General features: G+C 38.0%; 11 protein-coding genes across 17 annotated transcripts; 9 read left to right on the top strand and 2 right to left on the bottom strand.

Annotated features, from left to right (window-relative positions):
• Nucleotides 1-3,135: 3,135 nt before the first annotated feature.
• Nucleotides 3,136-10,321, bottom strand: LOC127526230 (phe13-bombesin receptor-like). 3 transcript variants are annotated; one of them, XM_051921127.1, is made up of 2 exons: nucleotides 9,472-10,321; nucleotides 3,136-3,306 (listed from the first exon to the last, which is right to left on the bottom strand). In XM_051921127.1, exons 1-2 carry the CDS (start codon nucleotides 10,317-10,319, stop codon nucleotides 3,237-3,239), a joined length of 918 nt encoding a protein of 305 aa, XP_051777087.1. In that variant the 5' UTR covers nucleotides 10,320-10,321; the 3' UTR covers nucleotides 3,136-3,236. The 3 variants fall into 3 exon arrangements, with proteins under 3 accessions (XP_051777087.1, XP_051777089.1, XP_051777088.1); XM_051921129.1 differs by lacking the exon at nucleotides 9,472-10,321 and adding an exon at nucleotides 4,504-5,290; XM_051921128.1 differs by lacking the exon at nucleotides 3,136-3,306 and adding an exon at nucleotides 8,338-8,478.
• A 14,227-nt stretch (nucleotides 10,322-24,548) lies between these two features.
• On the top strand, nucleotides 24,549-25,403 carry LOC114669095 (G-protein coupled receptor 183-like). Its single transcript, XM_028825221.2, has one exon. The coding sequence runs from the start codon at nucleotides 24,549-24,551 to the stop codon at nucleotides 25,401-25,403; it is 855 nt and encodes a 284-aa protein (XP_028681054.2).
• A 2,714-nt stretch (nucleotides 25,404-28,117) lies between these two features.
• LOC127526231 (C-C chemokine receptor type 4-like) lies at nucleotides 28,118-29,173 on the top strand. The gene has a single exon (XM_051921130.1). The coding sequence runs from the start codon at nucleotides 28,159-28,161 to the stop codon at nucleotides 29,011-29,013; it is 855 nt and encodes a 284-aa protein (XP_051777090.1). The 5' UTR covers nucleotides 28,118-28,158; the 3' UTR covers nucleotides 29,014-29,173.
• A 7,005-nt stretch (nucleotides 29,174-36,178) lies between these two features.
• Nucleotides 36,179-37,097, top strand: LOC127526232 (G-protein coupled receptor 183-like). Its single transcript, XM_051921131.1, has one exon. It carries the CDS (start codon nucleotides 36,188-36,190, stop codon nucleotides 37,037-37,039), a length of 852 nt encoding a protein of 283 aa, XP_051777091.1. The 5' UTR covers nucleotides 36,179-36,187; the 3' UTR covers nucleotides 37,040-37,097.
• Nucleotides 37,098-41,712: 4,615 nt separating this feature from the next.
• Nucleotides 41,713-48,425, top strand: LOC127526229 (G-protein coupled receptor 183-like). Its single transcript, XM_051921126.1, has 2 exons — nucleotides 41,713-42,565; nucleotides 48,195-48,425. The coding sequence occupies exons 1-2, from the start codon at nucleotides 41,715-41,717 to the stop codon at nucleotides 48,259-48,261; spliced, it is 918 nt and encodes a 305-aa protein (XP_051777086.1). The 5' UTR covers nucleotides 41,713-41,714; the 3' UTR covers nucleotides 48,262-48,425.
• Nucleotides 48,426-49,823: 1,398 nt separating this feature from the next.
• LOC114669094 (adrenocorticotropic hormone receptor-like) lies at nucleotides 49,824-50,727 on the top strand. Its single transcript, XM_028825220.2, has one exon. The coding sequence runs from the start codon at nucleotides 49,832-49,834 to the stop codon at nucleotides 50,684-50,686; it is 855 nt and encodes a 284-aa protein (XP_028681053.1). The 5' UTR covers nucleotides 49,824-49,831; the 3' UTR covers nucleotides 50,687-50,727.
• Nucleotides 50,728-54,708: 3,981 nt separating this feature from the next.
• LOC114669093 (adrenocorticotropic hormone receptor-like) lies at nucleotides 54,709-55,882 on the top strand. The gene has a single exon (XM_028825219.2). The coding sequence runs from the start codon at nucleotides 54,709-54,711 to the stop codon at nucleotides 55,561-55,563; it is 855 nt and encodes a 284-aa protein (XP_028681052.1). The 3' UTR covers nucleotides 55,564-55,882.
• Nucleotides 55,883-58,597: 2,715 nt separating this feature from the next.
• LOC114669092 (G-protein coupled receptor 183-like) lies at nucleotides 58,598-59,453 on the top strand. Its single transcript, XM_028825218.2, has one exon. It carries the CDS (start codon nucleotides 58,599-58,601, stop codon nucleotides 59,451-59,453), a length of 855 nt encoding a protein of 284 aa, XP_028681051.1. The 5' UTR covers nucleotide 58,598.
• An 8,345-nt stretch (nucleotides 59,454-67,798) lies between these two features.
• ube2l3b (ubiquitin-conjugating enzyme E2L 3b) lies at nucleotides 67,799-91,627 on the top strand. Of its 2 annotated transcripts, none has more exons than XM_028824085.2 (4): nucleotides 67,799-67,910; nucleotides 85,561-85,656; nucleotides 88,431-88,617; nucleotides 90,581-91,627. In XM_028824085.2, the coding sequence occupies exons 1-4, from the start codon at nucleotides 67,884-67,886 to the stop codon at nucleotides 90,733-90,735; spliced, it is 465 nt and encodes a 154-aa protein (XP_028679918.1). In that variant the 5' UTR covers nucleotides 67,799-67,883; the 3' UTR covers nucleotides 90,736-91,627. The 2 variants fall into 2 exon arrangements, with proteins under 2 accessions (XP_028679918.1, XP_028679917.2); XM_028824084.2 differs by lacking the exon at nucleotides 67,799-67,910 and adding an exon at nucleotides 67,968-67,997.
• An 8,244-nt stretch (nucleotides 91,628-99,871) lies between these two features.
• On the bottom strand, nucleotides 99,872-116,491 carry ydjc (YdjC chitooligosaccharide deacetylase homolog). 4 transcript variants are annotated; one of them, XM_051921123.1, is made up of 6 exons: nucleotides 115,893-116,486; nucleotides 112,482-112,660; nucleotides 109,065-109,224; nucleotides 105,117-105,216; nucleotides 103,291-103,465; nucleotides 99,872-100,275 (listed from the first exon to the last, which is right to left on the bottom strand). In XM_051921123.1, exons 2-6 carry the CDS (start codon nucleotides 112,643-112,645, stop codon nucleotides 99,897-99,899), a joined length of 978 nt encoding a protein of 325 aa, XP_051777083.1. In that variant the 5' UTR covers nucleotides 112,646-112,660; nucleotides 115,893-116,486; the 3' UTR covers nucleotides 99,872-99,896. The 4 variants fall into 4 exon arrangements, with proteins under 4 accessions (XP_051777083.1, XP_028681227.1, XP_028681226.1 ...); XM_028825394.2 differs by having other exon boundaries at nucleotides 103,291-103,468; nucleotides 115,893-116,474; XM_028825393.2 differs by lacking the exon at nucleotides 115,893-116,486 and adding an exon at nucleotides 114,531-114,646 and having other exon boundaries at nucleotides 103,291-103,468.
• Nucleotides 116,492-117,993: 1,502 nt separating this feature from the next.
• Nucleotides 117,994-135,810, top strand: sdf2l1 (stromal cell-derived factor 2-like 1). The gene is made up of 3 exons (XM_028825395.2): nucleotides 117,994-118,252; nucleotides 129,007-129,203; nucleotides 135,343-135,810. Exons 1-3 carry the CDS (start codon nucleotides 118,066-118,068, stop codon nucleotides 135,619-135,621), a joined length of 663 nt encoding a protein of 220 aa, XP_028681228.1. The 5' UTR covers nucleotides 117,994-118,065; the 3' UTR covers nucleotides 135,622-135,810.
• Nucleotides 135,811-144,179: the final 8,369 nt, after the last annotated feature.

Genomic DNA, 144,179 nt, shown 5'->3' with positions numbered 1-144,179 from the left:
ACTTTTTGAACGTCCCTCGTATGTATAAATTAAAAATTTTCATCAGGTTAAAATATATGACCTTAAATATATTTAGCTAACACAACATAATTTTAAGCATAATTATTTAGGTGAAAAAACGTGACGTAAAAATGTATTAAAATCCCAAAATGTATTTTTTGGGTGATTTGCAATTACTTAACAAATTGTAGTTAGTCAGTCAGTCATTTTCCAACCCTCTATTCTAATACAGGGTGTCACGAGGGTCTATTGGAGCCAATCCCAGACAACACAGGGCGCAAGGCAGGAACAAACCCCGGGCAGGGCGCTAACCCACCGCAGCAAATTGTAGTTAACTGTACTCAAAAGAGTTGAGCTGATATACTAAAAACCAACTGGCAAATAAAACACTTTTGTGGGTATGCACGAAAAATTGTGCAACTACTTACCTTAAAAATTATTTCAAAAAGCCATTTTTTAGTTTATTGAAGACTGAGAAATAAAATTGAAAGTTTTAGTACTTTGCTTTAAAAAACATTTTCCAAAGAGAATGGCGAGTATATTGGATGAAATGACTAACACAGTGAAGAAAGTTGAAATCTAGAAATGTATTCTTTGGGAGAAGTGAAGCTCTATTCTCTGGTAGTTATGAACAATAACGTTTATTACTCAAAGCAGCTCCTAGGAGAGGCAGACTATTCAATTTCACTTTGGTAAAGGATTATGTTTTATAGTTGCAGTGGTTGCAGCTTGGCAAATTTCTTCTAGTTACAGAACTTTCCAGTGTTTATTAATCAGAAAACTCGTCCACACCAGTCCTCTGTTCAGTAACTTTGTTCTCCAACTCAGCCAGCCTCAATCCACAAAATAGTCATTCAAAAATTCAGAGTGGAATAAAGGGTTAAGGACAAAAGCAATTTTAATGATTAGAAGCACATACTGTAGACCTTACAAATAGAGGAAGCCTCACAGAATTATTTAATAACCACAAGGTCTGAGTGTTTACCTAAGAAAGTGGCGACTTCAGCTGGTGGTTTGTTCTCTTTTTCTAACATTTCTGAAGCGTTACACTTCTAAAAATCACTTATGCATATTAAATGCATGCATTTAGCAATTAGCAGAATCTGTACTTGTGTTTTAACTGAGAGTTGTTCACCCTGCTCTGTGCCTGCATTCTGTGAAAAGTGCGATACAAAAACAAGTGCTAATTACAGCTGGATTTTGATTTAATTTGTCTGTGTTTCTTGTTGTGCATTTTGTTGACATTTTATTATCCTGCTTTTGTACATACCGTTATGAGGGATTTGGTCTAGACTTTACTGTTTTTGGTTAAAAGGAACTTCAAGAAAATTCTTAAAAGCCAAAGGTGATAATCTGAAAGAAAGTAAACTTTTTTTTTTTAAACTTTTGTATATGTTGAAAGAAATTATTTCTTATGCAATAAACCCTTCCCAGAATGAGACTCTGCTTTTTCAAGCAAAGGTGCTTTTAGGAACCACACAACTCAATAAAGAACCATAATTGTTAAGAGTGCATGGGCACTGTAGAGGCTTAATCTTGTCCTGAATCTTGAAAACATTGAAAAAATACAACTACAAATCCCCCTAAAAATGTCTAAATTAGGTCATAATTTACATTATCCTCTTCTTTGAGGAAATCATATAATTACATTTTTTCTTCATTTATGTAACTGTATTTTTCTTTTTCTATTTGTAAAACACTTTGAGCAATACTCTTTGCATGAAAAGGTGCAATAGAAATAAATGTTGTAAAGCAGAGACAGTGCAGTGTGTTGACTGTCCCATATATAGACTAACTGACCACTCAGCCCACTTGTCATTCCCACCTAACTGGTTGCACAATCAATGAGGGTGATGAGGACCACGGATTGTGTGACAGTGAAGTTTGGTGGCCGTGTGACTAGCTGATGTGATTTTGGACCACCATTTGCCTCAACACGATGACATAAAAAGATGTAACTCTGCTGGTGATTCCATCCAGGACAGTGTCAGTGGTTTAAGACAATGTGCTTTTCTTCTAAAGACATCCAGCAAACACCAACCCAGCTATTTGTTTAATCTATGCAATTCTTTTTTATTTTATGGTTTAACACCCAAGTGCCATTTTGATATGGCATTCATTTTACTTTTCTTCTACCACCTAATGTTTTTATTACTTACAAGTGCCTCAGCTACTCATTAAATGTCATCATCAAACTGACCATACATTTTTGTGCAAAATATGTTTGAATTGTGTTAATACGAACTTTAGTATTTGGCAGCCATCAGGATTCAAGGATTCAATAAATGGGAGAAGACCTGAATACATAGTATAAAAACAGGATTACATTAAGTCAGCTGAGTTTTGTTTTCTATTGGAAAGAATTGAACAAGACAGTGAAATGATGATCTTTTTAATGCATTAAATGGATGACATCAACTTGTGACATCACTACATCCTCTGGTTTTCACTCAAAATAATAACATGACTAAATCCATCCTCTAACTTAGAAGTGGTTGTTCATGAGGGAGGCTAACAAAGTCTGACATGATCTGTGCAGAATAAAAACAGGCTGGAGTCAGACAGACAAAGGATGAGTACAACAAAGGTGCAAATGAGGCTTATCCGAACAGACAGCTTGCCATCTAAACAGAATTCCACCTTTCTTAGTAACAATTTGAGGATGTCATTGCAGGAGACTAAATTTCCCCATGGTATTAATAAAGTTCATCTAATCTAATCTAAAGAACACCCAATAGTGAAGGACTGGAAAAACAGCGATCATCAGGCTCGAGGCAGAAACGATCACCGGACAGCGCGCCAATCCTACACAAGGCAGACGAACACACACGGGCTAGGAGCTGTTTACGTAACTCGGATGTCTTTGGCATGTGGGAGGAAACACGCGCACGCACGGGGAGAACACGCCAACTCCTCGCTGAAAGTGGAACTGCTGGTTGGGAGGCAGCAATGTAGCTGAACTATTGAAGCCTGCGCCTAACTCTCCTCATTAAGCCTATTTTCCTTCCAAGGTCCACATCAGTAAAAAATATATAACACAGGCTATGGGCATTTCCTTTTTCTGAGTTCAAAAATTTATTTTCAAACTATAAGAACGACAATGTTTCAAAATACGGAATACATCAGTCTTTTTATTCAGCTCCAGTGTGAGGGTCGGCGTGCGTTTCGTGCGGTTTCCCACTCTGCTGGTGAGGTCTCAACACTCACTCCGTTTTCAGTGCCGTTCCACTCGTCTTCTATTTACTGCTGATGGCTTCTACGAATTCGATGCTATTCGCTCTTTTGTTTACACCAGAGTTTATTTTCCTAAAGTGACAAAAACGTGACGACATGGTTAGTGGAATCACATGATGAATTAAAAAAAAACATAAAATGATGTGAAACAAGTTAAGTTTTTATCACTAATTTAATTTTTAGATAAATAAGAGATCAGAGATCAGGATGATTGAAAATACAAAAATGTGCAAATAAAAGAACTTTTTTTTGACCGGTGGAGTAAGAAAACCTTGAAAACATATTTGACCATATCACTTAAAACAAAAAGCCAACAGGATCCTATATGAGTATAGTAATTCCAATAAGTGTCATGTGACCAGTCTTTAAGCGAATCGGCCATTATACTAAATCCACCGAATAGTGTGTCCTTTTCATTAACATTAATTAATGCTTACGTTTTAGATTAAACATTTTCAGTTACATTGGTAATTACGCTTAAAATGTAATCCAACATATAATATAGTTGTCTTGAAAATAAGAAAAATTTTGCTTTTTAGCATAAGATATACAGAAAATGACGATTTTCTGTAAGAGAAGGTCTGCTCCCAAAAATAAAAGTGCGAGAGTGGTTCGTCAGAGTGATGCCATCGGTGAACCGTTTTTGGTTCCCAAAAGAATAACCATCCATTTGAAAAGTTCCAGAAAGATTGGTATGAGGCATGAATACATAATAACAGATTTGTGAAATGCAAATGAGCACCTAATTTTAAATGGACTCTTGCTACATAAACTAACACCTGCTATGTTGAGGTTTTCTTGATCTGCTTTACTGATAGGTAAATATTTCTATTTTTGTTCACATATTAAAAACATTTTGAAATCCTAAAGAGCCCTACAAATAAACCTTCCTGAATGAAATGGTGCTATGGAGAAGTGAGGAGCCAAACAAGTAAGGTGCCATTACAGAACCGTTATGTTTAAGAGTGTATGTGATCCAGCAACAGTCCCTTGATTGTTTAGTGAAATGGAATCTGATGGCTTTGTTTCAGCGTGTGGTATATCATTGTTTTATACAAATATTGTTGGAAACAGCTGAGTAAAGCCAGCAAACGTAATTATTGTGAGTTAAATTAACTTAATAGATACAGTCATCAAAGCAACGCGAGTTAATTTTTAGTGCAGTTTGAATCGATGTATAACCAGCAATCAAAATCACAGTCGTACACTACTGAACCAAACTGTAAAAATAAATTCCAGTAATGAAAATACAATTTCGCGATGACTCACCTTTGTTGTTTTAACCCGCACCTCAGCACCCTCTGATACAGAACCGCCTTTAACGGGGCGCAGCCCCGCACGTACAGAAACGGGGTCACCGCGCAATTGATTCGTGCTAAAATTTTTAACGGATCTGTTCCACTGTTTTCAAATTTGTAACATTTAACTGCTGTCAGATAGCATATTACTATGTACATAAACACGGGCATCCAGAAGAGTAAAAAGAAGCCGACCACCACTATAATTAGGTAAATAGAAGCTCGTTTGTTTTCTCTTTCTTCGGACGGGGGCTCTCTTTCTATCTGGAATTTAGCAATAAAACAGAGTTTGGTATTGAGGCCTATCATAATGACAAGAGTGATGATGTTGCATATTAATATACCGGTGGAGTGCCAGAGTAGATGTGCCGAGGAGGAAATCAGATTTTGGATTATCAGGGTGATGTAAGTATACAACCAAAGACAACAAATAACTAACAACGTCCTTGTTGTACTCATCCGCTGGGCGTAACGAAAAGGGGAGACAATGGCGTGGTAGCGGTCTGCCTGAGCAGCCAGAATCACGAGATATGACAAACCCAAAAAACTGCTCGCTATAAAATAACAGTTGTTCTTTCCGTGGGGAACATCTTCGACATCGAAAAGGCCGACATAATACCAAGAAACACCTGTTCCAAAGTCGCTAATGCACGTGCTCATCATATAAATAAAGCGGTTTTCTCTCCTTAGTGACCGTGTTATTATGATGGACGTGAAAACCAGCGCATTCAAAACGACAATCACTGTAGCCAACACACAGTTTCCAATAAGAACCAGCGCGTTGGCAAAACTGTTAAATGGCACCGCCAATGGTACCATGGCTCGCCTGAAGAAAGCGATAAACGTAAAGGTGAAGTGCGTTATATTTATAGGCAGCACCTCAGAAAAAAATAATTAAGTAACGCTCTACAAAGTGTGCATACTTACTTGGGGAATGGCACACTCTAAACCCACCAGAGATTAATTACAGAAATTGTGTTCACAGTCAAGTCAAATTACTGTATGTTTTCCTTCAGCAACTCAACCAGTTCTTTCCGCTGTGTTATTTTTCCTGTGGCAATAATCAGCTTTCGTTAGAATTTAACTATCACGTTGCACATCTTACGTGTATTGTACCCCTTTAACTGAAGATTCAACCGTCCATTTTCACCTCCTGCTTTGTTCAGTTAATGCCGGAGCTTCTGTTGAAAGCATCCGACACAAAGCAGGGACTATAGTGGACAGGGACAGGTTTCTTTTGGAAACCAATAAAGATTCCAGGAATGTTCCTTTGAAGAACTATATCGTGTCACCTTAATTTTTAAACGAAGTTGTGTTTACTTTTGGTGGCCTGCGCATTCTAATTTGCATTATATATACTACAAAATGACTGCAAACATGAGAAGTGTGTTTTGTAAATGATGATGTGATTAGAATTTTGCAGATGTGTAAATGAGATGTGCAAATAGTGCCGAAATAGGTGAAAATTATTTAAGGTTTTGTCAAAAAGAATGAATCATTCAAAAACTGACTTTTGGCCTTTGACACATGTGTTCTGAGAAACAAAATATGTTAATAATTCAGAAAAGCTACAACGGTCTTTGTAGACAACCATCCATTTTTTAAACTTGCTTAATCCAATGGTGCAGCCTTGCAGTGTCGGTCATAAGATGCAACAGACATAAAACAGGACAATTTGTACATCCATGGTGCTCACTCACTAATACCAGGCTACCTGACAAATTCAGAAAATAGGTAATTGTGGAAAATGGAAGTGTAATATATTTGATGGTAGAAAAATGACAACTGCAAACTTGAAACTTGAACTCCAGTGCTTGCTATGCAAGTTCAGACAGACAGATTCATTTCAAGGAAACGTTTTGGCTTTACAGGAACTCAAGGAAATATAAATATCATCCCATACAACACCCCCTCAAACACACAAGAGAATAATAATAATAATAATAATAATAATAATAATAATAATAATAATAATAATAATAATAAATCAAACTTCTGAATAAGACTCACTGGGAGACATTATAAAGGTATATTGTTGTAGGTTTGAATCAGTATTACGTTTCTTGACACAATTCTGCTTAATAAATCATTGACTAAAAGTCCAAGTAGTTACTAGACCATGATCATCAGCCTGTTATTGATGTGGACGCTCAAGTACCTAAAGTGTGCCATCTCTATATACACCGACTGCCCTAAAAGTGAGTAAGCTGTGTATAAGATTGCCAAGGTTAGTTTTTGTCTTGTATTATACTGAATGGCATCACAATATCATCCTGGAAGGCATTTTGGCATATAGGGAGGGTAAATGCCAAGATAAGCTAAAACATTATTTTTGCCATTTATTTGATTTTGTATAGGCAGATGGTCCTGATGCGGGTGGACACTGCTCACTCCCTGCCAACCCCAACTTGCTTAAAAGTAAAGGTGCCAGAGTAGTTATTCAAAGCGATGCCACAGAAGAACCATTTCTGGTTCCCAAAAGAAGATTCCAGAAGGAACTTTGTTTAGATCCGTAACAGGCCCAATACAGTAAATAACAACGAATAAATGGTAACAGGTTTGTGAAATACCAATGGTCCTGACTATAAAATGACTCTTGCTGATACAATAACACGGCATGTTCAGCTTTTCTTAATCTATTAGTGTCCTGTATAGGTACCTTACCAAACATTAAATAATTCACTTTTTTCCTACACTATAGGAACTCCTTCGATGCACAAAAAAGCACCTTCATGTGCAAAAGCCCTCCGTGGACGGAACGGTGCTTTATCATAGGCTACAAATTACGATACAACAGAATAACTAAGTTTGAACTTAGCCGGTGTTCTTCTATGCAGTAAGAGTCCTTTAAAGTAAGGAACCCGATGATATTTTACACATCTTTTATCATCTGTTCACAGCTATTTACGTCACATGTTATGGATCTGAAGCCTTTATTTGGGTGGCTCTTTGGAACCAAAAATGTTTCCCCTGTGGCATCTCTCTGAAGAACCGCGCTGACATTTGTACTTTTAAGAGAACAGGCGCTCTCCTGCTTTTGTCTCAACGCTGTATAGTTATGGAATTAAAGAAATGATCTGGGCTTTGGAAATGTTTACTTGAACGAATACTAAAGAATACGTCCCCACATTTATTTTCTGAACCTGCTTATGTAATTTAAAGCCATCCAGGAAAATCAAAACATTCAATTCCAGCACACTTGTTCGTCTTCATTGTCACCTAATACTTTAATCAGATATCAAGAGGACATCATCTCCTGTTTCGTTTATCGCTGTCTTTACATTTTTATCTAGACGTGACTGAAAACCAATCAGTTGATAAGAAACGTAATATTCAGCAGGACGACGCTAACATATACTGCTCAATGCTGAGAAAATACACTGACCGATGAAGCTGGACTGGTATGATGGCTAGTTCGATTTTTCTTGGAGTGTTTCCAAAATGCAATTTAAATGAAAAATAGTGCATTCAAAACAAAAAAATCAGGCCGTGGTCATCCATCCATCCATCCATTTTCCAACCCGCTGAATCCGAACACAGGGGTCTGCTGGAGCCAATCCCAGCCAACACAGGGCACAAGGCAGGGACCAATCCCGGGCAGGGTGCCAACCCACCGCAGGACACACACAAACACACCAAGCACACACTAGGGCCAATTTAGAATCGCCAATCCACCTAACCTGCATGTCTTTGGAATGTGGGAGGAAACCGGAGCGCCCGGAGGAAACCCACGCAGACACGGGGAGAACATGCAAACTCCACGCAGGGAGGACCCGGGAATCGAACCCAGGTTCCCAGATCGCTGTTTCCCGCTCTGCTGCTGAGGTCTCAACACTCACTCTATTTTCAGTGCCGTTCCACTCGCCTTCTGGTAGATTATTTATTGCAGATGGCTTCCACGCATTCGATGCTATTCGCCCTTTTGTTTGCACCAGAGTTTAGTTTCCTAAAGTGACAAAAACGTGAAGACATGGTTAGTGGAAGCATATTGTCATTTACAATGATGCATGATATGTGTGATTTTAGATAGATAATATAGAGGTCAGAGAACAGACAAATGCTGGCTAAATGTGAAAATGAATGGACTTTTTTACACTGGTGGGGTTAGAACACCTGTAAAACATGATTTTAATCGTTAGTAAATTCCATTGAGATAACTGTTATAATTCAGATAGATAGATAGATAGATAGATAGATAGATAGATAGATAGATAGATAGATAGATAGATAGATAGATAGATAGATAGATAGATGTTAACGCAGTTCACTTTGCTCATTGCGGTAAATCTTTACAGCAAAAAGCCATTCAATTACAACTTTTTCTTTTGACTAAGAATTGCGTATTACATGAAAATTGTTCAATTACACTTGAAACGTAATCTAAGTTATAACAGCCATGTTGTCTTGAAAATAAGAAAAGTGAGTGAATAATAAAAGGTGTTGATTTTCTGTAAGACTAACAGGAGGTAGGTGGTTAATGGCAAAAGTCCCCTGACTGTTTAATGGAATGAAATCCGATGACTTTGTTTAATTGTGCGTTAATATTCATGTAAAACCCATAATATTGTTAGAAACAGCCAAGTAAAGTATTTAGTTAAATTAATGTGATAGACATCAAAGGTAAGTTGATTTTTAGTGCTTGCCCAAGTAAACTTTACATAGCACACATGAGCACAATGTTAGGACGTTCAAAAAGTTTCCGCACTTTTTAAACTCTATTTATTAAGAATTTCAAAAACAAATTACATCACTTTTCTACGTAGTCAGCCTCGTTCGCGATGCAATTATTCCAGGGTCATACCAACGTTTTATTGTACAATTACTACTCCTCCCTCCTTCACAGTTTCCAACGAAAATAGAAAACCATTTGAACGTCCCTCGTAAATAACTGAACCAAAAAAAATTCTGGTAATGAAAATGCAATTTTGCGATGACTCACCTTTGTTGTTTTAACCCGCACCTCAGCACCCTCTGATACAGAACCGCCTTTAACGGGGCGCAGCCCCGCACGTACAGAAAGGGGGTCACCGCGCAGTTGATTCGTGCTAAAATTTTTAATGGATCTGTTCCACTGTTTTCAAATTTATAACATTTCACTGTTGTCAGATAGCATATTACTATGTACATAAACACGGGCATCCAGAAGAGTAAGAAGAAGCCGACCACCACTATAATTAGGTAAAGAGAAGCCCGTTTGCTTTCTCTTTCTTCGGACGGGGGCTCTCTTTCTATCTGGAATTTAGCAATAAAACAGAGTTTGGTATTGAGGCCTATCATAATGACAAGTGTGATGATGTTGCATATTAATGTACCTGTAGAGTGCCAGAGTAGATGTGCCGAGGAGGAAATCAGATTTTGGATTGCCAGGTTGATGTAAGTATACAACCAAAGACAACAAATAACTAACAACGTCCTTGTTGTACTCATCCGCTGGGCGTAACGAAAAGGGGAGACAATGGCGTGGTAGCGGTCTGCCTGAGCAGCCAGAATCACGAGATATGACAAACCCAAAAAACTGCTCGCTATAAAGTAACAGTTGTTCTTTCCGTGGGGAACATCTTCGACATCGAAAAGGCCGACATAATACCAAGAAACTCCTGTTCCAAAGTCACTAATGCACGTGCTCATCATATAAATAAAACGGTTTTCTCTCCTTAGTGACCGTGTTATTATGATGGACGTGAAAACCAGCGCATTCAAAACGACAATCACTGTAGCCAACACACAGTTTCCAATAAGAACCAACGCGTTGGCAAAACTGTTAAATGGCACCGCCAATGGTACCATGGCTCGCGTGAAGGAAACGATAAACGTAAAGTTGAAGTGCCATATATATGCAGCACTCAGAATAAATAAGTAAATAAATAAATAAATGTCTTAAAATAGTGTATACTTACTTGGGGAATGGTGCACTCTAAACTCACCAGAGATTAATTACAGGGTTTGTGTTCAGTCAAGACAAATTACTTTTTACTTGAACAACTCAGCCGATTATAGTTGCTTTGTTATTTGTCCTGTGCCAATAACCAGCTTTCGCTAGAATTTAAAATTCAAGTAACACACACGGTAAGTATCATACATTTAGTTTGTTCCTCTTTAAGTGACGTTTCAGTTGTCCACTTATTCATCCTGATTTGTCCAAGTACACCCGACACAAAGCGAGGAAAATCACTGACATGGCAAGCTCAAGAGCACACGCTCAGTCACCAGTTAAGCTATATGACGGAATACCACCGTACACTGTAAAAAATCAATGCTACTCCCAATTAAAAAATATTAAGTAACTGATTACAATGTGCTTTTTGAGTTTGCTCAACATTACGTTGACAAATCCTGCCAATTACAAAATTTGAGTTCACTGGATACAAGCTACACTATGCCAAACTAAGAAAATTAAATTAGCTCAAGTAGAAATAACTAATATGTAAAAACAGCATTAAGCCCATCTAACATAAATTTTAGGGCTTTGTCAATGTCATCTCTAATTGGCGCAACTAAAAAAACCTATGCTGAATAAACGTAAGTAAATTTAGGCAAACTTCAAGGTAGTAATTCAAGAAATTAATATATTTATTTTTTGCAAACTCAAAAAGCACATTGTAATCAGTTACTTAAGAACTCTGACTTTATTGAGCAACATATTCTATTTTAACAAAAAAGAAAAAACAGCTTTTTTGAAAATAATGCAGCTTTATTTTCTTAGACATGGCATTACATTATTATTACAATGTGAAATATGAAAATCACTTATACAAATGTATTTATATTCAGTACGTTCAAATTTTGTCTTAACATTGTTATCATTACTAATAACCACAAGCCATGCCATCTCTGATGTTGTGGAATCTTAATTTGAAAAGTGTTACATCAATAATTCCAAAATTTTTGAACAGAACCTGCACAGGGTAAAGGGATTCTGTCATTACATTAACACTAAAGTGCAACTGAGAAAGAATCTCACACAAAGAAAAGTAGCTATCGCAATGTTAATCTAAAATCAAAAGACAAGCACATCCTATTCTGCAGATCTGAGACACATTTGCCTAACATTTATGCAGCATATTTTTGAGTGACAATACTCTATGTGAGTATAAGTCTCCAATATTTAGAAACACCTTCTGTACTGTTTCAAAAGTATATTTAAGTTCTTTTGGGTGCTGAATGTTTCGAGCATCCAGAAGACCAACATGTATGACAAATGCAGTTGTGAAGTCGACAAGCTCTTCAGTTACTACTCGATCTTCTATTACCACAGCCACATTCATTGCTGCAGCTCCAGGATGGGTCTCATGGTGCCTCACAACCTCTGATATTCCTATCTTCATTTCATTTGTATATATTTGAAGGGAGTCTGTATCCTAAAAATATAGAACAATAATATAGTTAAAGTGTGAAAAAATAAACCATAGTTGACTCTTTTCCAAAGCCAAGTGAAAGGTTGTCTACCAACTTAACTTTCTAGTTTCTTAATCATTTAGTTTGACATTTCCAACAGAACTTACATGACATGTTGTTGATAACTTCTTGTATTCTCTTAAGTACAGAGGTAGTCCTTTTAGAACCGTTGCCCTCTTGTGTGTGGTAACATCCATAGTCTGAAAAGTACAGTAACAAGAATGATATTCATAGAGGTAGAATATACAAAGAAATAATATTTGAACCGAATGACAATTTAAGAAAACTTTAAACAAAACAACTAAATATATTTGACATATTTTCTTTCTAATTACTGTACATATACAAAAATCCATCTTTGTTAAATGATCCAAATAATGAAAGGATTTTGCACTTCTGCAAATTATTTAAAATGTATGCACAGATCCAGACACACACAAAAAAAAATGCTATTAACCTGGATAATTTAAATTGTCAATTTATAATAAACAGAATAGCTCAGGAATTTACTTTTATTTCTGGTAAAATATTGTTTGTGTAAATCTCACCATCAAATAAAACTGTAAATTAATACATTATGAATTTGTAGTCCATGACATTGGAGGGAATATGTGCAGTGCCAATGACTCAGATATAAACATATACAGTATAATTTAGCTTGTTCTATAAAATCATTTTGCATACATTTGATAAGTATATGGGTTTGCCACATGCACCTTCATAAGCAAACAGTTTAACAGCCGTAATTACAACACTGCCCTGCACATACTACTTTAAGTTCATGCTTATGAATATAAAACAATTCTTTCCTGATCCTTATTACGTACCTGTTCATCTAGTAATTCTAAAAGTGATTTCAATTCATGTGAATTCTTGCCTCCTTTTGCTCTATACATTTTGATCAGAGCTGTCGAATACTTGTCCAAGGATGTCAGCGATGTTTCTTTCAATTGCACCTGGGTAATGCAATAATATTCTGCATATACCTGTAACAAAATTCAGGAATTAATAATGTACTTATTTTCAAGATACTAGCATCGCTACTCGACAATTAATTTATAAGATTAGATAAAACTCACCTGTTGCTCTATGAGAAGGCCTGGCCATCTCTGTTGGACTACAGAGACCAGCGGTTCATCCATGACAATCTCCTTTATTCTCAGGGAAAAAGTGAGGTCCTGAAAAAATAGCATTTAACCCTTCAAGTATTTGCTGGGTAGCACTTTTTGACATGTGAAGAACAGTTTGCATACAAAAAAAGAGAGAAGCAAGTTTGTGCTCAACTGCATCTCCTAAATCCTCATTGCAAGCAACACATCCACTACCTACATGATCATCCTCACCATCAATAAGAGGTCCACTATTGTCTGCAGCTGAGCTACTATCAGGACTGTCTTCTTGGCCTGCATGATTACTACTTAAAATGGATAGCCTGAAATCATGAAAAGACTGACCCTTATGCTTCCTAATTTTATATACATTAAATGTGGTATATACATTGGTCTGAAAGTCACAGTTTACAAAAGGACATTTCACATATTCATAGTTTTTAGTTGTTTTCTTATATGGCTGTAAAAGGTCTTCCCATCACAGATATCTTGAAATTTACAAAGTTCACAGCTCAAACAAGCCAAATCCTTGCTAACTTTTGAAAGGGTAGCATTGGGATGTATTCTGTTGAGATGTGTCCTTAACGCACCTGCAGTCCGGAATGAACAAATGCAGTCACTGTGAATGCAAGGAAACGATGAATATGGTCCACGCCAGTGCTTCAATCTATAATGTCTGAGAAGTGTGTCCTGAGCTGTAGTACAAAATGTACAGAGCTTGCAATGCACGAAGACCCTAAAAATCACAATAAAGAAATAAGAGCTGATTTGGATGGCCTTCAAAAGAGTTTGTATACCATAACACTGCATTAAATAGAATTAAAGTAGGTTCAGTTAATATATGAAATCATATCTTAATAATTCTATCACAAATGTCTAAGGTGGTATCTGAAAATGATCACAGTAAACTACACATCACGTTTACACCTGAGCAGTCGTGTGGTGCGACTTATATTTATTAACATATGTTTGTGAGGGTATATTTTTTTTTCCTTGAAGGAGCTAAGAATTGTTGTTGAGGTCTGCTCTGTGTGTTAATTTCAGGTCCTTCCCCCTTTACCACTCGCTTTCTCCCTCTAGGACACACACCCCAATTTTCCTCTATAAAAGAAACAGCATAAATTGAATGTACACAAGAAAGAAAGGAGTACTCCAACCAGTAATCGTGCGTCTGCCTTTACAAGCTGTTATGCCTATGCACCCCAGCGCCTGTAATAATTTACTAGAACATTCAGTTGAAAAAAAAGCGCCGTCACCACAGAAGCGTGCACGCCATCTTTTACTTTTTTTCGACTGTATGCAATTTTACGAAAAAAACAGTACTGAATAGAATATTGATGTCATTTTATTAATTTACCGTTTAAAAAACAAAATTATCTGACCGTTGTCGTACTCTCGTATTGCCCAATCCACTTGAATAAAGTGTAATCATCTGCGTTCAGTCTCTACTCTAAACTTTAGTATGGTGCCTCAAAAGCTCGAGTCGGTCACCGCAGCTACTACGGGAATTCAGACCTATAACTTTATGTGAAAAAAGTGTCCTGATGTCGGGTTTTGAGGTATAAAACACAAGTTGTTATAGTGAAAAAAGGAAAGAGGGAAATATCGCAATTGCGTGGCTTTTGATAAAAACTTAGTGCCACCACAGTAAGCAGAACTGAGCTTTCATTTTATAATTATTCATTTTTCAGATTCTGTTATAGTCACTAAAATCTTCCGTAATTAACGGACCCGCCGTCATTACAAGTTGCAAATAACACAAGCGAACATTAAACACATAAAAAACTTTTTTACGTTCGGCAGTTGGTTATAATCGATGATCGTCGAAGTTAGTAAGGTTACTCGCGTGGTAACTGTTAATACTTCGTACCCCGATTTTTTAATGGTTTTCAACAAAGGAAAGTCCTACTCTTGTAAATGTATGTACTTACCTTAAGTCGGGGCTCTCAAACGTTAGTAATTACAGATTGTGGAGTCGTGGATTCATGCACGTGTCCAAATCGCATAAATCAAGAATATTCTCGCAGGACATGCGCATTTCGCAAAAGAAAAACTCGCACAAACAACAGATTATTAATTCTCACAATGATGATTTTTACATTTGAACCCAAAAGAAAAATAGAACTCACATCTGCGCCACACAATGAAGAAACGATTGTCAAGCTAAACATTTAACACAGAAATGCTGGAACAACAAACATTTTTACACTGGGTCGACTATCACTTAGTTACATTTTTTACAGTGTATGATTAATATTCTCTATAAAGCATATGTAGCGACTTCACAAACATATTTTAATATCGCCGTAGTTAGTAGTTTTTTCTTTTTTTTTCCCCCGACATGGTTTTTAACGGACACTATGGCTTAGCTCTTGCAGTGCGGGAGGTCCTATGAAGTAATTGAAGTAATTGACCAATGAGGAACTGACTATAAGCGCGAGAATGCGGACAGAGTCTGACTGAGTTGTGCTGGCGATAAAACTATTTGATATCCAAACCCTGGTATGTATTTATAGGGCATAGATATTCGATTACCCCGTACTAAAATAATAATTTTTTTAACAATAGGTGTAATGAACACTGACATAGGTAGCCAACTTGTTACGTGTTACTGCATTTGTCCCTGTGCTTACTAAGGCTCCTATAAAGACAATACAAAAATAAATAGCTGAATCCAATTAAGTAATCAGAGGTATAAATAAAGATTTAAATCTCTTAGGAAAATTAAAAGTTAGCCAAGGTCTTATACGTTAATTTATAACAGACTTGTAAACCTACAGAATATTTTCTCTTTGCATAAAAGGCATTCTATGAAGCAAATTGCCGAGTGTTAAAAGCAGGGGTCAGTGCCCCCAAGTAAGCCTGAAATCCAGACGCGTCGTTAGCTTTAGCGACCACCGCTGAAATCAACCAACCTAAAGAACGATGACACGACTCTTTGGATCGATTTTTTTAACATCATACAGCCAAATGCTTTATGATTGCAAGGGACTTTTTTTTTCTTTGAAGGGAGTACCACAAAACCGCAGCCATCTGAGAGAATGCAGCGTTTGTTTTCTTCTTTTTTATTTACGTTTTACTCTTCACCCACTTTTAATCCCACTGAGTTGTGTTTACACCCTTTAACATTTCTTTATTATCTTTTTCACCTATAGTTTACTGATTGACTCATAATATTAAATTATTTAACGATCATTAATTTAAATATTATCACATGTGCAGACCAATTAGAATAAGCATTGACATCGCAACACAGTATACATTAAAGCAAGTTTTTTTTTCCAAAAACTGTAAAACATTTGAAGTAAGCGCTTTCATACCAAATTTTGTGTAGATATTATTATTATTTATCTTTCAAACTGATGCTTTTAAATATGATTGCAGCATGGACTTTTTGAAATATATTAAGTGTACGGAGGAACCTAAAAATATTTAAAAATAAATAATACAATTTTATATGTACATTAACTCTGATTGTAAATTTACAGTAAATTACTGACTATTACTTTCACAGTGTAAAAAACAATACAGTGACTTGACAGTGAACTTGTCCACAAAATTACTGTGATAATGCAGCTGAATTCCAGTAAATAACCATTTTCCACTACATTAATTCTCTGTATTTTTACACATCAGCTGTAATAGTATTGTAACTCAGCAATTAAGAATTCACCAACAAGCTTGACGACCACGGACAATCCAGTCCTGCAGGTTTTTCCATCCTAAACTGACAAACATGGCTGTAATGTAACGGTTAAATGAACAGCAACCGAACGTAAGAGAAGCGACCTGCACGTTCTCGCCCGTCTTGGAGGTGCTGCTGGAAAAGCTGAGCAGTCGAGCCCAACAGTTACAAACACGCAATACATGACTAACAGGTTCATTTCAACTCTTACACCCGCACTTCAAGGATACCTAACTCCAGCTATGATCTTCCATTGTAAAGTTTAATTTTAATCTAATGTTAGACGTTCGCCCTGATTTTTTAAAACGTTCAACTAAATTCACCATTAATTTATATAAGTGTGGCAATTTATTTTCGAAAAGTAAAAAGTTCTCTTCGCGAATTTTGATTCTCTTGGCGAATTTTAAGACTGTATAGTTTGAACTGGAAAATGAATTATATAAATTGCAAATTATAAGAAGTAAATATTTCGAGTAAGATATATTGATTCTGCAGTGGACTGGCGACCCGTCCAGGGTTTGTTCCTGCCTTGCACCGTCTGCTTGTGGGAATGGACTCTGTGCTTTGCCAGACCACTACTAAGCTGTTTAGGAAAATGGGTGGATGGAATTGTTTATCTAACTGCATGCTTAAAAATAATAATTTAAATCAAAGACCTAATTCAGCATTCATGCCAACAGCAAAATTAAATTGGTATTGCCTATGCGCCCCTTTACGTTTAATGTAAAAAAGATATTGTGCGCTTAATGATCTAAAAATGTACACCGAGGTCACCAATCATGCCTTAAAAATGCAAAATGCAACAGGAGAAGTGCGAAGCAGTCGTTTATATTAGCCACGGAGGCCTGGTGACTAATGAACAAATCTAGAAATAAATAAATCAATTCATATTGTTTGACAGAATGGTTAAATTAATTGTAAAAACTAAATACCATACAATTTTCTAAACCCACTTAATCCTGCGCCTACCCCAGTAAGATAGGGCGCAAGGAAGGAACAATCCCTGAGCATGGAGCATAATCCATCGCAGAATAAACACAAATTGCGGCCAACGTATCACCAATCCTATATAACCTGCAGGACTGTATGACACCGAAGCACCCGGAGAAAGCCCCTGAAGGGAGGACGCGGGATTGAACCCGGGTCTCCACTCTTAATAATAAAGGCGCCAGAGCGGTTCTTCAAAAAAGACCAATCCACATGAAGGTTTCAGAAAGAACGTAATAAAAAGTAATATATATATATATATATATATATATATATATATATATATATATATATATATATATATATATATATATATATATATTCACTCTAGGCAAATGACTTCAATGACTTATTCGTCAGAGAGCCATCTGCCGTCTACCATTATGTGTCATTGATAGTGCCTCATTATTTGTAGTAAAATGGTTCCATAACAAAACTAAGCATGACACATATACAATGTTGGTTTCTCCCCAGAAAGAATCTTGCATCGCTATGTTGGTTATCTGCTTCGATTAATTTATTTTTAATATACTCAGTAAGTATTTTAACCTGATACAAAATGCAGCTGACTATCTCTTAAATTCCCATAATGCAGACAAAAACCTCAAATGTACCTATGCGGTCGAAGAGCTCGTTTCACATGCTGACCAAATAAAATGGATGAATAGTATAGGGTGATGGTCTTACAGTTACAAAAAATATACAATACATCTAGAATTTGTAAATTGTGTACTATCCACACGAAATACATTTCACAATACCGGAATATGCTCAAATAGGTATTGGATGATTTTTTTTTTCAGTTCACATTGCCTTTATTCCCCGCGGCAATTTCTTTTTATCACTATACCTCTAGACTCGTTATAATTAATGGCGATGCTGAGTTGGCCTGAGTACATTTGTGTCTTAAGCCCGTGATGGAATGGCGGCCCATTCGGATATTGTTCCTGCATTGATCGCGATGATTGCTGTGATAGGCTCCACCGAATCCGCGACATACCTAGCCGATTCGGAAATTGATTGAATAGCCTGTATAGAATGAATCGTGTATATTTTGCATTTTGCACCACATATGCAATCTGCTGTGCTGCGCACAGAGAAATGCGGATACAATTATCTTTTGCTTCGGACTCGAAAGCAGGTTTACTTAGTCACAAGCCGATCAAGTAATTTAACCATTTACATGAACAAGACACAAAAATGAATTCTTAACACTGCGGTACAATTTCATCACTCCACACTTTACCACCAGTGTGATTTTAATGTTTTGCAATACACTTCGATAAAAGAAAAAAAAATGTGAGCATGCTTTGAAACACTTATAGTTGCTTCATTGCGAACACAGTTAGTCCTCGGATGTTAACTGAGATCATGTCCATATTTCCACGTCATTATTCTGAATTTTAGCGATAAAAGCAGTTATTCTTGGCATTCTGCGAGCTTCTGAAAAACATTCTTTTTCTCCAGTTTCAGGATCAATTCTAGAAATAAGACAGAAAATACACTGAAAGGCTTATCCATAAGGTCAATTTTACAAAAATGTTTACAGACAGAACCTTCAATTCTTAAAAAGTGCAACAAATCTGCATTTCTACAAACATTGAGTTTGATCAATATCATGGTGACCCACTTAAGCAACACACAGCGTTTATTTAAATCAATACTTGTTTTAATAAAAAACATTTAAAAGAGCTATACGTATAAACTCCATAATGTGTTTCAAGATTTCAGTTGGTCAAGGCTAGTAAATAAAAAATGTTGAAGATTCTGAAAAGCAAAATATTTATTTCAATATTATAGAATGTCAATGTTGTATATGTTTATATATGTACATATGTATATTTATTATTACTATATAATATATATTATATATTATGTTTATGTATATTACTTTAATGGTAAACAGAAGAATATGTAATTACAATAATAATTTTTTAAATCAACATACAATAAACTAAAATTTCATCACAAGAAAAAAATATTTCGAAAATAAATAATGAGTTAAAAAATACTGCCACCCTTTAAAATGGTGACATTTTAGTCCTGCATATCGTATGAGCCGGATGGGCCCCGAGTTTTAGCAGCACCGTTGCTTTGAGAGGATTCAAGTAATGGATGGGTGTAGAGCGCATTCTGAATAAGCTAAACATTTGGCATAAATATTTTAAAAACGTATGCTATAACTGCGCATGTGCCACTCTAATTATAATGGTCACTGCTATACCTTCTTGTTTGAGTACATCCTCGTGTTTTAGAAAACATCGTCTGTTTTTTGAAGATCGGCCATGTCGTGCACTGCAATTCAAAAACCGCACTTCTTACTGTCGCAGTTCCAAATACGTCAACTCGGTCCATGTTTAATAAGAGTATAACAGGCATTTTTCAGTTAAATGAAGTGGTACAGCGCTCCACACGGTTTACATATCAGATATAACAAATATGATTGTTTTCAGAAGTACATGAATGTCCAAGATCCCATTAGGTTTGTATTTTAACCTGAATGTATATATATTTAAAACAAAAAAAAGCCAAACCATAAAAAATTATCCTCACGAAATTAACAGCTGAGGTAACATCTGTATGCGAGATGATAACGATAATTCATCTGCAGAAAACAAATGGCAATGCCACTCACAGCCGGATCAGTGACCTTATAACGCCGTGACTCCAGCTGTAAGGCTATCTCGAGGGGTTCAGAGAAAGCCCAAGTGATTAATTACTGTACCCGTAAAGCTGAGATTTTAAGCCTCTCTGCCTACAATTACTTTAAAAAAAAAAAAGTTGTTCTTAAAATATTCGATATTGTTTTGAGCATATATTTAGTACTTTGCAGCTTTGTCAAAACAAAACAAATTAATAATTTAATTAAAATATCCAGGTCAGAGATATTAATCAAACGTGTTCTTTGTAATATCGGATTCACATAAACAGTTACAATTAACAGTCATAGAATTAGAGAAATGTCTCGAAACACTGTACAGTAAATACATAAAAACATGAAAACGAAATGACCAAAGAAAATCAAAACAAAATGTGCTTAAAAAGCCAACAAGGGAATCGCAACATTTTTGGTACATCTGCATAAATCGCAACTGAAACGTCCACGGCTTGTGACCAATGGCGTCTTTCTAGAGTGGAACACCATTTGAAGACCCCTTAATACAATTTGGAAGAGCTGGTAAAAGATCTGAGTGTGAAACTGAAGAGAAGACAGAAAAGAGACAAGGTCCATTCTAAAATAAATAGCAGTAAAAAGCATTTCTGAAATGTGCCCTGATGCTGAAAAGTGTTTTAAAGTAAAATTTACACTAATTAAATTTAGCAAATTACATTACAGAAACAGAAAAATAAAAATTAAATGAGTATGTGTATACAATGGGATTTACTAATCCTGTCTCTGTATGGGGATTTCACTTTCACCAAACAACAAATTTTTTAATTCTCGCGGATACGCCTCTTCATTGGGAAGAAACACTACTTTTTCTTGATGGCAACACGAATTACACGATCTACAAAGTTTAACTCCGAACAATATATTTGATCTTTTTTCGCTGTTCCGTTATTTCACCAAGTAATAATTTCTGTTTGTTTGCGCTAATGCGATCTTTACTCACATTTTTTTGAGACTTTCGAATTTTAGTAGGCCTACTTTCATTATCTCTAACCTGTATCGCTCCAACGTTTTTGAACCTCTTTACGACGTTCTACTTTGTCATCTACTCTTTGCCTTTTATTTCCATCCTCGGGCGTGACTAAATATCTTGGCACAAAGTCTTGTCTCGCGGGACTTGAAAGTATCTCTGAAAAAGTCACGTCTAGTCCCAGAATATAAATATATATATATATATATATATATATATATATATATATATATATATATATATATATATATATATATATATATATGTGTGTGTGTGTGTGTGTGTGTGTAATTTATATTATATATCTGTTACCCTGGAATGATATAACTGGGATATTTCAATACATAAATAATGAATATATAGTAATGATATAGATATGAGCAGATTTATACAATAACAAAGGGTTCCTGATTTTAAAAGGACTGATGCATGCAGTAACACAGGGTGTCTTCAGGTTTTCTTGATCTTGTTGCATCCTGCTAGGTGGCCTTCTATACATTAAAGAATTCTGGTTTGTCCACAAATTAGGAAATGTTTCAAAGCTCAAAGAACCAACTTCATATGCAAAGAACCATTTGGATAATGAAATGGTACTTTGTCAAGCAATGGTTCTTGGAGGAACCACACAGCTCAGTAAAGTGCCATTTTAGAACCAGTACAGTATGTTTAAAAATGCACAGTCCAAAAGCATGCAGGGTAGGTGAACTGGCATTGCTAAATTGACCGTAGTGTGCATGCGTGTATTAGAACTACGATGGGCTGGCTCCCTGACCAGATGCTGTTCTTGTCTTGCTCCCTATGATTGCTGAGACAGGCCCCACCAGCGACCCTACTGCCTAAGCAGGTTACGAAGATACAGTAGATGGATGGAATATAGTAAAAAAAAAATTGGCTGTATGGTTCTGAAGTTCTGAATAAATGTATGATAAGATAAATAGAAGTGGTAAATGATATGAATATTAATTAACTTTATACAACTGTATATTTTTTAAACAGTCTTTTTCAATACAAAATCTATCACAACCAGCATATATAACGGATTTAATAGGAACCAACTGTAGAAGATGTACTAGGCTATCCAGGGGAGAGTGCAGCATACTGTATGTCTTAAACATTGCATTTATTTACCATATACAGGGAGAGCACCATGCTCATCTTCTGTTTTTTTGCATGTTAGGCATATTTAAATTTGATTTTCATTGGTTATTTCCTTTTAATGTTGTTCTTTCTACACGTAATACAGATGTGCATTTTGTCAAATGTTTCACACCTGTGGAGTGTCCTGCCGGTAGCCATTAGAAACATGCTTCACTATTTACTTTAAGAAACATCTGAACAACAAATAAAAACAGGTAATCGGTAACCACCGTGAACCTTAATATTCCTCTTGATGTACTTCACCCCTGCTTGGAATCTATGGCACATGCACCAAAGGAGCCTGTGAGTCTGCACTTCTGGGATATTCTCTCTTTCTTACAGAAGAGCCTGACAAAACTGCTGGCCAATGGCAGGCAGAAAGTCACACCTTTGGAGATTGCAATCCTGGGTATCCTAAAGGTGATTTGTGGGGTTAAGGTCATTAGAGAAATCAGGCCATTGCAGCATCTGCACACCAGGGTTCTTTCCTCAGGACAGCTGTGACCACAATCACTGTGTGGCCCGTCATTGTCCTGTTGCAGGGTCAGGTCATGTAAGCTCTTAAAAATAAAGGTGCCTCAGTGGTTGTTCACAGGGGTAGGAGAACCATTTTTGCTTTTCAAAAGACCCATCCATAGAAGGTTCTTTATTTATTTGGATCAGACTAAATAAAGGGGCAGCACAGTGACACAGTGGGTAGCGCTGCTGCCTCGCAGTTGGGAGACCTGGGGACCTGGGTTCACTTCCCGGGTCCTCCCTGCGTGGAGTTTGCATGTTCTCCCTGTGTCTGCGTGGGTTTTCTCCCACAATCCAAAGACATGCTGGTTAGGTGGATTGACGATTCTAAATTGGCCCTAGTGTGTGCTTGGTGTGTGGGTGTGTTTGTGTGTGTCCTGCGGTGGGTTGGCACCCTGCCCGGGATTGGTTCCTGCCTTGTGCCCTGTGTTGGCTGGGATTGGCTCCAGCAGACCCCTGGGTTCGGATTCAGCGGGTTGGAAAATGGATGGATGAATGGAGACTCCATAAAACACTATGAATAGATGGCAACAGATTTGTGACACACCAACGGTTTTCTGGTTTTAAAATGTTAAAATTAGAAACTCATTGAAATGTCACAGATCTGTACTGTTTATACATTTATGGAACCTGTTACAGATCTAAATAAAATGGGGATTATTTCTAGAACCTTCATGTGGATGGTTCTGTTAGCAAACAAAAATATTTCTGCTATGGCATCCCTGTGAAGAACCATTGTGTCACCTTTATTTTTTCTGTGTTAAAATGCACAAGTCTTAAGTGTTATAGCTGCAGGCACCCAAAAACACAAGATCTGGATGAATCTTTAGTATAAGAAGCAACCTCTGAAAATTCTTTAGACTTTAAAATGACATAGCATTTTCATTGTCTATAGGCAAACTAAAAATGCAAATAAAGTATATTGTGAAAACTAACTCATGTTGTATTAATGCTCAGATTCAATGAGCAGGTTTTACTTGGACAGTTGTGAAAATCTGGAACATACAGACAAGTCAAGATACTAAAAACTTGGCAATTTATAAACATGTAGATGATGCATTTTGAAAAAAGCTATAGCTAATTAAATTATCTGAATTGTTTTCTTTTGTTTGTCAGATTTGCTGTTATCTCCTTAGATTTGCTTTTCATTAGCAGGCACAGGAAAGCCTGAACGTTTTCGGGTCAGAGCTACAGCTTGCCTGAGGTGCCCCTTATCCCCCGCTAACTAACCCCATCTAAGTGTACAGCTTAACAATACATCAATGAAACTTATCGGACTCTGTTCATAGAGTAATGAGAATGCACTTCAGGCGCCCAATTAGCTGTGACAATGTGAGCAAGATATTTGCTTCATAAAAAAAATTACAGTATTAAAATTCTCGTTGAATTCTCACAACAAGGAGCTCTTTTGTTCCTGAGACAACTAGTTTAGTTGATCTCGGGAGACTAATACACAGATCACCTCATCTAGAGGCGTGTACAGTATATATACATGGACGCCTTCATTAAACGCAAGGATCTTTCCATTTCGGACTAAAGTGACAGCATGACTGTTCCCCTTGCTCTAAATTTCAGTAACACTGTTGACTTCTTCATTTTCGCGTTCTACGTTTTGCTGGCCACCTGCACCGTTTTAGTAGCCGGAGTTGTGGTTGTAGCTATACTACGCTCGAAGTCTCTTCGCACTGAAAATCGGTTCGTCTTTATGTTGAGCACCAGTATCAGCGACACACTTTCTGGTTTTGGGTTATACTACGGTGGACTTTTTGACGTCAAGGAAGCCTTTCCTCAAAAAAACGGGACTTTCTTTATACTGCCTACACTACTCGGTGTGAACTTACTAACAATTTTAAGTGCACAGGTAGATCGATACGTCGCCGTGTCCTATCCATTCTTTTACGCTCGACGGATAACTTTGAGAGTTGTAATTGGCATTTGTATGTTTATATGGCTTTTCAATTATTTTACACTTCTCCTTTTGAATTTGATTCCGTGGCAAGTGGCCATTTCCTTTAACGCGATAAGTACTATAAGTGTCCAGGTTTGTTCCGTGGGTTTGATGATTGGATTAAACATTAAACTCTGTATAATTGCTCGCTATCAGCTGAAGAGGGAGACCCCAAGTCCCGAGACCGACGGTAAACGCTCCTCCTTACTGCTCATTGTAGCCGTGACCACGTGCTTCCTAGCATTTTGGACTCCGGCTTTCGTTAACGTCTCACTGTGCGGATTAACGTCTTTCGGATATAAATCTGAGAATGATGCAATGGACCCTTTCGCCACACTCATCCACATGAATCCTTTTTCTACGCCCACATTGTACATTTTAGGAAGCTTTGCTCTTCGAAAGGCAATTGTGAAGTGTATACGCTGTGGATCTTGCTGCAAAGCAAGACATTGAAAACAAAGATTATTGAAAGTTAAAACAAAAAAATCAAGAACAATAATATAACATGTTGATAGAAGATTTAGCAAAAATAATGATCCGAGAATTAAGGTCAGTTGGATACGGAACATAAAGACCAAATTAGGCACAGCAAGTAATATCAAATACAAGGTACGGTAAGTGAAATCAAGTATTGCCAATTTAAAGTCACACCTCCAATTAACAGATAAAGAGCAGTTCATTATTTATTGAGAACTTGCACAACCGGCTCAGTCTTTACCAAAATTATTTAAAGCCTTTTGTTGGTGTATGGTATCTTGATAAATTCGATTTGAACGACCCAGAAAACGCAATAAGCAAGCAAGTCTTGCACATACTCTGTACGTACACAAAGATATTTATTATGCAGTGATGGCAATCATAGCATTCTCGTCATTTGGTATGCAATTATTACATGAACCTATTTGCTGGAAATCCTTCCAGTTAAAGGTCGCGCACCGAAAGCAAAACATTATCTGGTCAGCAGCATTCGTAGACAAACGTGCAATGGACGAGGCGCCAGGTCATCCCTGCGCACACAAACTCAAATATGTCTGCTGTGGAAGGAAAAGGGAGCATGAGGGAAAGGCAAGAAGACAACACTTAAAATTATTAATTTGAATTAATTATTTGTTAAGTAAATGTAACATAGTCATGGAGAAATGATTCCACACAGCGTAGTTATAAAATGAAGCATTCTTTTGTTGATGCATTCACTATGTTCAGAAAACATAAGAGAGTTAAGGTAATTTTAAAGGAATATTTTTATGTAATGTAACTGAATCCTTTTCATTAAACTTAAATTACATATTAAACATTTTAGTTGAGGATAGTTTTTCTTATGTTATAAGTGAACCTTATTTTGCAAAATAAATGAAAATTGTGGACAATGGTTTGATCTAATAAATACATAGAACACAAGAAAAGTTAAGTGTGTAGTGGTTCTCTTATTACTGCAGAAGGTAAACAGGTTTTATTTTGATTGATTACTGTTTTCATGTAATCTTTATTAATTACATTGTATTAGAAAGAGATGCTTTTGTGATGTAGAGTGGATGACTACACCGGGTGAGCACTATACTGAAAAACTTAATGCTGGCCATGAGAGAAAGTGCCTTGCTGCGTATAGTGCCTTGCCGACCCCTGTCCACTACTGAAAGCACCGGACGCGCGAACATCATGGAGCAATGGAAGAAGGTGGTACTATGATGAATCACGTTTTCTTTTAGTTCACGTTTCTGTCCACCCTGGCCATCGGACCTTACTCCTTTTCTATGTTAACTAAAGTTGTCTTATTTTAATTTCTTACTTTGTCTTTTATTTTTCTTTTCTTCATTATGTAGAAGCACTTTGAGCTAATTTATGTATGAAAATGTGCTATATAAATAAATGTTGTTGTTGTTGTTGTACCGTTCAGACGTGGAAAAAATGGCAGCGACATGCACTATGGGAAAAGGCGAGCAGGCAGAAGAAAATACTCTTGGTAATGTTCTGCTGGGAGACCTTGGGTCTTGGAATGCACATGGATGTTACTTTAACACGCATCACCCAAATACAGTATAGTGTTGCAGACCGCATTGTAAAAGGCCCAATGTTAAAATGTTTTTAAAGTGTTAAAATAATATATTAAAAGAGATGGTCCTTACTCTTAATGTATTAATTTAAAACTGCTGACATTTCTGTGCACTTACACCCCCTCGTGGTAAAGGAAATCGTGATGGCAGTGACCTCTTTCATCAGGATATAAGTGCCCGCTGGAAAATGTGTTCAGGAATGATTTGAGGAACATAACAAAGAGTTTAAGGTGTTGACTTGGCTTCCAAATCTGCCAGATCTCTGTCCTGCTGGAAAAGCAAGTCAGATTCGTGGGGACCCCGCACCTAACCTTTCACAGGAGTTAAAGGATCTGCTGTGTTGGTGCCAGGTATACCACAGGACACCTTCAGAAGACTTGTGGAGTCCATGCCACGGCGGCTCAGACCTGTCATGGCAGCAAGTGGGAGACCAGCACAATATTAGCCAGGGGGTTAATGTTCTGGCTGATTGTTATATAATTGTTTTCCGATTATTAATATTGTGTAATTTTATTATTCAGCGACTCAGAACTGTGCTTTTCTTATGTGAATACTTCGAATACTGCGGGTTCTGTATCGTATTATTTACCGTTTTTTCCCTTTCCTGTTTTTTTCATGCATGGTAAATCCGTTCGATGATGACGATTACTTTTATTATTATTATTGCTTCTCGGAGATGAATATATATAGTATCTGTAAGTGTAATAGGGAGCAACGTATCACAAGTTTAGGTCAGCGCAGACACAAGGAGATGCTGTTGCCAAAAGGGATCAGAGCTGAACTGATTGTTAAGACTTCAGATAAATAAAATGAAAGCCCATGCTATTGAATACAGCAAAACATGAAAGTTTATATATTGAAATATTGTTTCCCATATTTTAAGTGCTAATTTAACACTATATAAATTGACAATGTCGATTTTTCCGCGTAAGAATTCTCTTTGGAGAATTTCAATGACTAATGTAGATAGGGGAAGTTATTCTTGATTGTTTTCCACCTAACAACTTCTGTTTGCCGTCGTTATTCTGTTCTTGAGAGATCTCCATGTACCGAAGGGTTGATCTCGGGAGACCAATACACAGATCACATCATCAGATGAGTCTATATACAGGAATATCTTCATTAAACCCGAGGCATTTACAGCGACAAGTGGCAGCATGAGTGTATCCCTTGCAGTGACTTTCGCTAGCACTGGTGACTACTTTCTCTTCGCTTTCTACGTTCTGGTGGCAACCTGCACGTTTTTAGTAGCCGGAGCTGTGGTTGTAGCTATACTTGGCTCCAAGTCCCTCCGCACTGAAAATCGGTTTATCTTCATGTTGAGCACCAGCATCAGCGACACTCTTTCCGGTTTTGGGTTATACTATGGTGGGCTTTTTGACGTAAAGGAATCTTACCCACAAAAAAACGGGACGTACTTTGTATTACCTACTTTACTCGGCGTGAACTTCTTAACAATTCTGACTGCACAGATTGATCGGTATGTAGCGATATCTTATCCGTTTTTCTATGCTCGGCGGATAACTTTGAGACTCGTTATTGGCATCTGTATTTTTATATGGATTTTTAGTTATTTAACGCTACTGCTGATGAATTTCGTGCCATGGCAAGTGGCTGTGATCTACAACGCAATAAGCACATTAGGCTTTCAGATTATTGCTGTGATTTTGATGATCGGACTAAATATTAAACTCTGTATAATCACACATTATCAGATGAAGCGGGAGCCACCAAGTCCAGAGACTGATGGTAAACGTTCCTCTGTCATCCTCGTCATAGCTGTCACCACGTGCTTTCTTGGATTTTGGACGCCAGCATTCATTAACGTCTCGTTGCGTGGATTAACGTCTTTTGGGTACTATTTCGAGAATGACGCAGTTGACCCCTTCGGTGCTCTGATCCGTATTAACCCTTTGTCTACACCCTCATTGTACATTATAGGAAGCATTTCTCTTAGAAAGGCAATTGTGAAGGTTCTATGTTGTGGCGCTTGCTGCAAAGCAAGAAATTAAAATCGAAGAGTTTCACAATTTTAAATTAAAAGAGGAATATATTAAAAGTTACTAGACAGAAAGTTTGGCAAATACAAATATCTGAGAGTTGAGGTCAGTTGGCATATGAGGAACAGAAAGACCAAATAAGCACAATAAGATCACGGAACGATTAGGCGCCTGTTTAACTGATCCCTATATATGAAGTGCGGAGGATTCGGAGAACCTCACCTCCGGCGGGGAGTCAATCTGAAATCCTATGAGCCTCTTGTTAATATCTGGTGAAGTGATCCTACACTACCTAACTCATCACATGAATTTTTATTATTACAGCCTTTACACGAGAGGGTGATCCGGCGTACTTTGCGCGTTCAAAAGACTTTGCGGTATAAATGGCTACTCTGTGTGCCCTGCTAGGGTAAAAACAGGTTATGACCAATAAACCATTTTAAATTGTGACAGCTTTAAAAAAAAGATTTACTTCATTATAAAAAAAGTGAATTGCACCCAATCACTCTAAATGATTTGCCTCAACTTAAAAATTGTGGGTTCAATAAGATAAAAAGAATTACAGTATATTGGTTCAGATTGAAAATATTAAGTGTGAATCATTACCTTAATTATTTTATGTTGAATGGAGGTTATACTTTTTTCAGTGTATAGACCACATCCCCGTTCAAGAATGGTGTATTGGTCTGGACAGGCGCCGGGCTCGGGGACTCTGAATTGGGCAAAGCTTGTTTCGTTAACACAACGATAAATGGGCGGCTTATTTAATTGTAAACGTATGGTATATGATTTTATCGTTGAAAAATCTGCAACGGCATTCAGTTTATTACATTATATTGACACCCTTTCTTAGCAGAAATGTATTCTTAAGTTTATTCATCATGTCGCCTGACTCATTCACTCATCAATTCATTCAGCCTTTCTAGGAGTACCGGTATATAGGCTTGCAGAATTGATTTTATAGTTTGCATTAGCACGAATCAAAATGATTTCATGTCTATTCAATATAATTTAATATCTATATAATCATGACTAATATATTGAACTGCAAATCAGTTATAAAATTTCGAATTCACGATTTCTTCACTTTGAAATTAGATGGTAGCTTTAGGCAAAAGTGGCAACTAAATGGAGCACGACTGCATGTTAAAAACTGACACTTTGTACTCATTTGAGTATCTCCGTAATATAAGCGTGTACTGTATATAGAACTGTATATAATACAGCTGTGTTTTTCAGGACCCTGAATATGTTTTCGATGGAGCGAATATGACAATACATACAGTATACTAGATGTATAACAGACAAACAAGCATGACCACGGCTGTTTCTTCCTCCTGCTAAGTTTTGGCCGTAAACTGAACAAATGATCTTTATCTTATTAAAAATCTTTCAACACAGTCTGCTTAACGTTTTCAGTTAACATTCTTTAACAAAGTTATGTTTATGTACACTTGCTGCTCATGCAAATAACTGGCTTGATCGGGAGTCATTATTGAGTATTGAATTTGGGTCTTTTTGAGTTTCATGAAATGTATCACTTCAGAGGTATTAGAAAAAATAAACCTGTACTGCTATGTATTTAAAATATTTTATTATGTATTGTGTATATTATTATAATAAAATGTATTGTGCCGGTGATTAATCATTTGACACCGAGAACTTACCATGCATGATGGTCCTTTTTCCCTACCATGTACTGCTTTTCCCTTAAGTGTAACGGCCAACCAAAATCTGCTGTGACATCACCTGACTCGCACCTTACAGGCTCACTAACCTCGGAAATAACGCCGGCCATCGATGAATACAAACCTCCTTACTCAATGCAAATATCGACGATACATTCTGACTAATCAAAACAGGAATGAATAATACATCACCTCAACGTTTACTAGCCAATACGCGAAGTAAAAATGTCTTAAACTTGGGGCTGGCTTCATGCATCTTAACCGTATAAGATCATACGGTCTGGTAAATTTGCCGCATGATTTAGTCAGTTTAACAAATCCTCAGCGATTAACTGGAGGGAGTTTTATAAAATACTGCTTTACTTACGGGTTTTTTTTTTAGTATATTTATAATTTAATGATTGATCTTAAGATGGACTTTACGATGTTTTCAGAGTTAACGATGTTTTCGAAAAACGAGTGAAACAGAGACACCTGAATACTGTACTCCAGTGGCTATCCCATTGACTTTGAGCTTTGAACTGGGGATATCTGTAATAACAATCTGACTAATGAGGAACCAATTTAGAGATATTTAATTATATTTAATATATCTCTAACAAAGTCTTGTGAAGTTATACTAGAATGTTATGTTTAATTACAATTCGACTCGTCGCTGCATTTCAGTCATTTGCAACTTCTGATTTTTAATATCATTTTCTAAACATTAAACATATTTGAAATTCTAATTTTACTAGTCAACAATTTACAGCTATTTACTAGTTTACTTCAAAGGTCCATAGAAATCAATGGAAACGTCAGTTTCACTATACGGAATTATATATTTCAGCAATTTACTTTCTTACTGAAAACGCAATTCTAAACATCTCTAATTCGAATTTTTACAAGTAAGGATGCAACTTTAGACGTCTAAAATAAGAATTAGTACGAGATAATATATACTAAAACTGCTTGTTGTTACATTGCTCTCATGTCTCAATGGCTGTCAGGAGGAGAGAAATGAGCACTCGCGTAAAAACTGATGGGCTGAATAAATTTCACTTATTCCAAATATTTTCTTTTAGTATTGATTGTATAATAATTTTCGTTGAATACGGTCAACAACTGCACAACTTACGTTGAACAAACAAAACAGATTTTATCATTTTATTCTCAATTATCTCCCGCCCGCAGTCATAGCCTGTGCTGCCACACTGAGTGTAATTTGGACATTTTTTTTACTTTAGTTCATCACTGGGAAATTCACTGGAAACTTCACGTCACTGCATTTGCGACACTAGTATCTTCATTAAAATTTCAGATCGTTCAGCTTCAGGAACAACTGACAACATGACCATGCCAGTTACAGGCTACTAAATTGCTTTTTACATATATATAAATGACGCTTTTTAATCATTTTAGTTTTCATTATTATTTTTTGTAATTCTAATTTTTGACTAGTCATCATTTTGCATTGTGCATGACTGGTCAAAATTACATGTATATTGTAAATGAACGCTATAAGAAGTCTATTACAATATAAATGCCTGAAATACTATTTTTGATTAGTTAAAATTCAACCTCTCTAATTTTAAATTTGACTAATGAAGATGCAATTATAGCTATCTAAAATAGGAGCAGTACGCGATGTTAAATGAGAACATCTTGCTATCGTGGCACACGTATAGATCAATGACTGAAATGGCTATAGCTGATGGGCTGTATTAGTAAATCCAGTGATTAAACGAATTTACTTATAACGCACGAAGGTAAAACGATTCATGCTGAATCTTTTTAATGATGAATTGATTGCATGTATTAAACTTCGCCAAAAGAGGATGAAAGTTTCATCCCTTTATTTGTGATTAAACTTTGGCCACAATCACAGACTCGCGCTTTTAGAATAATCTCATTTAAAGTATGTATCTTTCTATACTTCAGAGACAACTGACAGTATGCCCGTGCCCCTTGCCGTTAATTTCTATAACATCGGCGAATTCTTCATCTTTGCCTTTCACGTTCGTTTGGCCACCTGCATGATTTTATTAGCCGGAGGTGTAGTAGCTATACTTGGCTCCAATTCTATCCGCGCTGAAAATCGATTCTCTTTATGTTGATCACCAGCATCAGCGACACTTTGTCCGACATTGGCTGGTACTACAATGGACTTTTCGATGACAGGCACTTGCCACTTACTTTTTACTACCTGCTTTACTCGGCGTGAATTTTATAACAATTCTAACTGCACAGATTGATCGGTACGTTATCGCGTCGTATTCTTCTATGCTAGAAGGGTGACTGTGACAGTTGTTATCAGAATCTGCATTTTTATATAGATTTTTAAATTATGTAACAGTGGTTCTTATTGGAATGTCATGCCGCAGCAGGTAATATGATTTATAACGCAGTTAATAGTTTAGGCATCACGACTCTTGCGGTGATTTTGGTGCTGGCACTGAACATAAGCTCTACCTGTTTTCTCGCTGCAGTTGAAGAGACAATCCTCAAGTCCCGGCAGCGACGCCAAACGCTCCTCCTTACTGCTAATCATAGCAGTGACCATGAGCTTCTTCGCATTTTGGTCTCTGGGATTTTTAACATCTCAATATGAGGACTAACGTCTTATTGGTGTAGATACAGAAAAAATCTCTACGCCCACATTGTACATAACAGGGAGCTTGACTCTTCAAAAAGCAGTTCTGATGTTTATCCGTTGTGACCGTCGCTGTTCAAGAGTAAATCCGGTCTGATGTTTTTCTTTGCAAAAGCAACAGCACTCTTACCACAATGAAACGAACATGCTACAGTCTACTAATGTTCATGTACCCATGATCGAAATTTATTAATTCAGTCCAGTGTTATTTATCGGAGTCAAGCATCAGCGGGTGCAAGAGCTAATATATAACATAATCAAACGTAAACATTTATATTTAACTTAATGTTACACACTCTGGAAAAAATATCTGCTGAACATCTGTTTTCTGGTTTTGGAAAGTTCCTTCAGATAGAATCGGATGTTAGACGTGGAACATTCAGCTAGCACATATCATAGATATCACTCAGACCCTCAAATCCAGGTTAGCATCATAAATCAATTTAAATTACATGTACGAGGGATGTGTGAGGAATAGAGAGGACAGGGAAATCCCGCCATGGAAGAATAAGTGAACTCCACCCGAACTGAGAAAATACATACATCCACATAAATAAAAACAAGGTATCGAAAGGGCATCAGATGTTTATTTAACAGCAGACGTATACGAGATCTGTGCGCTGATTTTGACTTTGCTTTTCACATAGTAGGGATCAGATAGATAGATAGATAGATAGATAGATAGATAGATAGATAGATAGATAGATAGATAGATAGATAGATAGATAGATAGATAGATAGATAGATACTTTATTAATCCCAAGGGGAAATTCACATACTCCAGCAGCGCCTTACTGATACAAAAAACAATATTAAATTAAAGATTGATAATAATGCAAGTAAAAACAGACAATAACTTTATATAATGTTAACGTTTACCCCCTGGGTGGAATTGAAGAGTCGCATAGTTTGGGGGACGAACGATCTTCTCAGTCTGTCAGTGGAGCAGGACAGTGACAGCAGTCTGTCGCTGAAGCTGCTCTTCTGTCTGGAGATGACCCTGTTTAGTGGATGCAGTGGATTTTCCATAATTGATAGGAGCCTGCTGAGCGCCCGTCGCTCTGCCACAGATGTCAAACTGTCCAGCTCCATGCCAACAATAGAGCCTGCCTTCCTCACCAGTTTGTCCAGGCGTGAGGTGTCCTTCTTCTTAATGCTGCCTCCCCAGCACACCACTGTGTAGAAGAGGGCGCTCGCCACAACCGTCTGATAGAACATCTGCAGCATCTTATTGCAGATGTTGAAGGACGCCAGCCTTCTAAGGAAGTATAACCGGCTCTGTCCTTTCTTACACAGAGCATCAGTATTGGCAGTCCAGTCTAATTTATCATCCATTTATTATCCACTCTTATAAAGTAATGGTTCTTTAATAGCACTATATATGATTCTTTATCATTTGGTGTGATTCATTGTAACTCCATTGCTTGATCAAACACCAGTTCATTCTGGAACGGGCATGTGGGGCAGAAACATAATGTGAACCAACGACTCTGAAATTCGACAGTTTCAACAAAAACAAAGCTTGCACCACTGTGTCAGAACAACGTTTAAAAACCACATATCTGGAAAATAGAAATCTTGAAAAAAGTGCAATCAATATTTTTGTAACTAATAAATGGAGAGAGTGTGTCTATCGTACATTACATTACATTACGTATCGTATTAAACCAACTACACTTCAAATTGGTGTTAAAACTGCAAACAACTTCCAGATTCTTGCTATATGCTGCCATCTTCTGTGAGAACACGTGTACTACTCACAACCCGATCCTGCGATGTTTACTTATTAATTTTCTTATTAATATTTTGTTAACGATTAAACATGTTTTATGATCACTTATTGTTTCATGGGAATAAGATTATTTGCGATTAAGGCCATTTGAAAGGAAATAAATCATGCAGGTTCAATAGGAAGGCTGTCACTGATAATTCCTTGCCTTAGAGGATTTTATTGCTATAAAAAAGAACTACAGTATATGAATTTAAATTTCTTAAAATCCCCGGTTTGTGTTTATTAATACAGTATGTTAATAATACATTGATGTTGGCAATGTCTATTCCGTAATGTGTATGTATATCTGTGTGTATATTTATTATATGAAGATCAATAAAGACATTCATCTATATTGAACATAAATGCTCACACTTTTTAGTTTTATTATTTATTTATTTTATTATGTACTGTCAAAGATACAGAAGAATCCATAGACAAAACTCAATGGCACTAATTCTGGGGAAGATGGAGTTTGACGGGAAACTTACCTCTTGTTACCTATATGTAACTGAAAGTTCCATTGAGGTTACTTGGAAAATCTTCCGGTTCTTAATTGTCAGAATGGAATAAGAGATAATTACAATTCGATTTCTAACTATTCAGAATGCAATTGTAAGTAACTATTGCAAAATCTGACTAATGAAGATGCAACTGGAATTGAGTGATGTTAAGTTTTGAAGTTTCCTGTTAGGTTGCTCGTATAGCTCAATGATTAATTGACGTGAAGTTCTTGCAAGAGCGGAAAAGATGTCTCTTCTGAAAACTGCCAACTAAATGGACTGAATATCTTTAAATGTCTTACAATGCTGCCTTTTAATACTGATTTCATAACAATTAGTAATTTTAATGGTCAATTAACTGCACTTAGTACATTTTGTACACGGGGGATGAAGATTTAATCAGTTTATTCTTGACTAATCCCTCGCACAAGGATAGCTCCTGTAGTTTGCCACAGAGAGAATAAATCTGACAATTACACAGAAATGCCCTGTTTTAATAAATCGCAAAGGGCCACTGCACGTCACTTCACGAGTTTATATGCAGGAATATCTAAACATTAGGTATATTTCCACTTCGGAGACTACTGACAGCATGACCGTGCCTCTTGCTGTTAATTTCGATAACATCGGTGACTACTTCATCTTTGCCTTTCACGTTCTGCTGGCTACCTGCACGGTTTTAGTAGCCGGAGCTGTGGTTGTAGCTATACTTGGCTCCAAATCTCTCCGCACTGAAAATCGGTTTATCTTCATGTTGAGTACCAGCATCAGCGACACACTTTCTGGCTTTGGGTGGTTCTATGTTGGACTTTTCGACGTCAAAGAATCTTTTCCACAGAGAAACGGGACGTACTTTGTATTGCCTACATTACTCGGCGTGAACTTTATAACAATTCTCACTGCACAGATTGATCGGTACGTTGCTGTGTCCTATCCATTCTTCTATACTAGCAAGGTGACTCTGAGGGTTGTTATTGGAATCTGTATTTTTATATGGGTATTTAATTATTTAATAGTACTTTTTCTGAACTTAGTGCCGTGGCAGATAGCTATGATTTATAATGCGGTTAGCACTTTAGGCATCCAGGTTATTGCGGTGATTTTGATGCTGGTACTGAACATTAAGCTCTATCTAATTGCACACTACCAGCTGCAGAGAGAATCAAGTCCCGAGAACGACGGTAAACGGTCCTCCTTACTGCTGATCATAGCAGTGACTATGTGCTTCCTCGCTTTTTGGACTCCAGCTTTTATCAACCTCTCTTTGTGTGGACTGACGTCTTACTGTTACAGATACAGAAATAATGCAGTGGATCCTTTTCTTGCATTGATTCGCATCAACCCTCTATCTACGCCCTCACTGTACATCTTAGGAAGTTTTGCTCTTCGGAAGGCAATTCTGAAGTCCCTCAGTTGTGACGCTTGCTGCATAGCAAAAAGGTAAAACCGACCTGGGTTTCGTTTCCTCGTAACCATAGGAATATTGAAATCGATCGATAATTTAGGAGCGTTTCTTAAAACCCATCGTAACCAATTCTTTGTAATTTTCGTGCACCCCAAAACACTAGTTAATCGCTAAGTCCTCCTTAAACTGCTGTCTAGAGAAACTGTCTAGAGCTTGCACGGACTGTAGCCACAAACTGTGGTCTCCAACACACCATAACACTTCAATGAACCTTTAGAATGCTAAGATTTAAAATTGGCTAATCTCATTAACTCATTTGTATAACTATGTTTTATAGATAAAATGTTCATATAAATTAGTCGCATTGTTCATGGTTCCAAATTTCGAAGTTGATAATATTTCAGTGAACTTTAAAAGGTTTTAAGAATCTGCATTCTAAGGTTGCAGTAGAGAGAAAATGGAAAGCCAAAAATTCTGGGTGTTACGTTTCTGTAGAAATAAATCTATAAAATAAAGAAAACCTGCCTAGAACAATATCAGCTGAATTCGGTGCGTGTGTCCCCGATCAACATCTCACGGATCGCACACTTACACATTTTTTAAATTAATTTAATAGATTGAAACTGGTGCTCATTCATATATTTCCAGTTTCCGAGAGTCTGCACCTACCATAAAAGCTCTCATTTTACGGATATTGCAGTCGGGGACTGAAACAATCCGACAGTGTGTCAAAATGCAAGGAACCGAGAGTCTGGCGGTGGATAAGTACTGAGTGACAGTAACCCTGAAGAACGCAGCACATCAGTGAACTTACTAAGTTATACCGTAGACCTTAAAAATATAGTAACCTTATTTTTTACGGTCAAATTCTGCCAACCACAGCAGCCAGGTTTTTTTTTTACCGTAAATTGATCATTTTATTTTTACAGTGTATACAGCAAGAGGCCTTTCAGGAGGCCGTTGATATTTCACACATTTGTTACCATATTTATGAAACCTGTTACAGACCTAAATACAAACAAAGTTCTTTCTGGAGCCGTGGGTGCTTCTTTTGGAGAACAAAAAATGGTTCCTCTTACGGTATTGCTTTGCTGAACCATAATGGTTTTACAGAAATGTGTGGTTTTATTTGAAATGGATGGTGTTTGCCATTTCTCTTGTGTTTGTATTAGGAACTACTGTATACGTGTCTGGTCTTATGCTTCTTAGTACATTTGCCCTAATTTCAATTGAATTGTAAAAGTTATATTTAGTTGACATTACTTTTCACATCTTTATATCGTCACACCGAAAGGCAGAAAGTATAATTAAAGAATTGTCAATCGATTGTTTTTTTAGCACTTATGATGTTTTTTTGTCTTCGACTTTGTAGCTTTATCACATTGCGCGAAACAATTTTAAACACATTAAAAAAATCTAAAATATTGTAGTTACATTTTAAACCCCGAAAAAGTAAAATGCTACATTTGTGCTAAATAACAAAATTAACTAGGTTAGTAATTGAATGGAAAATATTTTCTTTAAGATATACATGCCAAATAATTTAACAAACCGAAAATTGCTCCTCCAATTCTATAGGAAATCACTCTCTCTCTCTCTTAATGTTTTGATTTTTGTAATAAATCCATTATTATAAGGGTAGTAGTGTTGCTCCGTGCTTAGCAATGATTCCTCACAGCTATACCGACTCCTGCGTGTCACTTTCTGCACTTTCTGCGTACATGTCTTTGGCCCGATATTTGGCATTCACGGCCATAAGCCCCTGGTCTTCGAGCTTCCATTACGCCACCTGACCAGCGCTGTTCGAAAGTACGTTCACGTCAGACTAGCGCCAAACACCGCGCCGATCTTTGATCTGATGTACAAGTTTTCACACCAAAATCGCCAATGGAAACACAACTCATCTAAAACACGGACTTCTCCAACCGACTAGGAGGCAAGCGTGGTACTCGCACCGATTATCTGCCTATAAGATCTTTAATGTCATAAATGTTTAAAACTCCCGGAAAAACGCATTCTTAACGGGATAAGGATTTTGTAATTGTTTTCCTTTTTAATTAACATATCTCGTAATTAATTTTGCAGTACATATGTAATTCAGTTTTTGATCCATAAATCGACTTTCATGTAAACTTACTTCTGTTGATTCTGTTAACCTACTTTCTCAATTACAGGGTCAAAGTGAGTGGAATCCTGTCCTGGCAGAGTGGAGTACAAAATGAGAACCCACCACAGATGTGATGCCTCCCTGTTGCAGAACACCTTTACAGTCACTTGATCATCTGGCTAACTTTGTCGATTAATTGAACAGAATAGCCATTAGGGTGTGGCAGAAAATTTGGCAGTGCTTAATCAAATTGTATATGCAGTATGGTGTAGTAAAAAAAGGAACTGAATATGGTTGTGACCGGTTGTGTGACCTATATACCTATCACACATACCCGCACACGCAAATACACAAACTTATATGTATTTCTTTTTTGGGGGGGGGTCCCTAGTCTTGTTTCCTGAGTGGCTCCATGATTTTATTATAACCAGTCTATAAATTCACACATATAAAATGTCTCGACCTTCATATAGCTTAAGGAACCAAGATTATTTCCATTTGATGGAGCTCCATTATTTAGACATAATAAAACAACACTTAAGAGTTTAGGGTGTTGGAATTAGCATTATGTAAATTGTTCTTTTTCTTTTTAATGATCTACTCTACCTTATTTAATAAAATATCTGTTGAAACATATAAATGTTCCTTGTAGTTTTTTGTTCTGTACACTTTCTTTCATCACTCCAGTTTATGTTCTCATTTATAACCTCACCTTGGAAAAGGTTGGGACAGTTTGGAAAATGCAAAGACCACTTGAAAGCTGTAATTATTAAATGATAGTAAATAATCTTTAACCTGAAAACAATATAACAGACCCATTGTTTGATGTTTCAGCCAATGCATCAACGCTTTTTTGATTTTGATACTTGCAACATATTACAAACAAAGTTTAAACCAGGGGTCCTCAAACTTTTTACTTAAGGGGCCAGCTTACTGCCCTTCCCACTATGAGTGGGCCAGTGTGGGGTGAAATACAAAATATATGGGCCTAATGCTATAAATCGTACATTTGAGAGACATTGTGGTTATTGTTTAAAGGGCCAGTAAAGTGACACTCTAGGGCAGTCATTCAGCCATAGTTTGGGGACTATAGGTTTAGAGTAAATAACTTAACACTTTGTAATGCTGTCTTTCCTCCTCACAACACTTAATAAATGTTCAGGTACCGAAGACAGTGGACACCAATTTGCTCAGTGTTTTGCTGTAGTTTTGTCCCATTCTTCTTACAAACAAGTCTTAAGGTGTGGAACAGGGTGGGGTCTTCATTGTCAATTTTTATTTTTCAGAATACACCACACATTCTCAACTGTTGACAGGTCAGGGCTGCAGGCAGGCCAGTGAAGTACCCTCTTCCCCTTCCTCAGCAGCCATTTGTAATGTGCACAGAATGTGGTTTTGCATTGTCTTTCCTGAAATATGCATAGACATCCATTGAAAAGATGTTGTCTTGTAGGCATCATATATTGCTCCAAAATCTGTATACTTTTCTGCATTAATGGTGCCTTCACAGAAGTGCAAAATACCTTTGGCCAGGGCATTGACACAACCCCACACCATCACAGATGCTATAGGTTCTGGAGTTGTAGGTGGTAACAGTCTGGATGGTTCTTTTCTTGTTTGGTCTCAAGGACACAATGTGCATTTCTTTCAAAAAAGACCTGAAATGATTCATCATACAACAATACATATTTCCACTCTGTGGTGGTCCATCCCAGTTGCCTTCAAAGCCAGAGAAATCAAAGGCACTTCTGGACACTCTTAAGATATGGCTTTCTTTTTGCACAGTACAGTTGTAACCAATTACTTGTGGATGTAACTACGTGTTGTGCTACTTGATAAATATTTGCCAAAGTACTCCCGAGCCCATGTTGCTAGATCACTTACTGATGAATGATGGTTCTTGATGCAGGATTTAAGAGATTGGAGATCATGGGCCATCAACTTAGCCTTGCACCCTTGCTGTTTGCGTGCCTAAATTTCTACAGATTTCTTGAATCTTTTAATTATCTCAAACATACTGCTAAGGGTGAAATTCCCAAATAGCCTGTTGAACATTATCTTCTTCTACTTACATTGTTATTTCCTTTGCTAACTCATTATTGCCTCTAAATTGTCGCATCAAGTCAGTTTGTGGAATGTGTTGCAGGCAAGAGAGGATGTATATTTACAAAAAATTAATCAGACCACATAAACACTAAACATCTTGTCATTATACAGTTTGTGAAGGTTTACAAGTCAAAGTGAATTATTGTCCGTGAAATGTACGGAAGTTGCTTCTGAAAACCCCATATAAATAGCCGATGGACGGAATATCAGTATATTTCCATTATTAACATTATTTTAATTCTGATTGGATAACTGTTCGCATTGAATCTTTAAATGTCAGTTAAACTGTACATAGAAGATTTCATCAATTTATTTCTGATTATTTTCCACCCTCTGCGAATTCTGTTGTTTGCCACTGTAATTATCTGACAGCGGCATGTGCAGGTTCCATTTTAGTTAACCACAGGGGACTTGTGCTAATGCCACTTCATCCATGAGTCTATATACAAGAACAGCTTCATTAAAACCATGGGTCTTTACACTTCAGGAACAACTGACAGCATGACCGTCCCCCTTGCAGTTAATTTCGAAAACATCGGTGACTACTTCATCTTTGCCTTTCACGTTCTGCTGGCTACCTGCACGGTTTTAGTAGCCGGAGCTGTGGTTGTAGCTATACTTGGCTCCAAGTCTCTTCGCACTGAAAATCGGGTTATCTTCATGTTGAGTACCAGCATCAGCGACACACTTTCTGGCTTTGGCTGGTACTACAATGGACTTTTCGACGTCAAAGAATTTTACCCTCAGAGAAACGGGACGTACTTTATATTGCCTACATTACTCGGCGTGAACTTTATAACAATTCTCACGGCACAGATTGATCGGTATGTTGCCGTGTCCTATCCATTTTTCTATGCCCGACGAATAACTTTAAGAGTTGTTATTGGAATTTGTGTTTTTATATGGACTTTTAATTATTTAACAGTACTTCTGATGAATGTGGTGCCTTGGCAGGTAGCTGTGGTTTATAACGCAGTAAATACTTTAGGTGTCCAGATCCTTGCGGTGATTATAATGCTAGGACTAAACATTAAACTTTATCTAATTGTACGCTATCAATTGAACAGAGAGCAAGCAAGTCCTGAGGCCGACGGTAAACGCGCCTCCTTATTGCTGATCATAGCAGTGACCATGTGCTTCCTCGCATTTTGGACTCCGGGATTCATTAACATCTCTTTATGTGGACTAACGTCTTACGGATACAGATTCAAAAATAACGCAATGGATCCTTTTGTTGTATTGATCCGCATGAACCCTTTATCTACGCCGTCACTGTACATCATAGGGAGCTTGGCTCTGCGGAAGGCAATTCTTAAGTTCCTGCGCCGTGACGCTTGCTGCGCAGCAAAAAGGTAAAACCAGATTCACATTTTACTTTGAACTGCAGCAAAAACATTAGGCTACTATAGCGAAACGATCACCAGCGAGAACTTAAAAGTTAATTCGCCCATTATTGAACAGGTTTAAGCCCTGTTATCGTCACGTGGTCCGGTGGTTAGCATAAGTGGACGCTAGAGTTAGTATATGATAATACACATTAGTATTTAAATTACGCACATTGGTAAAAAAAAAAGTTTAACTGCTAAACAATCCAGTTTTCTGACGCTGGGAACTTAAATCCAGGCAGAATAAATACCAAGGCAGGAACCAGTGGACGAAACATCTGTCTGTTAACAGGGCTCATTTAGTACACACAATTCAACATTCACTCGAACAGTAAATATTATAGCACCGCTAAACACCAAGTAATATCTTGGAATGCACAGTACAAGGAACGGAGAGTGCCGAGAGAAAACCTACCACACTGTAAAAAATCAAACCTACTCCCAATTAAAAAATATTAAGTAACTGATTACAATGTGCTTTTTGAGTTTGCTCAACATTACGTTGACAAATCCTGCCAATTACAAAATTTGAGTTCACTGGATACAAGCTACACTATGCCAAATTAAGAAAATTAAATTAGCTCAAGTAGAAATAACTAATATGTAAAAACAGCATTAAGCCCATCTAACATAAATTTTAGGGCTTTGTCAATGTCATCTCTAATTGGCGCAACTAAAAAACCTATGCTGAATAAACGTAAGTAAATTTAGGCAAACTTCAAGGTAGTAATTCAAGAAATTAATATATTTATTTTTTGCAAACTCAAAAAGCACATTGTAATCAGTTACTTAAGAACTCTGACTTTATTGAGCAACATATTCTATTTTAACAAAAAAGAAAAAACAGCTTTTTTGAAAATAATGCAGCTTTATTTTCTTAGACATGGCATTACATTATTATTACAATGTGAAATATGAAAATCACTTATACAAATGTATTTATATTCAGTACGTTCAAATTTTGTCTTAATAACATTGTTATCATTACTAATAACCACAAGCCATGCCATCTCCGATGTTGTGGAATCTTAATTTGAAAAGTGTTACATCAATAATTCCAAAATGTTTGAACAGAACCTGCACAGGGTAAAGGGATTCTGTCATAACATTAACACTAAAGTGCAACTGAGAAAGAATTTCACACAAAGAAAAGTAGCTATCGCAATGTTAATCTAAAATCAAAAGACAAGCACATCCTATTCTGCAGATCTGAGACACATTTGTCTAACATTTATACAGCATATTTTTGAGTGACAATACTCTATGTGAGTATGAGTCTCCAATATTTAGAAACACCTTCTGCACTGTTTCAAAAGTGAATTTAAGTTCTTTTGGGTACTGAATGTTTCGAGCATACAGAAGACCAACATGTATGACAAATGCAGTTGTGAAGTCGACAAGCTCTTCAGATACTACTCGACCTTCTATTACCACAGCCACATTCATTGCCGCAGCTCCAGGATTGGTCTCATGGTGCCTCACAACCTCTAATATTCCTATCTTCATTTCATTTGTATATATTTGAAGGGAGTCTGTATCCTAAAAATATAGAACAATAATATAGTTAAAGTGTGAAAAAATAAACCATAGTTGACTCTTTTCCAAAGCCAAGTGAAAGGTTGTCTACCAACTTAACTTTCTAGTTTGTTAATCATTTAGTTTTACATTTCCAACAGAACTTACATGACATGTTGTTGATAACTTCTTGTATTCTCTTAAGTACAGAGGTAGTCCTTGTAGAACCGTTGCCCTCTTGTGTGTGGTAACATCCATAGTCTGAAAAGTACAGTAACAAGAATGATAGTCATAGAGGTAGAATATACAAAGAAATAATATTTGAACCGAATGACAATTTAAGAAAACTTTAAACAAAACAACTAAATATATTTGACATATTTTCTTCCTCATTACTGTACATATACAAAAATCCATCTTTGTTAAATGATCCAAATAATGAAAGGATTTTGCACTTCTGCAAATTATTTAAAATGTATGCACAGATCCAGACACACACAAAAAAAAATGCTATTAACCTGGATAATTTAAATTGTCAATTTATAATAAACAGAATAGCTCAGGAATTTACTTTTATTTCTGGTAAAATATTGTTTGTGTAAATCTCACCATTAAATAAAACTGTAAATTAATACATTATGAATTTGTAGTCCATGACATTGGAGGGAATATGTGCAGTGCCAATGACTCAGATATAAACATATACAGTATAATTTAGCTTGTTCTATAAAATCATTTTGCATACATTTGATAAGTATATGGGTTTGCCACATGCACCTTCATAAGCAAACAGTTTAACAGCCTTAATTACAACACTGCCCTGCACATACTACTTTAAGTTCATGCTTATGACTATAAAACAATTCTTTCCTGATCCTTATTACGTACCTGTTCATCTAGTAATTCTAAAAGTGATTTCAATTCATGTGCCTTCTTGCCTCCTTTTGCTCTGTACATTTTGATCAGAGCTGTCGAATACTTGTCCAAGGATGTCAGCGATGTTTCTTTCAATTGCACTTGGGTAATGCAATAAAATTCTGCATATACCTGTAACAAAATTCAGGAATTAATAATGTACTTATTTTCAAGATACTAGCTTCGCTATTCGACAATTAATTTATAAGATTAGATAAAACTCACCTGTTGCTCTATGAGAAGGCCTGGCCATCTCTGTTGGACTACAGAGACCAGCGGTTCATCCATGACAATCTCCTTTATTCTCAGGGAAAAAGTGAGGTCCTGAAAAAATATCATTTAACCCTTCAAGTATTTGCTGGGTAGCACTTTTTGACATGTGAAGAACAGTTTGCATACAAAAAAAGAGAGAAGCAAGTTTGTGCTCAACTGCATCTCCTAAATCCTCAGTGCAGGCAACACATCCACTACCTACATGATCATCCATCCATCCATCCATTTTCCAACCCGCTGAATCCAAACACAGGGTCACGGGGGTCTGCTGGAGCCAATCCCAGCCAACACAGGGCACAAGGCAGGAACCAATCCCGGGCAGGGTGCCAACCCACCGCAGACATGATCATCCTCACCATCAATAAGAGGTCCACTATTGTCTGCAGCAGAGCTACTATTAGGACTGTCTTCTTGGCCTGTATGATTACTACTTAAAATGGATAGCCTGAAATCATGAAAAGACTGACCCTTATGCTTCCTAATTTTATGTACAGTACATTAAATGTGGTATATACATTGGTCTGAAAGTCACAGTTTACAAAAGGACATTTCACATATGCGTAGTTTTTAGATGTTTTCTTATATGGCTGTAAAAGGTCTTCCCATCACAGATATCTTGATATTTACAAAGTTCACAGCTCAAACAAGCCAAATCCGTGCTAACTTTTGAAAGGGTAGCATTGGGATGTATTCTGTTGAGATGTGTCTTAACGCACCTGCAGTCCGGAATGAACAAATGCAGTCACTGTGAATGCAAGGAAATGATGAATATGGTCCACGCCAGTGCTTCAATCTATAATGTCTGAGAAGTGTGTCCTGAGCTGTAGTACAAAATGTACAGAGCTTGCAATGCATGAATACCCTAAAAATCACAATAAAGAAATAAGAGCTGATTTGGATGGCCTTCAAAAGAGTTTGTATACCATAACACTGCATTAAATAGAATTAAAGTAGGTTCAGTTAATATATGAAATCATATCTTAATAATTCTATCACAAATGTCTAAGGTGGTACAGTATCTGAAAATGAACACAGTAAACTACACATCACGTTTACACCTGAGCAGTCGTGTGGTGCGACTTATATTTATTAACATATGTTTGTGAGGGCATATTTTTTTTTCCTTGAAGGAGCTAAGAATTGTTGTTGAGGTCTGCTCAGTGTGTTAATTTTAGGCCCTTCCCCCTTTACCACTCGCTTTCTCCCTCTAGGACACACACCCCAATTTTCCTCTATAAAAGAAACAGCATAAATTGAATGTACACAAGAAAGAAAGGAGTACTCCAACCAGTAATCGTGCGTCTGCCTTTACAAGCTGTTATGCATATGCACCCCAGCGCCCGTAATAATTTACTAGAACATTCAGTTGAAAAAAAAGCGCCGTCACCACAGAAGCGTGCACGCCATCTTTTACTTTTTTCGACTGTATGCAATTTTACGAAAAAAACGGTACTGAATAGAATACTGATGTCATTTTATTAATTTACCGTTTAAAAAACAAAATTATCTGACCGTTGTTGTACTCTCTTATTGCCGAATCCACTTGAATAAAGTGTAATCATCTGCGTTCAGTCTCTACTCTAAACTTTAGTATGGTGCCTCAAAAGCTCGAGTCGGTCACCGCAGCTACTACGGGAATTCAGACCGCTAACTTTAAGTGAAAAAAGTGTCCTGACGTCGGGTTTTGAGGTATAAAAACACAAGTTGTTACAGTGAAAAAAGGAAAGAGGGAAATATCGCAATTACGTGGCATTTGATAAAAACTTAGTGCCACCACAGTAAGCACAACTGAGCTTTCATTTTATAATTATTCATTTTTCAGATTCTGTTATAGTCACTAAAATCTTCCGTAATTAACGGACCCGCCGTCATTACACGTTGCAAATAACACAAGCGAACATTAAACACATAAAAAACTTTTTTACGTTCGGCAGTTGGTTATAATCGATGGTCGTCGAAGTTAGTAAGGTTACTCGCGTGGTAACTGTTAATACTTCGTACCCCGATTTTTTATGGTTTTCAACAAAGGAAAGTCCTACTCTTGTAAATGTATGTACTTACCTTAAGTCGGGGCTCTCAAACGTTAGTAACAGATTGTGGAGTCGTGGAGTCATGCACGTGTCCAAATCTCATAAATCAAGAATATTCTCGCAGGACATGCGCATTTCGCAAAAGAAAAACTCGCACAAACAACAGATTATTAATTCTCACAATGATGATTTTTACATTTGAACCCAAAAGAAAAATAGAACTCACATCTGCGCCACACAATGAAGAAACGATTGTCAAGCTAAACATTTAACACAGAAATGCTGGAACAACAAACATTTTTACACTGGGTCGACTATCACTTAGTTACATTTTTTACAGTGCAAAATGCGCATATCACTAACAGATTAAAAAAACGTGCACTTAGCCTGTTATGTTGCAAGTGAGTCCTTTTATAATCATGAATTCATTGAAATTTCACAACTCTGTTACCATCTGATTTACTGCATATATCTAAATAAACGAAGTTCTTTATATAGTTCCCCTATGGTATCGTTCTGAAGGACCATTCAACGCTTATTTTAAGAGTGTATAGCACATTTAAATTTTTCGAATTAAAAATGTTCAGTCCTACAGTATGTATTCAGTTCTTTCTTAAATATGTGATGAAAAGTTTCTTGACCTACAAACAAATGTTTATAGTGGTTTATGATGGGATCTTTGGAGCGAAGGAGCAACAAAAATAGTAATTTATTGTTGTTGCGCTGCATGTTCTGTTTTGTTTATATTATGTATTTTCCTCCATCATGTTGTAACAGCATAGCAAAACAAATGTTGACCCACTATTACATTTTTATTTAAACTTCCATTCATTGTTTTTATGAACCTGCTTTCTCCAATACAGGGTTAAAGTAAGCGGAAGCCTGTCCTGGCAAATTGGACCTCAAGATGGGAGCCAACCTCGGACATGATGCTATCTGTCGCAGAAGACACTCACAGTCATTATGCCCACCTAAATGAGATTTTTATCAATTAACCGAACCTTTTAGTCGTTAGAGTGTGCCAACAAATTTGAAACTCCTCAATTAAATTGTTTACAGTTGCGCGGACAATGGACTGAATAAGGCTGAAACATACTGTAGCTTCCCGTGTGTAATTGGCTGTGATCCAGTACATACCATGTTTTATATAAAAGCATACTTTTGTTAAATGTGCTAAATTTTCAAAAACTTCGGACACGTAGGTTTAATAGTCTATAAAATTCCTCCTTCATTATGAATCACTTATCTCACTTTATAACACCATACAATGCTTGAAGGTACCAACAAAACGTTATTGAAAAATTTATAAATTTAGCAATGTGTACATCACTCTCTTGTCTTTTGCTTTATTATCTATTAGACCTTGTATAATAAAATATCATTTGAAACATATTGATGGTCCTTGCAGTTTGTTGTTCTGTACACGTCTATCCATCACTCAATTTTATGAACCCTTTACAGTTACAGGGGCCTGCGTTTTTCCAGCCACCATCAAGAGTGAGATAAGCAGCAGCGATTTATGGGGTCTACTTCATTACAGAGCCATCTTCAAAATCCAAATCTCTCTTTTGAGATAATTTGGGCAGAGATAAATCATAGCAATCACACTAAAGACTTGCTATAGAGTTATTTCAGCAAAGTATCTTAAACTGGAAACCTGTTCAGAAGTTATTGGACAATCTAAACAATATGATATGGGATTTTAAATCTTCCAGTATATTACTGCAGTTGAGAAGTCAGGTAAAATTAAGAGACGAATAAAACATAAAAATGTATCCGTGAATGACAGGCAGACTGTAATGACAATCGTCAGTTACTTTAAAATGGTGGCAGACCCATAGGGAAAAAGACACGATGTCAACCGACAACATGGTTAGAAAGAAATGCCCACAGTACTGGAGTGGTGGACACAGTCACGCTGGCTACACAACTCTCACCAGGCATAACAGAATATGCAAAAAAAAAATTCAAACTAATGCTGTGGCAGTAAATTACGACAAAATGAACTCATCCAGCTCTTAACTGCTTTACTCTGAAACTATAAAAAGCACTGTGCCCATAGTGGTTAAAGCTTTGGAACATTAAAATTACAGGTTCAGTCTTTACTGTCACCATTTATTAATTTTCAAAACCCACACATAGTTTACTAAGGTGGCCAATGGTCTATCATGGCAGAACCGAGCACAAAGAAATTCCGGCGTGCTAGTCCAACTCAAACTGCATGAATACTTGGAAAGAGCCCGGTTCGTTTAAATCCCTGGCATAATCATGATATCTGCTATAGTCTAAAAATTGCTTTAGCTATAGGTTTGTCCTTAAGCAGCAAAGCTTATTATCACCGTTTATTACACTAATGATTTCTGGGACTTGTGCACACTATTTCAAGTAAATATTCTATTTTAGGTGCTCTCTGGAGAATGTCTGACTTGTCACATCTTAAGCATAAAAGGCGCTCCTGCGTTTAATTGTAAGACTCTCTATACCAAAGGACACCAAAAGCATGACTGTGCCTCTCGCATTCAGCTTCGATAACACTGCTGATTATTTCATCTTCGCGTTTCACTTCCTGCTGGCCACCTCCACTGTTACTGTCGCCGGGTCGGTGGTCTTCGCGATTCTTCGCACCAAGTCTCTGCGTAATGAAAACCGATATATCTTCATGTTGAGCACCAGCATTAGTGACACTCTGTCCGGTATGGGCTGGTACTATATCGGGCTTTTCGACGTCAAAGACACGTACCCACAAAAGAACGGGACTTACTTTGTTATACCTACCTTACTGGGAGTAAACTTCATCACAATTCTAACTGCACAGATAGATCGCTATGTCGCAGTGTCACGACCCTTCTTCTACGCCAGACGAATCACACGAAGAGTCGTTATTGGACTCTGTACGTTGATATGGATGTACACTTATTTAACAGTGTTGCTTATGAATCTGGTGCCTTTGCAGGTGGCTATAATTTATAATGCAATAAACACTTTCGGGGTTCAGGTAGTTGCAGTAATTCTGATGCTATTACTAAACATTAAACTGTACGTGATAGCCCGTTATCAGCTGTCGAGAGAGCCACCGAGTCAGGGGACTGACAGTAAGCGGTCCTCTTTACGACTCATTATTGCCGTGACCATGTGTTTCTTAATATTCTGGACTCCGGAATTCATCAATATCATACTCTGTGGCTTAACGTCTTATGGGTATAAGTTTAAAAACGACGCGCTCGATCCTTTTGCTGCGATGGTTCGAATCAACCCTCTTTGTACACCCACGTTATACATCATAGGAAGCCTGGCTCTGCGGGAGGCCATTGCCAAAATGCTGCGCTGGAATGACTGCTGCAGGACTAGAAGGTAAAACGAATCATAGTAAACACAATTTTTGCAACGGAGTTGCCATTGTCGCGAAGCCACATATGAATAAATACATCATACCCGTAAGGCCACTTCAAATTTTGCAACAGATTTTTTAATTGAAACGAAAATATTTCAAGGTAACATTTTCTTTTCTTTTCTTTTGTTCATCCATTAGCTGCTCGAAAATCATTGGTATGTCATTTTACTGGTCATTCTTCACTTTTTGCTTACTTTATAATAGTAAAGAACGGAATACTCATTTTACAACACATTAGATATTTTGAAAAAACTCATTGAATAGTATCAAAGTCAAAGTCAAAGTGAACTTAATTGTCATCTCAAAGTATGAAACTGATACTCAGCTTGTCAGCATCGCAGCCCCACCTATACAGGAATGGATGCATCAGCAACTGTAACGAATGCAAATATAATTGCCCGCAAGTTCAATTTAAAGTTTATAACAGATATTTCAGCTTTTATCTATAGATTATTCCTGTTAAGGTACATCGATTAGCAGCATGGACTTTAGTGGTATGTGAATCTTTTTAAAATTCTGATCTATGTCAACTACAGCGCGGAAGAACGGAATACTCGTTTTAAAATATATTGGAGACTTTGAAAAAAGGCATTCAGTAGATATGTAACATTGTAACTGATGTCCGTGTCACATGAGTCACTTTTAATTTTAAATTATTTGTTCATTTCAGAATTGGTTCCGATTGTGGAGAACGTGGAGTGATAGCCACCGTAATTGCAGGCTAGAGGAACAAATAATTTCAGACACGAGGGCTGTTACCTTGATATTAAAAACATTTCTGAAATTGCCATGCGGAGGATGTTCCTTGATTCCACGCAGGGGTGCCTGTTGCTACTTTCTTATTTCTGCTGCATTCGCAAGACACCCTAAAAAATCCCTTAGAGGTACATTAAATGATATTGGTATTTTCAATGTATAAGAACGGTAAAGAATGTAACCATTGTATTTTAACAGATAAATGCAAGTATATTTACATTAAAGCAGTATTTTAGCTGCCAAATTAACTGTTTAATGTACAAGTACATTTTATGAATAATTATTGTACTGTTAATCATAATTCTGAAATCAAATAGATGTTTCTAAAATGTATTGCATGTCATTTAAAAACATTGTAGTACCTATGCAGTTTCTAGTATAGCTCTATGCTTGACTGATTTTCAAAGCTCGTCAACATTTTTATAATGCAAGTGATGTGACCAGTTCAGCTTCCGTGGAGCGAGTGAACAAGAGAGTCAGTGAGTGACTGAGGGGTGGCGTTAAGCTCCTTGTGACTTTGCCCGGGTTTCACACTGTTTTACTACACATGCGCTATTCGACTCCGCTTGAGGAACATCAGATATGCTGTCTAATTTATGAATGGTAAAGAAGGGTGTCTCTTCTGCCAGTCATTCTCGACTGTCTGCCGTAGAAAGGGTGAGAAGTATTTGGGATGTGTGTTGCGGCCAATAGAAAATACGAAACCAGAATTCTATAGGCAAAAATCCATAAATTCAAAAATCAATTAAACAAAAGGATATCTCATTGTCTATTGTTTTACAATAGCCTGTGATAATTTAGAAGTAAAACATAACATAGCTGGGTTAATTTTGTTTAAGAAAAAAATAAACAAAATGAAGATCGCAGTACAATAAGGAAAAGGTATTATAACCTAAATATCAACGTATCAATTTAACGTACATGCATAAGTGTCAAAATAATGTTATTAAATAATGAATAACAATAATAACAAATCAAAACGACATTACTGTCTCAATCTGAAGTAATTCTATTGAAAATATCATACTTTTTCCTGACAGACGAGGCCGCATATGTTAAAAGTCGGTATTCACTCATTAATTTTCTTAGCAGTATATCGAGTTCGGGTTCGCTGAGTTCCTTCATACAAGAGCGGCAGTAGACAAGGGTGAGAAACACTCATTGGGTTGCCAGTCGAAAGAAGGCCCGTTTAAATTCATCAGTTACGCAAAACGTGCGCGTGTTTGGTTTGTTGGAGGTAACTGGATTACAGCTTGGGAGGAAAATAAAAACAGTAAACAAACGGTAGAATAAGAACACCAGACACTGGGCGAACCTGCATTAGGACGCAGGGCACAACGCTGAGCACTTCATCACCCTGCCACTCGTTATTAAAGATCTTGTAAATAATTTTGGAATTGTTTTAAATCAATGGTATTGACGGATGTAGTAAAACATTACTGGCAAAGGTAAGCCCCACAGTGACCATTAAAGTGTACATTATGGGTGAAGAATTTCCAAACAACTCCAGGGTGTAATGAACCTGGGATCTAGAAGCTGTATGAAAAAAAAAGTTCCTCAAAAGACTGAAGAAATGTATTTTCCACTTATAGTAATGACGGAGAACAATAAGATCTACTGTACCTTGTTTAATAAAATATCACTGTTCATTGTAATTGGTTGTTCTGCACACTTTCCATTTTGTGAACCATGTTGGTGTAAGTCGTGCATGGTTGCCGAGTCCTAAGCTTTTCCATCGATGTTTGGGGCTACAATCTATTAGACATCTTTTCTCAAACACATGTATTAACCTATTTTTTTAAAATTATATACAGACTGAGAACGCATATATGCGCACCAAAGACGTGCAATGGAGTTCTATGAATAAAGCATCCGGAGACCTATTCTGATGTCAGCGAACAAACAAAACAAATGATCTGTAAATCTGAAGCTTTTGAGAATTTGAGGATACCTGTAAACCTAAGAGACAAACCATTCATTTCTGAAAAAGAAGCTGCAACCTTCAGCTATTGCAGCCCCTAGAAATTCAGGACACTTTCCCTAGAAACTATAAGAAGACATCTAAAAACAAGAGAAGAACAAGCCCACTGCACCGACAAAAACAAATCCCATAACTTGCAGTTATATACTTCCATTATAGCAATAATATGAAACAAAGATTTTACGACTAAAGACGCTTTAGATTGAGCTATGGAACATTTTACAATTTTTCTTTTTTAATATTTAAACATTCGTTTTTTTCTGTTTTTTTTTTAATCATGTTCCTCACATTGACATTCCAGAACGGACCTGTCTACGCAGTCATAGCCGGACCCACATTCACTGCTACTGGATCACATGAACACCAGCATGGAGGTTACATCTGTGAACTTAAAATGAGATTAAACCAGAGCTCATACATAGAATATATTTTTAAAAACACAAGGAGAACATAGCTACTCTATACATAGAGTGACTAAATTGTGAACCGAACACACGACCCTGGAGGAGAGATTCTGTAGCACTAGCCATTGTGCCAATCTCTACCCAGTTAATATAGTGTACAAAACATTAGCAATTGAAGGTCAGCGTCAGAAGAATGCATAATATCTTCCATCCATTAACTGTCTAAACCAAAGTAATTTAAGATCTGGTTATCAAAGGGTATGTCTTTACAGAACTGAGCACAAAGCAGAAATTCTAGCTTGCCAGTCCATCTTAGACTAGTTATGTGAAAAGTCCAAGAACATTCTGTACTTTCCTTTTCAATGCTTGATTATAATAACTTGCTTGAAACTTAAACTTTTCGTTCATCCTTTGTTGTGCAAAACAGGGCGGAATTTTTAGGGTCATCATAGGAGTCTTCACAGAAGCAATTTAAATTAACTAGAAATACACTAGTTCATAAGATTCATTCTAGTAAATATTATTTTTTAAATTAACATTTATCTTTCTTAATTATCCCTTAAAGAGGTATTTCCACTTGCTCTATACACTTTAGGAGTTATTTTTACATTGGAACGTGGACTGTGTACAGAATACCTTCAGCCACCCAAGGTGTGTCCTCAAGTCGCAAAGCTTATTATCACCGTTTATTACACTAATGATTTCTGGGACTTGTGCACACTACTTCAGGTAAATATTCTATTTTAGGTGCTCTCTGGAGAATGTCACACCTGTCGCATCTTAAACATAAACGGCGCTCTTGCGTTTAACTGTTAAGACTCCCTATATCAAAGGACACCAAAAGCATGACTGTACCTCTCGCATTCAGCTTCGATAACACTGCTGATTATTTCATCTTCGCGTTTCACTTCCTGCTGGCCACCTCCACTGTTACTGTCGCCGGGTCGGTGGTCTTCGCGATTCTTCGCACCAAGTCTCTGCGTAATGAAAACCGATATATCTTCATGTTGAGCACCAGCATTAGTGACACTCTGTCCGGTATGGGCTGGTACTATATCGGGCTTTTCGACGTCAAAGACACGTACCCACAAAAGAACGGAACTTACTTTGTTATATCCGTCTTACTGGGAGTGAACTTCATCACGATTCTAACTGCACAGATAGATCGCTATGTCGCAGTGTCACGACCCTTCTTCTACGCCAGACGGATCACACAAAGAGTCGTTATTGGACTTTGTACGTTTATATGGATGTACACTTATTTAACAGTGGTGCTTATGAATCTGGTGCCTTTGCAGGTGGCTTTAATTTACAATGCAATAAACACTTTCGGGGTTCAGGTAGTTGCAGTAATTCTGATGCTATTGCTAAACATTAAACTGTACGTGATAGCCCGTTATCAGCTGGCGAGAGAGCCACCGAGTCAGGGGACTGACAGTAAGCGGTCCTCTTTACGACTCATTATTGCCGTGACCATGTGTTTCTTAATATTCTGGACTCCGGAATTCATCAATGTTATACTCTGTGGCTTGACGTCTTATGGGTACACGTTTAAAAACGACGCACACGATCCTTTCGCTGCAATAGTCCGAATCAACCCTCTTTGTACACCCACGTTATACATAATAGGAAGCCTGGCTCTGCGGGAGGCCATTGCCAAAGCGCTGCGCTGGAATGACTGCTGCAGGACTAGAAGGTAAAACGCAACTAAATTATAAATAGTTAAACCTGTCTGCTTCACAACCCACACATGAATTGGTACATCAGCAATTGAAATGGACGCAATTGTAATCATATACTCTCGTGTGCACACAAATTTTACAACTGATAGTTAAGTTATTATCCGTATTTTTCCTGTTTAATCATAAATCCATTGATCACCAGCACAAACATTTTACCAGACATTCTTCAAATTAAAATAATCAATCACTGCCTATACTGCGCGGTTGGACTGAAAACTCATTTTGCAATATTTTGGAGACTGGGAAGATGTCTTTAACTGATATTCGTGTTACACGATTGAAGGATCTCATTTATAATGTTTATTAATTCATTCGTTTCAGAACTGGTTCAGATTATTTAGAACATTGTGTGATGGCCAACGCAGTTGCACATGGAACAAGTAAATTTAAACACGGGGCTTGTCAGCTTGATATGAAAGAAATGTTTGAAATTGCCACGCCAAGGATGCTCCTTGATTACATGTAGGGTTGCCTGTCTGTTATACCTTTTTAATTCTGTTGCATTCCTACGTCACCTTGAGAAATTCCCATTAAAATTAATGAAATTAACAGTGAGTGGAGCATTTAACCGTTAACATTTTAACAAATAAATACATGTATATTTACATTTAAACAGTGTTTTCTCTCCAACATCAAGTGTGCATAAGCAAGAATATTTTATGAATAACTGTTGTATTGACATAATCGCATTATTATGCTGTAATAAAACATCGGGTATTCGTAAAAATATATATGTATATTGTATGCAATTTAAATATACCCCAGTATACATGTTTTTTTCTAGTATAGGTCTATGTTTCTGGCCAATTTGTGAGGATTGATAACAAGAGTCTTTTCATTACTTGTAGTATGCTGCCATCTTGTGTTAGACAAATTCGTTCATAATTAATTAATTTATGTATTAAGAATACTGGAGAATGTATTCATTTATCTTCTAATTTTGTGTAATTAAGAATACAAGTGATTTCATGATTATTTATTTTCATTACTCATACATGAAAATAATTCAATTTAAGATTAGGTCAGTATGAAAGAAAAAAAATAAAAACATGGAACAGGTTCAATAGCAAAGTTGATACTAATAACAGCTTGCAAGGAGAGTGCTCGCCTAAACGTACAAATGCCAAAATAGAGGTGCCAAAGTGATTCTTCTAAGTGACAGAATACGATAAGCATTTTTGGTTCCCAAAAGAACTGTCCAATGAAGGTTCATGAACGACCCTTTAATTATTTACTTATAGATTCCGTCAATAGTGGAAGGTAACAGATTTGTAAAATTCCAATGGGTTTCTGGTTTTAAAAGGACTATTTCCACACATTTAGGCTTTTGTTTTGTAGTCGGGCCCGTGCCAAATGACTTTCATTATGAAATACAAGGATGGGCTCTGTATTTTTAAAATTTCATAGAAAACACTTAACTTCAGAACTCAATTTTGCATGGCAAATGCAAAGTTTGTGTAGAAGTACAGTAACTTCGACTTGAAAAATACCGAATTTATCCTTTAAATATTAAAGTGAAAACAAATCTCTACAAATGTACCTAAATTTATTACAATAGTCAGTTATTTTGTGCTTAATGCATAATTTAGAATAAAATGAACTTCTTAAGAAGGCAAATAGATTCACTAGGTATATCGTCATGGATGGCAAAAACAGAACATGCAAACAAGACCACAGTGGCAAATGACCAAGACAGTGGCAGAGAAGTATGAAAAAAACTTTAGGTGTTTTATTCTGAAACTATATTAAAAAAAAAAAAACAACGTGGCCTAGTGGTTAAACCTTTGGTCTGGAAAAGTTACTGGCTCATTCTCCAACACTAATCTACTCTGTGGCACTAAATGAATCCCTTAACCTGATGTTGCTGCAGTTAAAGTAATAGATGAAACAGAGTTCTGTGATGGATTGGCACCCCGTCCTGGGTTTTCTCCTACCTTGCACACTATGCTATCTAGGAAGGGCTCCAGCACCCCCATGACACTGATTTGGTTTGAGCGGATTAGGAAATGGCATGACATGACATAAAACAGAGTCTTCAGCCAAAGGTGGTATCTACCTAGATGACATAGGCTATAGAGACAAGAATTGGGTCTGAAATAAATACCAACACATCACAATAATCAGTCCTGGAAATACAGCACAGGGCACAATGGTCTCCACAGTTACACCCACGCCCCATTTAGTCTGACATATTGAAGTATCAGTTGTCAATTAAAATGTGTAAGGAAACTAGACTTCAACCACAGAATTTATAAAAACACAAAGAGAACTTATGCTGTACAAAGAGTTACCATAGTGAAACCTGCATGATTACAGGTCCCTGGAGGATTAATTCAGCAACATTGTACCATTAATGCAGTTAACAATTCAGGCAGAGTGTACAAAATATTAATAATTCAGGGTCAATATCAGATGGATACATAATATCATCCATCCATAAAGTTTCTAAACCATAGGGTTACAGATGGTCTAGCAGAATAGGCCTGAAAGAATCTCTCAGACTGGTTGTGACGACTCCAAGTAAGTTCTGCTCATTTAAATACTTGCCATGACCACTGACTTGAAATGCACACTTTACCTGCATCATTTTTTTATGCCAAACGGGACAGAATATTTAAGTTCTTGCGTGTGATATTACAAGGACCACAGCAAAAAATGTAGAACATGAACAAAAGTGTGTTTCCTTTCCTAATAAATGAATACTTACTTAATGATCCCTTAAAATGTTAATATACATCCACTTGTCCTATATATAACAATGGAACTTGTAAAGTGTATACAGAATCGCTTTTGCTATAGGTTTGTCCTGAAGCAGCAAAGCTTATTATCACCGTTTATTATGTTAATGATTTCTGGGACTTGTGCACACTATTTCAGGTAAATATTCTATTTTAGGTGCTCTCTGGAGAATCTCTGACTTGTCACAGCTTAAGCATAAAAGGCGCTCCTGCGTTTAATTGTTAAGACTCCCTATACCAAAGGACACCAAAAGCATGACTGTGCCTCTCGCATTCAGCTTCGATAACACTGCTGATTATTTCATCTTCGCGTTTCACTTCCTGCTGGCCACCTCCACTGTTACTGTCGCCGGGTCGGTGGTCTTCGCGATTCTTCGCACCAAGTCTCTGCGTAATGAAAACCGATATATCTTCATGTTGAGCACCAGCATTAGTGACACTCTGTCCGGTATGGGCTGGTACTATATCGGGCTTTTCGACGTCAATGACACGTACCCACAAAAGAACGGGACTTACTTTGTCGTATCCACCCTACTGGGAGTGAACTTCATCACAATTTTAATTGCACAGATAGATCGCTATGTCGCAGTTTCACGACCATTCTTCTATGCCAGACAGATCAGCCGAAGAGTCGTTATCGGACTCTGTACGTTTATCTGGATTTATAATTATTTAATAGTACTGATAATGAATCTGGTCCCGTTGCGGGTGGCTATAATTTATAATGCAATAAACACATTCGGAATTCAGGTAGTTGCAGTAATTCTGATGCTATTGCTAAACCTTAAACTGTACATGATAGCCCGTTATCAGCTGTCGAGAGAGCCACCGAGTCAGGGGACTGACAGTAAGCGCTCCTCCTTGCGACTCATTATTGCCGTCACCATGTGTTTCTTAATATTCTGGACTCCGGAATTCGTCAATGTTATACTCTGTGGCTTGACGTCTTACGGATTCACTTTTAAAAATAACGCACGCGATCCTTTCGCTGCGATGGTCCATGTCAACCCACTTTGTACACCCACGTTATACATCATAGGAAGCCTGGCTCTGCGGGAGGCCATTGCCAAAGCGCTGCGCTGGAATGAGTGCTGCAGGACTAGAAGGTAAAACCAGATTAAATCACAAATGATTAAAACATGAACTTTTCAGTATCGCAACCCACGTATGAAGGACTTCATCTGGGATTACTGCCCATTTTCTATTAAAATATATCAAAGCATGTTTAGGCTTTTTTTTCTTGGTGATAAGAAAACAGCTAAACTTTTAAACTTTTTTTTCTTTTTTCATTTTTATAATGCATCCACCATACATGAAAGTTACTGGTGCTACTACAGGCATTCTCCACTTTAGAATTCAGACCTCTGACTACTCGTAAAGGGTTATATTATTAAGGGAGAGCTGAACGCTCGATTTGCAATACATTGGAGACTAAACAATGTCCTTTATCATATATGAGATTGATTAATATTTGATTTAAATTACTAAAAATATCCACTTTTAATATTAAGTTATTCATTTATTTCAGAATGGTTTCAGTTTGTGGACAGCATGGAGTGATGCCCACCGCAACTACAGTCTACAGGAACAAGTAATATCAGAAACGAGACCTATATCAGCTTTACATGAAGGAAATCTTCGAAGTGTTAAATACCACAGAGCGTATTATCTCTTGATTTTGAAAATATCATACTTTTTCCTGACAGACGAGGCCGCTGCCTACTTATTTCTGCTACAAGGACACACAAAAAAAATCATATGCACTTTAATGAAAATTTAACAGAAAAAATGCAAAACGTTTTTTCTCAAATAGATAATTGCATTTTGCATTTAGGCAGCGTTTAAGCTGCCAATATCAACTTTTTAATGTGGAAGAATATTACTTGTATTATCATAGAAATACGATGATTCTGTATTAAAAAGAACGTTTGTTTAAAAAATTAAAAAGCATGCAATCTAAAAATATTATACTTTGTTTGTAGGTAGAGATCAGACAGTTTTCTGAAGGGTATTGTTGGCAATATTTTTAAAGCACAAGCACGACCCTGTCCAGTGTTCCTTCCTTGCCCATAAAGATGAGGAACATTAAGTTAATTGGCGACTCTGAATTGTCCTTATGCAGAGTGAGTCGATGTGAATGTGTCACTTCGATGGACCGCCATTTCAAACAGAGTTCTTTTCAGGCTTCACCTCATGTGCTGCCAGAGACCCCTGATCCTGAACTGTATTAAGCGGGTTTGAGAATTCATGCATCTTTCAGAATAATATTTATTTATTGATTACTTCACGTCCGTATTAATACAAAATAAGGTGGAACGTCTTATCAAATTATGGACACCTTGCAGCTTGACGACATCACTAAATTTTGCGAGATGATTCTTTGTTGATTTCAGCTCGTTTTCCACTATGGATCTTAGGACCAAATAGAATAATTAGCCAAATTGTAGGGGGCCCTAAATCTTTGGCTGTTTAAAAAAATGTGCATTTTAGTTATTTTCTTATTACTTGCTTGAATACATTTTGTCTATATATTTAATTAATTTAATTATTTCATTTTCAAGTTACTACTGTTTTATTATGTAATTCATTGTCATATTTTATCAAAATTCATTTCATTCTAACATAAAAGAAACGTCCTATTGTCATTGTTGTGAAGTGAAGACTATGAGTATCGTTGTGTTGTCTTTGGCAAAATAATATTCTGTAGACATTCTGTTTTATACAGTATATATTACATCCTCAATAAAGACGAGAGAACTGACTGCCTGTAGTGTTCTTATACCATGAATGATTGAGTCGCTCATACTAGTCATCTGTATTCCATTCATCTCTCTTCACGTTCTCTTGCCATGGGTTAGCAGAGATTCTTTTTTGTCTCACCAGTTCCTAAAATTGAAAGTGTATTTTAAAAAGTTTTTAATGTCCTTTCCATCTGTAACGATAATAGGAGGACACGATTTATATATGCTGTGGTACACACTGCCTTAGAACAGTTTTGTATAGTTCTAACACTACTGATTGACAAGAAGAGAAAATTCTGTGAAGGGTTCTGTGCATATGAAATTGCTTCTTTGGGCTTTGAATATGTGAAAATATAAGAAAGCTTTAATGCATATCCTCATGCAACGCAAACATGAACCTATCCTGGGGTATTATATACAGGTCTTCTTATTAAAACTCAGTAACCCAGAGCTCTTAACTAAGGTTATTTATGGAGCCTGTCTAAATAAAGATTCTTTCTGAAACCTTCATGTGGATAGTTCTTTAGGGAACCAAAACTGGTTCCCCTACATCGCTAGGGCAGAAAAGAGGTGCTTCTCAGCACACCGTGGAGGAATAGATAGATAGATAGATAGATAGATAGATAGATAGATAGATAGATAGATAGATAGATAGATAGATAGATAGATAGATAGATAGATAGATAGATAGATAGATAGATAGATAGAACTTTATTTCTCCTCAGGAGGAAATTTAGCTTTTTACAGAACTGATTAAATACATAACATTTATAGACAAATAAATACACACACACACACACATACACAATGGTTTGAACACACACTAGAATGACTAAAAAGAAAGAAAATTTAAAAAGAAAGAAAACTTCTGACTTGTCACTTGTCAGTCATAGTTAGGCATTATGCGGACGTAATGAGCCTGTTGCTAAAAGAACTCCAAGAGAGCGCCTCCTGGAAGGGGATGGAGGGGATTTTACATGCTGGCACACTCCTTTCCACAACAGCTTCCAGTGTGTCCAGGGTTAGCCGTGTAATAGAGCAGACTTTCCTGATAATTTTGCTCGGGCATTGTTCATCATTCGAGCTCGTGTTGCTTTGCCAAGAGACCCCAACGTAGAACAACATATTAGCTGTTATGAACTGATAGGACATTTCCATCAGCTTACTGTATTCATCAAAAGAACGGAGTCTCTTTAGGAGGCACAGGTATAGCCACTTTCTGAGTCAGTGCATTTTTCTCTTGCTTATTTTAGGAATTTAGAATTACTTTTCATGCAATTGATTGGATGCACCTAAATTGTTTTTTTCACCATAATGTAAATTTTATAATGTTAAAACTTCACCTATTTAAGGTGAAAAGAGGTTTTCATTGTTAACATTTAACTAGGATTAATACAGTACTGTCTACCCAATACCAAATATACAGCCTTGCAGAGCGTTCATATACATTTTACGCCTATCATTTATTATTACTTGCACTTTTCTGCCATCTAGCGTCAAGAATAGAAAATAATGATAAGACCCTTTGAAGCGGGATAGGTGTGTGCACAGAGTACGTTAAATTTGTTAATTGCAGATGTAACTGGCAACTCTCAGGCGCAAAACTCTAACGTATTAAAGTACATAACTTCACTTAACTTCTTCGTACACACACATCAGCTGCTTACAACTGTTTCCATATTTACACATAAATATCATTCTCATACCCTCGTAATCCAGTTTAGAGTCACAGACAATGGGGAGAAGTGTGCTAAGGCTTTTAATGGTAGGAATCAGGACTCCCGGTGGCGTGGGTCACACACACATCATCACTCGCTCGGTGCCAGCTTGGATCAGCCTGTCAAACTGCTCTTTAACAAGTTATTTATTACTAAGGTAATAGTACTAACAACTGTGCAGCAATATTTAAATTATTATTTAAAAACACTAGCCTTTGAATTAAAACTATGTACTGTATTCATGACACACATTAAACATAAAAACGAGACATGCTCACATAAGTAGCAATATAAGTGTTGAAACAGAATTGAAAAAGGAAAAAAATACAGTTGTAAGTATAAATTAAATGTATAAATTGTAAATATACAGATTAATATAGAATTATGTAAAATGTATCTCTGGCACTCAAGCCTTCATTTAGACCACGTTATAGTTGGGCATTTAAATCATTGCCTAAACTTGACAGTCTTTAAAGTGTTGTCTTGTAAATATACATTGCATTTCACTCCATGCAGGCCTATAGCTGCATTTCCCTACAATAATATTTTTAGTTTGGAGCTGGCAGTCATTTGGCCTTCAAACACCTAGTGGTTTATTTTATCCTGAATGTTTATTTCCCTCTCCTCCCTGGCCATCTGACGAGAGCTTGCAGTACTGTATATATGTCATTCTAGATATTTTTTAATATTCATTTTAATTTTTTTTATGTTTATGATTTTAATTTCCTTCTTTTTAGTAAAGCACTTTGATCTACAGTAGTATAAAAATGGGTATAAAATTAGTATAAAAATGGGTTGCTTTTACAAATTCCTTTTTATATCTGGTAAGTTTGATATTCTTTTACATGACTATTGCTTTCTTAGTGAGGTTTAATAAAAATGTATCCCCAAAAAAAGAAAGTGGTCAAATAAAATAATCTGGAAACTGAAAGATTTAAGCAAGGTGGCCTCTTGGAGTAAGTGTATGCATGTGAGTGAACATGCACTGGGACAGACTGGCCTTCCATTTAGGGTGGCTTCTTGCCTTGTGCCAGATGCTGGTCTGGTCACCTAGCACTCTTAAAAATAAAGGTGCCAGAGTGTTTCTTCAGATTCATGCCATAGGGGAGCCATTTTGGATGTTCAAAAGACCCATTCACATGAAGGTTCCAGAAAGAATGTTTATTTATTTAGATCCGTAACAGACTCCGTACAGTAAATAACCATGAATAGATTTTAAAAGATTTGTGAAACACCAGTGGGTCCATACTATAAATGGACTCTTGCTAATACAACAACACAGGATCTGTTCAAGTTTTCTAAATCTATTATCATCCTACTAGGTAACATGCCATGCATTGAAGATTTCAGCATTTTCCTGAGAATTAGGGAGTTTTTCAAAACACAAAAAACCAACTTCATATGCAAAGAACCCTTCCCAGAATGAGATGTTGCATTGACAAGCAATGGAGCTAAAGGCAACCACACAATCAATTAAGACATTTGTGATGCTGCCGAGAACATCAAAATGGAAAAAATAATGAAAAAATAGGTTCAGACAATGGATGAACAGTACTTGTGAAAAAATGTTGTTCACTCACATAATATAAAATCCATCCATCCATCCATCCATTTTCTAACCCGCTGAATCCGAACACAGGGTCACGGGGGTCTGCTGGAGCCAATCCCAGCCAACACAGGGCACAAGGCAGGAAGCAATCCCGGGCAGGGTGCCAACCCACCGCAGGACACACACAAACACACCCACACACCAAGCACACACTAGGGCCAATTTAGAATCGCCAATCCACCTAACCTGCATGTCTTTGGACTGTGGGAGGAAACCGGAGCGCCCGGAGGAAACCCACGCAGACACGGGGAGAACATGCAAACTCCACGCAGGGTGGACCTGGGAAGCGAACCCGGGTTTCCTAACTGCGAGGCAGCAGCGCTACCACTGTGCCACCGTGCCGCCCCTAACATAAAATCAGAAAAAATAAAAATGTTTTCGCTTATGTTGCCATTTAGTTGGCCTATTTACATATGCAAATGCCAATCCAATGACAGCATCTTAGTGACACCACTATCACTTGCAATATATTTTATGTAAACTCAACAAAGGTCAGTCTGGCGACTTGGTCCACTCTGTATTTTCATTAAGTAAGTTTCCATATTTAAATGTTTACTTGGAATTAGTCAGATACTTTAGTTCAGGAATCTTACCAGACCAGCTGGCCTTGTTCTTAAAGCACACACACACAAAACTAAACACAAAAGATATGGATAGCAAAAAAGATAAAAGTCTTGTTACTCCAGTTTGTTTTACCTGATAGCAGTTTAAGAATCATGGTTTTATACAGCAAACATCAAGAATTATGGAGGGGACAGCTGGTCTAATTGAAGGAGCTTGGGTCCTGATCAAAAGTGACAGCAGTGGTGAACATGAAATTGTTGAGCACATTAGATCAGCAGGTACATGGCTGAGGCTCCTTAAATGTCTGCAGAGTGAAACAGATGGGATACCAAAGGAGAAAACTGCCTTTCTCTGCAGAAATGCTGACCTTACACTCCGTAACAATTTCAGAGATTTGGTATTCAATAAGGACCCCAGTGCTGCTCCTCCACTTTAACAAGAGACATTTCACTCTGTAATAAGATATCCAGCGTCAATGTTTTTTTTTTTTTTGTGTTTAAATCCCTGTGCAGTTCCTATCAATCTGTTTAGGGATTGTATAATTTTGATACTCAATGAATTTAAATATGGTGGTTGAGTTTGTGTAGCATTTGTTTTGAGAAAGTCCATTATTTAATCATGTTTTGTTGCAATACCATTTTTGCTTGTTTAGACGCAGCTGTGTTAAGTTTTTTGTTACTGCCATCTCCATAGATATCTTGCCCAGAACTCCCTGGGGTGTGCTTATCTGAGACAACATTCTGGTGACGGTATAAACGTAACCCCAGGCGTTTCTAGAGTATCCAAGCTTGATGGATGAAACTTGTTTTGCTACATTAAACAATCATAATTTAGTCTTTCAGGTTTTTTCAAATCCTCACTACTGTTTTTGACTCTCAATTTTCTGAGCAGATTTTGGTTTTGACAAAAGATCTCCTTGACTACCAGTTTTAACCTTTAGACCTTTCTTTGACTTACGTTTCTGCTGGTCATTTTCATTTCCTTTGTACTACTCTTGTGACATGTTTTCTATCAATAGTAACCAGTGTATTTTTCTATGCAGTAGCATACTGGGGAAATTACATCAGTTCAGGTGATGCCAACAATCTAAATAAACTGATTTAAAGGGGCAATCCAATGTTGGGAGTCAGGCTGGACTCACTGGAGGAAGTGGTAGACCAAGAGGTCCCTCAACAAGCTGCTGACTGTCCTGGATAATGGCTCTCAACCCCAGTATGAGGTTTTGGCTAAAAAGAGAACATATTTAGTAACTGGCTGAGATGACTGTGTTGCTCTAAGGAGCACCAAATTAAGTCACTTCTACAATCAGCCATTAGGCTCTGTAATGAGTCACCACATAGTCATGGTGGTCTTGTTCCTTGTGTGGTACTGGGCTGGTTTCCAAAAGAACTGTCCACATGGAGGTTCCAGAAAGAGCTTTATGCATTTACTGTATATCCATAACAGGCTCCATAAACCATAGTTGATCGTTGATAACAGATTTGTGAAATAGCAATAGGTTCATGATTTAAATAGGACAAAAACACAGACTAAGTTCAGATTTTCTTTAGTATTCTGCTCGGTAGCTTACAATACATTAAAGATTTTTGTGTTGTCCACTAGCTAGGAACCTTTCAAAAGTCCAAACAACCAATCAATATGCAAAGAGCCCTTACCGAAACAAAACGGTTCTTAGTCAGACAATGATTCCTTGAGGAATCCAGCAAACTGCCATCTTAGAACCAGTATTAAGCTCAGGTCCTTGATACTTGCCTAGGGAGTATTCAGTGGATTGGTACTTACGTACAGTATATAGAGACATTATTGAGGTCCTATTCACCTGCTCGGCCACTTGAGTCTGCTGATGAATGGCGTCTGGTGATGCCACCTCTTGTGTATCATCTCACTTCATGTCCTTTTCATGTGTAACTCCTAGCTGGTAGAACAAGCTGCCCACCTCCATTCAGAATTCTGACTCCCTCAATGTGTTTAGAAAGCATTTGAAGACTCTCTTGTTTGGTGAATTTCTGTCTAACATTTATTAACTATTAGGTTTTCTTATCTAGGAATTGCAGCTCACTTGTATTTTTTTCTGACATCTCCAATTGCAATGATCTCCTTGTCCTGTGACACTTGTTCCCAAACTGTTGCCCAGACTGGTGTTTATTTGACAATGTTAACTGCTTTTGTAAGTCACTTTGGATAAACGTATCCTGCTAAGCAAATACATGTAAATCCATGCAAATGTATTTTTAAGAGTGCACTGTCTGATGGCCCCAAATCTCTATCCAGCAACAGCAGTGAGAAACTGGTGGCTGTTGCAATGTTCAGTATGTTGGTTATTGCAGGATAATGATTCTGTTGAGCATTTGGGGGTGGGGAAAATAGACGTTATGGATGTTTATTTCCATTGTGGAAATTCACATGAAAAAAACTCCTTAATTTGAATGAAATTCCATCATGTTATATTTTGCTACCCCCACTCCATTTTCCTCTTCGTGTCCTTGATTCCACCCACAACCCAAAAAAATGGGGGAATTTACCCTAACCTGGCAACACTGGTCCAGGGCCATTTCCTGCCTTGCGTGCAGTGCTGCCGGGATTGGCTCCGCCCCATTGCTACCGCCTGCCAAAACTGGAATATTCGGTTATGTTAATTAAAGCTATCGCTGGAACCCACAAACCTACAAACAGCCAATATCAACACGGTTTTCTTCGTTATGACACCGTCAAACGGGAAGCCCTAAACAATCGCAGCCCTAATGAATCCCCCACTTCCTCCGACATTTTAGAGCAGCGGCGGGGCGGATACGGGGTATTTTGGGCGGAAGTTGGCATCTTTGACGCAATGTAAGTTTGGGCGGAAGTGCAGTGGCTTTAGCCTGCTCACTATGCACTGTGCATTCTGGGAAGTTTCATTAGCTCCAAGATGGCGGCGAGCAGACGGCTGTACAAGGTAAAAAAAAAAAAAAAAAAGGTGGCTGTTTTCTGTTGGCTTTACTCAAACTGAATGAGGAGGACGACGCGCATGGAGGGAGACTGGGTGAGGGCTTATCTGAAGATACGTTGTTGGTAGGAGACTGCGGCGACTTGCCGGCTGCCTGGCCGTTCGCTCGCTCACAGTCGACGGAGTGCTAGTCAGCTGGCGGGCAACACAGGCCGCGAACTCACCCCCCGGCTTTTTCTTCCCTTTTGGTTTGACTTAATTGTATTCTGTTAAAATATTCATCGTTTTGTAGATAAGTTATACCTAGGTCTGGGGAATTGAATATGAAAGCCGCAGGGCTCGCATTTGGTTTTACTTTAACCCGAGATGTGGACGTTGCATATCTGTGAGAGAAAGGCCGGCTGGTTGGTTACTTTCGGGATCTCAGGAAGTCGAGCTTTTGCTGTACCAGCCAGTCACTGGGTATTCTAGTCCTTTAGAAACTGTAAACTAAAAATCATTTGGGATAATGGAGACAAAGTTTATGTCGAATTAAATCATTGGTATTTTAATAACAGTGTATATGAGCCGTGTACGACTCAGCCGGCAGGGAAGGGCTTCCATTACGTCACCGAGCTAATGTTACAAATCAGAATTTGTGAAAACAGTTTCGGGTATCTTCACGAAGTCATTTTTTAATACTCTGTCAGGGGTCCGTTTTTTTAGTGTTTCGAAATTTGTCGACAGCATTGCGGGTGGTGATGTCATGCCCTATTTCAGGAAGAGCACGAAGTAACTTGTATTGATAAATGTCAGCGTGGGGCGTTACACCGGTCACAATTGATGGCAAGAGGGCGGTTGTATCTGCTGTCCGAACCTGTATGCTATTTTGATGATCAATTTTTATCAATACGGTGGCGTTGTGCTATTGCTGGTTCAATGGGATTTGTAGTTAAATCAAATATGACCCTGCGCAAGACAGTTCACTTGTCTGTGTCCAAACTGTAAAAAATTAAAACTGTACTATCATGTGTTTGGATTTGCTTAGTGCTTTGAATGCTGTTTACTTTATTAAGGTGTTATCAAAAGAGTGTTTATCAAAAATTGATGTACAGGTATATGTGATTTTTACTTCATTATTTTAATATACCGAAACTTGTTTGATGACCAACTTAAAAGTTAACTAAGAATAAAAACATGTTGAAATGTGTAGAGCTGAGTATGAACAGGTAGTACAGTAAGATTAATCATAAAATGGCTGGCTGTATAGCTGAGGGAAAAGCAGGACTAGAAAATTTGTGCATCACAAGTGAGTGATGGCATTGTAAGTTTTTCAAGGACACACAGGAGAGATGTGTGCTTTTCAGGTTTTTCTGATCAAAAAATTTTATATAAAAAAAATAATTTAAAGGCTCCATAAACATTATTTTTAAGGAACGCTAAGATAGTGTGCTGTAAACTCATACTTGGTAAATCAATTGTCAAAAGGGACTTTTAGTCCAGACAGGTGGTGTGGAGTAGCTTTTAAAGGTTTGCGTATTAGATTTGCATATCCTATACATCTTTGCATATTTCATTCATTCATTCATTAAAAAAAAACAGGATGGTGAATAGCCAAAGTCTAAACAGCAGAAACTGTTTCTCTAGGAAGTGCTAGTCCATGGCAAGGCATGTTTATCCCCCAGTGTACTCCTATAACTTGGGTAGTGTGGCATAGTGGTTGAGGCTGTGACTCCAAATCCTATTATTGACCCCGTGAGATCATGAGCAAGACTCTTCACCTGCCGGTGCTCTAAATAGGGAAAAACCAAAAGTAATGTTACCAGTTGTATCTCAAATATTGCAAGTCGCCTTGGATAAAGACATCAGCCAAATAAGTAAATGTAATATCTTAATTTACATTCACATCCTGCTTTTTTCCAATTTTGTATGTATGTGATGACAGACGTATCAACAGAAAAGAAATGTGTATGTGCATAAAATCTGAAAACTTGTTATAGACAGTGCCTGGCCCAGGACTCGGCACTACAACTTTGAAGCTGTGAGGCAACAACATAGAAACTACACCACTGTGCCATCCCTTATTTCATGATTGCATATGACAAACATCTGCATACTTCTACACACAGACCTCACTCATTTTATAGCAGTATGATCATTGAATTGAAGAGCTGGATAGCTGCTGCTGAAAGGTACCAGGAATCTGCGGAACCGCAAATTTGGTGATGCCACAGGATTTCTCTATCCAAGAAATAAAGGCTCGCTTCTGTCTCTTGGTGTCTTTTTGGAGTAAGGGTTTTTTTTTTTCCTGCTTTACTAAAAGTTGCTGCTTGGCACTTTCATTTTGAATGAGAGCCAGTATTTATCAATTAACTGATTGGCCATGTGGGCTGTCTAGTTGAGCTCCAGTAATTTTGCCCTTGGGACATTACCCTAATGACAAAGTACCTTTCAATTAGGTGAATAATAGAACATAATGTTGATTTCTGCTGACCCTGTATTCAAAATACAATTTTTGTGTGTGTGTATATATATATATATATATATATATATATATATATATATATATATATATATATACACACACACAGTATCTCACAAACGTGAGTACACCCCTCAAATTTTTGTAAATATTTTTATCTTTTCATGGGACCACACTGAAGATATGACACTTTAATACAATGTAAAGCCACGGTTTTCAAACTTTTTTGAACAAGTACCACTCCACTTGGACCAGTAAACTTAAGTACCACTGTCAATGAATCGTTAATTTACGCCCGTGTTGTTTTGAAGAAAAAGTCACTATAATCACTATAATGACTATAATAATGATGTTAGTAATATTAAACTAATTAAGGAAATGGGTACCCGCGCTAATAAAAGCCGGCTTGGAGTCTTCCATGCATTTACAGTAGTATACTTATACAATATATGATTATATGCAACATATTGGCATTCTAGCAACATCGATTCATGGAAAATAAAGGACCACACGAGTACCACTTGGCATGGTACCAACCGTGGATGTAAAGTGCTCACTTTTGTTGCTAGCGGTGTAGACATTAATGGCTGTGTGTTGTTATTTTGAGTGGACAGCAAATTTACACTGTTATTCAAGCTGTGCACTGACTACATTGTATCAAAGTGTCATATCTTCAGTGTTGTACAGATAGACATATATATATATATATATATACACATAAGTACATACACACACACTAATAACCCTACAAGTAATGCACACACTGGATAACTTCAATATATATTATGTACTTCAGTGTGTGCTAGTCTTATTTAAAGGTAATACTGGGCTGAAATAATTAGTTGCCAAGAAATAAGCCAGCTCAGAATTGTTACCTTGTTGCTTGGCACCACTCTTTTGTTTCAAACTACAAAAACTTGGTTTCTTTATGAGAAAGTTTTCTTTTTTTTATTCTACTCTCACCTCCCCACTACAAAATATTTGGCTTATACTTGCTGGCATTATTTCCTAAGCTTTAAAGAATTAATGCCATATGTATTTGATTAGGGGAACACCATTATGCTAATTTTCTAAGCATTGTATAAGATTGTTTATCATGATATTTCTCAGCATGTTTAGTATATTAGAATTTTATATATACAGTAATACAGAATGCGACGTGATGCATCTGTGCACTGTTACTTAACTTAATGAGTATCCTGGCGGGAATCTTCCAGTTGACAGTCTTTCTATTTATATTTTTGTTGTATGTCATGCTTTTTAGGAGTGATTGCAATATCCTGGTATAGCTATGATTTGGTCTGGACTGTGTAATTTTGCTTGTTTATATGTACATTGAAAAACTTTATTTAAATGGTGTTAGATGCTTTAATCGATTAAGAATATAAACACTACAATTTTGCAACTTTCTTTAAAAAAATCATCTTAATGCAGTTTTTGCTATGGTAAAGTTTTTTTTTTTTAAGAAATTGCCTTTGTAGACACTGTTTTTGTGATTGGCAGTCTTATTTTTGATAAAATATTTACAGTGTACAGCACAGTCAAGTGAAAAAGTAAGTACATCCCATGAAATGTTTGCTTTTTTTAAGCATATGTGGCCATATCAAGATTTGATCTCCATTTAAACACCATCTGTAGATACAGGTAATATAATAAGCATCATGCCACATTTACATTTTGTAGTCCATTATATAATTTAAATAAACATATATTTAAATTTTATGTGTAAAAAGAAAGTTATGCTTTTTCTAAATCTGCAAAGCAAATGTACTGTTGGGTGAGGTGGTAGTACAGAAAAACCCTAATTATAAAAAGGTGTGGTAGCAACATTTTGTGACCTTTGGCAGCACTCACTTTTGCAGTTGTGGAAAACCGTCCATTTCTTGGACTCGATGAAACGAAACTAAATGCTTCGACATGATCAAAACTTCATGGGCCTCCAGTTATTGCTTTGATGAGATTGAGACTTCACCGTGACCAGTCCCTCAAATTTTAGCTTTGACATGATCAGAACTATGTGCTTCCACACGATCAAGGCTTCGTGGGGAGCCCCAATACCCTATTGGTTCAAAAAGAGTGTAACATTGCAGTGCGTAGTGCAGTGTACCAGTGAGGCTGCAGTAAGGTTTTGGAGTTATCCATTAGTAAAAAACTCTCTGAGGCCTTAGCTGTCCAGAAAAAACATAAGGGTAAGACTGAAGTTTGCACATGAACACCTAGGTAAAGACTAGGACTTCTGAAACAATATGCTCTGAAATGATGAGGCAGACATTTTTCTCCCAGTTAATTTCAGAGACTGCTATACAGTGTCTTGGAGAAAAACTCATTCTCACCTCAAAGAAAATGCTTGAGTTTTTGGATGAGTAATCAGAATAAGGCACAAAGCCGTCTTGGTTCAATGAAGTGAGGCCCTTAGCCTGGGAGAACCTCATATTTATTACAATTCTTATCCCTAAACAACTTTGCTTTGTACATTTTTCATTACTATCTTGACTCCTTAGACACAACTCCCTTATCCTGTTGGTTTGCTTTTTCCACCTCCATTAGGCATGATGAATTTCTATCCATCTCTCGCCACTATTATCTTGACTCGAAGGCCACACTTGCCACCCTATCCCAGGAAGTGACCGTCACCTATATTCACTTAATTAGTTTTCACATTACTAGCCTTGAGCTGATAAATATTGGTGGTTGTGTAGTTATTTATAAGAATAAAAATGTACAGGCATGAGCCTTTAATAATTAAGTCTTACATGACCTAAAGCTAGCTATTACAACATATTTTACTTTAATGTGATTGAGATAACATTGATATATAGATTTAAATTCTCTGTAACAGTTACAGGAAACACCTTGTTGTGGCACCACCAACTATTAGAGCCATGGGTGTGCTTACTTTATCCATACACAGAAATGGCATATTTGTTAATTTTTCATTTAATAAATTATGGCAAAAGTACATTTTCATATTTTCCCTATTACACTGACTTTATCAAAAGATACTGTTTAAATGAAAATACATTTTAATATGTCCACATATATAAAAAAAGAGTTGTACTTATTATTTCACATGACTGTATGAGTTTATAATTAAAACAATTTCTCATTAACTTACAGCTTCAGTAACTGTGAAAGCTTGACTTGCAGCCTTATTTATAACAGATTTTTTTTAATTTTCTTTACATCATATTAGAGATAGCCAAAGGCATTATTTGATTGTTTCAAGAAACGTTTTGGCTCTGTTTGTTTTCACTTTGTTTGTCATATTCACATGGTTGTATTTGAAACACATATAGTTAAGTACATTGCATTTTCAGAATGGATATATCTGCCTAAATCTAAAAACTTTTCTAGTATGTAATTATTGCTGTAGCACTGCTGTCCTGACTAGAGGCAGGGGTTTTACACTTGGTTTCTGAATGTGGGCCTTTCCAGTACTATTCGGGGTTTGATGTCCCTGCAATGTCTGCTTTCGATAGAGATAAGTCTTAGTTTGCACTTCACTTCTGTTTTCCAAGCTATGTATGCAATGGGACAGTGGAGAATGTTTGGAAAATTGTGCATAGACGTGTACTTTCGTTGAAAATTGTTGCTCTAAATTTTTAAATTATTGATTAGACTATTTTATATTTGACTTGTCTGTGTTAAGGATGTCAAATCTTTTGACTTCCCTTCAGTATGAGTTTCACTGACAATACATAAGTCAACAACATTTACTTATATAGCACATTTTCATACAAAAAAGTAGCTCAAAGTGCTTTACATAATGAAGAAAATAAGACAAAATAAGAAATTAAAATAAGACATAACATAGAAAAAGAGTAAGGTCCGATGGCCAGGGGGGACAGAAAAAACAAAGAAAAAACTCCAGACGCCTGGAGAAAAAAATCAAATCTGCAGGGGTTCCAGGCCACGAGACCGCCCAGTCCCCTCTGGGCATTCTACCTAACATAAATGAAATAGTCCTCTTTGTATTTAGGGTTCTCACGGAAGGACTTGATGATGATGGTCATGCAGACTTCTGGCTTTTAATCCATCACTGTTGGAACATCACGGTGCTTTGAGTAGATGGTTGCGCCACCACCAAAAGGACACCAGAAAAGGAAACAAGAGAGAGTAGATGTTAGTACAGATTTTAGAGCCACCATGAATAGTTATTATAATGAATTGGATATACAGAGTATCAGGATTAAATTACAGTGAAGTTATGAGAAGGCCATGTTAAAATAATGTGTTTTCAGCAGTTTTTTGAAGTGCTCCACTGTATTAGCCTGGCAAATTCCTATTGGCAGGCTATTCCAGATTTTAGGTACATAACAGCAGAAGGCCGCCTCACCACTTCTTTTAAGTTTTGCTCTTGGAATTCTAAGGAGACACTAATTTGAGGATCTGAGGTTACGATTTAGAATATAAGATGTCAGACATTCCGATATATAAGATGGGGTGGGATTATTTAAGGCTTTATAAACCATAAGCAGAATTTTAAAGTCAATCCTGAATGACACAGGTAACCAGTGTAGTGACATCGAAACTGGAGAAATGTGCTTGGATTTTCTTTTCCTGGTTAGGATTCTAGCAGCTGCATTCTGCACTAGTTGATTTATGTCTTTTTTGGGTATTCCTGAGCGGATTGCATTACAGTAATCTAGTCGTCCTCACCTTACAATTTAGCTAACATATTTGAAGGTGAAACTTTTAAAGCTAGGCGTGAGTGAAAGAGGATCCAATAGTACATTGCACTTTGCCTGACTGGTTGAATATGGAGTCTTTTTTTTTTTTTTTTTTTTTTGGGTGGTTGATGAAAATGATTGTGATACTACTTTTTTTTCCTCATTTGCCGTTGTGGACATTGTCTGTTTCTTGCCTCTGGATACTGTGACTTCAGGTCTACATCCTAAAGATGTGGTTTTTTTTTTTAGCTTGAGTAAGGACCTGGAGTTAGTCTGGTATGAGGGAATTTGCCTTGTATTCCAAGTATTGCTTTGTTCAGGGCTTATGCCAACCTTCATCTAGTGCCTTTCAAAATAGGCTTTGACTCCCCATTACCCCAAATTAGATAAGTTGAGTAATGGATGAAATATCCTGAAAAATGGAATGTAACACATTTTACATTTAAATTATTTACCAGCTTGAAGAGACTTTTTCCCTTTAGGGGTTGCCACAGCGAATCATCTTCTTCCATATCTTCCTGTCCTCTGCAGCTTGCCCTGTTACACCCATCACCTTCATGTCCTCTCTCACCACATCCATAAACCTTTGCTTAGGCCTTCCTCTTTTCATCTTGCCTGGCAGCTCAATCCTTAACATCCTTTTCCCAGTATACCCAGGATCTCTTCTCTGCCAATGTCTAAACCAATGCAATCTTGCCTCTCTAGCTTTGTCTCCAAGCCGTCCAACCTGAGCTGACCCTCTAATGTATTAATTTCTAATCCTGTCCATCCTCGTCACACCCAGTGCAAATCTTAACACCTCTAAGTCTGCCAATTCCAGTTCTGTCTCCTGTTTTTTTGGTCAGTGCCACCTTCTCCAACCCATATAACATAGCTATTTTCACTACCAAACTGTAGAACTTCCCTTTCACTCTTGCTGATACCCATCAGTCATGAATCACTTCTGTCACTCTCCTCCACCCAGCCTGCACTCTTTTTCACTTCTGTCACAATCCCCATTACTTTGTACTGTTAATCCCAAGTATTTAAACTCATCCAGCTTCACCAACTCTATTCCCTGCATCCACAACATTCCACTGACCTCCCTCTCATTCACACACATGTATTCTGTCTTGTTCCTAAAGATAGTCATTCCTCTCCTAGAGCATCATAGTCCACGGAGACTCCTGTCTAATCTCATCTATTAACTTGTCCATCACCATTACAAATAAGAAAAGGCTCAGAGCTGACCCCTGATGTAATCCCACCTCCACACCGAATGCATCTGTCACTCCAATGCAGACCTCACCACTGTCACATGTCCCTCGTATATATCCTGTACAACTCTTATATACTTTTCTTTCACTCCCGACTTCCTTATACAATACCACATCTCCTCTCGAGGCACCCTGTCATATGCTTTCTCCAGGTCCACAAAGATGCCTTGCAACTCCAACACCCTCAGAGCAAACATCGCATCTGTGGTGCTCTTTCCTGGCATGAAACCATACTGCAGCTCACTAATCATTACCTCACTTCTTAACCTAGCTTCCACTACTCTTTCCCATAACTTCATGCTGTGGCTCATCAATTTTATCCCCCTGTAGTTACTACAGGTTTGCACACCCACCCCTCTTATTTTTATAAATCGTTACCAGTACACTTCTTCTCCACTCCTCAGGCATTCTCTCACTTTCCAAGATTGCATTAAACAATCTGGTTAAAAACTCCACTGCTATTTCTCCTAAACACCTCCATGCTTCCACTGGTATGTCATCTGGACCAATTGCCTTTCCAGTCTTCATCCTCTTCATAGCTGTCCTTACTTCCTCTTTGCTAATCTGTTGCACTTCCTGAGTCACTATCTCCACATCATCCAACTTTATCTCTCTCTCTCTCTCTCTCCATTCATCAGCCTCTCAAAATACTCTTTCCATCTGCTCAACACATCCTCCTCATTTGTGAGTATGTTTCCATCTTTATCGTTTATCACCCTAACCTGCTGCACATCTTTACCACTTCAGTCCCTCTCTCTAGCCAGTCGGTACAGGTCATTTCCTCCCTCTTTAGTGTCCAACATCTCGTACAACTCATCATACACCTTTTCTTTAGCCTTTGCCACCTCTCTCTCTTCACCTAACGCCTTATGTCCTTGTACTCTTGTCTACTTTCTGCATCTCTGTCTGTCCCACTTCTTCGCCAACCTTTTCCTCTGTATACTGTCCTGTACTTCCTCATTCCACCACCAAGATTCCTTTTACTTTGTCCAAATGTCACGCCAAGCACCCATCTTACCATCACCCTTACTACATCTGCTGTAGTTGCTCAGCTGTCTGGTAACTAATCCCTGCCATCCAGTGCCTGTCTTACCTCCTCCCTGAGCTCAACTTTGCAGTCTTCCTTTTTCATCATCCACAATTTGATCCTTGGCTCTGCCCTCATTCTCTTCCTCTTCTTGACATCCAACATCATCCTGCAGACCACCATCCTATGCTGCCTAACTACACTTTCCCCTGCCACCACTTTGCAGTTTTCAATCTCCTTCAGATTGACCCTCCTGCATAGGATATAATCTACCTTTATGCATTTTCCTCCACTCTTGTACACCACCCTATGTTCCTCCATCTTCTTAAAATACGTATTCACCATAGCCATGTCCATCCTTTTCGAATGATCCATTATCATCTGACCTTCTTCATTCCTCTCCTTGACACCATACCTACCTATCACCTCCTCATACCCTCTGTTCCCTTCACCAACATGTCCATTGAAATCCACACCAATCACCACTCTCTCCCCCTTGGGTTCACTCTCCATTTCTTCATCCAACTCACTTCAGAAATCTTTGTCATCCATCACACACTCAACTTGTGGGGTATATGCAACAACAACATTCACCATCACACCTTCAGTTTCCAGCTTCAGAATCATCACTCTGTCTGACACTCTTTTCACCTCCAAAACACAATTGACATACTGTTCCTTCAGAATAACCCCTACCCCATTTCTCCTCCCATCCACACCATGATAGAAAAATTTGAGCCCACCTGTGATTCACCTGCCCTTACTCCTCTTCCATTTAGTCTCTTGCACTCACAATATATCAACCTTCCTTCTCTCCATCATATCTGCTAACTCTCTCCCCTTACCAGTCATACCGCCAACATTCAAAGTTCCTACCCTCAGTTCCATTCTCTTTACTTTCTTCCTCTCCTCCTGCCTTCGGACACATCTTCTTCGGCCAACAGTAGCCCAATTTCCACCAGCACCCTGTTGGCTAACAGTACTGGTGGCGGTTGTTGTTAACCTGAGCCTTGACCACTCCAGTATGCAAATTGGTATTGTTGTCTACATATTGATCTGGCAAAGTTTTACACCGGATGCCCTTCCTGGCGTAATCCTCCCCATTTATCTGGGTGTGGGAATGGCACGAAGAAACACACTGGTTTGTGCATCCCCTGTGGCTAGGTTGTTTTTTTTTTGTTTTTATTCAATAAAGCATCCATTATTTCTGTTTCTCAGGAAAATTTTACTGCATTTATTGTAAGGTTATATTCTTTGATTTAATTCTGCACATATGGTGGTTTTGTGAATTATCACAGTATTCTGTATGCCCTCATACTAATAAGACATTGTATAACTAAACATTTTTTTTAGTGCTTCCACACTTGCTTATCATTTACCAAAATAATTCTGTGATCTCCCAGTACATACATTGAGACCAATCAGTGGCTTTATGAGCTATCCATTTCACTGCATTCCCAACTCTTACTTGAAGTTCTGAATGTTCTGCACCCCTTTTGGGTATATCATGATAGTGTGAACAATCAAAAACAGAAAGGCATGACACTTCAGCTTTATTTTAAGTAAATATTACATATAAATGAGTAAAATAACAATAAAAAACACATACTTGGGCCACAACACTGAAGATGCATAATTTAAGTTAGAAAATAATTTTGTTAGCTTTGTCCTTTATCTAAAAATGAGCAGTTAGGTTTAGAACTTTGCAACTAACTTTTAAAGGGCCCTACAGTTTGAGAGGTCTGCATAATGTGAATGTATAAAATTAGGTATAATTCATTTGTTGAGAGGTAATCATTATATACAAATGTACTGTACATCTTCCTAATTTATAAATTAAACTCAATGCTTCCATGAATTAAAGTTGTATTTCTTGTTTAATTCATGTAGTTTTCAATATATTAATGAAAATATAACTTATTTATTAACATTTTTCAGGCACACAGATCCAATTTTGTCTGTCTCCTTTTATAGTGCTAGGTGGGCCACAAAAATTTTAGTTCATAGCCATAGCTAAACAAAATATAATGATTTCAGTCTATTTTTCATCCTTGTATGTAATACTATAAGAGATAAGCTGGCTGTATGTATTAGATTAAAAAAAAGTAAACAGACAGCATTTACTTTTATTCATGCCAAAGCCTATTTTGCTATTAACAGCAGCAAAAATTAAATTAAAAAAAAAAATTAAGTGGGAAGACTATAAACCCCCTGTTTCTCCTGGAGAGACCTTGTTCTAGACTAATACACACAAATTGTAATAGCTTTTTCACTCTGTTTGCTGTTTGCCAGTCTGCATCTCATGCAGCACTTCGAACATTTAAAAGCCTTTACAGCAGCTGTCCTACTCTTTGTCTTTTGTCTCCGGACGTGGTTAAATCTCTTGGCACTCTTGGTTAAGTCTTGTCTCGCTGGATGTGAGTTCTTGATAAATTTTAGTTTATAATTTAAAAATGGAATAAGAATCTGAAAATCTAACAACATCACATTAAAGTTTGTTAAATTCTGAAAAGAATGATACCAAACATATACAGGTACTCGTCGACATACGACCTATGCAAGTTACGACTGTTCGACTTTACGACGCGTTTGACTGTTTCCCCTGCCAGCTGTTGGCAGCGCCAGTTTCCCGCACTCTCAAGTCTCGCTACGCAGCAGTAAAAATATACGCAGCAGTGTTGCCCCACGTGTGTTTGTGTCTTGTTGTTTTGGCAATTTTCGATAATAATATAACCCTAACATATAACCCTATAATATTAACACTAATAGCAGCTTTCTACTCAAAACGGCAAACTTGAGAAGCTGCCAGCATCAAACCCAGAAGCTCTTGATTGGGCAGTTCTTAGGATTGCACTACGCAAGCAGTCGCATCAACTGCTTACCGCAACCTGCTTTCTTTTTTCTTCTTGAATAAAAGCGCACTTGTTCTGTTATACTTGTACTTGTGAAAGTGTTTATTTGATATTTGGACTTCAGGCTTCACACCAGTCATTCTCAGTCACACACACCACTCACATCCACATCCACAGTTATCCCAGTCTCGTTCGTGCACAAGTTTTATATACAATCATCACATTCAAATGTTAACAGTTCCCACACACAACTGCTGACTCCCAATCAAGAGCTTCTGGGTTCGATGCTAGCAGCTTCTCGAGTTTACCGCTTTGAGTAGAGAGCTGCTGTTATTGTTAATATTATACAATAAAAACATACATTTGATTTACGTCTGTAACAACCGCTGTAAATTTATAGTGCTTGTCAAAGTTAGCGTTCACACTCGCCCCGATATGACACTGCTCTTTTCAAATAAAGACGCGCTATAACAGAGGTGAACTCAGATCAGAGAAAACAGAAGCCCTCCCCGCAAGAAATGTCGACTCACAGTGTATGAATGGCGTATGGAAGAAGTGTGTTAAGCGTTATGTAAATACTTTTGCTGGATTTAACAGTGAACAAGAACTTGATGAGATTCGTGAAGAAATAGTGAAACTGTCAAAAGACCTTTCATTGGAATGTGAAATGGAAGATGTCGAGGAGTTGCTAGACCGGGAATCAGGTGAACTTATGAATGAAGAGCTGATAGAATTGGAAGAAGAAAGAGTGGCGGAAGAAGAAACAAGAGAATTGGAGTAAGACGAAGAGGAGGAGGTGCCACAAACAATGTTCACCACAAAGGGATTGTCAGAAGATTTATCTCTACTGAATAAACTCCTCGCTCATTTTGAAAAAATGGACCCAAATATTGAACGATTTGCGAGGATTGAACGGATGGCACGCAACACATTTCGTCCTTATTGCGAAATTTATGAAGAGAAAAAAAAACAAACAATTCAGACGAAGCTCACTATGTTTATGAAAAGAGCAACTCCTCCCATCACCCCGTCCGCAGCCTTGTCTGATCTGATGAAGGCGATATCGACAACCCGCAGCCAAGCACCAGTGGTGCCAGGAATTAAATGTACAGTACAGTATTTCTTGTTTTGTACGTTTTCCACATATTAAACAAATTGTACTGTAGTATGCTGTGTTTGTCTTAGAAAGTAAGAAAATGTTGATAAAATATTACTTTAAGATGATTACAATATTATTACCCAGTCTAATATTCTTACCTTAAATTAACATAGGGCGACTTACGTCCAGATCAACTTACAACCAGTCAGTCGGAACCAATCGCGGTCGTAAGTCGACAAGTACCTGTATATGTAATTTTTAAAATAAGCCATATTTAAAGAGTGACAAAAAACTCACATAAAATCGTTGCACTTTTAGACTTAGGATTTTTTACAGAGAGAGAGAGTAGATATATACACTTCTGTAGTTGGTTTGGAACACTATTGTAGTGAATGTATATCAAACACAAGAAAAAAGCATGTTTTAAGTACTAATTTAGAATCTGACACACATTGATCAACATGCTTCTTGAAAAACGTGGAATTTCTGGCAGCAAACAAACTGTACGTGAGCCCCAGTTAAGCACGTTGACAAATTGTGACTTTTACATTGCCCATACCTTTAGATGAAAATCAGCTTAATAGTGCACTCTTTCAAGGGTAGGCACGAGTTCCTTGTTTTTGCCTGGGGATTTGCAGGTGAGAGTGAGAAGCTTGTGCCTGAATGGAAATGGGGAACAAGGAAAAAACTTGTCTTCGTTTATATGTCACCCTTTTTCCTTTTGCAGTTGCAGCACAAACATTGTAAGGTTTAGAGAATGTATACTTGTGTAGGTTATGTGATTGCGTTCTGTTTTGCATAGTATAGATTAGTATGCTCAAAGGAATAGAATTACATTTATTTAATATCTGATAGTCCTTAATTTCTGTATTGTCTTTTTCATCTAGGACAGGGGTAGGCAACGTCGGTCCTGGTGAGCCGCAGTATGTGCAGGTTTTTGTTCCAACCCAGTTCCTTAACGAGAACTCAATTATTGCTGATGAAGCACATATTGCTTAAGTGACATTTTGATGCTTCATTTTAGTGGTCTCGCTTGTTAAGGTCCTCCAACCTTAATTGCTTATTTCAATCTTAAACTGCTGCATTCAGTGTTTTAATTGCTCCTTATTAGCAATAAGATGTAAAAGACAAAGCAGCCAGCAGTTCTCCAGCTAGCTTTTTTCCAATTACATCTGTGTGTGTTGTTCATGCACTGTTTGATTTAATAAAACACTTAATAGAAAAATGTGACAGACTGAAAATGATCTGTTTTAGGCTTCATATCATTTGGATGATATCCTTGGAAAGGAAAAAAATCTACGATATAAGAGCCTTACATTGCACAGACTAACAAGCCATTAAATTAAATAAGGTCTGAGATTGGCAATGATTGGTTTCTAATTAAGCAATTGGGTTGGAATGAAAACCTGTAGCCACTGCGGCTCACCAGGACCGACGTTGCCTACCCCTGATCTAGGACATGGTTCATCAATTAGACTTGCTCTAGGACCAACTTCTCTTGGAGTGAATACTGCTTGAATTAGGCCTTGTCATGGTGTCAGTCAGGCTGATCATGTATCCCTAGCTGTTGATGAATCAACAAATCGCACAGACTTGGCACAACTGTACATATGTCTGATATTTTGATCTATCAGAATTCTGAGAACAGCAGCCATGTGACGGTAGCTAAGGCTGAATGTGCTTGACCATCTGGCCCTTTCATTGTAAATGCCACTTTTGAGTCATTTATTTGGCTTGCTTTTGAAAAAGCTTTCCTGCCTGACCACCTTATAGGTGTTGACTTTGTAACTGAAGCAGCAAACTTGGTGTGTTTATTTGATTTTGTCAATTCTCTCCTACAGTATGCCTTGAGTGTCTTGTTAACATGAATTCAGCAGATGTCCTTTTTAAAAATGTATCTTTTTTTTATAGATGCCTGACGTTTATAGATGCAACATAATTTTAATATAACTGAAAAAGTTGTGTTGGAGGATGGCTTAGGGCAGGGGCTGCCCAGCGAAACTCTACTTTCACCCCCAATAAACATTGTAGTAACAATGAATATGCATACTAGAATCTAGTATTATAGACAGGAAAATAAAAACGAAAGCCAGCCTTATGTCAGCAGCAATAATTAAAATAACATACTAAACAGGAGATTAGAGTGTGTATTTTATATTACACATAGTATGCTGTTAATTCCTTATGCATACAGTCAGGGGGTTGTGCATGAAGCCCTACGCCAGGGATGTGCAAAGTCATTCCTGGAGGGCCGCAGTGGCTGCAGGCTTTTGTTCCAACCCAATTGCTTAATAAGAAGCACTAATTGCTCTAGAAACACTTCTGCTTCATTTTAGTTATCTCCCTCGTTAAGATTTTGAACCCTTATTGCTTATTTAAGTCTTAAACAGCTGCATTCTTGGTTTTTAATTGCTCCTTATTAGCAATAAGATGCAAATGACAAAAGAAACCAGCAGTTATCCATTTTGCTTGTTACCCTTTACGCCTGTGTGTATTTATCATGCACTATTTGGTTTAATTAAATACTTGGAAGGAAAGAGAAGACAAAAAAGTCAAGGATTGAGAATTACCCATCCGTTTTACACTTCAAAATATTTGGATATCTTTAGAATGGAAAAAAAAAATCTAGGATTTGAGAATGACTTGACATAGCAGAGTTAAAGCACTAAAAAGCCATGAAATGTAATTATTGGCAAGGATTGTTTTCTAATTAAACAACTGGGTTGGAATAAAAACCCGCGGCCACTGCGGCCCTCCAGGAATGGCTTTGCACACCCGTGCCCTACGCACTCCACTACAGTCACTTGTACCTTTGCCCAAAGGGTGAATATCAGGCATTGGTTTCCCTAAGCACAATACCATGTGAATTGTTACCTTCCCTTCCACCCTCCAGTAATCCACAGAGTGCCGTCATGAGTATTTTTCAGGAGTTATCAAATGAGCACCTTCCTTCTTTGAGTTAGGTCCATGACACCTCCATCGGGGTTAACAGTGTACTGAGTTGTCCCAGACACTCTCCCCTTCATACCCATGACCAACGTTCTCTGCTGCATAACAGCTGACCCTAATAATTGGAGTAGTAACTAACCCCACTGACATTGTTAATGCCAGTAAAACATCCATCCATCCATTTTCAAACCCGCTGAATCTGAACACTGGGTCACGGGGGTCTGCTGGAGCCAATCCCAGCCAACACAGGGCACAAGGCAGGAACCAATCCCGGGCAGGGTGTCAGCCCACCGCGGGCCAGTAAAACAATTCTACATAATTTCAATCTCCCCAAATTTCAAATTTTTTAGCAATATTAGGAGCATACTGTATGCACATCAAAACAAAGTATGGGGCTTTGCTGAAGAAATCACAAGTAATCAGTGGCAAGGCCTTGCAAAGTGTATTCATATAGGGGACAGAATAGCCTGGGTATATTTATAATTTATAATAGTCATTCACAAATAGCTGTCATGTTTATCAACGCCCATCTTTTTTGTGAGTAGATCTATGTGTACAATAGTTTCTATTTAGAGCATTTCTTACATTGAATACAGCTCCATGTTCTTTACACAAATTGAATTAAAATTTACAGTTGGATCGTACTTGTATTTTTAATCATAAAATGTTAATGTGTGTTTTGCTGTCTCAATAATAGTGTTCTGTTTATTATAATTTACTTTGTATTACTTTTTATCCCTGATTATACATCATTGTGTTTTTTCCTTCTAAGTTAGATTTAAGTACAAAACCACAATTCATATTAGGGTTTTTTTCTTTTATTATTCTATAACCAGGCAGCTAAGATATTCAGTGAGTATTCTAGCTTTGTAGATATTTTCAGTCTAAAAAGCTTTTTTTTTTAAATTCAAGTTTTCATTGTAGCACAAATAATATGTCACAATGTTTATTGATGTTATCTATGTCTGTGTAATGTAATTAATTAATATACAGTACACTGAGACTTTTTAACTTTTAGTCACACCTCTTGGATCAAAGCCGTTGGTTATAATTCACCATTAATTATTAACAATGCAATGCAGTTATTTTTAAGAATATTACTTTCTTCATAGCTAGAATATGTGATACATATGAAACTGAAAGTAAACACAAAATGTGTAGGAAACAAGTAAGTTCATGCATCTGCCTTTTAGGTATTGGTTTCCAAAATGTGAGGCTTTTGTTCTCCTCTGAAATAATACATAAGAATTTATATAACAGCTTGTCATTTTTAAATTGGTTGTGTAATGAGAGTACCACTATGGTTTTTGTTACACAATACTATTGCATGTTTTATGCTCTTCAGGAACTTGAAGAAATCCGCAAGTCTGGAATGAAAAACTTCCGTAACATTCAAGTTGATGAATCAAATCTGTTGACCTGGCAAGGACTTATTGTTCCGGTTAGTATACCTAGCAATAATTTATTTTTGTGCTGCTTGAGAAAAATAAACATACAATGTTTAATATTAATATTTTTAAAATGGTTACAAAACGAGCAACTCAAGAATTTGGATGCTAGTTTCATTCTAGTTTTTTTTGTTTGTTTTTTTTTTTTTTTTAAACCTATTGTTTCTAAATCAAATGTCAATGTTGAAATACATCCTATATGGGTGCAGTGGGATATATCTTCAGTGATGTATCCTGGGGTCTCGCAACATCAGACACCCTCACCCAGGCTACCCTGACGGAAATGATCAGTCCTTGGCTTGTGGTCCAGTAGCTATACTGCACAGATAGATCACTCCTCTTTGTGCAGAGCCATCTTGAGGCTGTTTCTGTTGTTTCTCTGATGGCTCTGACTGCTCTTCTTTTTTCAACCCTTGTCATGCCTGCCAGAATGAAGTTTCTCCAGAGTAAGTGGCTGGCAAAGCCCCTACAACCCACTTCCACTAGTAGGCAAGGAACTCACCATCCTTGTCCCTGGCACTGCTCCAGAAGGCCCTTTTACTTAACATACTTCCTATCATATGATCCTTAGCATTTTTTCTACAGTCATTTTCAGTGCTGTCAACAAAACGTAATGTCATACTGTTACTGCTGGTTTGCTTTAATGACAGGGTAAAGAACTGTAATATGCCACAGGTTTTAAGTTCCTTCAACAGAGCACTGTCACCTGTCTATGCTGGTATACGCATTTGGTAATACTTGACCCTCTTCCTTGAAGTAAGGCTGACAACTTTCAGGTAAAATAGTAAACTTCACAGTTTCACTTGATATATACGTATATACATACACTCACTGGTCACTTTATTAGGTATACCTGTTTAACTGCTTGTTAACACAAATATTTAGTCAGCCAGTCGCATGGCAGGAACTCAATGCATTTAGGCATGTAGACATTGTCAAAATGACCTTCTGAAGTGCAAACTGAGCATCAGAATGGTGAAGAAAGGTGATTTAAGTGACTTTGAATGTGGCATAGTTGTTGGTGCCACATGAACCAGTCTGAGTATTTCAGAAATTGCTGATCTACTGTTACTCTCACACACCACCATCTCTAGTGTTTACAGAGAATGTTCAAAAAAAAGGAAAATATCCAGTGATTGGCATTTGTCTGGGTGAAAATGCCTTGTTGATGCCAGAGGTGAGAGGAGAATGGCCAGCCTGGTTTGAGGTGATAGGCAACAGTAACTCAAATAAGCACTTGTTACAACCAAGGTATGCAGAAGAGTATCTCTGAATGCACAGCATGTCAAACCTTGAAGCAGATGGGCTACAGGAGCTGGAGACCACACCAGATGTCACTCCTGTTAGATGATAACTGGCAACTGAGGCCAAAATTCTCACAGGCTCATCAAAATTGGGCAACAGAGTATTGAAAAAATGTTGCCTTGTCTGACAAGTCTCAATTTCTGTTGCAACATTCGGATGGTAGTGTCAGAAATTGTTGTCAATATTATGAAAGCATGGATCCATACTTCCTTGTGTCAACAGTTCAGGCTGGTGCTAGTGGTGGTATAAGGGTTTGTGGGATATGTTCTTGTTACCATTTGGGCCCATTAGTACCAATTGAGCATCATTTAAATTCCACAGCATACCTGAGTCTTGTTGCTGACCATGTCCATCCCTTTATGGCCGCATTGTACCCATCTTCTGATGACTACTTGCAGCAGGATAATTCCAGGAGTCCTTCATGTTTCAAAGCTCAGATCATCTCCATCGGATTTCTTGAACATAACAATGAGTTCACTGTACTCCAATGGCCTCCATCCTTCGCATTATGGATGTGCAGCTGACCAATCTGTAGCAAATGCATGATGCTATCATGTCAATATAGACCAAAATCCCTGAGGAATGTTTCCAGTACCTTGTTAAATCTATGCCACGAAGAATTACGGCAGTTCTGAAGGCAAAAGGGAGTCCAACCCGCTACTAACTAGCAAGGGGTACGTAATAAAGTGGCCTGTGTTTATTTTATATATATATATATATATATATATATAATAAAATTTGACAAAGCATAAAGTATGAAAATGATGCGAATCAGGTATGTAATAAATCCATCTCCGACTATCTTTGGTAAATTCCTCTATTTTCTTCGCTGACAGCCAGGTGCCACTTTGCTTAGAGGAAAGGTGCTGTAGGAATGGAATCACATCAGGCAGTACAGCGCGCACAGAAATATGGATGACAACAGCAGCAAGTCATAACAATAGAAGTGGTAATGTGCTATCTCTGTGTTGATGGCACAGAGGGGGAATGGGATTGACATTGCAGGTGGGGGCAAGCAATTTTTGGTAATGGTTTAATGGCCAGCATATCATCAAAACATTACTTGCTGCTCCATTAAATTTTAGCAGCTGTCATTCATCATATTATATCATGAAATAAGTGCACCTTTGGAAAACTGTATATTTGGAATGATATTATATCAAATAGCTCTCTGTTTGCTATTTAATGTACATTAGTTTATTTTTGGTAGGTGAAAGAAATATTACAATTAAGTTGTATGATTTTTCTTAAGCAATTATTCAGTTAACTTATTTTTCCTGTGTAGTGTTTTCTCATTCACAAGGCAAAAAAGTGATGACTTCAAATATAATTTTTAACATTATATACTTTTGTTGGACTTAAGGATTTAGCTCTTACAATTTTTGGAGTTTTAACTTGTTCGTAATATTTTACTCATTTTGTTTTTCATATGACAATTGTTTTGGTTGCTTTTTTATTTTAGGACAACCCTCCATATGACAAAGGAGCTTTCAGAATTGAGATAAATTTTCCAGCTGAGTATCCCTTTAAACCACCCAAGATTACTTTTAAAACAAAGATATATCACCCCAACATTGATGAGAAAGGACAAGTGTGCCTGCCTGTCATTAGCGCAGAAAACTGGAAGCCAGCTACCAAAACCGACCAAGGTACACAATTCATGTGGTAATTATGAGTGCTTAGTATTAAGAAAGGTACAATTAAGTTTTCATCAAGTTCAATTAAGTGGTTTGATGGTATTAGCTAGTGGAAAGTACAATTTAAAGTTTTGGGTGTTCAAGTTTCAGCTGGTAGTCCTTTCTTCAAGTGAAAGAAGTTGCAACCTCACTTGGTTATGGTTTACAATCAAAAATAAGGTTTGCTGTAGAACGGTCTTAATTCCACTGGCCAGCATTATCAACATGACAGATGACATTCATTTTTGAGAGTCTGTATCTGAGTGTAGTTGATCTATGAAGCCTTTTTACTAGAAGTTTCAAACACTTAAAAGATTGCAGATTACTTCTATTTTTGTACCAAATGTTTTACTACTATTAATGGGAGGAAAAAAATGTATAATTATAGAATAAAGTTTGAAATGTAAATGTTTAGTCATTGCATTTATTTTATACTTATTCGGCAGAGATGTAGAGACCAACTGCAAGCCTATAACTAGCCTGAAAATGTAATGCACCTATTCACCTTTTAGACCATGAAACTCTTCCCACGCTACTGTGAATTTTGTGGGTTTATGCTGCTCTGGTATTTGTGCACCATTCTAACTTGCATACTTTATAATGAACAACAGTTTAATGCAATGTAATTTGTTGAAGCTGAAGGATTTGTTTAACACTCTTTACTGAAGAAGTGTTATCTCTTAAAGGATAAGTTCAGTATTTTTCCAGTCAAAATTATTTCTTTGCTCTCATGGTATATATTACTTTGCCATATGAAATTGTTCTGAAGTGTAGCATATTTTATTTCAGTTCAGTGCATTTTGTGAAGTTCCCAAACATTTCTGTAGCTTCATCAAATGCACAAAGTGAGCTCCATGGAGTCCACACATCACTACTCTTGGTTTTAACTTTGAACCCAGCAACTTTGTCAGATCAAAACTGATTTAGTGTAGAACTGACCACCGTTGTCAATGTGATATTATCAAAAGCTTGTGAGGCGTCACTATTGAAGTCTTACTTTGCACAGTTCTCACCAGTATGTAATAACCTATTAGGTAATTTGTACAATCAGCCTTTTTACACCAGAATGCACTAATTGTTTTCTTTCTCTCCTTTTTATATACTGTATACTACCAAAAATATGATTGTGGATATGTTGAAAGATTAACAGTCTATTTGTGCAACAGGTTTCAGTTGAGCTAACACAATTACAAATGTTTCTGTAATAACCAATTAGCATTTAAACATGATTACTTAAGGATAAGTTAAGAGAGTGTATCATTAGGACACTGGATTAAGGTCTGCTGAAAATGGGACTTTGGAGTTATATGTGCATAATAAATTATAAATCAGTAATTTCAAGCAATATTAGCACTTTATACATTGGTAATGTCTTGGTTATATTTTAAATCAGTTTAATAGTAAGTTTCGTAAAAAGAATCATCCATCCATCCATCCATCCATTGTCCAACCTGCTGAATCCGAACACAGGGTCACGGGGGTCTGCTGGAGCTAATCCCAGCCAACACAGGGCACAAGGCAGGAACCAATCCCGGGCAGGGTGCCAACCCACCGCAGGACACACACAAACACACTAGGCACACACTAGGGCCAATTTAGAATCGCCAATCCATCTAACCTGCATGTCTTAGGACTGTGGGAGGAAACCGGAGCACAATTTCTATTAAAATCCTGAGTTTCTGGGTGATTTCCAAGTTATGAATGCTGTCGTACAACTGCTATATTTGATATACAAAAGCTTGGAATCTGCATGAGTACAATAAATTTAGACTATGCAGAAAAGTGATTGGTCTTTAAACATGATCATATAGCATGCAGGAGTTGTCTTTATATTTCTAGTTATCACAATGTAGTTTGGTATATTGATCAGTGGCTTGAAAAGGTGATGTGTCTGCAACCGACAACCTAACCGTGTATTTGTTTTTCTTTTTACTAGTAATCCAATCTCTCATAGCATTGGTGAATGACCCCCAACCGGAGCACCCTCTGAGGGCTGACTTAGCTGAAGAATACTCAAAGGACCGTAAAAAATTCTTTAAGAACGCAGAAGAGTTTACAAAGAAATATGGTGAAAAACGACCAGTGGACTAAGACTTAATGTTGTGATTACCACCAGTGTCATTCTAGCAGACCCGGAGCAGTGCATTTCAGAAGCACTTGGAAGCAGGACTCTTTGGATCACAGATGAGTGTCACCTCCTGGTTGTTAGCCTGTGGCAGTTACTAACTTTCTAAAAGTCCCCCCTTTTAAAATCCAAAAAGAAGGTTTAGGAAGGTAACTTTAAACAAAGCAGTTAAAACACACCCGATGTTGTAGGTCTGCTTTATTTCTTTAAAAAAAAAAAAAAAAAAATCACTGCATTACTTGACTATGGATTTGTTATCTGTTGTTTTCTTATTTTTAATTAGTATTATCAAAACAAATACTTTTCTGTTCAGGAATAAGTTGTGCTCCTTTGAATCATTTTCTTTACTATTGTCATCTTTTGTCCTGCTACTTTCTGACCCTTCCTTCTCCCAAGAACTATGTCTTAGAATACAGTACTGAAGGTGTGTGTTAACAAGTTTATGTTGCTGTCTACTCTTGCTTATAAAGTTGCACTGTGTTCTGTGGAACTTGCTTTCAAAATCTTCTTAACCTCAATTTGTAATATTAAACAATCAGAAATTGCAGCTCTATTACCAATTATAATGTTTAAATAATTATTAAAAAAAAAACATGTTTTGCGTGGGATTAAACATCTAGAGGGAGATTACTTTTTTTTTGGGTCTGTTAAGACTCCTAATGTTTTTGAGTTTTTTATGTTTAAAAATATCATTTGCATTTAGGAAGCGCTTTTATTTAAAGAGAATTTTTTGGGTGTGAGGGTGGGTTTTTCAGGTTTATCATTTTGTGTACATCCTTTGCGGTGTTCTGCTTAACAGTGATTCAGTTTTTGGAATGTGTTAATTTCAGCCGACAAAATAAAAAGGAAAAAACTAAACTTTTTTTAATTGACAATGACCATAATATTGTAGATTGAATGCATTAATGATTTTTCTGTGACCTGTTTAGTGATTGATTAGGATGACTTGGAGAGACAAATACGTTAGCAGTGTAAACAAAAACATAACTACAGTATGGTATTAATTTGAGAGAACCGTCAAAACGTAATTTAAAAACTAAGTGGTGTAAATGTTTTTTAATGTGTATTCCTGGACAGGTCTAGAATTGGAGCACTGTAAGACTAAAACATTTAAGCACCTCTTTTCTCATATTCCTTTTAATTGTTTTCGGCATTAACTTTGGAAATTGTCCTGCACGTGGTTGTAACTGGTATTCAACATGAGTGAGTCTTTTTCTGCGTTGCCCCTTTTAGTTGTTATAATTTTCATTAAAGTGGATGTTTTCCCTGCATTTTTATGAGAATGCACTGTTGAAAATTTTGCTTAGATTCTATTTATAAAAGATTTTTTAATTAATCATTAAAATAATCCTGCAAGAAAAAAGACATTTCTCTCAATACTTGTTTGATTGTCCTTTAAGAGCTTAGTTCATAACCATTTAAAATTCAAGCTTGATAGGCAAAGTTACAGAATAGTGATAAATCATTTAATTTTGCTTTAACCTATTTTGTTAATTAGCTTTTCCCTACAATTATGTGTTCACTTCACTTACTCTCTTTCTTGAAGCCTTTACAACTATGCTGTCTTTTAGCATATTTACCAGTCTTACATGATGATAGTCTTGTATATGTTTAATATTCTTGCCTTGGCCTGATTTGAGTATAAATTAGTGGAAATGAGACCCCGTTGTGTTTTAGGGTAATTCAAGCCATCTCTCTGAATTTGTGCAGCTTGCACAACTTCATCAAAATAAAGAGCTTACAATATCACCTATATAGAAGTGCAGAGCACTTGATTTGGTGATCAGCAAATACAATCTTATTTGAATTAGTTGAAATGTGCTCTACAAGATAGCTATAAATTGGTCATTTTGATTTGGAAGCAGACACGTTGTTAAAGACACATTTAACAGTTTCTAAGTACCTACAGATATTTTTAGCTACCATCTCTCATCAGTTTTCCTTTCAGTATATCTCTCCACAGTTGAATATTGTAGTGTAAAGACTCAAATTCTGTTTTCCTTTCAGACTTGGATCTGGCCATAGTTCGATGCTGGATAGTGATTTAATCCAAGCAGGTGGCGCAGTGGTAGCACTGCCGCCACCTTGCAGTAAGGATATCATGGAGTCGCGTCCCAGGTCCTTCCTGCGTGGAAGTGCTTTGAGTAGTGAGAAAAGTGCTATATAAATGTAAAGAATTTTTATTTAGCGCAGAAAAGATTTGATTTACATATCACTAAAAGGCTTGGCTCTTAGCTAATTTACATTTGTCTGTTAAAATTATTTAGCTATTTCTCTGCAGCACTTAAATGCCAGTTAGGTGTACCATCCCTGTGAATAATTTTGGACAAAGTGTATTGAGTGACTTTAATATTACTTTGAACATTATTGTCATGTTTTAAAATGGATATGAAGAAATTGCTGTAATTTTTATATAGAAGCATGAAGGTCCCATTGTGCCGAGTACTTCTGGCAGGACAGCACAGATTCCTAGGTGTGTAAGGTGACTTGACACAGGGCATATCTGGCCTTGCTTGAATACTACCATCACAATTACACACCACATTTTAGATGTTGATGTGTGTGCCACGTTAGATTTACAGGTAAAGAGAGTTGCTGAGAAATAATATAAAAATTCTCGTTTTAAATGTTTTGGGTGCTACTTTCAGGGTTTCTAAGAAAGCGTTAAAACATTCCAAAGAGCACTTACAAATATTAAACTGGATACAGTAATATTTTATAAGACATCCACTGTATAAAATTGTATAGAGCTTTTTACATTAAATACTTCCAGAGTAGACAACTAAAAGGAATGTATAAGGGAGAAACTCTTACTACATAATCAATTTATTATTGATTGGAACCACACAATAACAATACATTTTGTTTTATGTTTTACTACGTAATAGATTCATTATATTTTGGGGATAAATAGCACATACTACACAATAATGATGGATATTGTTTTAAGGAGCAAAAAGCTTCACTTATATAATGAGGCTTTTTTTTTTTTTTTTATACACTTTATAGACAAACATTTGTATGTCTTTTTTTAAGGCTTCTAGAAAGTTTATCTTATACAGGCGACACTGGGATCAAAGATCAATAGACAATATGGGAAGTGTAACAGCTAACACTACCCCCCTGCAAAAGAGATGCAAGAAGTCTGGCTTGAAACTTTAGATGTAATTGCATTCATTTCATTATGTGGCCATTAAATAGTCTTTCTTCGAAGAGAGCAACTGAAAATAGCTGCTTGAAGTCCACCTTTCAATAAAGCAAATATTGACACTTTTGTCTTGAGGTTACTTGCCACATAAATTTAATATGTTGTATAAATACTGGTCCTTGGCGTCACCTATATGCAATATGTGGGGCATTTAACTTAAACTGTACAGAGAGGCAATTAGCACTTAAGAATGTGTTCAAAAGGCTGAACGACTAAGGTGCAACATGTATTTTATTAAGTTTTTGGAAAATGCCTTTTTGGGGGAGCAAGACTGGTGCATATTAAAAAAAAAAAAAAAAAAATTGGAAGATGTTCAATCGATCATTGAAATGCTGAATTTGCATTTGGGGGAAATTTTGTGACTGACTCTGCTTTATTTTCACAACATTTTAGAGTAAAAATAAAGAAATAAACACAGATTTATTTAGACACAAACGATCTATGGAAACTTTTTTTTTCTGGTTTTAGTTGCCTGTGCGTTACATAGATTTGCAGACAGCATGATGACACAGTTGTTAGCACTGCTGTCCTTAAGTGCCAGTACTTTCGATTCATAACCCATTATCTGTATGGTATTTACTTGTTTTGCTCATGTTTGTGTAGGTTTCTTAAAAAAATCATACAAACAATACACATTTGCCTGCCTGAGTCTAAATTATGAGAATGAATGTGTACATTTGTGCAGGTTTGGGTTCTTATCCTGCATCTACTTTTACCTTAATAGGCTCTGGCAAATTATATATATATATATATATATATATATATATAATCTCCCTATATTGGAATAAACATTTTTGGAAAATTATTTTTTTATTCAGATTTGTGGTCAGGGCTTCAAAATTCAATTCCGTTAATTTTATGCAGTTGAACTATTACTTAGTAGTACTCTATCTTTCCAAGTACTTTGTACATAAAGGGTAATTTATTTTTTTGTTTTTAAGTGTTTTTTTTTTTTTTTTAACCTTTTTACTTTACATGACTGCTCTTGCTAAGTAAAACATTACATCCATATATGTTGGTACTGAATTTTGTTCTCACAAGTTTTGTAATTGATAGTTGGTTTCACTCCTTTAATTGGAACCCCTAATTGAAAAGTTTTACTTCTGCTTTTTTGGTGAGTAATCAAATTCTGCTCCAAATTGGTTTTACATTATTAGGGAGTGTCCCCTGGTAACATGGAGATGAACTGTAAAGAACAAATCCTCTGGTTTAATGTGCAATTAAAGATGAGATGGTTTGTTTTAGTTTGTATTCAAAATGAAAGGTGTGTGTTGAGTTAGATTTATTCACTTTTTTTTCTTGAAAACTGCATAAATTTTAGGTGTTGATGTGCACTGTGGCAGTGTAATCATTTTCTGCTGAGATAAAAAAGGGGGATTGTTCATGTGAAACCCCTTTTATGCATGTTTTTGGTGCAAGTCACTTGCATTTGAACACTGTGGGACAATGTGTAGTTTAAGTATTTCTGCCATTTACTGATTTACTGGTCAAGATTTTCCTCCTGCCACCTTTAGGTTACCAAACAAACTTTCTATTAAAACTAAAGACTGGTGTAGAAACAGTGGGTTGAGGCCAATGTTAGGGAAAGTTGTATTCCACAACTTCTATTGTGTCTATAAGAATTCCCTCTGAACCCCTTTAAATCACTTCAGTTTTTTCTGTCTATCACCTCCTGACTCGGTGGTATGAGACAAACCCCACATATGATTGATTCATCTTATATGACCTCAAGTATTTTGGGGTTTCCCCCATTTTTCCCTCTCTATACACAAACACACTCATTTTTAGGCCATTTTTGAACCATAGTTTGTGCAGAAAATTACACCGTTTAACAAAAATAAAATGTACTTGAAATTATATATGACAATGAAGTGGTCAAAGTGATTCTTTTTCACAAAACTTGGACAAAATGGGGATTGGTGATATGGGCAAGTGGAGTGTCATGCTATGCTATTTCAAAGTTGCTGATCACGAATATAATTTTGATATTCGAGTCTTTACTGGTGGTCCAAGCCTTCTAAGAACCACTCCAGGTCAGGTTGGACATCATGAACTGGTACATTGTGTTGCCATACCCACCACGTGACGGAACAGATCAGGATCCCCGTTGACAACCCCCCCAGGCAGACACACAGTCCAGCCCCACCCTCTGGAAATGGCCATCTATCTGCCCAGTCGTTATGTGGGCAACCCCTTGGCCTGCTCCAGCCGCTCAGCTGTGAGTATCTTGCAAGTTGTATCACCCTCTGGTAATCGCACCACATGGCCGTAGTGCTGTAACTGACGCTCCCTCACAATGCAGGTAATGTGCCTCATTCGGAGCACAAAGTAAAACCAGCAGTACCCAAGGATTCTCCAAAGAGAACACAGTACCAAAGGAGTCCAGTCTTCGTCTCAGGTCACTGGATGGTGTCCATGTCTCACAGCCATATAGCAAGACAGGAAGCACCAGGACTCTAAAGACTTGTGCCTTTGTCCTTTTGTAGAGAAATCACACACCCCTTCCCAGCGACCTCATGGCTTCCCCATGCTCCCTCAATCCATCTACAGATTTCATAGGAAGAGTCATCTGAGACATGAATGTCACTGCCAAGGTAAGTAAACCTCTCAATGTGGTCAACACTCTCTCCGTAGACAGATGCACTGCTGATGGCTGTGCCGAGAGGCCTGGAACTTGGTTTTTATCCAGGACATTCACAAGCCCAGACACTCAGACTCCTCACTCAGTGTCTCGAGAGCCCTGATCAGAGCCTCTATTAACACCACAAAGATTACAGGATTGTCGGCAAAGTCAAGATCAGTGAATCTTTCTTTGCCAACGGATGCCCCACAGCCGCTGGACCCAATTACCCTGGCCAACACCCTGTCCGTACATGCGCTGAACAGAGTAGAAACAGAACACACCTCTGATGAACCCCAGAATCAAATGGGAAAAACGCAGAGACTCTATCTCCACTCTGCACAACACTCATAGTACCAGTGTACAGGCTGACCATTATATCCAGAAACTTCAGGAGGGATCCCACAAGTCTCAGGATGTCCCACAGCGCAGCTCGATCAGTTGAGTCGAATGCTTTCCAAAAATCAACAAAGTCTACAAAGAAACTCTGATATTCATGTTTGCACTCAATGAGAACCCTCAGTGTCAGGATGCGGTCAGATAGAGACAACAAGCCCCATTTCCCAGTCAGTTGGGATGATACCCATCTCCCAAATGGAAGCAAAGATTGCTTGCAATGCCAGGACAACAGCCTTACCACCAGCCAGGAGAAGTTCACCCCAGATACCACAGATCCCTGCAGCCTCAACTGGCTCACCATCTCTGCAATCTCAGTGAGATTGGGTAGTTCACAGCTAATTGGAGGATCAGCCTCAAGAACCGTGGACCCAGAGATGTCACAGCTGTTTAAAGAGACACTCCTAGAAGGTTAAAAATAACAAATTCCAAAATTAGCAACTGGGGTGTTGTTTTAGACTATTTTAAAGTCAGTGATTACAAATATTTTATACTTCAGTGGAGAAATAGCCCTCTATGGATCTCTAGCTGAGGGGAAAAGTAATGTTTTATTACAGTTGAGAATATTTAAACTTTAAGAATTTTAAATTGAAGCACACATTTTATATATTTTAAATATCTGATGCAAATCTTGTTTTATTATGTACTTCTACCTCATGAAGTAAATCATTACATTGCATATGCAGACCCTGAATAAGGCCACTTATTCAAATTCAGTGTTTTTGAATCTTTTTTTGTCAGGTCAGCCATGCCCCGTTCATAATAGTAGTAACAACATTCTCAGACCCACTCAGTAAGCAGCAGTAGCAGGTACATGGCAGAAATGTGTCGTGGACACAGGGTCACTTACACATATTCCAACTTGCACTTAAATGGGACCAATTGTGAGTTTTTTGGCATGTGGGGGAAAACCATAAAGACACGTGGCCATGCTACCCACTTTAACTGTGCCTCAGCAGTATTATTTTTATTGTAAAACATTAGTATACTTTTGAAGTTGGTTGTCTTGCTACTGTTTTGAGGTACAATCATTTGGGAAATGTAGCATTCTCTCTGTAAAACAGATTTCATAATAACATCACAAGACATATTTATAGACATTGTGTTTATTGTTTTTAAGTTAAATTACATTCTTTTCATAAAATGAGTTAACTTTACCAGGACGTATGTACTCTGTTTGTGTAGTAGGTATTCAGGCTTGTATTCAGGTTAACAGTAGTTAACAAATTCCATCACATTTTCCTTTGGATAAATTTCACACAAAATAGTACTTGTGTCAGTGCTGTTCATTTCCTTAACTGTGATTAACAAACGGCCAGAATGCCTGTCTAGTACATTTGGTGAACAGAGGAATAGACAGCCTTCTAGACATTCATTCATGGGGTTATCCAGCCATACAAAGCATGAAACAGGCTCTTCATACCTAAACAAACTGTCTTTTTGAAAACTGCATGTTCACTGAAGTGCAGTGGACAAAGTAACGTGTTAAATGAAAAACTGGCATGCGATAAATTAGGAAATAATGCACACTTTTGTTCACAAGGTGTTCTTGTCATGATATACTGTATGTGCATGTACAGCTGTTGCCGTAATACAACCAAGTTATTGTTGAACCCCAAGATAGCAGGACCATAAACATGATGAAACAGTACACAGCTGAAAAGAAACTCTTACCTTTTTGGCAACAGTCTTATTCACACATGTGCACACTACTTCTAACATAGGTTATCACTTACAGGCATTCACTTATCAACAGTCCATGATTTAGTGTTTGACATACACAAGATACTTTATCCTTAAATGGTTTGGAAGGGTAAGCATTGAAAAATAGGGATGTTGGGCATAGATAATAAAGAAACTCTGTCAATCACAACCTTGTTCACTTATGTAGACAAGACTGTTGGTATAAAGTGCATTACATGGTAAATCATGACCACCCAGTAAAATAAATATACAGAATTGTGTCACTGGCCAAGAGCATAAAGAGTTAGTTTTTATTCCATTTCTTTGTAATGCCAATAGCATTCTCATAGAAATTGGAATACATTTTACATATTTTATTTAAAAAAATTGTTTTGGGGTGGGAGAATGTGTGTGTGTATATACTGTAATATATTTAACTATATAATATTTATGTGTTAAATGAATTTGACCATCTGCCATAAACTCTTTGAAGTCACTATGGTTTCCTTAAGTGTGTTCACCTCAGCTATGAGAGAAAGCTCAAGAATTTCACCACACCCTTTTTCATGAAGTCCATTGTGCACTTCATGTACTCTGATTTTCCCTGTCAATTAATAACTCCCATGATACAGTAATTATCAGCAGTGTGGACATGTAAGTTTGCTGAACCAACTGCCATTGGGGAGATCATTTTAGTTTGTTTCAGGTTAACAAGCTAAAGTACAAGGAGAGGTGTGTGCCAAGCAAAAGTAGCAAATACTGATCAAAAGAAACAAGAATGGTGCATTACATGAGTGGATAGAGCGTGTGTGTGTGTGTGTACAATTGAAGGGCAATGAATGGTTGGTAGCAGACTAAGTCAAAAGAATGAACTGGGGGCTTGTTAGGTAAACTGAATATGCACAGAAGTTCAGGCAGACAACTTAAAAGAAAGAACTGAACCAAGCCCGCAACAGCTGCCATTTACATGTTCTTCTTGTTTCAACACGGCCTCAAAACAATTCTTCATAGCAGAAGTAGGGTTACTAAGAGTCAATGCAGAACAAATTGTGAAGAACTGAATTGCTGTACTGTATATACTAACAAAAATAGTATTTATCAACCTGTTAACAGCACCTTTATAAATTAGACAAGTTATGTAATAACTCTATGTGCAAAACCTGAAAGGTGACGAGCTGCATGTTCTTGTCCTCAGCTTGCATCGTTCCTAAAAGGCCAACTCACTTTAAAAGTGAAAAGGGGGGTTTACAAAGATCTTTAAAAGCACAAAGTCGTAAATTCTTCTCCTTGTAAAACTCTAGCAGTTCAGAACTGTTCAAGGTATGAAATTCATGCAATCGCTCTGGAGATTGTGAAAAGTCATCTGGGCCTTCTCCGCAGCCACCTTCATCCGGGAGGCTAGGATAACCTGGATGGACCATCAGCTCCATGGTAACACATCGGGGCTGCAGCGAGGTGCCAATCGGTGACGGTGCAGTGGCACCTGCTCTGATCTCCCTGCGTAAAATTGTGTCCATGCTACATTGCAGGGCATTTTTTAGTCGACTTACAGACATATTTTTTCCCATGGTTGTCAGACCAATGTATGCATCAGGCCACCTGAAAACGTAGAGAGAGAGGGATAATGTTCATGAGTGAATTCATTCATAATGTGGCAGGACCACAGACTACAAAAACATGTGGTCACAGCTTCTGGCTGCAGTGTGGGCTCCCGCGAGTATCGGAGCAAGTGATGTCAGTTGTCATTGCTGTCATCCACACAAAACTGCATGTCTGATCAATGTTCAAAACAGAGTGAGCTGTAAGAGTTTTCAAATGTAATGTTTTCAAAATCGTAAAATGTTAAGGTTGTCCAGGTCTAGTTCACAAGCTGCAAATTCAGCTTACTTGACACCACTGCTCAGCATGGAGTGGATGGTACATGAGATAGCTACACGTTCACTCCCCACCATAAGAGCCAACCAGAACAGGTCATTTAGTCCATCTGTACTTCAGTTATTGGGGGGTTTGATCAATATTGAATTTTGTCCTTCCAGTACTTCCATGTATAATACACTGCAGTCACACTGCAAGAAATTACTAAATGGAGTTTTTTAGATTACAAACAATTGTACAGTACAATGATAATAGAATTAAGTTCATTAAGTAATTATATCAGACCCCCGTGACCCTGTGTTCGGATTCAGCGGGTTGGATAATGGATGGATGGATGGAAGTAATTATCTACACATAAATATAGAATAAAATGAATAGAAAAATCAAATGAACAACTTCTATAATGTTTAATTGAAACTAAACACTTTGGGTCAAACGATATAAACAAGCTGCACAGACAGACTGCTACAGGGGTGACTGAATGCCAGCCTTTACAGATCTACTGTGGTATTTAAGCCTGTGTGGTCATTTCTTTCTTTTCACCATCAAGCATATGCTCTGGCAGGGCAAACAAGCTCTCGGCTCTCTTCAGTTATAAAATTTCTTTGAGTGCATGTGCGCATTTGTGTGTGCATACTTTTAAATAAAGTATCTCAAAAACTACTGAACACAAAATATTTTGCAATTCAATCAGCCTGGTCCCATGACTAAACAGAGCAGACTTCAAAACTCCCATTTAAAAAAAAATTCTATGGCAGTTACAGTTGGGACAGGTCAGACAGTTTTTGGGGCTAAGTACTGGACCAAAACCAATGGTCAGGAAGCAACTAACAAGGCAAACACGGTGCATCTTGTTTGAAGAAGAGAGGTCAATTGTTTCAGAAGTTAATGTTGTAATTAAGTCTTGGTATTCGGGGCAGACATCTCAGTTCTAAAGTGTTTGATCTTTGTAGGGATGTAGTCATCCACCACCTGTACACCACACAAAAAAAAGCATAATTTTCTTATTAAAATTGTCATGTTAAGACGTGAAAATCTGCTTCGATTTTCTCACAGACACTGTGTTAAAATCAATTTTACCTGACATTTTCAACATTGTAGAGAATCAGAATCTGAATTTAAATCGCAAATTTATTATCACCAAACTTCCATTTACATGTAAGCCAAAAAAAAAGTAACTGTCGAACGGTGCTATTTAAAACTTTTAAAAGAAAAGGAGGAAAAAGCCAGATGTGCACTCCCACCTTCTGTGTTTCAGAACACTTGGCATAATAGAAGATACTTTGCACATACTAGTACAGACTTTATAGCGCAGATGAGTAAAATGTATTACTAAGTCATTGGAGTATTCTTTACCTAGTACCATTTAAACTGAACACTATCCCAGAATGTTGTGCAAGTGTTTTATATAGCGACTTACACAATAAATACCATTCCAAACTGCCTTATGGATCTGCTCCTTTGATGATGTAGTGCTATAAGCTTAACATTGTATTCTTTTAATAAACATGCAATGTAATGATCTTTAAATTTACAGCACCGTGAATACTTAAAAACACCACAATTCTTTTTGGGACCTTACATGAAACCAACCTCTTTTTATTTTAGACTAGCTGTGCTGTCTAAAATGGGTTGAAATGTAAGTAATCAATGTAGACTTAATGTTTTTTATTTGATACATGGGTTGTCCATTTGGTCTGGTATTATAGTTACAAACCCGATCAATTTCTCCCTTGGTGGCTTTTTCCGCTTTGGACAGAGCTACCAGATTTTACTGCTTCCTTTCAAAGTCACACATTGAACTGACCTCTCTTACAATCAAAAATGTTTTGCTAGGGTAATGCAGCGGTGGTTGCTACTGCCTTGGCCTGAGTGGCTCTAGCTTAGGTTAAAAAAAAGTTAAAAAAAAAAAGTCTAAATTTCTAGCACCTGTTCAGGTCATGTGAATGAGGTTTATAGCTGTAATGCTAATGACTGATAACTTCATATGGTGGGCAATGGATGGGTGAAAATCATCAAGTCACACGTCAGGTTAAAAAAAAAGTCTCAAAATGACTGACGTGTGACTTGATGATTTTCACCCATCCATTGCCCACCATATGAAGTTATCAGTCATTAGCATTACAGCTATAAACCTCATTCACATGACCTGAACAGGTGCTAGAAATTTGCTACCATGCTGCTGTTGCCATCATATAACATCAGACAGCAAAGCAGGTCGTTAAGACTAATTTTCTTAATTTTAGGCCCTTATTTTGTATGTTATTTTCAATTTTTTTTTACCCTTCTTCTACATTCTGCCTATTTTAAATGTTTCTTCTTAACCCTAGAAACAAGATGGACACACAAATACACCAACTTTTTCCTTTTCTTAAAGTGGACAAACTAATTTCTGTCCATCTGGTGGTTGCTCTCTGTTGAACATATTCAGCATTAATTTTTGCAGCACACCATCTCTAAGAATGTACTTTGTAATGCGTGTAGTAATTAAATACATTACATTTTTCATTCTGACAGATGGCACATCACAAATATTAGCAATGCTTTTTGAATTCCAAATCAAATGACATATAACGTAGGCGTAGCAACTGGATGGACACACAGACACTTGTCCTTTTATTAAGATGGATATACAGCATTTGTCTCCGTGATCTTTATCCCATGCCTCAATCCAACATACTATTTTGCCCCACAGGATGAAACAAGAGTGGAAAGTTGCTTTTTATTTTAACATCCTACCTGATGTCATGTTTTATAAACACCTCCACAGAGTTTAGTGAATCTTTCTCCACTTGCAGGTAAAAGTCTTTAAGGTGGGGCTCAATCCAGCTGCAGTCGTGAAGTCCGAGCTCAATGGGAACTCGTGTGAATTTGATTTGGTGAGATGACAGTACTCGAGCAAAGATGTCTCGCACTTCTGGGAAAGAAATTGGAAAGTGAGGTTTAACCTTTAAGTTTACTAGACAGCAGGTATGTTATTCTAAAAGCTTTATGTTTTGTTTTTTTCTTACAGTTTCTTATTAAAAACATGTATTTGTCATGATCCAAGACTTGTCATCCTGGACTACATTCAGAGGTGACTTGATTGAAAGGTTTAAAATTATGAAATTAAATGAGTACAACAGATGCTAGTAGTTAAGTTTAAAATGAGTTCAACAAGAACACATGGGCAGATGGAAAACTTGTTAAGGGTAAATCTTGCACAAATGTTACAATGTTTTTCCTCACACAGAGAACTATAGACATGTGGAATAATTGACCAAGTACTGTGAAAGACACACATTTAACACCCGACTTGATATTGCATTGGAGGAATTAGGTGGGTAATTAATTGGCAAGGTTTGTTGGACTGAATGGCCTGCTCTTGTCAGTTTTTTTTTTTCTAGTGTTCTAGTTTCAATCTTTGGTCAATTCACCATGATTATTTATTGTTGTGTTCAGCAGTGATAGAAGATAGAACCCAAAAGCAAACCACAGCCAAGAAGCAAAGTGAACACTAGAAGCAGATAGTAAAGCCTGGCACATCCCCACAATCTCTAATTAAGGTAGGGTCTAACTTAAATACAAAGAAAACTAATCCCCCACAATGCGTGGCACTTGGTAAAGATTGTCATTCTATTTCATCTTCTTTAACTGCTTATCCAGGTGAGGGTCACGGTGGCAGCAGGCGGTGCAGGTCAGTCCATATGTTTTCTTGCATTTCATTTTATTATTTACAAGTATATGGCATTGAATGGTAAAAATAGACAACTGCTGCTTACTTGTTAAGGTGCTAAACTGTAACACAAAGCCACCCACTTAATTCTTTTATGTGGTTTCACATTCTAGAAGTGATGACTACTGTGAATTAAAGCCAGTTTTAAGATGAAAGAATCGGTTAAATAAATACAAGTGAGAGTACTATGATGTAGGATTGAGCTTGATGATATTACATCAAGAGCTAGACACTAATCTGATATACTGGATAACAGTGATCTCAAATGACGTCCTAAGGATCAGCACTGTCCACTATCCCCACTTCATACAGCTGCCTTATGCTGCTGATACAAAAGACACTGTATAAAAATTCTGTGTCACTGTTAAAATAGAACTCTTAAGTATGAAAGGCACTACATTAAACTAAACTTTAATTTGAAATAAGACAAAGCCCTGACCTAAATCCTATTAAAATGTTCTGCTAGGTCCTGAAGATGGCTGCTCAAGTAAAGTGCCTTTCAAAACCTTAGAGTTTTATAAAGAGGAGTCTGTCTAGAAAGGTGTCACAGTTTGGTAACTAGTAATAAGATGTGATTGTGTGAAGTTATTGTAGCTAAAGTGTGTGGGGAGTGATCATTTAGGATATTCATTCTATACAGTCATTAAAAGTGGAGGTTCATATAAAATCTTTAATGTCTAAACTAATGACTACGCTAAAAGGTTCATAAACTTCCAAGCTTGATTATATATGTTTTACTATGGAAATCACCCAAATATCTCCATTTCAAAGGAATACACAAATGAGATGGTAAAGCTCAATATGTATACACGCGTGCACACACCCCAACCCTCTCCATAGCTAGGCTCACCTGGAAGCACGTGCACATGCTGATGTCCATCCATGTGATGGGGCAAATGACCAGTCAGTTCCTGGAACAACTCCACTTGGGCTCTTAGTTCCTGTTCCACCTGTAAGAACAAATTAGTCAGTTTTGGGTTTCAACTTGACTTAAAACCAATGCATCACCGTAGGGGTCTGCTCTTGGGTCAGTCTATAAACTAAAAAATCTGAATCATATCTTGTAAATTACAGAGGGTGAGCACAAGAAACCTATTGGTGGTACTTAAGAAAAGTAACTACCCTGCTAAAACCTGCAGGAGAGGAGAAAATCTTCAGTTGTCTAAACTAATGCTGGATATGTTGAGATTTTGTTGGCGACATCCAAGAGAACCCCCTCACACCATTTTATGCAAGGAACTGATAAAATGGACATTTGGACATGCCACAAGCACTCTACTTAACATATAGGGTAGCCCTTTGAAGGAGTGAGAGTGGTTGCAAGTGCACAAAACGGGAACTGTTATACATTATTTTATTGTGCGTCTGTGATTTAACAATAAAATTAAAAATAGTGGTACAAATGAGACATTCAGTTGAAAAAATGTCAAAATCTGTCAGAATGCTGCTTCCAGGCCCACACCCTGCGTGGCTTACTCCATTGTGCATGTCCTGGGTTTTTATGATATTGTACTTTGCTGCTGTGCAAAGCTGTTTGTGACAGTGGACACTATGAAAAGATCTGCAATGCTGGGATGGCCTCCGTGACAGTCCTCACCTTACACAGTTAGACTGACTCCATTATGCTGCACCGTGTGTAACAATACTCTGCGAGAAACGCTTTATACAGTAACAATAGAGGACTTTACAAAGGCGCACAGAGGTAGATTTACTAGCACTTTTCGGTAGTGATCTGGCTGAAAGAGGTACCATACCTTATTATAATGGATGACTTAGGCCAGGTTTATACTTAACGCGACGCATGCTCCAGTGGACACTCCTGCTACGCAAGCGTTGTACTGTTTATACTTGCTGCGTACTTTACGTAAATCTGGAAGACTCCACCAGGTGGCAGTGAGAGATATTATCATGGTGAGAATGGGTTCGGCTTGTGTGCTGTGTTGTGAATTGCCTGGAACACCCATTAAATTCCGATGACACCTTACCACAATATCTCTGAAAAGGATGTTTAGTGATTAAATCCATCAATCCAGGGATGTGTCCATTCCAGCAAGCATTGGGCACGAGGCAGAAACAATCCCTGGATGGGCCATCAGCTCATCGCAAGGTGAATACAAGCACTCACATACAATGGCGTCATTTTATTGTCACCAAGTCTGCCTGTCTTTGGAAGGAAACCGGAGCACACTGTGGAAACCAGCAGGAAAACATGGAAACTCCAGACAGAGAATACCAGCGACGTGACTCCCTGCGAGACAGCAGTGCTGCTGCTCCACCACCGTGTCACCCCAAAGTGTGTAATTATTAACAGTTTTCATTATTTAAATGAAATTACCGATTTATCTGTAAAATGTAACATGCATACTTTAATGCATTTCATCATGAAAGGGATATCAAGCATAAATCTAAAGATTCTAAATGTGCAGAGAGTTGGAATATCATACATTTAATGTGTTCTGTGTGGTGATCTATTGCTGTTTGCTGCTACTGTCAGGTCAGAATGAAGCCCCAGAAAGAAAAAAAATGACGGCACAAAAGATGGTATGTGAGACTTTTAAAATGTATTGTTTCATTACGATCAGGAATATGCGACGCTTGAATATAAAAGCACCACAAATGCATCTGTATATCGGCATTTTGCTTCACCACATCGAACCTTTCACCAAGCATCGAATAACACATAGGATCTGCATAGCGGCTTTCTGTCACGTGTAGATAGTAAACAGAGACTCTGACGTCACATTCCGACTTTTATCACACTGCGCCCCCCGACTTTTTGCTGGTACTGCTACTTGCGCATGTGTCACGTTAATTTCTGAGGACGTGTCAAATGAATGCTGGGAACACGTGGCAGCCATGATGCGTGCACGTACGCGTTCCGAGCATGAAGTATAAACGAGCCCCAACAGTGGAGCTGCAATTAACCCATTAAGGTGCAAAAATCCAGAATGCCTAGTTTATATTACACTTTGGGGTGGTGTTTCATATGAAAAGCACTATATAAAGACATGAGTTTTATTTATGAGCCCCCCTGAGGCATGAGTAAACTAAGAAAAAAAAATATATAAATAAATACTGTCACATCCCCAAGATATGTAGTTTAGCCTGGCATAAGTAGGTGTTCCTTGTGATAGACTGGCTGCCAAGGTAAAGTTCAACTGCCTCCTAAGGAAAAAGCAGCTTCTGAGAACGGTAGGATCTAATTAGTAAGCACACTATGAAAGGCACTGTGTGAGATAATGCAACCATTCTACATGTGATGTAAAATTTTATATATGCATGTTATTCCTTTTGTTAATTAAATAGAAAAATGTGAAATGAAAAGAATTAAAATCTTGTGGTACTGGAGCCTTTCTGTAATAAAAGCTGCAGGCTGTACTGAGAGCCTTGACCAAAATTTCTAAAGTAAATAAAGGACAGTTATTTTAACTCTTTTAGGGCTAATTTTTTTTTTGTTTCTTTTCTCCCAGGGCTGAATATTTTTCCAAAAACTAACATTTTTTAAAAAAGAACACAAAACAATTGTTTAACATATCAAATCAACAATATTTACTTTTGACAAATGTTACTGTCTTGCATGTTGTATGAGCCTGAATTCTCTATGTGTTGTTTTGATGCCTATTTTTCAATTGTCTGTTGCTGCATTTTCTCACATATATTGTTAGTGTGTACTGTAGAGAGACAAGTCACCCATTTGCCATCGTGCCATGCCACTGCCACCAAGTTTTCTGCCTGCATGAAAACCGTATTGTCACCTCTTTTCATCTTCTGAAACTTTATGAACTTTATGTATGGCATTATAGCCTGGCTCACCCCATGGGATTTGCTTCTGTTTATTACAGAAGTGAATAAAACTTTGCAGCAGCACGTACCTAAGCCACCCGGGGACAAAACATGTTTGGACCAATGCTCCCTGAAGTTATCTCACCAGTTCTGTCCCATCTCTATTTGTAATGCCACAGCGCGCTTCATCTCGTCTTTCGTTGTGGGTTTCCACTTTGAATAACGAGAATGCGATGCAAAGGCAGCCCGCGATTCAAAAAAAATCTCTGCCTACCTGTTTGTCTCGTCTGACAGTAGCTGAAAAGCAGCATCAGGAGAGAGCAGCCTGAAGTACAGTAGCTGGTGATCTGTCGTGTCCAAAAGCAAGCCATGCCGTCTTGTAAACTCCGGTAGCCATATCGGCTCTCAACGGATCAATGTATGTGTATTTATCCCATGCGAACCTTGCCGTACATGCATCGGCTGTGCGAAGGCACTCAACTGGCAGCAGATCCGCTCGCGCGGCATCGGCTGGTGTCTGATCAGCTGATGCCTGCTTCTAACTCTCTTGCTCGATCTCCTGATCACTGCCAATAAAGTCCGATTCTGAAAAATCAAGAGTCCGACTCCGCGGTAATGCGCAAAACAACGTCTGCCAAGTGTTTTCTTTTCTGCACTTGCTTCGCTGCCTTTTCACATGTCGGTGCCATCTTGCCATTGTTTACATTTCGCAACTCACGCACACGCAATGTTTATTTGCCGAGTCAACGAGTCTAGCATTCCTCCAACCACAGAGGGAATGCCTGTGACGTGACAGTGAGATTTGTCGCCATTAACAGCTGATTGTCGCCCTTTATCCCTGGATGTCGACTTTTGTCGACATTCGCCTTCAACCCCTCCTGTCGACAAAAGTCGACATCCGCCCTAAAAGAGTTAATTAAGCCAATTCCATAACGACACGTATTAATTGTATGGATTCCCCATTGTACAAATCAGCACTGTAAAGAAAGGAGGTGAAAATAAATAAGATAGTTACCTCTGACATGTTTAGCTGCATCTCCTGTAACATCTTCCTGAATCCCATTTTGCCATGAAAGAACCCATCCTGGTTAAGAAGTGAGGACCCCTTCTGGAGCTTTTCACAAATGGGGAGGCCCTCAGATAGATTGGCATGGAGTCCAATGGGAATGTTATGCCTGCATGCAAAAGTAAGATATGTCAGTGATTAAGGTCATGTCACAATTTGCAACTTTTTCAGCAATTGTCAATCATAGCATTCATTTATGTAATTCTAGCGAGTCAGTGAGAGTTGACTGCTCTCTCTGGGAGCTAGTCATGTAATGCGACATACCCAGCAATCCTTTCCATTCACTACACAACTTCCTCTGACAAAATTGATTTTGTCTTTAGTTGGAGGGGCGAGCTCTGTGTGCACGAGTTCTGACAACCACTGAATGCTCATCTGAAAGTTCAGTCCAAGGCGGCAATGATAAATGTGGGTGTCATGGACATCAAAAACAGAACAGAAGCTGTCTGATGTCTTGTATATTATGTACCACAACAGAATAGAAATAAGAAAGACTGCAGCTAAACTTGCTGTACGGTTAACCATTTGTACAGCTCCGGCTCCATTTGTCAACACAATATTGGCAATCACAAAAAGGAGTGACCTTTACTGTGCATGAATGTCAGCACGTAATTAATATGTGTGACATGCTGTGTGTATGAATTGACACGGCCCACTGACAAGATCAACAACTAGGCACTCCACCATCATCCCAGCATTCCATCACGTACTTTCCGTGTTCATGTGAGGTTTTTTCATGCACTTTGATTTTTCCACCCACATGGTGTATAAGTGAATGTGCTCTACACAGCCAGGTTTGGGTAAGGCTCAGTGATGCCACAAGAAACTCTGACATCCTGAACTGGAATAATTGGCATTAGAATACATGCATAACTTGCAACAAGGAACTGACTTCCCATCCAGAAACAGTTATGGTATTTGGCCCAGTGCTTTCTGGCAGACTCTGTCCCCTCTGCAATTCTGAGCTTGATAAAAACAGTTTTAAGAATGTCATGTTATGAATGAGTCGTGGTGATGGTCATTTCTTCTCTTCTGCTACCCTGAGAACATAAACATTGACATAGAAGAGTCCTCACAGACAGTGGGAATATCACATGACTGAGTCTTAAGGAAAAATCTTTCGTTGATTAGCAAGTCAACAACAGCACAAGGCAACTCTGACTCAGTAACTTAACCAATCCTCACTGTTACACGCCTCTCACAGACAAATACTTGCACACTCCTGTATACCATAGCAACTGCACAGCCTCACTACACAGGATCAGAGCACTGGGAAAAACAAACAGGCGCTTGTAAGGAACCATTAATTCAAATGCATCCACCCTCTTCAGAGAGCTCACTGACAGAAATATTTACATTTCTAAATACGCAATATGGAAAAAATGACTGAGGGTCAAACTGTAGAAAAATAAATATGATGGCAGGGTGTAAAAACAAATGAACAAAATGTCATTATTTCCATTCATTTCTTTAATTCTTGTCAAACTGGGTAAGTGTATTGAAATTTAAATTATGTACATGTGATTATTTACATGAATTGTGTGGTTTAATTCTCATGGTACTATGATCCCTTGCTGTTTTGTGGTAGTGGTGGCTGTGAAAAATGCTATATCTGACAATGACAAACAGACAGACGCACCACAACAGTGTTGATTTACAGATCCAAGTCCCACAAAAATCAATAAATAAAATGGGAAAAAAATTAACAATAAATAGAATTAGTCAAATTATAAGATTGAGCTGGGTGGCACAGTGACGCCATATTAGCATGGCTACCTTGCGGCCCAAGGTCCCTCCTATCTGTGTGGAGTTTGCACATTCTCCCCGTGTCCACGTGGGTTTCCTCCCACAGGAGACGAAAAGCTGGCTTGGAGGACTGTCAACACTAAAAGTGTGTTCCCCTGGTATGGACTGGCATCCTGTCCAGGGGATTGTTCCTGCCTTGTTTCCTATTCTCGTTGGGATAGGCTCCAGCCCCCTGCAACCCCAACCAGAATTAAGCAGGCTTAACAAAGGTATGGTATATAAGGTGGAGCCGCAATGCTTTCTATAAATTCATAGCTTCATGCAGGAGAAGACAAATATGGATGCCTTTCCTTTTTATGGTGGCCTTTTTCATTCAAAAACTATAGTTTGTTTGTTTTGTTTTTTTTTTTTTAGATTTGAAGTTTATTTCCTAATTATTAAAAACTGTGTATGTATTGTGAACGAGTTACAAGGTGAGGTCCAGCTAATTCTATTCTTCACTCATATTAAGCTATTAAAAAGGCAAATGTTAGGTGATACTATAAAGCCTGTTATTTATATTTCAAAGGACGTGGGATGTTACGCCTAGACTATATAATGCACTAGTGAGACCACATCTGGAATATTGTGTGTACCTTATTCTGGTCACCATACTACATTAAAGACATAACAGCAGTTGTGGATGTGTAAAACGAGAGCAACCAAATGCATCCCTGAACTTAAGAACATGGCCTTCTGCGGCCAGAGAATTAAACCTGTTTAGTCTTGAGCACAGGAGACTGTGTGGGGACCTAATCCATGTCTTCAAAATTCTAAAAGGCATTGATGTAGTAGATCCAGCTGATTTTTTTTCACCTGAACAGTGATTCATGTAGTCAACAACAAGGAGTAGTGTATTTAGGACTGAAGCCAAGAAGCAGTTCTTGAAGCAAGGAGTTGTTGGAATCTGAACAAACTATCAAGACTTGGATTAGGCAGAAACCTTGACAACCTTTAAGAAGGATCTGGATGAGACTCTGGCAGAGCTATGCTGTTAGCTAAACAAAAAGCCTGATGGACTACGTGATCTTGCCTCATTTGTCAGATGTCTTATATTTCTATGTTCCTGATGACACTAGCAATTTCCTTAGTGAAGTGCTAGGGTGAGCTTCCTTGATAACTTCTAAATGGAAACATGAACATAAAATCAATCTACAAATTATTGATACGTCTCCTGGATTTCTGACTTTTTTTTATATAGCACCTTCTGTAGTGACCATCACATCAAGGCAGTTTTAACTATTAAGCATTAAAAAAGTGTTTCCTGATTTAAAAAACACAAGCACTTTCAGATTAGGGGAATTAATTGCCCAACACTGCCATGAAGCCATACTAGATCTGCACATATCCTGAATCACTTTCAGTACACCAGAGTATAAATAAATGTTGTTCCATACTGCAGTGGAAAATTAGTAATGATAGAATCACAACACACACACTTGCAGATAATTAATACTTTGTCTTTGCCATCTCCCCTAGGTGCAATTCCCCTGTGAGGTCTTGGTTTTTCAAAAATTAAATTATTAAACTTGTTGTGTAAAAGCAATGACAGAAAAAGCCATCCACCACCAGGTGACTCACCTTTTCGCCAGTTCTGCAGCATCTTTTGCAAAGGCAGCATTTACTAGCAGAGATACATTGGATATGGCCCCCTGCAAGAAGCAGTCTACGATGCCACGATTCCTCCTTGGGCAATAGCCAAAGTCATCTCCTGTCACCACCAGCTGCACTTGGGAATGGGGCATTATCAGCAACCACAGCTGAGAAATGATGGAGAAGGAAGAGGAGAAAATGAGTCAAGCAGTCTCGAGTATGGCACCTTTTTACAGTAAAATTTACAGTGCAATTAAAGACACAAATACTTTAGTGCATGATGCTGAAACAGATGGATATGATACTTTATATGATACAGATATAAATACTGTATATATGAAAAGTGGTATATAGTAGATAGGAAAGACATTTTATAAAAGATAATAGACAGATAGAGGACTATATAATAAAGACAGACATTGGAAAGGCACATTATAAGAAAGACATTACCATTTGTGTATGCAAAAAAGAAATGAATCTCACAAGTCACTCAATAAAATCCAAACTGTGGATGTATAAATGTAATACATCATGTAGAAAAAAAATCCCCTTTCAAATATACTGAAAGCTTTTTTTGTCTTTAATATGATGATGCTAATAATGCAATATGTTACTTGCAGGAAGAAAATTTGAAGGGAAAAGACCACAAAGAGGCAGCCTTTCTATCACACTTTAGATTCATCGGCCCAATGTACTTCTGTAAGTAACACCATTTTTGAGGAAAGAAGCTGAATGATGTTCAGCTTGTGTGCAGTTGTTTTTGAGTTTTATTATTGTATAATAATACATATTGTATACAGCTTAAATGAAATTATCCCATGATTTTTAGGAAATGCATTTAAAGTTAAGGAAGCAGAGCATTCCAGACAATAGCATGAAATAAGAAAATGGAATGTAGCTCCTTACCCCCAGTAATGCCATCCTAAATTAACACTTTTAATGTTTAGTTGTTTTTATTTACAGCCAGTGGCAGCAACCAGATTTTTTTATTAAAAATGTAACTAGAAACACCTATTTATTTCAATTTTGTGTGTGTTGATTAGTACTTAATTTGGCGTTTATAACGATTTCACCAAATCTGTATTCTTGTGTATGAAGATAAGTGATTCATTCAAAATTGAGTGTAAGGGGTTTGGATGGATGCCCCCTGCAGTCGACAAGTGCCCCATACAGGACATGTTCCTGCCTTGCTCTTGCTGCCGTCCAAATTTGCTCCAGAGTACCTCAAGACCCTGAACAGATTCAAAGTAATGGATGGATATACAGCCTACACAAGTGGGGATTGCCTCCTAGTTTTTAAAGTGGTTTAATTTTAAAAATAATGCACAATGACCAGTTTTTAAACTGCTTTTTCTATAAAACCATATAAATAAATGGGTGTAAAAATGCCACCCTTATGTGATTTTATTGTATATTGGTGTAATACAGCAATGCCAGGGATAATGGATACGGTGAATTGAGATAATCCTACTATTAACTTTTCAAACTCGTTTATTCAGCCATTGGATCGGGGGAGGGTGGCGCCTATCCCGGGGTTGAGTAAATAAAGATTAAATTACTAGAAATCAAACGTGAAGAATTAACAGCTAAAAGCTCGCTAATACAAGCTGAAGCATTGCGAAGATGACGCCGTCCCTTCGCTAAAAGCATCGGCGGAGCGGTGGTCTCTGGTCGCGCAGCTGTCACCGGCTGACTGTACCGCACGTCGGCTTGTTTCAATGGCTCGCGGTTTGAAGGCCCCGATGCCTTGAGGTCGTCGCTCTTTATTTAACGGACGCAGTTTCGAGTCCGCTGGATCTCCTTTGAACTGCGTTATTCTGCAGCAGAATTAAAAATAAGCCGGTAAAGTTCAGTCGACTTGCAGAGGAAGACGCGCATTTAAAGTAGAGTTTCGGAATGAAAGAAAAAAAAAATGCACCGGACCGGAGATGGTGGAGTCGCTTGTGCGCGGGGTCATTTCAGAAGTGATCCCTCTTACCTACGCGACATGCCACCACTATAACCAAATTAAGGAAGGCGGGATTACACTTCACTTACCCATTATGGCTTAGCGTTGAGCTTCTTAAAAGCCGTTGAACATTCTAAACTTTAGAATCTAAAGTGTGCTGGGTAAAGTGAGTGCAGGATTTCCGAAAGCAAGCAAGCTGCGCATGTGCACAACTGCGAGGTCTTTCCGGTAAAAGCGCCCTCTAGTGGCATTGTGAAGGATATTCGTGACGATAAACGGTATACAGTATTACAATCTTAATTTTCCATCCATCCGCTCATTTTCTAAACCCCTTTATCCAGAACTGGATCCTATCCTGGCAAACCGGGCGCAAGACAGGAAAACTATTTGGACGTGGCGCCAGTCTATAGCAGGGTGAACACACATACAAATAACAGCGGAAACCCACGCGTAAAGAGGGAGCGCCCAATCTTAATTTTACATAGAAATATCCATAACCCTACATCTTGCCTGAAGAAGGGGCCTGAGTTGCCTCGAAAGCTTGCATATTGTAATCTTTCTAGTTAGCCAATAAAAGGTGTCATTTTGCTTGGCTTTTCTCTACATTCATAATGGCTAACACGGTACAACACCCTAGTACTACCTACATATCAATAAATATACAACTTTCCATAAATGTCTACTATAGGGTATGTATTTGTCTATCTTATAGCGCCTTTCATAATATCCATCAGTCTGTTCAAGAGATGTAACAAGCGTTTTATCATTTCAAATTAAATAAAGCTAAATGCATGACAGGTATACAGAGAAGAGGAAGAGAAAAAACACAATTCATATGAGTGACACAGATGTTGTCTTCAGGACCCCAAAAACTGAGGTAATCTACCTGACAGTGTTAGAGATATATTAATCTTGTGATTGAAATCATATCATATTAATCTTGTGATTGAAATCAAAGACGAAAACCTATCCTTACTTGTGAGATACCAATCTACCATGCATCCTTTTTGAGTCCTGGAATGGAGGAGCTCGGTAATCTATCAAACAATACTAGAAATGCCATAATAATCCTGTGATTTAAATCAATGCCAAAAAACAATGGTTTAGCTTATCTTTGCGCGTTACGTACCACCTAACCATTTATCCATTCGTTTCGACTCCTATAGTGAATAGGGGCAGTGTCGGAAGAGATTGGGCAAATTGCGAGTAAGCATCACTGGAAACAGAATATTAGAAGCAAATCCAGGAAAGACCAAACTGAGGTTAATACAAAACGTATAGTGGGAAAGGTTTTCACTGTCCAAATTTTTCTTCTTCATTCTTAATAAAAAGTAATTTTACATTAAAAAATATAATTATCTTAAACATAATGGCAGTATAACAAATGTATAACTTTAGATCAAAACCAGTATATTGTAATGTGCTCTCAATCTCGTCTTGCAGTCACCTACCTTTTGTTCAGAGTGAGACTTTCAGCTAATAGTTGAGGAATGATTTCAAGGTCTTATTATGGTATTGCTGCAAATACGAGATACTTGTAAGTAACTCGTTACTGCTACTGTGCCTAACCAGTGAATCACTTCGAGTTGAGTCTCCATCCGTACTCTATCTTGAAGCCATGTCAGCAGTTAGTCAAGGCGCCACGGTAGAATCCCAGTGAGGAGAAAGACCAAAAGAAAAGTAAAACAGGGTGTCAAAAATGGAACCGTCATGTGTACCTGATATTTTGAAAATTAAAATACAGCACTACAAAAGAAGAACATCGGTTATCTTTCCATGTTCTCTACGGTCTTTTACATTCTAAAATAGTGCCGTGAGCATCGACGATCTTCCCGAATATTGTTAATATTGTGGCGAGCACACGGAATTCAGCCTTCTAGGTCCGGATCTCTGTCACTCGCGGTTAAGGAATATGAGAGTCGAAGAGTAAACCGACACCGCGTTCACCGTGTATCACCAATACAGAGAGGCTCAAGCGGATATGACAGGCGGGCAAACAGCGTCAGCCCAGTTGTCACACATGGGTGTGTTCGCTCTCACTGAATTCGCGCTTGAGCTTCAGGGCTGAAGGTTACCTGACGAAACAGCGTCACATCACCATACATGCGGGATGATCACGGGATCTGGACTTTTAAGTCGAAGCAGACTGACCTGCTATTCAAAATGTAAGTATGCACGTGTTAACGAGCGACATTTCTCTTAATGATTCTGTCTAGCGAGGAAGTCCGAATATGTAGAGCCCAAAGTATATTCTTGCACCGTGTGAGTGACACCTGCCCCTCTATCTGAAGAGTACCTTTAGTTGGGTATCTATGTAGATGATTAAGGCGTCAACTCAGCTACGAAGGAGTGTTTGTACGAGCAAGACAAAACGTTTTATACGAGTGGCACAGAAAATCGGAGCCAACAGTGTGTTCGTTTTATTGACGATTATGATGAAAAAGATTCATTGATTTCTCTTAATAGGTCAGCGTCAAACCGTTTCATCGACTCTCCTGCCTATTTTTGCCGACCGTTTTTTCAGTCCACCTGCCAATGGATGTTCGGGTTTGTCGATCTCGGCATCATGCACAATGTAAATATTGTAAACGTTTACGGAGATTTGACAGTGAAAACCCTGACAAATCAATTGCACAATATGAAATGTGGAACTTCGATGGGGCGGTCAATAAGTAATTGCTTGTCATTTCAGAGCCCAAGTATACGAGTCTTCCGAAAATAAACAAATAAATAAATTGAACATTTGACAATAATAGAATCGCAATTCCGAAACCTACTCATGATCAAGGGGCAGTGAATTTTAATGTAACTTGGTTTACAAGTCAAAGCCACTAATTCTTTAGGGAATTTAATTTTATACGTGTTTATCCAAATGTTGCTATCTTTATTCATCTTCAAGATGCTGATTGCCAGTCTGCCACAGAAACGTACCTGGCATAATATAATTAGCTGGCTGTTTTAAAGAAACACTGGGCTATATGTTACGCAATATTCAAAAAACGTGGTGAATGCGTATTGTGCATTCACATGAAAGGCGCTGTATACGAATATACTACAACCCACATGCCCAAAAATACATCACGAGATAAATCTAGCAGCAAGGTTCCGTGCTGGCAAAATCCTAACAAATACACTCGCATACGCGCATTTACAATTTCGAGTCACCATTCGATATAACTGCATTTTTTAAGCTGTGTAAGAAAGAAAAGCGTGCTGGCCAACTCCTTCTTATTCCGAGTTCAAGTTAACCGCGTGTCACACTTGACGGGACGCATCTGTTTGGTGCCCTCACCCGTGTGTAACACGGCCCGAAAGCTGCACGCCATTGGCCAAGTGTGGGACGAAGTGGAAACAAAGGGAACCAATCAACAGTTACGACGTGGAGCGAGACTCACCGGAAGAGCGGCTCGCTGCGTGACCAACACGGAAACGGTACAGCCAGTTATATTTAAGAGCATGTTCACTAATCCCCGCCTCGTCATCCAAGCTGAACAAATCGGAATATAGAATGCGTAACGGTAACATAGCTGTCAGGCTGTGATTGGCTGAGAGGATGTAGATGTGGAAAAAGGGTGTTAAAAATAAGAGAAGAGTGTGCGGCTCGCTTGAAAAGTGCAATGAACGATGAAGCTTCACCCGGTTCTTGCGGAGCTTTGGTTGTTTAAGCGGTTAATTCTGTTTGTGTTCTGTGTCATTGTGCAGAGCGAGGCCAGCGGAGAATTAAGTTATGTGACGTGCGGCTCCTTGGTGAAGCTGCTGAATACCCGACACAATGTGAGACTGCACTCCCACGACGTCAAGTACGGTTCAGGTCAGTGGAGAAATGAATATCAAGAAAGAGCTTTTGAGCTCCTTGGAATTGTGGCAAGAGTATGTAACGTAACCCGAATTAACACCGTACCGGGCGGTTATTTAGTTTTGAAATAATAATAATAATAGAAACATCAGCATATCCGGGGACTGTTTGTTAGAAGCAGTCGTGCATGTGTACAGAATGAAAGGACGACGGAGGATTGTATGGCATGGTCTCCGCTGTCATCTTGACCCCTTGATACTTACAGTTTAAGCCCGGGTGATTTTAATCACACGTTACTTAATTACACGTTGTTGTATTTTATCTTGCTATCCATCATTTGTACAGGGCTTTTAGTTGGCAATGATACATATTGGCATTCTAGCCTATTTTGAGGGTGTTGTGCATCATTTTTGTTAAAAAAAAAATAATCGAAGTATTCAATCCCTTAGTCTTTTTTACGATATCATAAAATATTGTTTATTTGAAATATACAGTCACTAAGTGAATTTCCCCTTGGGATTAATAAAGTATCTATCTATCTATCTATCTATCTATCTATCTATCTATCTATCTAAATTACTGAAAACGCGATGCTAATACTAGGGAGGGCCTTCTTTTGCCCTTAAAACAACCACAGTTCTTTGTGGCAAGGGCTCCACAACAAGTTGGAAAAATTCCTTTGAGTTTCAGGGCCATGTTGACATGATTGCATCGTGCAATTTCTGTAGATTTGTCAGTTGCATACTCACGATGGGATGCTCTGTTGGATTCAAATCCTCATTGTCATGTTCATGAAACCAGTGAGATGACTTGTGCTTGGTGACATGGTGCCCTATCATGCTTGAATAGGCACTGGAAGATGAATAAATTGTGTCCATGGTCAGCAATAGTAATAAAATTGGCTGTAGCATTCAAGCAATGATAGATTGGTTGTAACATTACAAAGTGTGTGGACAAAGCATTCCCCACACCATTACAACACCACCCCAACCAGCCCGAAATGCTGGGAGAAGACAGTTTAAGTGCATGGAGTCATACTGTTGGCACAGTGGCACTCTGTTTGTGTGCCTCAGCAGAATTTGAGATTTATAAGACCAGGATGTTTTTCCAGTCATCAGCAGTCCAGTTTTAGTGAACCTGTACAACTGCAGCCGCATATTTCTCATCCTGATGTACATGAGTGGAACCTCATGTAGTCCTGTGCTGTTGTAGCCCATGTGTGTCAAGGTTCGACATGTGGTGTATTCGGAGATGCTCTTCTGCTCACCATGCAGAGTGGTTATCTGAACCTTTCTGTCAATTTAAAACAATCTGGCTATTATCTCCTCACCACTCTGTTTCCATCCATCCTCAGAACTTCTGTTCACTAGATGTGTTTTGTTTTTTGTACCAATCTGAATAAACTTCAGAGACTGTTGTGTGTGAAAATCCCAGTAGATTAGCAGTTACAGAAATACTCAGACCAGCTGGCTGGCTCCAACAATCCTGCCACAGTCTTGGAGGTCACATTACTCCTCCCATCCTAGTGTTTGATTTAAACATTAACTGAAGTTGCTGACCTATGTTTGAATGATTTTATGCATTGTGCTACTGCCACATGGTTGGTTGGTTATATAATTTATGGATAAGCAGTTGCACAGGTGTTCCTCAGTGAGTGTGTGTATATTTGCTTTACAAAAAAAAGTCTTTAATGTCTCAGTAGAAGCTTATCCTTCCAAACCATTTCTAATATTCCTCATGTTCTGTTTAAATATTCATTCCTTTTATTGTGACACACCAGGCCTAGTTGCACCCTGATATTTTCAGAAGCCATAGATGTAGCTGAAGGTTGTCCATTGAGTTCAGATAAAGTGCACTTGGCCTTGGGAAGAGCCCAGGTGGGTTAGTGAAGGTTCTGAATGGGAGAGAGAAAAAAAATCAAGGCAACACATTAAATCTGGGATAAGATTATTGAAAAGGACCAATCTGGGGAAGGGGGAGTAGAAAATGAATGACCCTCCCAATCAAACAAAGTGGCCAAGAGAAAATGAAGGAAAGTGTGGTAACACTGAGCATTCTTCACAACTACATATCTGAGTGAGAAGTGAAAGGTAACTAAGAGGTGTATGGTAATAATTAAAAATAAAATTATATCACTGTGACTAAAATTGGAAAATAATGCATCCATATCTGCTGGTCAGGTGCTAAAATTCTAGGCCTTACATAACATTGGTAAAATAAATTACATTTTTAGAATGTGAGATTGATTCAGATCTCGGTTCTATTTAGCCAGATAGACAAATGAGAAACTCTGAAACCACAATGTGTTGGATAACATCACAATAGGCCTTATAAGTGGTCTATGTGGTAGAAGCATGGGGGCACTTGAGTTGCATCCCAGTTGTGCATGAGGAAGGTCTGGAAGGCTTGTGAATGCATCAAATAATGGAGAAATTCTTAACGAAAGCATGATCCAGTTTGTTTGGAAACCATTTACTTGGGCAATGGTGTATCTTTTAATACAGGGATCATCTTCACTTGTGGTCCTGGAGGGCCGCAGTGGCTACAGGTTTTTATTCCAACCAGTTTTCTACTTTGAAGACAGTCCATTCTGATAATGAGATTTTGTTTTCAAGTATATATCCTTAGTTTTTCATTCATCCAAGACAAATTTTAATCACATTGTAGAGCAGCGATCCTAACTCCAAGTTCTGCAGGGCTGTAGTGACTGCAGGTTTTCACTTAAACCACTTTCTTAATTAGAATTAATATATTTGCTGCTAAAGCAATATTTTTTTGGAGTTAATTTTACTTCAGGTCCATAAAACAAATGGGTAGTGTTCTCAGAAGTGGAAACTCTACAGTGTAATTAAAATTTTGTTATGGATGAATGAAAGCATTAACAATCCATATAGTCAAAAGCAAAGTTTTGTTTTCAGCAAGAACTGTCTTCTAATTGGTTGGAGAGAAAACCTGCAGCCCTCCCAAGACCATGAGTGAAGATCCCTGTTTTAACAAAACAACTCAAGTTGGAGTAGTTCAGTAGTAAAAATAAGTAAATAGGTATACTGTACCATCTTGGGCAAAGCCATCAATTCAGTCCTGTCGATAGCATTAAGTAATAATTGAAAGTTTTCAACAGTAGCTTTCCTCATTAAATATGGGAGAGCTTCAGCTGTTTTGCAAAGAGGGGGGAAAAAAGTATAATTGTGATGTCTACATGGAATTTAGTAGAGACTTATCCCAAACAGGAATTCTCCTCAAAAATACCTCCATTTAATGTTTAACACTTAAGGGTTAAGTCATTTTTTTGTTTATTTCTTTAACAATAATATGGAAGGATTTATTTTTGGTTTGATAAATGACCCTATATTCCAAAGTAAATACAGGAGGCAGTGACAGTTTAGAAATTGAGAGTAAGTGACAGACTTCATTGTTTTAAGAGTTCAAGCTGTGTCACCTGTGCAAGAAAACAGATGCCTCGCATTACTGCAGATGGCCTCCTCTCGCAGGCAGCTTTGTCACCTGCAGAAAATGTCTGTCACAACTTGAGTCTCAATTCCCTGAAGCTTGATATCTGTATCACATGTTTGCACAGGAACATAATAGCAGTCCTCTGAAGTCAATCTTCAGTCTTCTTTCTTTAAAGGGGGTCAATAGAAGTAACTCTAAAATAAAAAGCCACTTTACAGAAGAACAGTACTGGTCATCGCCTTCTTAATGTAGGGCATGTTATCATTCATTCATTAATGAAAGGTTTGCATTAAGGCAGATTTTATCATATGTATTACTATTGTTCAGGCACATTATTTTATAAAGTGGATACAGTTGAATCAGTTTGCTGATTTTTTTTTTTTTTTTTTTTACTGCATACAACAAGGGAACGATAACATGCATGTTTTGGCACTTGTGTGGGGACAAAAAGAAGCTTATCTTAGCTTATTTTGTACTTTTTCCACAGTGTCAGAGGTGTGTAAAAAAAAAAAAAATTTCTTAAGCTCCACGGTATGAATCCTGATTTTGTTTTATGTCAGGACATCAGCATGTATATACAGTAGACCCCCTGTGAAGTCGCGGTTCAGAGTTTGTGGCTTCAGTCATTCACGGATTTTTCCTTAGAACCTAACTAATAATCGTTAGCAGAAACCGCAAATATCCTCCCCAATTTTTATGGCTTTTTTTATGGCAAATCTGTACTGTAGAGAGAACAGGAAGTAGCTGTAAAGAAAACTGCGACTTGGGATGGTGAAAGTAGCCAGTAGAATTTGAAACTGCAACTCCCAGCAGTCCCTGCAGTGGCTCTGATTGGTCTTCTGCTGAGGGTGCTGGGGCTGTTGAGGTCAAAGGATGTCAGTGCAGCTTTTAAAAAGGGGGCCGGTGACCAAAAAAAAAGTTTTTGTCATTTGTGTTTCAAGTTCCTGTCTGTCTGTCTTCTGTTGGGTTACCTGTACTTACTCATTTTGTCCTGGATCGTTTTGTGCGTCTGGATTGTCTGCCTGTGTACATGAGGACTGTAAGTGGATTCATGGCCATCCTGCAAAGAAAGGAGCGCTCTTGAACCTGTCCATCCATCTTCACCATTTCAGGAACTACTGCTAGGACTATCTGTACATTCCCATTCAATGTGCGGATCTCTGGACTATCAATTTTCATCATTATATTTCATCCATTGCCGTTTTTCATGAACTTTTTCATGATTTACTGTGTGTGTTATGTTTGTGCTTTGTTGTATTTAATGTGTAATCGACGTAAGGGGAACAAGGGTGGTATCATTGTTATTTCATTTGTTTTCATTACATTCTTTATTTGCTGTTTGATTACTGGTTTGCTTTGTTTTTGTCTCTGTTTGTGTCGGGTCAAGGCTGGAATCTCCACCCTAAAAATAACTAAATCACCGTCTTCTCTCGATTGTGGCTTCTCATACGACCTTATGCTTACTTAAAAGCCTGAACGTACCTGTCCTTTTTGGCTGATTGCTTTGTTTCTCTCTCCTTCCCCAGACATTCTCTGCTACTGTTGGGGGTTGTGTTCCCCTATGATGTTTGTCTATTGCTTAATCGTTAACTAACTGCATGCTGAGCAACTTTTACTTCTGAAAGAGACATGTTTGTTTGAAGTGTTTGAATAAAGTTCCTGTCTCTATAATCTCCTGTGTTTGTGTGCAATTCTGTGACCCAAGTTGCACTAAGACTATGGCGCTTACCTCTGTGTGCTTTCGTGCAGCCAGTTTAAGCACAGTTGGCTCAGTGATTTACATCCATGGCGTCAGTTGCAATTTGTACATATTTTTCCAGTAGTTTTTTAAATAGTTTTTACAGTTCATTAGCAGTGTGTAAAATGCTCAGTGTTACAGTAATTGTGATGCGCTTTGCATTAAAAAAAATGTGTTCCATTAAAATGTAACTTTTTCTTTGTTAATTGTGACAGTTAATTAAAGTGCAGCAAAAAGTATTTGGCGTCCAGGATGCATTAACCCCCAAATATGTGGCAGTTTAACGGTTAAAGCCCCAAGATGCTGCCAAAACGAGTTGCACCGCTTGCATGAATTGCAGTACATAAAGCGGTAACATCAGTATTTTACATTCTAGCACTGCGAGAGACATAGCAGTACAGTATTACAGGTTTACCTTTACACTCTTTATTTTTAGGTATTATAGTAAGCTGAGTTTGAAATTAAATTAGTGTTTTGGGGGCATATTTAGGGTTTAAACTATGAAAATAGGTATTTTTTTTAACCACGTCCAAAATTTGCGGTTTTTTACAATTCGCAGGTGGTCTTGGAATGTAACCCCGTGAATTTTGAGGGTGTACTGTAATATGTGTATATACATGTGTATAATGTTGGTGGTGTGGCCTACTGTTTCATTCTTGTTATGCACATTCAAATTTAATCAAATCCTTTAATCCAAAGCAACATACTTCTCTTGGGTGTCTCTATAAGAGGGCCAATCACTTCTGCACTCTTGCATTTGGAGGGTCTCTGTAGTTCTAGGTTTTCTAGGTTTTCATTTCAGCTAATTATTGTTCTTATATCAATTTAATATGCTGGTGCTTCACTGGTTATTTCTTTATCTAATGTTAATGCAAAATTTCCCATTACTGATAAATTTTATTCACTTTTTATAGGAATTTAAAAAATTGACTATTTTTCATGATCAAGTAGAAGTAGCATTGCTATATATTCATTTATCTATAGCATTTATTTGGCATTTGAATCTGTGTCTGCTTTGATAGAGTTCACTGTTGGGCTATAATTAAGGGGGCAAATTCTGTACAAAAAAAAAAAAAGCAAATTGTGTAAACTAAAACAATGTTACATTGTTATCTGTATATTAAAATGACTCAAATGCAAAACACCATCTTTATGACTACAAGATGAGGGTGGAAAAAGCCAGCAAATCAAAGAAGTTGTTTAATGAGAGGTGATAATCGTTAATTGTATCAAAGGCCGACAGCTAATGTATAGAGTTAAAATAACTTGAGTGATCTTAAGCCAAGCATGGCTTAACTTGGCGATACTCAAGTTCATTCGTGGGGCTCTCTGTGGCCTCTGGGTTTCATCCCAGACAAGTTCTGCTTTTAATTGGGCCCTGACCTTCATTAAACAAGTTGTTTGTTTGTTTAGTTAATTATTTTCACCTTCATAACTCTATTCCTAGTTATTGCTTCTTTGATTTCCTTTGCCATGAATAAATAAAACAGTTGAATCACAGGCTGTGCCAAATAGTGCCCAGCTCAGTACAACAGAAAGGCTAGTTTGGCAATTCATGGGGCAAAAAAGCCTTTTTCACTAACCCTGAATTGAATAGCATGGGTTTGAAAATGGATAGTTGGCTAAATTGTCATGGGTAAACAATAACGGCAAATTCTGAAGGATATTGGCCTCAAGATTGGATCAGAACATTGGTGTTCAAAGTGGTCACTTAAAGATACTGACAACACCAGGAAGAATGATCATTTGAGATTGTGAGCCATGGAACGCTTGAAGCAATACTTCATATTCATATAAAAATTGAAGTGCATTTTTACTAGAAACTCAAAACAGTGGAAAGAGTTTGAAGATGTTATTTTATATATGAAAACTTGAGACTAGTTAGCCTTCATTTTTTTCCCAGTAGGATTTATGTGTAGGTTTTGTAAAAGAGCATGAGTAAAGTGTAATTCTAAAAAAAAAACTTTGTGAAATTTATATTGTTTGTTCAGGTAGAGTAACTGTCCAAGATAAAATTTTGTAATTGTTCCTTGGAAAAATGTGCTGTCTAAATGGACTGTGTGAATTTTTTTCAAATTTTACACTGTAATGAATAGTTACTTTTTTTTTTTTTTTTGTTTCATATGTACCTGCTGAATTTTGTAAGGCTATTTAATAGTAGAGTAGCTATCCATCCATCCATCCATTTTCCAACCCGCTGAATCCGAACACAGGGTCACGGGGGTCTGCTGGAGCCAATCCCAGCCAACACAGGGCACAAGGCAGGGAACCAATCCTGGGCAGGGTGCCAACCCACCGCAGTAGAGTAGCTAATTTATCCTAAAAGTATAATAGAGAAAAAATGCACTACGTGTCCACACCACTAATGTACCTTCCTAGTAAGCATTTGGTTCCCCAGTTTGCTCTGAGCAGTCTAAATGCACCAGGACATGGACCCAACAAGGCTGCCGTTTTGTTTGTCCTCTCATATATATTGATAGTAGTACCAGTAGTAATGTCCCATGTATAGAGTGTGACCAACATACAACACTTTGCTATTGTCTAGTACCATAATCAACAAGAATGTATTAAAATGCGTAATTGTATGTTATGTCCTGCAGTAGTAGTATATTATTTGGTGGTAGATCTCTACAATAGTTCGTTCTCGCTTCCTAGACCTTATATTTTGATGGAAATTGTTAATCATGGGGGCCTCTGCTTTAAGACTGGTTCATTGTCATGTTCCTGGAATCATTCCAAAATCTTAACATTGTGACACAGAGAATGAACCTGATAAATGGCTTTTTATATATGGATACACTGCTACTATGGAAGGGTACACCTGATGAGCAGTTATGTTCTTTTAGGCTGCTTTTATTTATCTGTGTCAAGAAAATACTCTTTACACCATTACACCTGTAGCACCACTGTGCCAAATACCTTTAGCTACCCGGGTTTAGCACAGTTAGAGCTGACAGAGACACAAGTATCTGCGGGAAGCACAAAGGAGAAGGTCTAGTTCTCTATGTCAATACAAGGTGGTGTAACTCTGGACATGTAAACGTTAAAATCTCCACTTGCTGCAGGGACATTGAACTGTTGACCGTAAGTTTGCGTCCCTATTACTTGCCTAGAGAGTTTGGGCACGTCATTGTTGTTATTGTTTACATCCCTCCTCGGGCGGATGTGGAGGTAGCGAGTGACATCATCTATTCTGCTGTTGCTAAATTATAAACGCAGCACCCTGAGGCGCTTGTGCTAATCGCTGGAGATTTTAACCATGTGACACTGGACAAAACATTACCTGCCTTCTCCCAGTATGTGGGTTGTAACACCCGGGGAAATAAGACTATTGACTTGCTGTATGCAAACGTTAAAGATGCATTCAGCGCCACCCCACTGCCTGCACTTGGGAAAGCAGATCATAACCTGGTTCTGCTTCAGCCTCACTGCAAACCAAGAGTGAGGGAGCTACCTACAACCACACGCTCATTCAGGAAGTGGTCCCCTGAGGCAGAGGAGGCTGTGAGAGACTGCTTTGGAACTACAGACTGGGATATCCTGCAGGAATCACATAGTGAGAACATTGAGGAGGTTGTTGACTGCACTGCTGACTACATCAACTTCTGTATGGACATTGTAGTTCCAGTAAGAACAGTACGCTGCTATGCTAACAACAAGCCATGGATAACAAGTGACATCAAGGGGCCTTTTGAACCAGAAGAAAAGGGCTTTTAAAGGCGGTGATAAGCATGAGCTCAAGCGCATGCAGAAGGAACTCAGAGTCCAGCTCAGGGCGGCGAAGGAGCAGTACAGGAGAAAGCTGGAACAGAAGTTGCAGAATAACAGCATGAAGGAAGTGTGGGATGGGATGAAGACCATCACTGGCTTCAGCTCGAAGTGGGGTGCCACCATCGAGAGAGACGTGAAGAGAGCAAACCAAATGAACAACTTCTTTAACAGGTTTGACCACCCTAACCCACTCTCACCTCGGAGTACTGCACCCTCCACCCATCCTTCTGCTGATACCAGCATAGGAGAGACCTCCCCACCCACAATTACAGCAGCGCAGGTGAGCAGAGGAGACTTCTTGCCAGCAAAGCAGCGGGTCCAGATGGAGTATCGCCACGACTGCTGAAGGTCTGTGCGCTGGAGCTGGGGAGTTCTCTACAGCGCATCTTCAACCTGAGCCTGGAACAGGGGAGAGTCCCGAGGCTTTGGAAAACATCTTGTATCACCCCAGTCCCAAAGGTATAACATCCTAGTGAGCTGAACGACTTCCGGCCTGTTGCTCTGACGTCACATGTGATGAATACCATGGAGCGGCTGCTGCTTCACCACCTGAGGCCACAGGTATGCCACGCCCTCGACCCTCTGCAGTTTGCATACCAGGAGAAGGTGTGAGTGGAGGATGCCATCATCTACATGCTGCACCGATCACTCTCCCACTTGGACAGAGGCAGTGGTGCTGTAAGAATTATGTTTCTAGACTTCTCTAGTGCCTTCAACACCATCCAACCTCTGCTCCTTAGGGACAAGCTGACAGAGATGGGAGTAGATTCATACCTAGTGGCATGGATTGTGGACTATCTTACAAACAGACCTCAGTATGTGCGTCTCGGGAACTGCAGGTCTGACATTGTGGTCAGCAACACAGGAGCGCCGCAGGGGACTTACACCTGAACACCAGCAAAACCAAGGAGGCTGGTGGTGGATTTTAGGAGGCCCAGGCCCCTCGTGCACCCCATGATCATCAGAGGTGACTGTGTGCAGAGGGTACAGACCTATAAATACCTGGGAGTGCAGCTGATGATAAATTGGACTGGACTGACAATACTGATTCTCTGCAAGAGAGGACAGAGCCAGCTATACTTCCTTAGAAGACTGGCATCCTTCAACATCTGCAATAAGATGCTGCAGATGTTCAATCAGACGGTTGTGGCGAGTGCCCTCTTCTACGCAGTGGTGTGCTGGGGAGGCAGCATTAGAAGGACGCCTCACGCCTGGACAAACTAGTGAGGAAAGCAGGCTCTATTGTAGCATGGAGCTGGACAGTTTTGACATCTGTGGCAGAGCGACGGGTGCTCAGCAGGCTCTATCAATTATGGAGAATCCACTGCATCCATTAAACAGTGTCAACTCCAGACAGAAGAGCAGCTTCAGCGACAGACTGCTGTCACTGTCCTGCTCGACTGACAGACTGAGGAGATCGTTCCTCCCCCAAACTATGCGACTGTTCAATTCCACCCGGGGGGGGGGGGGGGGTAAACGTTAACATTATTCAAAGTATTGTCTGTTTTTACCTGCATCTTTATTACTCTTTAATATTGTGTTTTTTTGTTTTTTTTTTTTGTGTGTCAGTATGCTGCTGCTGGAGTATGTGAATTTCCCCATGGGATTAATAAAGTATCTATCTATCTTTCTAATATCCCTATTAGTGGAGCAAGTGGGCACACTAAGTTTGTTAACTTTATACTTCATTATTCAGACAAGGTTGTTTAAAAATTAAGTGGCAAGTTAATGTTGTTTTACTGATCTCAAATTTCTAAGATTTAAAGGAGTTGCTTTTCATCACTTTTACATCATTTCTCTTCCATAGGAAGTGGACAGCAGTCAGTTACCGGAGTTGAAGCATCGGATGATGCCAACAGCTACTGGCGCATCAGAGGAAAGTCAGTAGGCAGTTGCCAGAGGGGTGTGCCCATCAAATGTGGCCAGGCAGTAAGGTTCACACACATGAACACTGGGCGCAATCTTCACTCTCATCACTTTGTGTCACCACTGTCAGGAAATCAGGTAAGCCTTACAAAAAAGAATCAAATTTCACACAAAATGTAATATTTTGATAAAGTCTGAACCTTTTCAAATCAAAATAGTCTTCAGCCAAATGGCGAAAGAGAATTAAAAAATAAAATAAAATTGATACTGCTTTAACTTTTAAAATGAGACATAAAATTTTATGATTTTAACCTTATGCAGTATTTTAGTGGTGAATTTTCTTTTTAAACTAAGAACTTGAGCACATTGTCTTAATTCTGTGATTGTGCAAGACAAAGTGGCAGTTTTAGGGCTAAAATGCAGTGTGTTCACAAAATAAGATTATTGGCCATTTTGTTTATTACTTCTGTTTAGATACTTTGATACTGTGGTCTGAGTCCCATCACCTTGGTTTCAGATTCTTGCACAAGCCTGTGTAGAGTCTGCATGTTGTCTCGAGTCTGTGAGGGTTTTCTCCAGGTATTTCACTTCCTTCATCTTGCACACTTAGATTAATCAATAATTTAAAAATAATCCAGTATATTGGGACATGAATGCCAGAATATACTGCTGTCTGGAAGCAGAACAGGCTCACCATGACCCCATAATGATTAATTTTAGTTAAAAAAAAAAAAAAATGTGCAAGCATATAGCTCATAGTGTTTCTTCTTGCACATTTTATATATGACCAGCAGATGCAAGTTTGGTTTTAGTAATATTTAGATCCTCTGTAATTATGATCTGGGCTGTGTGTGGTAAACAAAGTAATGTCCTGTGAATCTGAAAATGCACAAGATTGGTGTGATAATTCATAGTTCAAGTAAAATATATTCTCTGAAATAGATATTCTAAATGATTTGTTCAGAGAGAATTACGTGACATTAAAACATACACACAATTAAATGAAGTCACCTTTTGCATTTATTTTTTTTTATTAAAGTTCACAAAGATTAAAAAGTAAAATATTCCAGTTTGGGAAGTTTGAAGCATGGTAAGAGATTTAATAATGAAAGTCTTCTGCTACTGAGGCGAATGTGTATATTAGTAGCCATTGAAGACACACTTGCATGAAATAGTGGTACTGTATGATTTTTGCTGACCTTTAGAAACAGTTTTCTTCCAATAAAAAAACAACCTTGGCATTTTAATAATGGGTATTTCACATAACTTATATTTGTATTCATAATTAACTTTAGCCATCAAGTCTTCCAAGTAGACAGAAGAAGAATAGCTAAGAAGGTCAAAAACCTTTTACTACATGTGGTACAGAGAACATCAAAGAAAAGACTTTTGTACTGGGACTTCATTACACACCAATGACATGAATAATTCATTTTTTTTTTTAAACAAACATTAAATGTCAAACTTATTTTTTCTCATGTTGCTGAAAATACCTTTTCCATTAGACTGACTGTTAGCAGTACACCTACACAGATAACAATAACAATCTAGGAAATGTAACATGTTAATCTGTTTTGCAGCACATACAGTGCATCCGGAAAGTATTCACAGCGCATCACTTTTTCCACATTTTGTTACGTTACAGCCTTATTCCAAAATGGATTAAATTCATTTTTTTCCTCAGAATTCTACACACAACACTCCATAATGGCAACATGAAAAAAGTTTACTTGAGGTTTTTGCAAATTTCTTAAAAAATAAAAAACTGAGAAATCCCATGTCCATAAGTATTCACAGCCTTTGCTCAATACTTTGTCGGTGCACCTTTGGCAGCAATTACAGCCTCAAGTCTTGTTGAATATGATGCCACAAGCTTGGCACACCTATCCTTGGCCAGTTTCGCCCATTCCTCTTTGCAGCACCTCCCAAGCTCCATCAGGTTGGATGGGAAGCATCGGTGCACAGCCATTTTAAGATCTCTCCAGAGATGTTCAATTGGATTCAAGTCTGGACTCTGGCTGGGCCACTCAAGGACATTCACAGAGTTGTCCTGAAGCCACTCCTTTGATATCTTGGCTGTGTGCTTAGGGTCGTTGTCCTGCTGAAAGATGAACCATCGCCCCAGTCTGAGGTCAAGAGCGCTCTAGAGCAGGTTTTCATCCAGGATGTGTCTGTACATTGCTGCAGTCATCTTTCCCTTTATCCTGACTAGTCTCCCAGTTCCTGCCACTGAAAAACATCCCCACAGCATGATGCTGCCACCACCATGCTTCACTGTAGGGATGGTATTGGCCTGGTGATGAGCGGTGCCTGGTTTCCTCCAAACGTGACTCCTGGCATTCACACCAAAGAGTTCAATCTTTGTCTCATCAGACCAGAGAATTTTCTTTCTCATGGTCTGAGAGTCCTTCAGGTGCCTTTTGGCAAACTCCAGGCGGGCTGCCATGTGCCATTTACTAAGGAGTGGCTTCCATCTGGCCACTCTACCATACAGGCCTGATTGGTGAATTTCTGCAGAGATGGTTGTCCTTCTGGAAGGTTCTCCTCTCTCCACAGAGGACCTCTGGAGCTTTGGCATCAGGTTCTTGGTCACCTCCCTGACTAAGGCCCTTCTCCCCTGATTGCTCAGTTTAGATGGCCGTCCAGCTCTAGGAAGAGTCCTGGTGGTTTCGAACTTCTTCCACTTACGGATGATGGAGGCCACTGTGCTCATTGGGACCTTCAAAACAGCAGAAATTTTTCTGTAACCTTCCCCAGATTTCTGCCTCGAGACAATCCTGTCTCGGAGGTCTACAGACCATTCCTTTGACTTCATGCTTGGTCTGTGCTCTGACATGAACTGTCAACTGTGGGACCTTATATAGACAGGTGTGTGCCTTTCCAAATCATGTCCAGTCAACTGAATTTACCACAGGTGGACTCCAATTAAGCTGCAGAAACATCTCAAGGATGATCAGGGGGAAACAGGTTGCACCTGAGCTCAATTTTGAGCTTCATGGCAAAGGCTGTGAATACTAATGTACATGTGCGTTCTCAATTTTTTATTTTTAATAAATTTTGCAAAAAGTTCAAGTAAACTTTTTTCACGTTGTCATTATGGGGTGTTGTGTGTAGAATTCTGAGGAAAAAAATGAATTTAATCCATTTTGGAATAAGGCTGTAACATAACAAAATGTGGAAAAAGTGATGCACTGTGAATACTTTACGGATGCACTGTAACTGCAGAAAATGAACAATTAAGCAATAGGGCCTTTAATGACCTCTTGGGCACAGCCATCAGTAGTGTCTGTTTTCGGAGAGAGTGTCGACCTTGTCGAGAGGTTTACTTACCTTGGCAGTGGCATTCATGTCTCTGGTGACTCTTCCTATGAAGTCAGTAGATGGATTTGGAGAGCATGGGGAGCCATGAGGTCACTGGAAAGGGGTGTGTGGCGCTCCCTATATCTATGCAAAAGGACGAAGGTCCAAGTCTTTATAGAGTCCTGGTGCTTCCTGTTTTGCTATGTGGTTGCGAGACATGGACGCTATCCAGTGACCTGAGACAAAGACTGGACTCCTTTGGTTCTGTGTGTCTCCAGAAAATCCTTGGGTTCTGTTGGTTTGACTTTGTGTCGAATGAGCGGTTGCTCATGGAGTCCCGAATGAGGCACATTATCTGCATTGTGAGGGAGCGTCCGTTACGGCACTACGGCCATGTGTCGCGTTTCCCTGAGAGTGATCCAGCTCGTAAGATCCTTATTGTTGGGGACCCAAGTGGCTGTACCAGTGCATGTTCCCCAACTTGACTTGACTTTGCAAATAAAAGTTTAGTCATTGTCATCTTCTTGGTTGTCTGAGCTCTTTACCAGAGTGTTTGTGTATAGTTCCCCCTGATACCGGGTGAATCCTCATTTGTGACATCATCAGAAGTTGAATGACTTTTCCTTAAAAGAAACAAAAAAGAGCACAAAATAAAGTGTTGCGGAAAGTGTATATTTGTGGTAATATTTATCTGAAGAATGCTGCTTTTATTGCTAGATGCTTCTGAATGCAAAGCTAAGTAAGCAGCAAACATTTTAAGCAAGTGGCTGATTTGTATATTTCAACAAGGCTGTCCCAACCAGCACAGGGCAGGAACAAACCCTAGACAAGGCCCCAGTCTATTGCAGGGCGATTACACACACTAGGGCCAATTTAATGTTGCCAATTCACCTAACCTGCATGTTGTTGGACAGTAGGAGGAAACCCACACAGACACAGGGGGGAAAATAATGCTCAAACTCCATGCAGGGAGGTCCCAGGACAATAACCTTGGTTTCCTTATTGCAAGGCAGCAGCAATATAACTGCACTACCATGCTGCCCCCAATAAAAATGGCTACAATGAAATAATGCTCTTCATTGCTGCCATTTAGGGTGTTAATTCTTTTTGTCTCTTACAAGTTTTAAAGCTAAAGCAGATTGTCAGACCAATTTGCTTTTACTTTATTGTCCATCCTTTATGGAGGTCCATGGGTTTAGTATTGTCGCATTAGTCAGAAGTTCTCTGTCACAGCACAGTTGCTTCCTACCCCACTGTTCCGGTCATTAACCTTTGACAGTGCTGACTTCCCTGTAAATACTGTCAGATTCATTTTTGACTAATGATGTATCCTAATGCCTTGAGAACTGGATTGGAAATCAAAATTCCTCTCAGTCTTCACTGCTGAATTGCTGTGTAACCCTGAGCAAGTTACCTTGCACCCCACTGATTAATATATAATGATGAAATAACTGCAATTCACTGTAAGTCTAAGTGTTAAATACATGCCACATTGACATTATTTAGGAGAGAGGAATTGGCTCTAGGGTGGTGTGGTGGCTAGTGCTGCTGCATCTTTGCCATTCCATAGTCCAGGGTTCATTTCTGAACTAGCTCACTATCCATATTATGTTTGGGTTTTCTCCAGATCTTCCACTTTTCTTTCCTACTGTATCCCAAAAATGTCCTTGTTTCTTTAAAGCCGGGGTGCCCAACTCCGGTCCTGAAGGGCCGCAGTGGCTGCAGGTTTTTATTCTAACCCTTTTCTTAATTAGTGACCTGTTTTTTCTTCTAATTTAACTTCTTTTGAATTAATTTTAATGGACTTATTTTTCAAGATTTGTTCCCCTGAATTTCTTAATCTTTCCTCTAAATTGCTTCATTTCTTTCCTTAAATGTCACCCAAACGGAAATGAAATGTAAAGTGAGTGAGCCAACAGATGGCCAACTAGGTCAGGGCCTCAAACTCTAATCAATTTCACTCCAACCAGTTGCTTAATTAGGCGCAGAGTCTTGTGGTTAATTAAACCCGTTCTTTAATTCCATAGCTTGTTGCTGCTCTCTCTCATTGTGTAGTAGCATACCTTTCTGAAATTGTGGATTTTCTCTTTCCAGTGAGCACTGTTAAAATGTTTTGGGGAACTGAGCAGATCAGCATTTGCTTCACCGTTGTTTATTTTCAGATATTGTATGATGGACACACAGTTTGCTGGTCAAGTTTTGGCTCATTTTGTATCTCATTGTTGTATTAAGGAAAAAAACAGTTAAGGGATCCGAGTCTTCAAGAGCAAGTCAATTAAAATGAATTCAAAAGAAGTTAATTGGCAGCAAAACCAGGTCACTAATTAAGAAAAGGGTTAGAATGAAAACCTGCAGCCACTGGGGTCCTCCAGGACTGCTTTAAAGTCCCATCCCATTCAGGGTTGTTAATGGCCATGTCATTGATACTGCCAGAAAGGGCACTGGGAAAAACTAGTTCAGGAAAACAGATTAATATATCAGCTTTTTTTTATTTTTTTTTTTAGTTTACACACCATGGTGACAGCCGTGTCGTCTTGCAAATTTAGTTTGTTCCACCAGACCTTCCATTTTGGAGAGAAATGTACTTGATATCTGTGCGACCCATGCGTGTCATGCAGCAGATGTTATACCTGACCCTCACTCTTTGCTAACCAAACGATGTGGGTCACCTGAGCTACCAAGCATTTGCTAGTAAACATCATCCAGACATAAATCCTGGTACTACAGTTAGAGGAGGTGTGACTGTGTTTATTAGAGAGAATTTTAGAAGTCACCTGACAACATAACTCTCCAGATAACTGAGACACAAGCCACTGACCATGTATTTTGCCCCTACAAAAAGTCTACAGAGGATGAGAAGAACCTCTGTACTTTTAATGTTATAAATAATTGCAAAGCGCTTTGGTTTTTATTTTTTTTTATTAATGTTAAAACAATGCATTCCATCATTAATTGTGTTGATTTTTTTTCTGTACAGGAGGTCAGTGCGTTTGGTGAAAACGGTGAAGGAGACGATCTGGATGTATGGAATGTCCAGTGCAGTGGGATTTACTGGGAACGGGATGATGCTGTACGCTTCAAACACATTGGGACTGAAGTGTACCTTAGTGTCACTGGTGAGCAGTATGGCCATCCCATCAGAGGTCAAAAGGAAGTCCATGGAATGCAAGGTGCAAATCACAATAACTACTGGAAGGTTATGGAGGGAGTCTTCATCAAACCCAGCAGCGAGTCACCAAATCATGATGAACTTTGAAACTTGTTGTTCACATTGTTAAAGGGAGTGTTTGTTATTAAGAATGTGTGTTTTCCAAAAATGAGACCAGCCTTTTTATATTATTTTCTTATTTGTTTGCAAGTGTAAATTTTGGAAAACTAAAACCCTCTTCTGATGGTGTGTGTTTGATCTTATTTTATTGCAAATAGATTCGGTGTTTAACTTTAACCACTTTGTTTGTGCCTGTCTAATCCTTAAGAAACCTTTGTGAGAATGGAGAGGAAACCAATAGTTGGGTGATATATTTCAGATGCATGTGATGACTGTAAGGCACAAACTTCCACTTATACGATGAGTTAAACAGATTGTGTTCCATTTAGACAACCCCTGCAGCTGCCATTTGTTTCTTACACTAATAATTTTACGCATGATTAAATAGCAGCTTCCAGAGATATAATGTCAAGTCCTAATCTAAGTAATGTGTTTGGTTCCACTGCCGCCTTTTGTACTCTCCACACCCCCCATGTTTTTGTTAGACCTGTTGACCTCTTTCTATACCACATCTATTAAACCCATTTTTGTCATTTTCTGTGCATAACCAGCTTGAATGTGCTGATTAGTGTTTATGAAACTGTATAGAAGCAAGTCAGAAGGCAGGCATTTGGTATGTGCCTGTGCACCTTTTGACTTCTGGTCTGAACTGACAGTGTTGTAAAGGAAACTTGCCCATTTTTCTTAGTTTTGTGAACTTCCTTCTTCTTTTTTTTTCTTTCTTCTCTACTGTGAGTGGATATTATTATGGGTCCTGGACTTTTGGTCACAGGTACCGTGAGATGGACTAGCTGATAAGGCGATGGAAGAAGCTGCATGTTTGATCAAAGCAGCCTGCAGTCGGAAGTACTTTTGACATCTCCTATAGATTGATAAACTAAAAAAGGCTCATGCTTTCAGCTCTATATCCTGTGTTAGCAGTGATGTGATGTCTGATTTTTTTTTTTTTTTTTTTATCTTTTTTATTTATCCATACAGCCTACGATATTTAAGCAAAATGCTTTTGTAAAGCCCTCACTTGTGTAAACAAACCAACCAACCTTAAAAATTAATGTTTTGTTAAATGAGCCTTGAGCACCGCAGGTGGTCCTTGAAGGAATTCCTTGATCCTTGCAGATACTTTGGTCCAAACAAATGGCTTTCTCTCCAGACGGAGACTTCACATCAGATGACACATTTTGTTCAAGTGAGGTGTCATTTTTGTTTTATCACAAGAGCCATTAGTTTAAGTTTTAAAAATGACCTGTTCACCTCGGACACAACTGATTACATAACTGTAGTCCTTAAGGGGGTACATGTCTGTAAGAAGCCCTGCTTAATTTTCACTTTGTATTTCATATTTTCAGACTCAAGAATTTGTGTGGGGGGAATGCTTTCACAGAAAAACTGAAACCTGAATATGATTGTTATTTTTCTGAGCAGAAGGTGCCCCTGAAAGGAACAAATGCACATTGTCAGAAAGTAAAGACTAAGAGCCAAATTTAGATTTTTTAGGATGAAGTAAGGTGGTGTGGGTTATACTTTAAAAAAAAAAAGCATGCTACTTTTCATATATATAGTTCCTTCTGAGCTCTTAGTAAGAGGTTTAATGTACCCCAAGTGAGCATTTTTAAATTCAAGGTAAAGACCGTTTATTTTCTTTTATAGAGAATTTGCACACTCTCCTTGTGCCTTTGTTGCTGTACATCTAGTTATCCTACAACACCCCAAAAGTAAGTATAGTAGTGCTCTGGCATGGACTGGTCCCTTAACACTTTTGATTCCTGCCTTCTACCACATGCCGTCGGGAGTAGCTGTGGGCACCTGCAACCCCAAAATTGGACTGGGTCAGTTCAAAATATGAATGGAAACAATAAGTTTACATGGGTTGGGGGGATAGGATAACAAAGCAGCATATAAACCTGTAACAAAAGAAGTGATAATGCAAAACTGCTACATCTGTATAAAGCCTTGTGTGAACATATAATAAATATTTAGAATGTAAATTTGTGACTGTTACACTTGAAAAAGGTTTCAAGCGTGATCAGATGAACACTGATCCCCTCAGTTCACAGAATAAACTGCAGACAATAATCCCAAATGATGATGGCGGCGTCAGTTGAATGGGTGCCATCTGGAGTTCATCTATGGTGCTACAATTTGCCCCTCCTTAGGAGACACACTTGTCTAACATTACTCCAAAGCTAATTGCATGGTTAAAAGATAGATAAAGAAGATGATCAATAAAGCAGCCTCGGATGGTGTTAAAGTGGAAGCACAGAAGTTATCTGGGTAGGCTTCACTACTAATCCACCCTTAAACTGCTTTCCTTTCTCGTAATCTCCCTGCAGACACAGAAAAGGCACCGTGTGCCTATACAGTGTCTTGATTGCAGACACTACTCAACCCACCATTTCCAAAAGGTGCAAAAGAATGGCTTAAATTTGCATGCAATTCTTAAATGGATTTTATGTAATATTTGGTATATCCTTTCATTTTCCATTATGAATTTTTAAAACAGGATAAATGTGAGCCTTAATTTTGATACTTAAAAAATGCGTGTTTTATATTTGTAACGGTAAACCCTTTTAAAGAGAAATTAAATGGGGGCCCAACAGCGATGCGAACTTCAACAACAAACTGCTGCCGTCGCGATAAATTCAGCGTGGGTGCTCGTGGGCTCCGTGAAAATCCCACGAACTTCGTAGCTCATAGCAAAAAGAAATGAACTAGAAGTGGAGGATAGGTCAAACATTAAATGTGCGATACAATTAATTACAAACTATTTGCTGTGGTTTCTGAAAAAATGAGCCGTACACTTAAAATGGTACGAAATAAAGTCCCCTCCAGACGTGTTTAAACACTCACTCATAGGTCTGCAAGCTTCGAGTGGGGCTGATCCGGAACGGCGCCACACCTCAATAGGACCTTGACCAATCAAATCGCTGGCCTGCTAACTGGCAGAAAGACGCACGAATCACGAGGCTGCTCTGAGCCGGTGCGAGGCCGGCGTTTGCTGGTGCCAGTTAAGCTCGCGCCGGGGAGCCCGTGCGCTTGCGTTTGACATGTTTATTGTCCGGTTTGTGCGCTTCGTGAAGTGAATTGAAGGAAACGTTGAGGGCTTAAGAATGAGCGAAAATAACAATAACACTCATTATTTAAAAAAGAAAAGAATTTGAATTGTTTGTTGCTGATATCTGTCACCTGTGCCAAGATGCAACGCTGACCTCGAATGTGAACAAGTGTAAGGCTGACATAAATTTTAAGAAGAATATTAGAAAATGCAATATTTTGGTTTCAGCGTTTTTTTTGCGGATATATTCTTTTGGTGCTTCACGTCGACAGCAACAGCGAAGCATGGTTTGGTAAGTTTAGGCTTAGCTTTTACTTTAATGTTCGTTTTCTGTCAAAGTACACCTATGTAAAACAGTTTAATGTCTTCACAAATCGTCACTACTCTGCGTATATATTTTTGATAAAGCATTTGCAATAAACGTGCGTTAAAATATTTAACAATTAACTAATGTATAGTCTTAATATGGCCTTTGCTACTGTATTTTGTGCAATGAGCAGCGCAATTACATTATCCTGTTTCTTTTCCCTTCTGCGTGATGCATGTGTGCGCCTCGAAAAGAGCTTGTGTGCGCATGACAGAAACAAAGAAATCAAGTTAAAATATAATTATGAATCAAGCTGCTGATACCTCAAAGCATGCGTATGCAATCGACAGTAGTACGTTATAAAATGAATTACGTTTATTTAGCCGCAGTGTGGCATGCATTTGTGCTGGACAAGATATTCGTAAAATATTGTCATAACAAACGCGATTGTGTCCTTTATTACTGTGTGTGCTTACCACCGTAATCAGACACAGACGATCCTTCCTTTAGACTTTCTCCTTATAGTTTGTTGAAATGCATCTTGGTTCATAGCATTTTATTAACATTAACAAAAATATTGAAATTTTTAAGAAAATATTGGAAACCTGTGAATCACTTTCAGGACTCGTAAAAACGTGCACTTGATATTACACTTATGTCGTCAGACAATTCCTCAATGAAGAACTAAAGTAGATGTCGCATAGAGACGCTATACATTTAATAAATCCGTTTTACTTTAATAAAACAATCAGCTAAATGTACTGGTGGTTGCTGCCTGTTACATTCTAGTTGCCTGTTATCCATTAGTCTGTCCATTTTGATGGTGAGCAGGCCAGGTCGGGATGCCAGTCCACTAGTATCGGACGTTTGTCGCTGCTCCACTCACCGTCTCCGAGTCAGATTGGTTCCATAAAGGTGTAGTTGCCCTTATAAGAATTTAGCTGGTTGAAGTGCAGTCTGGTATTTGTTTAAACAAATAGTATAATGAGACTCCTCAGGCCATGTCATTTTTCTTTCAATGGAATTAATATTGTGTTCTGGATAAGGGGTAGATTTAATCTTCCTTATTATTCTGAAAGAAAAGTTGTGAAAGTAGGACGACTGTGGAGCATCTTTCACGCGCAACTTGGTACTTAAGGGTACCACTGTGTGAACCCAATTATTTAAATAGACGTACGGCAGAATTGAGGACAATGTATATGAAGGCTACACTAGTATTCTGCGTAACGCCATTCACAATTTAAGGTGCCTCATCATGTTTAATACATCGGGAGAACATACAGTATAATGCAAGACGTTTTTGAAAGGATAGCTAGTATATTTAGAAGTCAGTCATTTATAACTTCTCAAACGTAAAAAAGGCATTTCTGATCGGACACCTCTACAAGATGAAACCATCACGAGAACGTAGCATTTTTACATTAATCTACTGATTTAGAATTACACTCATTTTTTTGAGCGAAGCGCCGCATATTTGCGTTGTGTTTTTAACCACAAGGTGGCAGCGCGCAATGCAGTAGTACAGGAATGGAATACTTTTACTGAGGAAACCATAAAATCCATCGATGCCGACGCACACGTTTCCTTGGCCATTTAAAGCGTTTTAGCCGTATTAATTTTTGTCGCGTATTCATTTAGAAAACCTTTATCTTATATTGCACCTTTTACAGCTAAGGCGCTTAGTAGATCAGATATCAATGTAACATTTTATCGGTGTGCGGGAAGTGGTTTCTGTCAAGGGTCGGGTCATGAATCCAGAACAGCCAATCCCTCCACGACTCAAAGGAATAGATACCTGACGTCGGATTACGTTAAAACGTTTTTATACCCCCTTAAAACAGTTTTAATCACTTTCAAAATACAAATATGTTCAGATAATGTTTCATTGTATTTGTAAATTTCTTTTTGTAATATCCTTTTTTTTTCTCCCTCATTCATCTTAATGGATGAACAGCTGCTGAAAAAAATGAAATATTCCGCAAGTTTACGAAACACGATATTTGTAGATTATTTATTTATTATTGTAGATATGATTTTCTTGTGCGGTGTAAACAACAACTAAAGAACCCAATAGTGCCATTAAAGAACCGGTATTTGTAAGAGTGTGGCGTGGCCAGCCATTGGCTCTGAGAACAAAACCAAGGCCCCTGATTACTATGCCAGGTTGAAAAGCTTCTGGTTTTCAGAAGAGACGCGGAAATGAAAATAAGAAAAAAAAAGGTCACAGGTAACAGGTGATCGTTTCTTTGAGAGAAAAAAAACGTGATTTAAAGGAATCAAAAAGTGAGACGATAGCGCACCTTTGCGGAATCTTGTAAGAGAAAATACATCTCAAGTCCTCGAATGTATACAACAGTCAATCTGAGAGAAATCTGAAGGGGAAATCTCTATTACTGTGCACTACTGATCAAATGTAATTTACACTCTCTAGGCTTTCATTCAGTAGCGATCAGAGTTTATTATCTTTATTTTGGGTGGTATTTAATGTCTCATTTACAAGCGGCTCCTTGGTAACATGGAGTACAAGTTTCACGGATTCATGCTTCTGAAGATGGAGATGTAACCTAATGCCACTGGACAAGAAGTTACTGCGATTTGTTAAAAAAACGTTTCAATGTAAATAAACGTGGTTCTTCAGGGCGAGGCTATACAGAACCATTTTGGTTCCCAAAAGAACCATCCACATGAAGACTCCCGAATGGCCTTTAGTTTTTAGATCAATAAAAAGTTCCATAAATAATATGGTAACAGATTTGTGAAATAGGTAAGTTTTCATGATTTCAAATTAACTCGTGTATACAATAACACAGGCTAAGTTCAGGTTTCTTTGATCTATCAGTAGTCTAACCAACTATACTTTAAAGATGTATGTATTGTTCATATATTAAGAAGCTTCTCAGAGCTTTTTTATGTACCAATTTCATATACAAAGAAATCTTCCCTTAATGAAATGGGTGTTGGTTAAGCAGTGGAGCTAAGAGGAACCACACAACCCAGTAAAGTGTCATTATAGACATATTATTTTTAAGAGTGCATTTAAGTTCCGTGCAAATTTTAATCTGACTCTGCGGCAGATGGACACACGGGCTTTTGACTTGTAAGGTGTTTTTAAACTACCACACGGCTGGATCGTTCTGAGTAAAGACATACGTGTATAATTTAGCATTCAGATTATGTATTTCTCTTCTGGAATATTTCTCAAAAATGGAAAGATGTTTTTCGGTATACTGGTTTAGTACATTTGTGCCTAGTAGTTTGCGTGCCTACTGTAGGTTCGCTTCTTTCGGCTGGCTAGACTCAGTGCCACTAAACAGGAATTAGCGGTTTGAAAGTGGATGGACGAATCTGACTTCTACATCCCAGAAAAAACGTATACTCGAGCAATTAAGACTTTACGTCTTCTTTCCCATTCCACAAAATGTGTTTTTGTACGTTTAATCACTTGTATGCAGATTGAACATAAAAACAAAGTTTTTTCTCATTTCGCTTAAGCTGACGATGCACTGGCGCTGCCTGTAGGGGGAAGACTCTCAAAAAGCAACAGAGCGACATACGACACACTCAGACGGAAGCGCCACTGCGCTTACTGTTTTAATGGCTTTATGGTTTTCATTGAGCTGTAATTCATGTCGTCAGTGCTCTGACGTGTTTTTGTTTAAGTGTATTACCAGTAACAGAAAACCGAAAGAATTCATGCGAACTTCAAACGACTGCGTATGAGTTTCTGTCAATGACCGACGTCAGAAAAGGAGAGCATATGTATGCCAATCTTTTAATCCTTCAAACCGTTCCATTTTTTGAATTTAACACAGTGCAAGAATTAATCTTAGATGTGAAAGTTTTTTTTTCTAAATTAGCTCTCAGTGTATTTTGTGCGTGAGCGTGGATGTCGGTGCATCTTCTCTCAACAATGTAAAGATAGTTTGTTGTGTTTTAGAGCTGCAATGTTTTCGTAAAATTCCATTTGAACCGACTTAGTGTACATTCCATGACCTCCATTCCCAGCAGGCCGCGTTTATCTACAAATATTTGTCTCAGATGTGTATTATTGGTATACACTCTGTGACATTTGACGCTGTTATTATTGTCACCTCATAGCGCTTGGGGCTCTGTATTTCCTATGTGAAGCTTCGAAGGTTTTCTTTTTGTTTCCCACAAGTTTCCTGATGCCCGTTTTCTCCAAAATCCAAAAGTAAGTTAGTTAAATCAAATCAAACTGCTCGTGGAACTCGCTGTCAGTATTCCAAGAGATGGACTGGGCTATGTTCTTGAAAATGTTTGCTACGAATCTCCATACCGTTTAAAGAAATGGATGGATCCTAACAGGCCATCCTTGGACGTGTTTGAACCTAAAGGGGTCTTGGGGTTGTAAATGATGCCATTACTAATGAGCCTGCCATCCGACAGGACACACACCTCTCAGCACAGTTTCGTGATGCCAATTCAGTGAGACAGGAAAACAAATATACAAGTGGAATGTCTAAATTCCACAATATTATACACTGACAAAATTAAAAAGACATTTGCTCCCTAAACTATTGATTGTTATTCGATTTAGGTGTACCTCCCGAAGTTGATACTGACGCAAAGATTAAATTCATTAAAGATAAAAATAAAAATTTTAAAATTCAAGAATTTGCTAAATAAATTCTAATTGAAAACACGGAAAACCTCCCTAAACAAGGGGAGCAAATGCTTTAAATGCCTTGTGCTCTTTAATGAAAATATAGAACTTTTTTCCCTTCACTATTCACATTTATCTTTCCAGTTTCATTCAAATAAACAAAGACCTTGCAATGGGGGAGTCGAATTGACTCGGCAGGTTGAGGCAACTCGCGGGTCACAATCTCCCAAGCCATCAAAGTGACCGCTGCCGCCAGGCAGCTGTCATGGCTCTCACTGACCAGATCCCAAGAAGGTCAGAATAAATAAACACGTAAAGACAGCAGACCCCTTCCCATGGAAACCGGACATTCGCCCCCTAGAAAAGCTCATTCCTGGCATTGCTGACACTTAAGAGACCCTAAAGCTACACTGAAAAAAGAAACGAGCGCTACTGGGAAGAATGCAAAGAGCTTCACTAAGAATCAAAATGGAAATGGCCGGAGCTGTCTGCAGCTTTCAGGGCCACCCAGGGGCTATAGGTTAAACAGCTTCAAAGGGAACTGTGGAAACAGGGAAAAGGCA

The sequence above is a fragment of the Erpetoichthys calabaricus genome, chromosome 18 (genome assembly GCF_900747795.2).
Source record: "Erpetoichthys calabaricus chromosome 18, fErpCal1.3, whole genome shotgun sequence".
Classification (NCBI taxonomy): domain Eukaryota; kingdom Metazoa; phylum Chordata; class Cladistia; order Polypteriformes; family Polypteridae; genus Erpetoichthys; species Erpetoichthys calabaricus.
The sequence above is the reverse complement of the archived record's forward strand: the minus strand, read 5'-3'. Positions and strand labels throughout refer to the sequence as shown.

Excerpts from the sequence above, each read along its gene's own strand:
- ydjc (XM_028825394.2), bottom strand. The coding sequence starts at position 112,645 with ATGCCCCATTCCCAAGTGCAGCTGGTGGTGACAGGAGATGACTTTGGC. Across the intron at positions 105,217-109,064 it reads TGCAGCTAAACATGTCAGAG|GTGGAACAGGAACTAAGAGC; the intron begins GTAACTATCTTA and ends TTGTTCTTACAG. Across the intron at positions 100,276-103,290 it reads TTTATAAAACATGACATCAG|GTGGCCTGATGCATACATTG; the intron begins GTAGGATGTTAA and ends CTACGTTTTCAG.
- LOC114669092 (XM_028825218.2), top strand. The coding sequence starts at position 58,599 with ATGACTGTGCCTCTCGCATTCAGCTTCGATAACACTGCTGATTATTTC.
- LOC114669093 (XM_028825219.2), top strand. The coding sequence starts at position 54,709 with ATGACTGTACCTCTCGCATTCAGCTTCGATAACACTGCTGATTATTTC.
- ube2l3b (XM_028824085.2), top strand. The coding sequence starts at position 67,884 with ATGGCGGCGAGCAGACGGCTGTACAAG. Across the intron at positions 67,911-85,560 it reads CGAGCAGACGGCTGTACAAG|GAACTTGAAGAAATCCGCAA; the intron begins GTAAAAAAAAAA and ends TATGCTCTTCAG. Across the intron at positions 85,657-88,430 it reads GGCAAGGACTTATTGTTCCG|GACAACCCTCCATATGACAA; the intron begins GTTAGTATACCT and ends TTTTTATTTTAG.
- LOC127526231 (XM_051921130.1), top strand. The coding sequence starts at position 28,159 with ATGAGTGTATCCCTTGCAGTGACTTTCGCTAGCACTGGTGACTACTTT.
- LOC127526232 (XM_051921131.1), top strand. The coding sequence starts at position 36,188 with ATGACCGTGCCTCTTGCTGTTAATTTCGATAACATCGGTGACTACTTC.
- LOC127526230 (XM_051921127.1), bottom strand. The coding sequence starts at position 10,319 with ATGGTACCATTGGCGGTGCCATTTAACAGTTTTGCCAACGCGTTGGTT. Across the intron at positions 3,307-9,471 it reads TGCGGGTTAAAACAACAAAG|GAAAATAAACTCTGGTGTAA; the intron begins GTGAGTCATCGC and ends TTGTCACTTTAG.
- LOC114669094 (XM_028825220.2), top strand. The coding sequence starts at position 49,832 with ATGACTGTGCCTCTCGCATTCAGCTTCGATAACACTGCTGATTATTTC.
- LOC127526229 (XM_051921126.1), top strand. The coding sequence starts at position 41,715 with ATGACCGTCCCCCTTGCAGTTAATTTCGAAAACATCGGTGACTACTTC. Across the intron at positions 42,566-48,194 it reads GCTTGCTGCGCAGCAAAAAG|GGTTAAAGTAAGCGGAAGCC; the intron begins GTAAAACCAGAT and ends TCTCCAATACAG.
- sdf2l1 (XM_028825395.2), top strand. The coding sequence starts at position 118,066 with ATGAAGCTTCACCCGGTTCTTGCGGAGCTTTGGTTGTTTAAGCGGTTA. Across the intron at positions 118,253-129,006 it reads CGACGTCAAGTACGGTTCAG|GAAGTGGACAGCAGTCAGTT; the intron begins GTCAGTGGAGAA and ends TCTCTTCCATAG. Across the intron at positions 129,204-135,342 it reads CACCACTGTCAGGAAATCAG|GAGGTCAGTGCGTTTGGTGA; the intron begins GTAAGCCTTACA and ends TTTTCTGTACAG.
- LOC114669095 (XM_028825221.2), top strand. The coding sequence starts at position 24,549 with ATGACTGTTCCCCTTGCTCTAAATTTCAGTAACACTGTTGACTTCTTC.